This window comes from Balaenoptera acutorostrata, chromosome 8 (genome assembly GCF_949987535.1).
Source record: "Balaenoptera acutorostrata chromosome 8, mBalAcu1.1, whole genome shotgun sequence".
In the NCBI taxonomy this organism is placed as follows: Eukaryota; Metazoa; Chordata; class Mammalia; order Artiodactyla; family Balaenopteridae; genus Balaenoptera; species Balaenoptera acutorostrata.
Window position 1 is genome coordinate 19,440,347 of NC_080071.1, and position 126,325 is coordinate 19,566,671.

General features: G+C 37.2%; 1 protein-coding gene and 1 pseudogene across 2 annotated transcripts; one reads left to right on the forward strand and one right to left on the reverse strand.

Annotated features, from left to right (window-relative positions):
- Positions 1-37,923: 37,923 nt before the first annotated feature.
- On the forward strand, positions 37,924-38,133 carry LOC114238079 (U2 spliceosomal RNA; annotated as a pseudogene).
- A 12,876-nt stretch (positions 38,134-51,009) lies between these two features.
- On the reverse strand, positions 51,010-116,785 carry CYTIP (cytohesin 1 interacting protein). Of its 2 annotated transcripts, XM_057551404.1 has the most exons (11): positions 116,744-116,785; positions 116,138-116,248; positions 114,524-114,631; positions 80,149-80,308; positions 73,190-73,239; positions 72,921-72,975; positions 68,002-68,104; positions 67,703-67,796; positions 64,861-64,930; positions 56,754-56,820; positions 51,010-54,312 (listed from the first exon to the last, which is right to left on the reverse strand). In XM_057551404.1, exons 3-11 carry the CDS (start codon positions 114,541-114,543, stop codon positions 53,852-53,854), a joined length of 1,080 nt encoding a protein of 359 aa, XP_057407387.1. In that variant the 5' UTR covers positions 114,544-114,631; positions 116,138-116,248; positions 116,744-116,785; the 3' UTR covers positions 51,010-53,851. The 2 variants fall into 2 exon arrangements, with proteins under 2 accessions (XP_057407387.1, XP_007183172.1); XM_007183110.2 differs by lacking the exons at positions 114,524-114,631; positions 116,138-116,248; positions 116,744-116,785 and having other exon boundaries at positions 80,149-80,369.
- Positions 116,786-126,325: the final 9,540 nt, after the last annotated feature.

A 126,325-nucleotide genomic window follows, 5' to 3' on the forward strand; every position in this document is an offset into this window, starting at 1 on the left:
TAAGAAACATGAATAGTCTCTAAAAGCTGAAAAGGGCAAGGAAATGAAATACAAAGCCTCTGAATGGAATACAACCCTGCCAGCACCTTGATTTTAGACTTCCAACATCCAGAACTGAAAGAGAATAAATTTGTGCTGCTTTAAGCTATTAAATTTGTGACAATTTGTTACAGCAGTAATAAGAAACTAATACACTGAGTTTCTTGTTTCTCTGCTTTCATTTTCATTGACTGGCTAGGGGCAGAAAATTCAGCTTTTCCAACTATTTGTGGGATATATATTTTTGAATCTTAATCATCTTGGATTGCTTCCTACTGGCCAAAAAGACCTCTCATACTCTCATAATAAGGTTGTATTTTCTTCTCGCTCATTTGTCCATCAGTACAGGTTTGACTGAAATCTGTACCAGTTTGCTAAAAACTATAAGAAAATTACAAACTCTCAAGCATCCTGATATTTTTCTATCAAGTCTCCTGAAATTCAATCTTTAGTAGGAAAAGGTCCTAATCAAGATTTGAGGGGACAGTTTAGAGCAATGGTGGTCAGTTTCACAATCAGGAATGAGAGAATTCTCATTTCTTCTCATCACCCCTAGTTATCCAATCCCACATTTTTTTTTTAATATTATTCCTCCCCATATTTATTTATTTATTTATAAGCAGATGTTCATTTTAAGTTAATTATTTATTTATTTTTGGCTGTGTTGGGTCTTCGTTTCTGTGCGAGGGCTTTCTCCAGTTGTGGCAAGTGGGGGCCACTCTTCATCGCGGTGCGCGGGCCTCTCACTATCGCGGTCTCTCTTGTTGCGGAGCACAGGCTCCAGACGCGCAGGCTCAGTAGTTCTGGCTCACGGGCGTAGTTGCTCCGCGGCATGTGGGATCTTCCCAGACCAGGGCTCGAACCCGTGTCCTCTGCATTAGCAGGCAGACTCTCAACCACTGCGCCACCAGGGAAGCCCTCCCACATTTTAAGGTCTATAATCTACCTTTCACTCTTGGTGTCCATTTCTTTGACATATAATGTTTCACTGGTTGAAAATGAAAGAGCGTCAATTCAAAACAAATTCCACAGAAAGAATTATTCTGGCTTCCGGAAAGTTTCGTTTCTCTCCCTCTCTCTATTTCTCTCTCTCTCTCTCTTATTGTTCTACTTTCCTTTATACTGGCTTGTTTCTCAGGTAAATTCTCCCAAGGTCATAGCAAATATTTCTCCGGCAACCCTAAGTTTACATTATCAAGATAATTATTAATATGAAACAGGAGCATTTCTTTCCCATTAATTCCAGCCCAAGTCCCTGGGATGGCCTTCATTGGGCCACTTTGGGATATGGGTTAACTCCTGAGCCAGTTGTTGTGACTTGGGGGATAGAATCCTCCAGTTGCCAGGCCTGGGACAGGTGTCCACTCCTGAGCAGAAAAATGGGCAAAGACAATGAGAGGGACTGTAGGACAAACAAACAAACAAAAACCAGACACTAGCAGATGCCTACCTTTTGAAGAGATTCAGATCTCCCATCAGTAAAAGATAGATTCTAATATAATATTCCTCCTAGAATTGTAAAAACTAAATGAGTTAATCCAGGGAAACTGTTTAGCACCATGTGGCATAATAGATATTCATTCATACTTTTTTTTATCGTTTTATTTTTACTTAGTTATGTTACTATTATTATGACTGCTAGCCATGTAGCTTTGGAAAAGTCACTTAACCTACCTGAGCCCATTCCTTCATATTAATAAGAATGGTAACACATCCTTTGTCCTGTAACAATAAAAAGCAAGTTAATATGTATAAGGTGCCAGGCACAAGGTTGGCACATAGGAGAGAACCATGAAGAGGAGATACTATTTTTATTGTTATCTGAGAAAGAAGGAACAGGACCACACCTATCTTATCTACATATGCATAGATTTTTTTTTTACAAACCAAACGCTGAAATTTGACTTCTGAGATAGGTATCATTATATCACGGAAAGGCTCTTTTTCACTCAGTAGGAGGCAATGTGTGGGCTGCTCCCGAGACTGACATACATACATGGAATTTAGATCTAATGTAGCTTCAGTCTTGTCCCTTCCTGTAGTCCCTGGGAAAACTTCAGTCATTGACACACTTTAGAATGACTTGTTGTAGAGGGTCATTGCAAACAATGGTGGCATCTGTTCCATCTAATAACATACACCTGGGTGAGTACCATGGTTTCATCCCTCCTATCTTGACTTGGGATTAGTGTGTGAGCACCAGCCTGTGGCCACTACAAATACCCCAGTGCATTGGCTTGGTGGAAACTGATCCTAAAAATCTACAGAAACTGATCCTAAAAATGTATGAAATAACAGGTGACAATGAAAACCTTGACCCCTAGATCTCTCTTACACATCAATCCTTGCAGTAGAAAATGAATTAAATTTGAGACCCTTGCAGAGCAATCGCACAGGTAAGGAAGGGGAAGCCCCATGGAACGAAATCATTTCACTCTCTTGGCCATAATTTTAAGAGTATACTCTCCTAGATGCACGAAGGAGTGTCCCCAATGAGCTGGGCTCTCGAGAGCTTTTAGCCAGGCAATTATAATAATCCTGTCTTACTTACAGTGGGATTTTTCTTGATGCACTTTAATGGAAAGAATGGTTTCTTTATTCACGGACACTCCATATATGTTAGTTAGATAATAAAAGGAATTTGTGCAGGTGTTTATAAAACCACAGAAAGAAAATTTTTAACTGCATACACACTCTTTGGTAGTTTGAAAGCATTTTCTCATCCTCCTGGGGAAGCAGAACTGTATGAAAGTCATATCACTGTCGGCAGCACCCCTCCTGGACTATTTTGAATGTCACTAGGAGTTTAAGGCAACATGTTGTTTTTCAGAGGAGAAAGGCAACAAAATAATTAAACACATTTTTCCTTCAGGAAAAAAAAAAAAAAAGAAAAAAACAAGTCATCTCTGCTTTCGTACAAAGGTGATATGATGTGACCATGAACAAATATAATCTCCTCAAAGATGCCTCTGGTAATTTAGCTCAGAAGACTGTTTCAGGGTAAGCAGGAAAAATTCACACACTATCAATGAGTGAAATACATCTGCAGGGAGATTAGAATTTCTTGTAAATCCTTAGTGTTGAATCCAAATGAGGAACACTGGACAGCTGTGCAGATTCTTCTGACCTTTAGATGAGGAGAGCGATGATTTGAAAGCTCTATTTATTGATTAGCTTATTCACCCCCCTGCACCCCGAAAATTGAAGCCAAACAGGAAATGCACTTCAGAAACCATCTGGGGACTTCCCTGGTGGCACAGTGGTTAAGAATCCACCTGCCAATGCAGGCGACACGGGTTCGAGCCCTGGTCCAGGAAGATCTCACATGCCATGGAGCAACTAAGCCCACGCGCCATAACTACTGCAACCTGCGCTCCTAGAGCACACGAGCCACAGCTACTGAGCCTGCGCGCCTAGAGCCGGTGCTCCACAATAAGAGAAGCCACTGCAATGAGAAGCCCACGCACCACAATGAAGAGTAGCCCCCGCTCGCCGCAACTAGAGAAAGCCCGCATGCAGCAACAAAGACCCGACAACGAAGACCCAAGACAGCCAAAAATAAATAAATGAATAAATAAATAAATAAAATAAAATAAAAAGAAGCCATCTGACTCGGAGAAATGTAGGAGAACAGCACACTCGCTCTGTGGGGTCTGCACAGCAAGGTAAATGTAGGCTCTGGGAATTGTTGATGTGGACCATAGTAATAGTCTTCTAACTGGTCGCCCACCTCCAGTCTTCAATTCTCTGTCTCCCAACTCCAAATGATAATATTGTAAATTCCAAGTACATTACGTGCTTCACAGCAAATGTTCATTCACACACAAAGAAACTCACTTTTTGCCCATTGCTCCACTGCTTGCCATATTCAGTACCAGTTCCTTGTAACATAATACAGCTACTTTTCAGGTTGATGACCCCAAATTGCCCCGTTCTTGTTTCTACCCTTGCCACAGAGAAGTATTCTGTGTTACTACACGTGACTCCCATTTCCATGTCTTGGAGTATTCTTTCCCCCATGTCTGGAACTTTCAGAACTTCAGAACATCTGGAGAATGCTTACCTCATGGAGTTTTTGAGATTAAATTACGTGACAAAATATATGTGGATCACTCGGTACAGTGCTTGATGCGTAGTGAGAGCCGAATAATAACAACAATGCTATTTATTAATATCTTGTTGGATCCTTGCAGGCTTTGCGTGATTTGTTTTTGTACTTCTATAGGGGCAAGCACACCACCTAGTTCGTAGTCTATGTTATATACACAAGATTTGAGTTGGCAGTAGAGGTTTCTGGCATTAGAATGTGACAGTAAAATTCATTTGAATATATCTCGGATCCCTTTTTTGTCCTTCTTTTACAAATCTGTTCTTATCTATTTAAATTAAGTATTAGGGATTCAGGATCTATGGGTTGGGTTTTCCACGGTGTAGGTTTGTGGTGTGGCTTTGGAAGACGCCACCTACTGGCAAACAGGCAGAGTTTAAGTTAGAAAGCGAAATCAGAGCAGCTGTGGTGCCGCAGAAGACTGTGCTCAGTGCTCTGATCTTGACCCTCTTGGTTGCTCACTGGACAGAACCTCTCAGTAAAATACACATTGGCTAATACAGTCTTCATGTAGAGAGTTTTAAAAGTCAGCTGTCACTGATTTGGAGGTGAATATTCTGGGTCTGATCTCCCAGAGCAGAAAGCCTCCACAGACGAGGAGCATGTGATCAGACAGGATGTGACGTGCTTGACATGTTTAGGAACCCTAGATTCTGGCCAGGGAGACCCCGCCCTATCCCTCAATGTGCCCCCTCACCAGTAGCTCTTGGGCAAATCCTTTAATCCAGGAAAGCCACAATTCCTGATCTGAAAAACTAAGATCATGCACCTGCCCTCAGAGGCCTCTGATGAGGGTTTAATGAGATCCTATTCAGAGATCTCAGTGGCTGGTGTCTAATATGTGCTCTAGAAATGGACCTGTTGCTGTGATTAAGCAAAAGAGACTATGCCTGCATTACTCAGTCATCTTCAACATTCAGTTTGCCTCAGAATATTCTGGACACGTCCTTTAAAATCTAGGTTTCTAGACTGTACTCCCAGATATTCTGACTTGGTTGAAGCCCAGAACATGCACTATAAACAAGCACCTGGGTGATTCTGGTACACATTCTAATAAGCAATACTACACTTTCTTACCTCCAACACACACCTAAACAAGGAAAAATAAAAGGCAGTAACTCTTGGAGGACAATTTTTTTTTTCATTATTCGTATTACTTAAGAACTTAAAGACTGTGAATAAATAAATTTCTGGAATAACAGTAATAATTTAAAAATAAAAGTAGTAATAATAATAACCAACATGGGCTAGCACTTATTACATACCAAGATTGGTCAATGAGCTCTCAAAACAATAGCCCTTTAATCTTCACAACAATCTTTGAGATAAGTATTCTCGTTGTCGCCATTTTACAGAAGAGGAAACCTAGGCACCACTGTTCATCTATCTAGTAAGGGACAGAGCCAGGAGCCAGAATCTAAACCAAGAAAGTCTGGCTCAGAGCCTATGTTCTTAAACGCAATCCACCCTTTATAAAAATATAGCACTATTCACGACCGAACCAAACCACAGGGACTAAACAGCTATTAGTCAAATAAGGGACCAAATTTCCTGTAGAGTTTTTCTATTTAATAGAAACCCCAGGGGAACAGGTAACTAATAGTATAGACACAGGCCACCTTTTAATGCATTCCACCTGCCCATGTTTGATTTTTAAAAATTTTTTTCTAATAGGTTGGTCTTCACTTCTTATACTTGACAATATCCCAATGTTGAATTCCCATGGTTAATAACATTCTTTAGTCTGGTGTTCATGGATAGACTTGCAACTTTATACTTGTTTGCAGTTTTAATTTAAAAAAATGAGCTGCCTAATAAAACCAATACATCCTCAATAAAAGTCAAGGTTCAGAAAGACTAAAGGGATGGAGAAGTCCTAGCAACCTCTGTGAAAGGCTGGTTTTGAGGGAAAGAGCTAATGTGTACCTAAAAGCCTAAAGGTTATGCTTAGTTTTTACTATCTACAGTAAGAAACATAATTTAAAGGGTAACGTCTCCCAGGCTATGTTCTCAAGAGATTCTATGGCTGACAATAAAATTCATGCCTGCGGCTCACTTTTGCAACAAATTTTAAGGAACAACTTGCCACTTCTTCCATCCAAAATCCTGAGAGAGAAGAAAAAAATGAGTAAGAGAATGACAGGGCTCAGAACTCACAGTCATCCTTAAGGGGAAATTCGTGGAAATTAAACAGTAATTTGCTTCCTTTCTCATTTCTAATCCCTCACACTCTGCGCATAGGCTTTTGGATAATAAGAATGTGTGTATAGACGGAGCATTCCAGTGTCCACAGTCTTTCACAGTCATTCATTTGATATGAGTGAAGCAAATCATTTCAGGCTGAGTCCAGTGAGGAGATTTTTAAAGACAATGTTGGCAGCCCAGGATCACAGCCATCTTGTCACTGACTTGACGTGAATTCAGAGCACCTAAGGGTGAGCCAGGACGTGTGTCTTTGCATCACAGAGAACTAGTGCAATGCCTGCCACCAAGGATGCACTTCATAAATGTTTAGTTAAACGAATAAGCAAAGTATCTTACCCAACCCACTCCATTTATAGATGAAAAACTCAAACCTCATAGGAGTGGAAAGTTTCATGAAGCAGAAGTTAACGCATAAAGAGAGGCAAAAGAGCCAGGCAGATAAAAGAGACCATCCTTCTGCCAATTACCTTCCTTTCTCCCAGCTCTACCTCTTTTCTCTGTATATCTCTGAATCTTTCTTATCCTCTCTTGGTTCCTTGTTCACTAAATTAATTGACATTAATATGTAACTAAAATATATGGTTAATGTATTGAATTAAGAAAACTTGAAATATTTAAACAACCTTCTTAAAAATGAGCTGAACTAATTTAGGTTTGAATTGCTGTGTACATCTCTATGATATGTACACTCTGCATTTATTTGTCTCTCTTTGGGTTAGTAGCCCTCAGGGGTAAAGAGGTTTATCGTACCAGCAGTTTATCTTTCTAGTTAACTCATGTAGTTCTCTGCTCTCATTTTATTTTCAAGGCTAAAGAGGGGAATAAACTTGACATAATGTATATAAGTAACTCACAGAAATAACAGAATTACCACTGAGACTCCTGCCTCTTGGTCATAGAATCAAAGATGCTCAGGGATGACGGGATCTTCGAGTTGAATCTATGACAACAACTGTTCAATAGTTGAATCTCTTCCACAACACCCATTCCAGGCACTTGACTATTCTCTTTTCGAATATCGTTAAATAAAGGAGAATTCAGCACTTCATGAAGGCAGCCATGCTTGAACTGCTCTGAGTTCTGAAAACTTATCCCTGTGTGGAGGTGAACTTTCATGCCCTAAAGCTTTCACACATCAATTGTGCTTGATTGAACCCTTTGGAACCACCCAGAACAAGTCTAGTCTGTCTTCCACCTGACACTCTTCAGATATTTGAAGACAGCTTTCACGCCCGCCCCCATCACCCAAGTCTTCCCTTTTCTGGAATTAACTTCTCTGGTTCATCATATAACATTGTATTGAGTAGCTTTACACTATCAAACGTTCTTACCTGAACATACTGTCATATGCTATGTACAGGGCTGACAGGGGTCAGATATATACTAATATAGACACACTGTGTATTAAAATAGTTTCACTATAATTGATAAAAAGTCATGGTTCTAAATCTCTCCCTGAGTGTCCACCACTGCCTTTGCCCATCACCTGGCACCCTCCTGACATCGGCATGACCAATAATCAAGGGTTGTTCCTAGACCAATGTATTGATTAGTAAAAGACTAAATCATATTAGTGGCTAGATGTTCTAAATATGACCTATTCCTAAGTATCATTTTCAAGGTAATGGCTGGAAATTAAAAAAAAAAAAAACTTGAAGGAAACTTTCAACATTTACTCAGAGCTTCTTATGTGCCCAGCAATATGACAAGCATTTTCAAACATTATTCTCATCTAACTGTCATAGAAAGACTGTGAAGTAATCATTATTACTCCTATTCTAGAAAAGAGAACACTAAGATCCTTGGAGGTCACATATCTTACCCAGTGTTTCACAACTATTAAATGCCAGAGCCAGAATTCAAAAACAGATCAATGGTCAAATAAATTTGGCAGATGCTACAGGTTCTTTATCCTCATGGAAAATCCTGATGAACTTGAGCACATTAAAGATTCTAAAAAGTTCCTAAATAAAGAAAGTAGTTTAACCCTATGCATTTGAGGTTTTACTCTTATTTAATACCCATAAGCACTTAGCCGAACCAATGCTTTAATTACTTTGGAAGCTGAGTCTCACTGTTGATTCATGGCAATCTAAATGATGACTAAAGCCCCAGATCTTTTTCATGGATGTCATTGTTAAAGATCAGCTCTCCTTTCCTATCCTTGAAAAATGTGTTTTGAACTCAGGGGCAGAAACTTAAGTCTATCTCTTTTATATTACCTTTGGTTAAATTCATGCTTTTTTCCAGCTTGTCGATATCACAACTCTGCCATCTTATGTAGTTACTGTTGCTTTTGTTTTCATTCATCCTCACACTGACCACATTCTCTACATCTTCACTTAGACTGGGAATTATAAATGTTAAACATAGAAGAATTGAGGACTTTCAGTTTCAGATCTAACATGTAATGAGGTCAGAAGTCATCACCTCCATCCTTATAATTAAAAATCTGGATAAACTAAAAATCACTGACTTTTCTTGGACCTATCAGAGAACTGAGGTTTCAGGGCAAAACATTACCTCCAAATCTCAAGGGTTCATCCAGACAGACACAGTTGATACCTGCTTACTTAGAGCAGAAGATACTGGAGCCATAAACTGTTAGACACACTCACACAATAACTTTGACAATTTGCTAGAAACTGAGTGAGGACTAGTGTGAGAGGAGAAATTCCTGGGGGCCACACTTCTCAGGGGTTCCCTCACATATTTATGGGCTTTACATCCTGAAACCCAACCAGGTTCTCATGGTGAAGATCTGAGAAAGATCTTCTACTGGCTCTGGCAGAAAAAAAGGAAGAATAATAATTGTGAAATATACCCCAGAGTCTTCTTCATAACAAAGGCCTAACCTCCCTGGGGAAAGACCTTCCCTGAGCATTAGTCCAGCTGGAGGAGGGCATTCCTCCCTCTCCAGCCCCGTCTAGTCTCCCTGTCTCACCTAAGAGAGAAATTAAAAAGCTATGCTAGTGCAGAAATACTTGTGAAGGTGACAGCTCAGAGACACTGCCCCCAAAAGGACTGAGACTTAATCATAAAATTATTGACTGTTTCTGCTCCCCCTACCTTTCCACCACAGCAATGGGGCTCCAGTATAATAGTGGGTTGCCAATGAAGGAGCTTCAAGACATAGATTCTTTCTGAGGAAAAGTAAACAGGGAAGCCCAAAGGCAAGAGAAGAGACACAATTAAGGAAGAATTTGAAATCTCTGATACCTAACACTATAGTGAACACTAAACACAGCCCAACTACTAGTCAGATTAACATAAATCCTCACACTAAAATCCTATTACCTATTTACCTGTCTCACTTTCAACCAAAGATTACTAGGCATGCCAAAAGGAAAAACAAAAAACAAAAAAACACACTCTAAAGAGAAAATCAGTCATCAGAACCAGACTCAGATATGCCAGATCAGTCTGGTAATTTATAATATAATAACTATGATTAGTGTGTTAAGAGCTTTAATGAAAAAAGTAGGCAACATGCAAGAACAGGTAAGTGATGCAAGCAGAGAGATGAAACTCTAAAAAAGGAATCGAAAGAAAATATTCCAAATAAAAAACACTCTAATTTATGGAGAACTATATGGAGGTACCTTTTAAAAACTAAAAATAGACCTACCATATGATCCTGCAATCCTATTCCTGGGCATGTATCTGGAGAAAAGGATAATTCAAAAAGTTACATGCACCCCAATGTTCATTGCAGCACTATTTACAATAGCCAAGACATGGAAGAAACCTAAATATCCACTAACAGATGAATGGATAAAGAAGATGTGGTATACACATACAATGGAATATTACTCAGCCATAAAAAAGAAGGAAATAATGCCATGTGCAGCAACATGGATGGGCCTACAGATTATCATAATAAGTGAAGTAAGCCAGACAAAGAAAAATGTCATATGATATCGCTTATATATAGAATCTAAAAAAAAAAAAAAGATACAAATGAACTTATATACAAAACAAAAATAGACCTACAGACATAGAAAACAAACTTATGGTTACCAAAAGGGAAAGAAGGGGGAGGGATAAATTAGGTGTTTGGTATTAACATTTACATACTACTATACATAAAATAGATAATGAACAGGGACCTACTGTGTAGCTCAGGGAGCTATAGTCAATATTTTGTAATAACCTATAAGGGAAAAGGTTGTCTTTTTCAGATTGAAAAAAACACAGATATATATATATATACACACACATATATATATAAAAAACTGAATCAGTTTGCTGTACACCTGAAACTAACACAACATTGTAAATCAACTATACTTCAATTAAAAATAAATAGGTCAATAGCGACTTCCAAAAACTGAAATGCAAAGAGAAAAATAATGAGAAAAAAATCAACAGAACATCTAAGACCCATGGGGCAATTTCAAAAGGTATAACATGTAATTGGAATACCAGGATAAAAAAGAGAGAATGAAACAGAAGAAATATTTGAAGCATAAAGGCCAAGAACTTTCCAAAATTAATGTCAGACACCAAACCACAGATCCGGGAAGATCAGAGAATACCAAACAGGTTAAATAAGAAACACAAAACAAAAAACTAACCATATCATATTCCAGCTGCAGAAAGCCAAACACAAAAAAGAAAAATCATGAAAGAAGCCAGAAGGAAAAAATCATTTTGCCTATAGAGGAACAAGAATAAGAATCACCACAGAATTCTCATCAGAAACCATGCAAGCAAGAAGAGAGTAGAGTGAAATAGAGTGTTAAAAGAAAAAAGTCCACTCACCTAGAATTCTATATCCTGTGAAATTATCCTTCAAAAATGAAAGAGAAATACTTTTCTCAGACAAAAACTGAGGGAATTCATCACCAACAGACCTATCCTGCAAGAAATGTTAAACGTGGAAGAATCCTGGGAAGCAGCATTTAGAACTTCCTCTTTGGATAACATCATTCTGTTAAGCAGCCCTTGTTCAGACACATGTGAACCATTTTCCAACAGGATATTTATAATTGCATTAAATCTATTCTTCATCCTTTCTCCAGAAACTTTATGAAGGAACTTCCAATATGCCTGTGGAAGATCAAATACACTCATACAACAGGCAATATTTCTTGCTAAAAGATGAAATGAAGTTATTCTGTCATGAAGTGATCTTAGTGAACTCTTGCTGGACTTTCTTCTTGGTTTTTCTGAATCCTCTCTTTAATAATTCATTCTGGAACCTTGCCCAATATTAATTTAAAGCTCACTAATCTGGAATGTCAGAATATACTCTTTTTTGTTCCTCTTTTTAAAATGTGAATCTAAATTTGCATTATCGTATCTTCAAATTTTCCTTTATCCTTCTAATTTCTTTACATATCACTGTCCTCATGTGCACCCTGGGAAATTGTACTCCTGATTTGCCACAGCAGGAAACTTGAACACATTTTTAGTAGCAGGATTATCTCAGACTATTTTATCCCATCTTTATCTTCCATTCTGCCTAACCCATGTTTATTCTGTGCAATTTAATATAGAAGTCAGTCTATCTCAGTATGCTAACACATATATATGGAATCTAAAAAAAAATGGTTGCGATGAACCTAGGGGCAGGACAGGAATAAAGACGCAGAAGTAGAGAATGGACTTGAGGACAGGGAGAGGGGAGGGTAAGCTGGGACGAAGTGAGAGAGTAGCACTGGCATATATATACTACCAAATGTAAAATAGATAGCTAGTGGGAAGCAGCTGAATAGCACAGGGAGATCAGCTCGGTGCTTTGTGATCACCTAGAAGGGTGGGATAGGGAGGGTGGGAGGGAGACGCAAGAGGGAGGGGTTATGGGGATATATGTATACATATAGCTGATTCATTTTTTATACAGCAGAAACTAACACAACATTGTAAAGCAATTATACTCCAATAAAGATGTTAGAAAAAAAAAGAATGTATCAGTGTACAATATGAACTACTTGCTTTTTTCTTAAAAAAAAGAATAAAATATTAATATGTTTTTGAAAAAAAAAAAGAGTTCTACTCTCTGGTGTCAGCAAGCAACTTTATATCCTAATTGTGAAATACCCCCTGTTCCTGAGCCTATTCTCTTGATGATCTTATTCTTGTCCTAAATGTAACTAAGATCATTTGGTCATCCTTGACTTTCTCATAAGTTACAAACCACTTTGGATCTTAACCTTTCTAAAGCTGATCAGCAGAACTTTGCTTCCCCCTCTGCTGTGACTTTAAATTTTTCAATATCAGGAGCCCTTATTTTTACTGCTCTAAACCTAAGGTCGTTGAAGAGTCTAGTACATTTCCTATACTGCCACTCAGGCCAAATCTCTTCCTTCTCCATACATCTATTACACTATATATGAAAGCAGATGAATGAAATTTCCTTACCAACCTAGATCTCTCTTGAAATAAATCACAAGCAGAGGCTGAATGCCAGTTAATAAAATGTCTACCATCAGGGTATTGAAATAAGAAAAATCAGTTTCCTGTATCTTAATAAATTTTTTAAATCATTTTTATTGTTACTTATTTGAGATATTTAATAATAAAAGAGCTTAGTGAAATAAGTCAGACAGAAAACAAACACTGTATGCCCTCTCTTATATGCAGTTTTTAAAAATTGAACTTAGAAACAGAGACTAGAATGGTGGTTACAAGGGGCTGGGGTATGGAAGAATAGAGATGTTGGTCAAAGGATACAAATTCTAGTTGTAAGATGAGTAAATTCTGGGGATACAGAATAATAACGATAATCACCATACAGCGTGGTGATTATCGTTAATAATATTGTATTATATACCTGAAAGTTGCTAAGAGACTACCTCCTAAATGCTTTCATCACAAAAACAAAATGGTAATTTGTGTGATGTGATGTGATGCAGGTGTTAGCTAACACTATGGTGGTAATCATTTTGTAATATATGTGTATCAAATCAACACATTGTATACCTTAAACTTATACAGTGTTGTATGTCAATTATATCTCAATAAAGCTGGGGAGAAAAAAGGAATAAAAAGAGCTTGAAATAGTCGTTGTATAATGTATAACACAATAATAGTGTGAAACATAATAATATAATACAATGATTGTATAATTGGAAAGTGCTTTGCTTCTCAAAAATCTGGGCTCCTGTCTGTATCTAACACTGATTAAACATGGGGGAGTGGTGGTCTTTTAACCTCTTTAGTCTTTGTTTCCTCATCTCTAAAATTGGTCTAATAAATGAACAAGCTGTTAATGCCAACCTCATAAAGTTCTTGTAAGGGTAAATGAAATAAAATATATGATCTTGACCTTGAAAGCCTCAAGGCAGTGAATTCAAAGGGTACATGATGTTTTCTTTTGTTTTGTTTTGTCTTGTTTTGTTTTGTTTCATTTTATGGCTGTTGGACCTATATCAATACTAAGTAACAAATCACATAGTAAGGAAATGATTTCAATATTTTTAATTATGTAAAGAAGAAAGTCTCTTTTTGGTGCTGGTATGGTTTCACACCTTAAGGTTAATCTCCTTTTTAAACAAAGGAAATGTAGGTCACAGGCCTCCCTTCAGCAGGCAACAGCATTTATCTAGAATTTAATTACATTATTTTGTTTTAATTGTACTTATTTTTTTTAGAACTATACTTACTTTAAAAAACAATTTTTAATTTTTATTTATTTATTTTGGCTGCGTGGGTCTTCGTTGCTGCACGCAGGCCCTAGAGCGCAGGCTCAGTAGTTGTGGCGCACAGGCTTAGTTGCTCCACGGCATGTGGGATCTTCCCGGACCAGGGCTCAAACCTGTGTCCCCTGCATTGGCAGGCAGATTCGTAACCACTGCATCACCAGGGAAGTCCCAATTGTACTTATTTTTATAATTACTTTCTTTTTAAACTATATTTGTTTTCGAATTTCCATTTCTTTTTCAAATAAGAAAATTGAAATAAAAAGAAAATTGACTTTTTAAATGAGTAAAAACTAGTACAGATGGTTTAAGGTTTGGCATAAATCATGAAGTTAATATAAAAAGGACTGAGGAAATATCCTATAATGCAATGTACTCATTTTAATGTATTATACTGGTATTATCAATGAAATTATATTCTTATTATTTGTTACTAAAAACAAATAATTCTTTGAAAAATTGATGTTTGGTACAATTTCCTACACCTGATTCCCAACGCTTCTTACACAGAATTTTAAAAGAATTCATCCATAAAAAATAAAAATGCAACTTGCATTTGATGTCTGACTTTTATCTCCTTTAAGCTAGGGATAATATCCTACCTCCTTTGTTCGTCCTATGGTAACTCTGAGTGCTGAGTGCACAAGTGTTGCTAAGTAAATATTCAAATGTGTTGAACTGACATTTAGGAATATCAAGAAACTTTATGTTTAAGATATCAGTGCCTCCCCAACTCTTCTCAAAGTATCACCCGATGTTAATTAGCAGGACAATTTCCTCACCTAACTCCCACTCTCAACTGTGAAGTTATAGCTAGATAACGTAGAGACCAGTCTGGCTCATAGAATCTTTAGCTGTTTAGCATAATGTCTGCCAGTACCCTGTAAGCAGGCTGAGTCTAGGTCAAGGAAGTGTACTTTTCTCCATAGTTTATATATGCTATAATTATAATTATGTAATTATATATATATATAATTAATGCTATAATTAAGTGTAATTATATATGTCTTCTCTAATCCTTTCCCAATTCAGTCCCTGTTCCCCATCACCATGGCAATGCATATCTTACAAAGAGAGCCTTTATCAACAGTCAAAAGGTGAAACCTTTTGACTTTTCTCTTCAGGGATCTCATCCATATCCATATTCTCTGCTTGTGGGCTCCTGACATTTTAATGTCTGAAATACCTAAATCCTTTATAACCAATAGGAAAAAAACAAAACAAAACAATGTCTCTACATTCTAACCACAAAAATGGTTGTTCAAAGTCTTAAGCCAAAAAGGAATAAAAAGCATTTCCAGGAACCTCATCTTGGAAGATATGTCAATATTCATGAGAAGCCTGAATAATTATTTACCATTAAAATATCTAAAAAGGAAAACCAAAGCCTGCAGAGGAAAGCCAGCTAAAGGCAGATTTTAAATTCTCTGCCCTTGAAGCTGGGTTAGTAGAGCTCATACCAATTGCATTTGATTAGGTTCTGCTTTAAGCCTGTGGAATCCTCTCAACCAGTACTATGCTTTTCCTTTATGTCTGACTCTTACTATTAAGGTCTTTAATAAAAAAAGTGACATGGCTGACTGCCCAGATAACACAGTTGGCTAAAATCCCAAGCTCTGACATTTGTCTGGCATGCTAGGTTGTTCATCAGAGCCTAGATTTCTGAACCTTCTGAACGCTGGGCAGGCTGACTGCTGGCTGATAACAAGTATCCGCCGTCTTCCACCTGCCCTCAAGAAGAAATCTAGTGTAACTACTTTGTGAAAGACCAAGCTCTATTTTGCCCTTTATATGTGATATTTCCTGTCTTCCTCCCAACAACTCAATGAGAAAATCTTGCTATTTGCATTATAGGGAGAAGGAAACCTGAGCTTAGAAAGTTGTTACTCAAGGTTATGGAACTTGGGAAGAGCAGGGCAAGTTAAAATCCAGGTCTGTCTGACTACAAAAGCCATTCTCTTTCTATTACACCAGTGAACTCCAAAACAGTGTTACAATGTTAATCTTAAGAGTGTTTTAGAATATTAAAAAGAAGTATTTCAATTGACTTGCATCCAATATTAGCTTATCACTTGCCTTAAGAAGCAACTATTTTTCCCATCTGTTCAATCAGAAAATCAAATCTCAACAGATATTTAGTACCCTCTCTGGCAACGTGTGATGGTAAAACAGCTCCTGTGTTCAAATGCTGTTACAGTTACTTCATGTATATGTGATCATAGTCATAGGTGGCTACTATGCCCTTGCCCTTTCTGCAGAAAATACAGAAAATAAATGGACTACCACGTCTTGTTAATGCTTATAATTAGTCCATTGTTCAAACTCCTAAGCTTCTGTTTCAATTCTGGTTTTTTATTTACATTCTTGCTTTTTTTTTCTTTTCTTTCTTTTTTTTTTTTTACCGCTAATAACTTCTACTGTTGCTGTTTTATCAAATTCAAGAAAGTCATGCCTTCTGGACCTCATTAATAGCATTTCCTGCAGACCAACAGCACTTGTAAATCTAATAAGGCTGAGCAATCTGCAAATAATACTCCTCCCATGTATGTATAACCAAACCTTGGGGAAATATTCTATGACCCTTTCAGCTTTCTCAAAGAAGACATGCTTTCATCTAGAGAAAAACAAAGCTCGGGACAATTGGCTGCCTGATGAATGCTTCCATATGGAAGTCTGTGATTCCCAAATTTTCTGACTAGTAAAGCATGTTGGCATCTGCTTACTGCATCTGGAGACAGCCTGGGGTATATGAATTTTATATCCATATATATTTCTTCATGTTCCTAAACAGTGTTTTCTTCCTTCACTATATCTTTTGGTTAAAACTCTTCCTGTTTACTCTTGCCAAAATATGCCCTGCTTCTACATTTCGGCCACCTCTCCCTGAATTATTCCAATAAACCAACTGTTAGAAGAGACCCCAACAGGATTCCTACACTAAGAACGCTTCTATGAAGTTTTAGAAGCCCTTGGACCACAGTTTTCTGAAATACAAACAAAATCATAATGAGAAGAAAGCCTACTCTTATTATCATTTAGTGGAACAGCTTATCACCTCCACTCTTCAGTTCCACAGAGAGCAGACTTCCACATCTCTCTGAAGAGTAAGCAGTGAGTTCTAAGGCATAGGCAGCCCACTATGTCCCCCACAGTGGTTTCTATTTTCCCAATTGAGCTCTGACTGAGACAATGACATAATTTAATAAGAAATGAGATTGAGAACATAGTCTATCTTGCTGTGAGCCCCATGCTCTTTCTACAAAGAAATAAGTGGCACCCTTGTGAAGGTAAGGGAATTTCCACCACCTTGGATACCTATACTACCCACGGCTAACTAAAGCTTAGCTCAGTACTGAGTGGCACCTTAGAAGCCATCCTAGTCCAGTGCCCTCATTTTACAGAAGAGAAAACTGAAGTCCAGAATTATTGAGACTTGCCAGAATCACCCAGATAGAATGTGGCAGAGTGATAACATGAACACAGATCTTTTGAGTCACACACACAAAAAAATGTTTTGATTAACCCATTAACTTTCACATTACTACAAAGGAAGAAAGAATCTGGGGACTAGATACAAGAGAGGAACAAGTTCGGTCTTGCTAAGAAAGGGAGGACACATCTGAATGATTCTGCCCTTTATGAAGGAAATTAAGAGTGGAAGGGGGTGTGAAAGATTAATGCTGTCTCTTCCAAATTGTGCCAACATAACTCACACACACACACACACACACACACACACACACTCACACATCAGTTATTTATCAAAACCATGTCTATTTGTGGGAATGAAATTATGGGTCTAACACAGCTTCCTTCTTTAGGATCGAGGAAACAAGTCTGCTTTGAAATGGTAAAGGAAACTGTGAGGCTTGGAAAGGTGGGGATGCTGATTTCCCATCTGTGCCTGAGTAGGAGCCGGATCACCTGTATCCACAGGTGAAGGGCTGGCAGGTAACATGCACGCGTAAATTCTCCAGAGCAGTGCTATCCAGGCTGGGGACTACAGGTTCCCAAAGGAGAGGAAAGGGTGGACTCAGAGTAATTTCAAGAGTTCTGTCAATACACATAATTTCCTTTCATAGAATTTTCTGTGGACTAATATTTTTTTTGGCTCCCTGCATCGGAAGCATGGAGTCTTAACCACTGGACCACCAGGGAAGTCCCTGTGGACTAATTATTATCTGAAAGCACTCAGAAAACAAATGGATTCTAATATTCCCAAATGATTAGGAGTTGTTATTTTAAAGCAAATGTGCTGGCTCAGCCACATCTTTTCTTCCCACTGGCTTCCTTCCCTTCACTACCTTGCCCTTTTCTGGGTCACTGCACATCACAGCTGAAAGAGGCAGTTGGGGCATTCTCTGGGACAGCCCCAGACACCTGGGTGGGGAGACACGGGGGAGGTTCTGCTATTTCTGCATGGAGAGAAGATCCACCAAAACAGAGAAGTTGCAAGTATGGTCCTAATCCGTCTCATTTTTGTGTGTTTCTTTAATTCTTTCAATTTTTACCACAGGTAAAATTTTAAAAGACCAAAAAAAACCCCCCAGAAAAAACCCTGAAAAATCTTTGCAGATATCAGCCAAGATCACTTTGAGATTGAGTTCTCAATTAAAATAATTACTTTATTGCAAACAGCTATTCATCTCAGTAGACAAGAGCTGAATGTCTGATTTAGAGGTTAGGTTGACAGTCAAAGAAAGTTTGAAAAGCCCTAAACTCAATGTGACTGCACCTTAAGAAGTGGGAAAAGGAATGGAGAGGAGGAATGAGGGCTTATGATGCATGGCTAAGAAGGTCAGGGTCAACATGCTTGGCAAGAAAGCTCAGGAAACAGCATTGAATTGAACTTAATTGAAACTAGCCAACACAGTGGAATGTCAATGTGATATTTGAATAGAAGACTAAAATAATTCTAGAATAGAAGAATAGAGAAAGAATATAGAGGAGTCTGGTAATTCCATTGAAAAATTAAAGACAAATATAACCATTTTGGTGGACTTAGATGACTAAATATAGTAATATGTCAGGAAAAATCATAAACAGTGAACTAAAAATCTTAACAAAAGAGAACGAAAAAAAGGGAAACATTGGGCTCTTTCTCCAGGTCAAATATATCACTTCCTTTAATATTCATAATAACCTTATAAGACAAATATTATTTCTACTTTATGGATTAGGAGGCCATGATTCTGGAAGATACATAATGTGCTTAAAGTCATAAAGATACTTTTGTTTCTGCAAGTGTTGGTAGGTATTCTACAAAAAAGAATTTCACAGTAAATAATTTTTGAAAAACAACAGCTAATGCCGTTTCTCTCTTTTAGAGATTAGGCTCTGAGAGGTTGTACAGAGATAAATATTTTTAACCTCTCTTTAACCCAGAACTTCTCAAACTTATAACATGATGGGCAATGTGTGTGTGTACGTTTGTATTCTCTTACTACCTTTGTGAGCGCATGAATGTTCTGCAGGAAGTATTTTGCAAGAGAGCAAAAAGCTATAATAGAGCTTAACCAAAAAGACTAAATTTAATAGAGAGCAATTTTAATCTGGCATTGGATATTTTTAAAGTCTGATTGTGCAAGAACAAAATTCAGGCCAAAAATGTCATTTAAAATGCCCAGGGCTTCCCTGGTGGTGCAGTGGTTAAGAATCCGCCTGTCAATGCATGGGACACAGGTTTGAGTCCTGGTCTGGGAAGATCCCACATGCCACGGAGCAACTAAGCCCGTGCGCCACAGCTACAGAGCCTGCACTCTAGAGCCCGTGAGCCACAACTACTGAAGCCCACGCACCTAGAGCCTGTGCTCTGCAACAAGAGAAGCCACTGCAATGAGAAGCCCGCGCACAGTAAGGAAGAGCAGCCCCTGCTCGCGGCAACTAGAGAAAGCCTAAACGAAGCAACAAAGACCCAATGCAGCCAAAAATAAATAAAATAAAATAAATTAAAATAAATAAATAAATAAATAAATAAAATGCCCAGAAGCAGAGCTACCGTGAGTCAAAAGATGATGACAAAGCTAAAGTTAATGAAATCTTAGGCTATGTTAATAGAAGTATACTGCCAATATTAAGGGAGGTTAGCGTCTATGTCTGGATGAAACCTTGAAATAGAATGTTTACAAATTAAAGAAGACATTGGCATTAAAGTTGAAAGTTCTGAGAATTATGTCACATGACATTACTGGTTAATTTGAGAATATTTTAACTGATATAAATATTTGGTTGGAGGCTTGGGGTCGCTAAGGAGAGGTAGTTATCTTGCCATAGTTAACAGATTGTCATAAGGATAATGGTGTAGACTTGGTGTTTTTCTAGAATGCTGAACTAGGACTAACAAATTATAGTTATAAGGGATTAAGTTTAGGTGTAACATAATAAAATGATTCAATAAGGTATCTGAGAAGAAAACAGGCTGATGAAATATTAGACTTATTAGATAGTCTCTTAGAAGTTACCAAGGAACAGAGGCATTTTCTGGTTACTTCACTTAATAAAGTTTCATTCTGAAAATGTATTAGTGAAAATGGCAGTCTCAGAAATCTCATAGCTGTGTTTAAAGAAGAAATAGAATATTATGTACTGATGTCCAGAATTCAGACATCTTTAGTTGTCAAAGAACTGTTCTGTTGATCCAACACAGCAACTCCAGTTATTGGCTATGCTTGTGACTGAGCTTCTCCTCTTTGCTGCTCCAACTGCTTTGACCTGTCCCACAATTGACTAACTTCTTTCCATCTCATGGCTTCTCCTATTCATGACTTCTTATGCTTCAAGGCAGGAGTACCTGCCCCATGGTTTGTACTCACTAGTTTCTTTCTCTGTTGTTTGGCTTCTGACAGCTCTGTTATCTGATGATTTTCTCCATGACTTACTTTAAAACTTCGTAGGAGATCATCTTATTGTATTGGCCTGTCAACATCCAGTTTAGTGCATCACTATTAGATTTCTCTCATGAGGCTGTCTTTCTTACTACTTTCTCCAGCTAACTGCCTTGGGGAGAGCTACCCAGCATAATCCACTCAGCGGCGACCAGGATGTTGCTGTCACATGATATCAAACATTTTGCAACCTATATGAAGGCAGTTCTTAAGCGGGGATATGAACGGCAGACACTTTCAATGACCTATCCAATACCGCCATCTCTTAGGAATGTTTCAGAAGGAGCTTTTGCTCTTTATGAAGGTTAAATAAGATCTCCTCCATAGTCTTTTCCAACAATAATATTCTATTACATTAGAGCATAACTATGTACTTATTTTATCATATTGATAAACTAGATTTTAGGTCTTCTGGAAATATGAGACTTACTGGCACCATATTTACTGCAAAGCATTAATTGAACATAATATTACTTCTTCCAACAGAAGCCTCTAATCCAGACCATTAGTTAACAAGTGAGACAAAAGAGAGAAATGAGAATAAGATATAAGTATACAGACACAAGCATATATTTTACATGTTCCATCCTGCCTTTTACTTGCTGAATTTAAGCAAATCTCTTAATCTCTCTGAGACTCTGTTTCCTCATTTGAAACATGTGGAGACTATCACCTGGCTTCCAAGATGTAGGAATCAAATGATATAAATATAATACTTTATAAATTACAAAAATTTCTATAATACCCTTGATCAGTAATCCAGAAATGATTAAAATCACAGGATTTTGTTTCCCTCCATATCTCCAGTTATCAAAGTACATTCTTTCAAGTAACTGTAGAGTACCTGTTTGGTGCTCAGAAGAAAATTGGGCATTTGGAATTTCAGGCACCTTTCTAGATGACAAACTCATGGCTAGCCAATTGTTCTGCCTTGATTTTCACCATTCCCTTCTCCATATTTTTCCCATTTGATTGCCCTTAATGATTCTTATGTATACAACCACTAATTATTCTATATTTCTTATTAGCCTTTGCAAATCACATGGAGTTACAACTTAGACAATAAATCTTAGGGGAAAAACCCAAGAGTCTGGTATGACACATTTCTTGTTCTCTGGAATAAGCAGGGATAATAATTAAGAATCACATGAAATATCACTAAAAATAGATTTCCTCTGTTTTTTTGTCATACACACATCTAAACTTTTTTTAATGTTTATTTTAATGTGATGCGTATTTAGTGTCTGAGAATCATTTCACTGAGTAGCCAGGAAGCTGCAGTAAATTCTTAGTTACTAAAATGACAAGTGGATGAATTATTTAAATATCCTTATGTGCATAACTATAGTATGTTTGAGACCAATATTCCTGTTGTGGCTAGCTCATAAAGAACTCATAATCTAAATAGGAGGTATCATGCATCTTTTTTTTTCTCAATGCATGAATCTCTTTAGATAGTCATTCATTCAACATTTATTGAGTATCCCAAGGCTAAGGATACTGCAGTCAACAAGACAGATGAATATACTTCTCTCATAAATTCACAATTCTATTTTAGGAAGGCAGACATTGAACAATGAAATAAATAAATAAATAGATAATTCCACATGGAGATAAGTGTTATAAAAAAAGAAACTGAGTAACAGAATTAGGAAAAGCTACAGAGACGAGGACAAGGAAGAGCTTATTTCTACTGGATTCTTATGGCAGACTCTGAGAAGAACTGAGTGATGAGAAACCCTATCAGTTGAACACTGGGAGGAAGGATGGTTAAAGCAGAGGGAACCACAATGGTAAGCATGACATATTTAGGGAAGGGAGGCCACTGCGGCAGAAGCACGGAAATCAGAATGTGGTTGGAGATGTGGTCAGTGTGATAAATGAGAGCCAGATTCTGCAAGGATGTGGGAACCTTGATGATGAGTTTATATTTAATCTAAGTTCCATGGGAAGGAGCAATTGAAGAGTTTTTAGCAATGGACCGATAGGACCTAATTTACATTTTCAAGAGCTTACTCTGGTTATTTGGCAGATAGGAATGGAAGTAGGGAAGTCATTTAGGATTTTGAAACACTCAGTAATACAGACAAAAAAAGTGATGGCTTGGACTACCATTGAAGGTGGGTGCAGAGAGGAAATGGTGACTTTGAGAGGTGGTCAGATTCAGGATGTATTTTGGAAGTAAAGCCAATGGGTTTTATGATTGATGTGACATGTGAAATTAAAATGAGGAAATGAGACAGCAATTTTTGTACTTTATTCCTCAGTCCATTTTATACCAACCTCTGTGTTGCATGGTAGGAGTTCAAAGTTGATAATAAAAATAAAGAGTATCTACATAACAGAAGGTTTGAGAATGAGGAAGGGTCTACTAGATATTAGAGAATTGCAGAACAGTGCATTGTGAGACCCCTGTAGAAACAAAAGTAAGTAAATGCTGTCTCTAATTCTGTGATCATTGTAGGAAGACCAGGGCTTCTGGATTTGTGGAATTTTCCATGTCCTTCCTCTATTATAACACATTATTCTACTTCTGTCTTTATGTTTTACACTAGACTATAAATTTTTCACAATGTTTAATGAAGCGCCACAACCCTATTACATAATTTCAGTAAAATTTGGTCAGCATAGATATGGACAAAGAAAAGAGAAAACAAAATGAAAGTGAAAAAAAAATTTGTAAAGACAAAGAGGATGAAAGAAACAGAGGGGAAAAGCCTGAAACATGCCTGGAAAATACAAAGCAAATTCATTTCTAAACACCAGCTCCTGTGTGCTTTTGAACTGAGGAAGTTTTGGACTGAGTGAGTTCAAAAGGTGGCCAAGACTGATAACGTGTCTTTGTTAATAGAAAAATTTAAAACAAGTCTACTTGAGGGAGGCATACTTAGAAGTCCTCTAATGAATTTCTCAGTGGAAAAAAAAAAATCTGAACCTAACCTTTGGTTTAGTAAGTTAGTTCTCTTAGTGAAAGAGAAGTCTAGTGAAACAAATTTTATGAAATGCTGAAAGAAAAACTCTGCAGAGAATTGGGGCTCCAAACTACTGCATTTCAGGCCTTTCTTCTCTATTTTTTTTTTCCATCCTCTTTGTTGGCTACTCTAGAAACCATGTATCAGGCTTCCAGGCAAGGCAAAAGTCTGAATGCTTTGTGACAGGCATTTGAAAAAATCACATTATATCTATCAAAACTTTGTATTTGTGGAGGTGAACAGTAAAAACCAAGAGAACAAGTCTGAAATCTATATTTCTATTACAAAGATAATGCCCAGAACCCTTTATACTTAGAGGAAGATTAGCATAGGTTCTCAGGCTATGTCCTTGAAGCACAAATATTATTATGCAAGGAAAGATCTGCCTTGGACTGCGTGGCCCTTGGTATTTTGGTAAACCTAGTTTCATAGCCTTAAAAATGATGCAAGGAAATTTCAATAAGAATCTCATGAAAGTAGACTTGGGTTGTAGAAAACATTATAAAGCTTTACTTCTGTAAATCTCGAGGTAATTGCGAGCATCCAATTTTACCAGCTCATTACATAATGGTCAACTCCTTTTAGCCATGGATAAAGAGTAGAAGAAATTTAAAGATTCAAAGCTCTAAACTGTTTTAACTCACTTTTATAACAGTTACGGAAGACATTTTGTCAACATGAGTAAATAAAACAAAGCGGTACTTGAGTTAAAATTGGAGTATTTATATAGAACTTTTCATGGTAAAATGGCCAAGGTAAATTGGATAATGGGGCTGGAGGGAGGGACACTTTTTTTTTATAAAATATAAAAGTAGTGATACAAGAGTAGAGAACAAGTTTTCCTTTTTATTGGTAATCAGCAAGTACCAGTGTGCTCCTCTAGAAACAATATTTTCCATCAATGGAAGAAAAATAACTACTATGTATAGATGATTAAGGTAAACCCGGGAAAAAATGTCAAAAGCAAGATTATGCATTACAGCTTAATTCACGTGTTTAAGCTACTTTATTGGAAAGCCATGTGGTATTGCAAAAAGAGCACAAAGTATCTAGTAAGAAAGACATGTTTGCATTCATGCTCCATCACTCACCAGCCAGGTCATCTCAGGCTAATTATTTTACCTTTCTGAGCCTCAGTGTCCTCAACTATAAAATTTAGATTCAAAAATTAATCTAATGGAGTTGCTCAAAGACATAAATGAGAGATTACCTTGGAAATATTTGACCCATGGTATGTAATACTTAAAACACCTTCACATCTAATTCACAGTGTTATCACTAGCATAGGTGGCAAAACTATATCAATTAGTATTTAAAGGAAAACAGCATCTATTCAAGAAATAAGAAAATTAAATGAGTTCTACAATTCCATTTTCCCTTAAAATACTGCATCCTCCTCTGTAATTACACTGAGACATTTTATTATTGGCAATGAGTTAAGCATCTCTTTACACAAATACACTTCTTGTTAACTTAGAAGCTCAGGACAAAGGATAATGAGAAACAACTTTTTTACAGGCTTAGGGATAAAGGGAATAAGTGAAAGTAAGAGGCTAACAAGACAGGCAATTTCTTCTCTCTCAAAGGCGTTTTAAGAGAAAGGATCAGAGTATCTGGAGAACACCAAGTGTGGATTTATTTAAGGTGAACTTAGTTGGAACGGAATGGTCTAAGTTATAAGAACTCAAGTAGGATTATCTATAAGTAAAGAGGAATTCTAGAACCAATGGAAGAATTTCCCAATTTTCACCCTTTTAAAAGAGTTGCAGAGATAAATGCCAAAGCGTGGCAGTTCTTAAGCATAATTAACATTTGTCGAATCTTTATTATGGACCAGGCACTGGACTGAGAGCTTACATTAACAATCCAATTTAATCACCCAACAACTTTATGAGGTATATAACATTTTGATCTCCATTTTAAAGATTAAAAAAATAGGGCAAGATCATACAATTAGTAGACAGAAACACCAGCATCTGATTCCAAAGTCGAAGCTCTCAACCCTTTCACTGTACTCTTTAACAGCACCGGTAGATCTCGTAAGTTTCTGCTCAAACATTTCCACTTACCAATAACAGCCTCCTGGTGTTTAACCATAACTTATGGGATCAAATTCTTCAAAACAAGCAGCCTGATATCGGACACAGTCTGACAATTTGTAGTCATTTTCTTAAGGAGCCTATGAAAATCTCCATATTGGGTTTCTTTTTTTTTCCAAGTAAACTTATTAAAAGAACTATTCCATTTTCTTTTCCTCTTGCAAGTATCACTAGGTATGAATTTCCAAAAACTCTGATTATCAGATTGATTTGCAGGAATTCCCTCCTCGTCTGTAACCTCTTGCTTTCAATGAAGATATGAATTATTTATTTTTTATAGCTAGCATTTATTGAGTCTTAGTATGTGCCAGACATGGTCCTAAGCTCTATGCATAACTTATTCTATTTGGTCCTCACAAATCTCTATAGGTAGATGCTGCTATTATCTCCATGTTATGTCTGAGGAAACCGAGGCTCAGAAAAGTTGTGTCTTGTCCAACATTACAAAGCTTGCAAAAAGCAGGGACAGGATTTGATTCCAGAGCTATGCAACTACAAACTCAAACTCTTAGGTATTATAAAACTGGATTAATGTCACTTTTTATTAGCTATGTGTACCTTGGGCAAGACATAAAACCTTAATGACCCACAATCCCCTCATATGAAAAATGAGAATAATAATATAACTGGCTCTCAGATTATGATCAGTAAATATGAGATAATGTATGTGTAGAGCTTAAAGAGTGCTATAGCATACATAGTTAACATTAAATAAATACTAACTAAAATTTTAATTCTACCCAAGTGTTTTTGAATAGAAATGATAAACTCTATGCAAATATGCTTGGGTGTATCTCAGGTCCTATGAACACCAAGTTGCAATAATAGCAGGACAGAGAAGCTTCCTGGAAAGACTTCTACCTGATTATGTGCTGTTAAAATGCTACAGTTGGTGATGGTTAATTTTGCTTGGATTTGTCCTTTGGCTCAAACCCCAGTCTCCATGTGAGCTACTGTCCAAGTTCTAAGGAGAGGAGAGGCTATAAGTAAAAGCTCCCACAGTATTTTTGTGACCCAAAATATCTGTAAGACTCTGGTGGATAGAAACAGAAATGCAAGGTGTCACTCTTTATAATCGAAGTAACGTGGGGGAAAGAGAGTCTCCTAAAAATGTTTTTCTGGGAAGAAGTTCATAGTGTTTAAACCTTTCTCTTGCTTTGCTGTTCGGGTTGGCCTCCTTAGATGGTATCTCATATCAAACCACATCAGAGGACCATCCTGCAGGCTTATATTGAAAACGAAGCAGGCCTTGCATTTAACCCCATTCTTCTAAAATTGTTTGGTTTGGAATTTCAGGAAAATATGTCAAATTAAAGGTATATCTATTCTATAGCTTTCCTTGAAATCTACCAAAAGTACCAAAGAAGTTTTAAATGAGGAGGAACATTACATTCATAAGTTCAGAAAAGTGCTACCATACAACCAAACAAACAAACATAATTTAAAAAAAAAAAAACAAGGGGAACGATCATGCAAAATCTACTGAGTTCAGTAAAATGTGGCCCAAACTGAGGGAGGAAGCTATAAACTTAAGCATCTTAAAGTAAGCCAGAGGATCACTCAAAGACTCTTCTGATGGCATTTTATATAACATAAGGAGGATTAAGGGCACTGCTTCTGCAGAAGACTCATGGTAGAGCCCTAAGAACGTCAAAGCCAACATCATGCAAATAGCACAGGGGAAACTACCACCAAGACTGGGATATTTGACCTCAAACCACCATCTGGAGGTAACCTGAGGAGGAGGAGAATAAAAGGGAAACAAAAACCAGACTTACAATTAAGTATGAATGCAACTGAGCAGAAATAAATCCAGAATGATCACTTTCAAGACCATGGTAAGCCAAGATGCTCTACTGAATCCCAATATGACCTCTGACTAGTTCACCTGCTCACCCTGAAGGGAAACGTGCTACAAGGTCAGAAAACTCTGTTGAATTGATGAGGACTTGTAAGGCAACATTCCTGATCTGAAGCTGTCCATGGCTCCAGCTCAGACCAGGGGTGCTGGTCCATACTGCTCTTAATCAAGGTGCAGGTACATGTTAACTTCCTCATTCAGGAACAGGAATAATAAAAATAGAGATTCCAACATGGGAACCTCAACTCAAAGCTACAAATTTTTAAAAATGAATAAAAGGATAAGAACAAGCAAAAAAATCTAATAGTATCCTAAGAAATAGAAGAAAATTAAGCACTACCACCCTACACTCTTGAAAGTTAAAAGGATTATGAACTCTGAAAAGGTATTCAATGAAGAGCTATAATGATCAAGAACACACCAAGGAAACAAGTCACCCTGGGTAAGAGTCACTGGAAACAATAGATTGTATCATCATGGTCTTCAGATATTGGAACTATCAGATACAGAATATAAAATAGCTATGTACTAGGTATTTTTAAAAATAAAAAATTGATTTTTTTAAATAAGCAAGGGACAAAAGAGTACTAAGTAATGATGAAAATTTGAAAAAAAAAAAAAACCCAAGTAGAACATTTAGGGAATATAAGCATTGAAATTAAACTTTTAGTGAATGAATTAAATAGGAGATTTGATACAGATAAAAGAACAATCTGAAGAAATTATCCAGAATTAGTTAAATGTAAAGAAATCAAGAGGGAAACACAGTGAAACTAGGAGAGGCAAAATGCAAAATAGAGGTTAAAACACAGAAGCATAGAATGGAATTATTCAACATACATCTAATTAAATATGCAGAAGGAGAAAAAATAGAGAGAATGAAGGCAAGGTGATATTCAAGAGATATAGCTGAAAAATTCCCAGAACCGATAAAAAATAAGAAGTCCTAGATATGGAAAGCAAAATATATGCCAATCAATATAAACAAAAGAAATCAACACCTATACATATTGCAGTGAAAAAGGTAGATTTTTATAGATAAAATGAAGACATAAAAATTATCCACTTAAAAAAAAAACCTAGGAAGGACAATAAACTGATAGCAGACTTCTCAAGGGCAAAAAATTAATAAAGTCATAAAATAAAATCTTCAAGGTATTGAGAGGAATTGCTACATGCCTATAATTATGAATCCATAAAATCTTTGTTTCATAAAATATGAAATAAAGATTTTTTATGTATTCAGAAAAGAGTATTCACCACTAGATTTTCACTAAAGGATTTTCTAATGGATCAATATTTGGAAGAAAGAAAATGATCTCAGGACTGTCTGAGAAACAAGGAGGAATAGTAAGAATTAATCACTATAAGGGTCATAAATATTGTCTTTATAAAATAATAGTTATTATATTTAATTTGTATAGTTAGAATTCAAATACTGGAAAATAATAGCATGCAAGTGAAGAGAAGGATGATCAGAGTTAATGGATAATATTCTTGCTTTCTTCAAAAGAGGAGGTTAACTTTTTATTAACTTCAGGCCTTGCTAGGTTATTAAGTGCACAAGGTACAAGTTCAAGGGTGCCCATTAAAAGTATAGAAATAGGAGGTATAATCTCAAACCCAACCCAATAGAGGGAAAAACAAAAACAAAATCCACTCATTTAAAAAAGAGCATTTTAGGAAGCATAGAAAAAGCAAATCAATAGCACAATATAAAATAATAGGACAAAAAAAATCAATTTATTAAAATAAATAAAATGAAACTAAATATTCCAACTAAGAAATAGACTTTTTAAGGATAAGCTTTTTAAAATTGAGCTACATTCTGTTCAAAAGAGACATTTAAAAAATAAAGATCCAGGCCCTTTGGAACTCAAGGAAGATCTAGGAGGCTGAATGAAGCTTATTTCCTACAAACAAGAAATGAGGGACACAGGAAGGATTTGTACTTGAGAGGGCCCCACAGGGTCCTGCTAGGTTTCATGCCTGCCTGAGCTAATATGACTAAGCAAAAGCAAACGAATACAAAGGTTAAAGTAAAAGTAAAAGAAACTGATCCAGTATGGAGTCAGAGTTGTTCTTCCCGATTACACACTGAGTTTCTGTGATGGACCAGGCATTATAATAGGCACTAGAGAAACAAGGATATTCCCTGTCCTCAAGGATTTTCCCTTCTGGTTTGTGAGGAAATGTATAAAATCCATGAAGCCAGACATTTTTGACTGCTTTTACTACTGAAATCCACAGACCTGGATTAGTTCCTGGTTCATACTGTGTGGCTGACAGGGTCTTGGTGCTCCAGCTGGGTTTCAGGCCTATGCTTCTCAGGTGGGAGAGCCTAGTTCAGGACATTGGTCCACCAGAAACCTTACGGCTCCATGTAATATCAAACAGTGAAAGCTCTCCCAGAGATCTCCATCTCAACATTAAGACCCAGCTCCACGCAACAACCAGCAGGCTACAGTACTGGACACCATATACCAAACAACTAGCAATACAGGAACACAACCCCACCCATTAGCAGAGAGGCTGCCTAAAATCATAATAAGGTCACAGACACCTCAAAACACACCACAGAACGTGGTCCTGCCCACCAGAAAGACAAGATCCAGCCTCATCCACCAGTACACAGGCACCAGTCCCCTCCACCAGGAAGCCTACACAACCCACTGAACCAACCTTAGCAACTGTGGGCAAACACCAAAAACAATGGCAACTACAAACCTGCAGCCTGAGAAAAGAGACCCCACACACAGTAAGTTAAGCAAAATGAGAAGACAGAGAAATACACAGCAGATGAAGGAGCAAGGTAAAAACCCACCAGACCAAACAAATGAAGAGGAAATAGGCAGTCTACGTGGAAAAGAATTCAGAGTAATGATAGTAAAGATGATCCAAAATCTTGGAAATACAATGGAGAAAATACAAGAAACGTTTTACAGGGACCTAGAAGAATTAAAGAGCAAACAAACAACGATGAACAACACAAAAAAAGAAATTAAAAATTCTCTACAAGGAATCAATAGCAGAATAACTGAGGCAGAAGAACGGATAAGTGACCTGGAAGATAAAATACTGGAAATAACTACCATGGAGCAGAATAAAGAAAAAAGAATGAAAACAATTGAGGACAGTCTCAGAGACCTCTGAGATAACATTAAACATACCATCATTCAAATTATAGGGGTCCCAGAAGAAGAAGAGAAAAAGAAAGGGACTGAGAAAATATTTGAGAAGATTACAGTTGAAAACTTCCGTACTATGGGAAAGGAAATAGTCTATCAAGTCCTGGAAGCACAGAGAGTCCCATACAGGATAAATACAAGGAGAAATGCGCCAAGACACATATTAATCAAATTATCAAAAATTAAATACAAAAAAAATATTAAAAGCAGCAAGGGAAAAACAACAAATAACATACAAGGGAATCCTCAAAAGGTTAACAGCTGATTTTTCAGCAGAAACTCTGCAAGCCAGAAGGGAGTGGCAGGACATATTTAAAGTGATGAAAGGGAAAATCCTACAGCCAAGATTACTCTACCCAGCAAAGATCTCATTCAGATTCGAGGGAGAAATTAAAACTTTACAGCAAAAGCTAAGAGAATTCAGCACCACCAAACCAGCTTTACAACAAATGCTAAAGGAACTTCTCTAGGCAGGAAACACAAGAGAAGGAAAAGACCTACAATAACAAACCCAAAACAATTAAGAAAATGGAAATAGGAACATACATATCAGTAACTACCTTAAATGTAAATGGATTAAATGCTCCAACCAAAAGACATAGACTGGCTGCATGGATACAAAAACAAGACCCATATATGCTGTCTACAAGAGACCGACTTCACACCTAGGGACACATACAGACTGAAAGTGAGGGGATGGAAAAGATATTCCATGCAAATGGAAATCAAAAGAAAGCTGGAGTAGCAATTCTCATATCAGACAAAATAGACTTTAAAATAAAGACTATTACAAGAGACAAAGAAGGACACTACATAATGATCAAGGGATCAATCCAAGAAGAAGATATAACAACTGTAAATATTTATGCACCCAACATAGGAGCACCACAATACACAAGACAAATGCTAACAGCCATAAAAGGGGTAGCACAATCATAGTAGGGGCCTTTAACACCCCACTTTCACCAATGGACAGATCATCCAAAATGAAAATAAATAAGGAAACACAAGCTTTAAATGATACATTAAACAAGATGGACTTAATTAATATTTATAAGACATTCCATCCAAAAACAACAGAATACACTTTCTTCTCAAGTGCCAATGGAATATTCTCCAGGGTACATCATATCTTGGGTCACAAATCAAGCCTTGGTAAATTTAAGAAAATTGAAAACATATCAAGTATCTTTTCCAACCACAAAGCTATGAGACTAGATATCAATTACAGGAAAACATCTGTAAAAAATACAAACACATGGAGGCTAAACAATGCACTATTAAATAAACAAGAGAGCACTGAAGAAATCAAAGAGGAAATCAAAAAATACCTAGAAAAAAATGACAATGAAAACACGACAACCCAAAACCTATGGGATGCGGCAAAATCAATTCTCAAAGGGAAGTTTATAACAATATAATCCTACCTCAAGAAACAAGAAAATCTCAAATAAACGACCTAACCTTACACCTAAAGCAATTAGAGAAAGAAGAACAAAAGAACCCCAAAGTTAGCAGAAGGAAAGAAATCATAAAGATCAGATCAGATAAATGAAAAAGAAATAAAGAAAACAATAGCAAAGATTAAAAAAACTAAAAGCTGGTTCTTTGAGAAGATAAATAAAATTGATAAACCATTAGCCAGACTCATCAAGAAAAAAAAGGAGTAGACTCAAATCAATAGAATTAGAAATGAAAAAGAAGAAGTAACCATTAATCCTGCAGAGATAAAAAGGATCATGAGAGATTACCTCCAGCAACTCTATGCCAATAAAATGGACAACCTGGAAGAAATGGACAAATTCTTAGAAAAGCATAACCTTCCGAGAGTGAACCAGGAAGAAATAGAAAATATAAACAGACCAATCACAAGCACTGAAATTGACTGTGATTAAAAATCTTCCAGCAAACAAAAGCCCAGGACCAGATGGGTTCACAGGCAAATTCTATCAAACATTTAGAGAAGAGCTAACACCTAAACTTCTCGAACTCTTCCAAAATATAGCAGAGGGAGGAATACTCCCAAACTCATTCTATAAGGCCACCATCACCCTGATGCCAAAACCAGACAAAGATGTCACTAAAAAAGAAGACTGTAGGTCAATATCACTGATGAACATAGATGCAAAAATCCTCAACAAAATACTAGCAAACAGAATACAACATCACATTAAAAGGATCATACACCATGATCAAGTGGGGTTTATCCCAAGAATATATGCAAATATATGCAAATCAATCAATTGGATAAACCATATTAACAAATTGAAGGATAAAAACCATATGATAATCTCAATAGATGCAGAAAAAGCTTTTGACAAAATTCAACACCCATTTATGATAAAAAACTCTCCAGAAAGCAGGCATAGAGAGAACTTACTTCAACATAATAAAGGCCATATATGACAAACCCACAGCCAACATCGTTCTCAATGGTGAAAAACTGAAACCATTTCCACTAAGATCTGGAAAAAAACAAAGTTGCCCACTCTCACTGCTATTATTCAACATAGTTTTGGAAGTCCTAGCCACAGCAATCAGAGAAGAAAAAGAAATAAAAGGAATCCAAATCAGAAAAGAAGAAGTAAAGCTGTCACTGTTTGCAGATGACATGATACTATACATAGAGAATCCTAAAGATGCTACCAGAAAACTACTAGAGTTAATCAATGAATGCGGTAAAGTAGCAGGATACAAAATTAATGCACAGAAATCTCTTGCATTCCTATACACTAATGATGGAAAATCTGAAAGAGAAATTAAGGAAACACTCCCATTTACCACTGCAACAAAAAGAATAAAATACTTAGGAATAAACCTACCTATGGAGACAAAAAACCTGTATGCAGAAAACTATAAGACACTGATGAAAGAAATTAAACATGATACAAACAGATGGAAAGATATACCATGTTTTTGGATTGGAAGAATCAACATTGTGAAAATGACTATACTACCCAAAGCAATCTACAGATTCAATGCAATCCCTATCAAACTACCACTGGCATTTTAAACAGAACTAGAATAAAAAATTTCACAATTTGTATGGAAACACAAAAGACCCCGAATAGCCAAAGCCATCTTGAGAAAGAAAAACGGAGTTGGAGGAATCAGACTCCCGGACTTCAGACTATACTACATAGCTACAGTAATCAAGACAGTATGGTACTGGCCCCAAAACAGAAATATAGATCAATGGAACAGGACAGAAAGCCCAGAGATAAACCCACGCACATATGGTCACCTTATCTTTGATAAAGGAGGCAAGAATATACAATGGAGAAAAGACAGCCTCTTCGATAAGTGGTGCTGGGAAAACTGGACAGCTACATGTCAAAGAATGAAATTAGAACACTCCCTAACACCATACACAAAAATAAACTCAAAATGGATCAAAGACCTAAATGTAAGACCAGACACTATAAAACTCTTAGAGGAAAACTTAGGCAGAACACTCTATGACATAAATCACAGCAAGGTCCTTTTTGACCCACCTCCTAGAGGAATGGAAATAAAAACAAAAAGAAACAAATGGGACCTAATGAAACTTAAAAGCTTCTGCACAGCAAAGGAAACCATAAACAAGATGAAATACAACCCTCAGAATGGGAGAAAATATTTGCAAATGAAGCAACTGACAAAGGATTAATCTCCAAAATTTACAAGCAGCTCATGCAGCTCAATATCAAAAAAACAAACAACCCAATCCAAAAATGGGCAGAAAACCTAAACAGCCATTTCTTCAAAGAAGAAATACAGATTGCCAACAAGCACATGAAAAGATGCTCAACATCACTTATCATTAGAGAAATGCAAATCAAAACTACAATGAGGTATCACCTCACACCAGTCAGAATGGCCATCATTAAAATATCTACAAACAATAAATGCTGGAGAGGGTGTGAAGAAAAGGGAACCCTCTTTCACTCTTTGTGGGAATGTAAATTGATACAGCCACTATGGAGAACAGTATGGAGGTTCCTTATAAAACTAAAAATAGAACTACCATATGACCCAGCAATCCCACTACTGGGCATATACCCTGAGAAAACCATAATTCAAAAATAGTCATGTAGCACACTGTTCACTGCAACACTATTTACAATAGCCAGGACATGGAAGCAACCTAAGTGTCCATTGACAGATGAATGGATAAAGAAGATGTGGCACATATATACAATGGAATACTACTCAGCCATAAAAAGAAACGGAATTGAGTTATTTGTAATGAGGTGGACGGACCTAGAGTCTGTCATACAGAGTGAAATAAGTCAGAAAGAGAAAAACAAATACCGTATGCTAACACATATATATATGGAATCTAAAAAAAAAAAAAAAAAAAGGTTCTGAAGAACCTAGAGGGTAAGACAGGAATAAAGACACAGACGTAGAGAATGGACTTGAGGACATGGCGAGGGGGACGGGTAAACTGGGACGAAGTGAGAGAGTGGCATGGACATATATACACTACCAAATGTAAAACAGATAGCTAGTGGGAAGCAGCCACAAAGCACAGGGAGATCAGCTAGGTGTTTTGTGACCACCTAGAAGCGTAAGCTGGGACAAAGTGAGAGAGTGGCACTGACATATATACACTACCAAATGTAAAATAGATAGCTAGTGGGAAGAAGCCACAAAGCACAGGGAGATCAGCTCGGTGCTTTGTGACCACCTAGAGGGGTGGGATAGGGAGGGTGGGAGGGAGACGCAAGAGGGAGGAGATATGGGGATATATGTGTATGTATAGCTGATTCACTTTGTTATAAAGCAGAAACTAACATACCATTGTAAAGCAATTATACTCCAATAAAGACGTTTAAATATATATATAAATAAAGATCCAAAAACATGGAAAGCATGGAAAATGATACATCTGGCAAATAAGAACAAAATTAAAAATCCTGAAATATATATATTAATATTAGAAATATGGACTTTAATACAAAAGTATTATAGGGACAAAGTCACCTCTACAAAGTGCTGAAAGTAGCCAGTCATCAGAAAGATATAATAATTCTAAACTTTTATACATCTAATAAAATAGCTTCAGAATACATAAAGCAAAATATTATTTAAACATGAGAAACTGACTAATCTAACCCGAAGTGGAAGACTTTCAAACATCTTTCTCATTGCCCATGCACAGAAAGATGAATTATATATAATTCTACAGCCAGAAATTAGAGTACACGTCTGCTCCAATAAACGTGGAGCAAGAAAAACTTGACCATGTAAAAAGCTAAAGAAAATCTCAGCTCATGTTAAACACAATGCATGATGCAAACCATATTATTTGCATTATAATTAATTAAGAAATAAATAACAAAAAGTTAAATAAAGCATCCCATACATTTGGAAATATAAAACACAATTCTATATAGCTCATTTATAAAATAAGTAATAATGCAAACTTAAAATATTTAGTACTAAACAACAATAAAAAAATACATATATCAAATATTTGTCAAAAACTGTGGGATGCATCCAAACTAGTCATCAGAAAGAAATCTATGACCTTCAATTATTACTTTAGAAAATACAAATCCATCATGAGAAATCAGAAATATAACAGTAGGCTAAATTTGAAGAAAGTAGTAGGAAGGAGAAAATTTTAAAAGAGCAAAAGTTAATAAAATCAAAACCAGAAATACAATAAATTCAACAAAGGTGAAAGTTTATTCTCTAAAGACTGATAAAATAGATGAGGCTCTGCCAAGATTGAAGAAGGACAATGAAAAGAGACAAAAAATATTAGGATTTTTAAAAGGTAACATAACCAGAAAGTTTGTTAGATTAAAAGTTTGGAGATTAAAAAGAAAATAAAATGATACTATGAAAAATATTATAGTAAAGGCTCTGAAAAGTTACACAAAATGAACAGAGTTCTAGAAATACATAAACTATTAAAAGTGTCTCAAGAAGAAACAGAATTATCCTAAAATTAGTACAGAAAATCAAATAAAAAATTTTAAACTTTTTCTGCAAAGCAAATAGTAGACCTAGGTGATTTTACAGTTGAGTTCTACCAAGCCTTCAAGGACCAGACCATGCCAACCTTTCAGAAACTCTCTGGGAGGATAGAAAAAGAGCAGACATTCCTCACTTCAACCCTAAGGCTAGTATTACCTTGATAGACCAAAAGGCTACAATGAGGAAAATGGTTCAGTTAAGAGTCAGGACCATAACGAGTACTAGAAAGTTTTGGGTAATCTTAAACCTCAGATAGGATAAGGAGGATGGGGTGGGAGTGGAGTGACTGGATATCTGGAACTAACATAGACAAGGAAGAAGAAAATCAGGAAATCATTAGCATAAGCAAGGGACTCATTAAGATAGTTAAAATGCTAATTAGAAGAAAACATTTCAAGGTAACATAAATTTTAAAGGGCTTTAGATATTAAAAACTTGATTGTAAATTTTACAAAAATAAGTGGACTAATGAAATTTAAAACATCAAGTTGCTGAGTATTATATATGGTATAATTCAGTTTATATAAGTATATTAAACATTTTTGGTTTTTTAGATATTAAAAAGTACAGTTTAATATATAAATTATATATACATTTTTTTTAAACCACAATTTAATATATCAATGCCCAGACAAAGATCTATAAGAAAACTCACCAAAGTTTTGACAAAAATACCTCTGAGGAAGTGAAGAGGAGTTAACTGAAAATTTCTAATTTGATTTAATAACAGTACAAAAATTGTTTTGTCACTGCCAGGCAACTATGCTCATGAACATTCTCGTTTGAGGACTGTCCATAATCCGTGCTTGATTCCTGCTAAGCATGTTCCCTGTTCTGGCAGCATGCAAGGGGATTCTGCTCTTGTAAACCTGACATTTTCAAATTCTTTTTTGTTTCCAAAATAAACCCAAAGGGCACACATACTTCTGTTGCCTTTCTAAAATGACTGCCATCGCTTCTTGGTCTTTAGGCTAAGATCAAGTGTAGTATCTGTTCTTATCAGTTTAAAATGACTGCCAAATTTTTGTCTGTTCCAGGCGTAGTAATGCATACACAACATTTTTAAGTTTTTTGTTTTTAAGGCAAAAACATCAATAAATGTCTTCTGGACCATTTTGAATGTGAAATTCTTCCCCTTAAAATAGCAACAATCAAAAACCTCCCATTGCACAAAAGTAAAACATGTGGATTTACAATCTCGAATTGTAACATTAGCATAGATACTGCAAACATGATCATGTATTAAAATCCAAAGATTTTGCTAAAAGCAGTGAACGTCAACTCAATATTGGCCTGGCAATATACCACTTCTAAGTTCAATGTATCTTTCTACCCAGAGTTGGTTCATGTGCCAACTCCGATGACAGAAAAAGGGAAAGAACTCATTATTACTGGCCTGCAAATTCTGTGACAGATTTTAAGTCTGTTGAGTATTTAAATACAATCTTTCAAAAGGAAGGGAGGGAGGGAGGGAGGAAGGAAAGAAGGAGGGAAGGAAGGAAAGAAGGAGGGACGGAAGGAAACAAAACCTGAAAAACAATTCACTGGAGCTGAGTAGCAGCTGGTTTCCTGGCCACAACCTCCTGAGTGCCCACCTTTCCCTGTTGTCCTGACACTGAGGCTGAGTGTCTGTTACAAAATGATTTGTCTTTACCTGACCCACACCACTCATTTATGCATTCTCTCTAATCTCTGTAGTCATAGAGACAGAAAAGTTTGTTCATTCAATACAATTACAATACAGTGTATGTAGGAGAGACAGGGAAAGATAAGGTCAGAGGGTTAGATTAAGAGCAAGGAATTCTGATCTGGGAAAATGGCTGAGGTATACAGCAGTGATATTTGAAGTTGTAACAGAAGATGAGAACCCCAAGGAAAAAAATATAGAGAGGAGAGAACCTAAGGAATGTCTCCATTTAAGTGGCTGAAAGAGGAATCAGAAAAGGAATAATCAAGAAGGCAGGAGCAGAGTATTTCATAAAGGAAAGAGTCTGATTACAGATATCAAATATTACAAAGAGGTTGAGGAAAATAAAGTTGAATTTTAAAACAACCATAACACTGTTCTTTAGAAGGCTGTCAATGACACTTTTCCAAGATTAGTTGTTAACAGAAGGAAAAAGATACAGCAACAGATGCAAGAAGAAATCAGTCAAGATGCATATATACAGATGTATACATATGCATGTGTGTGTGTATATATATATACATATATATACATATACACATATATCACATATATATACACATATATTTAAGGCATATAAAATTACGACAAATTTCTCTAAGCCTAGAAGTGGAGACAGCAAGTTATCTTGAAGTATGATTTTTGTTAATAAGGGAAGAATCACTAGAAGGGCTCTTTAATTAGCTAGTTGTAACACAAGTAGCAACCTACCCTCCCAGGTGTAAAGATAAAACAGGACCTTTCATCAGCAAACAATGGCTGTCCTTGGTATGCGAAGTTGGACACCATTGGAGGAGAATCAAGAAGCCAGAAAAGAAATACTGGTTCCTCTCTCTAGACTCTAAAATTAGCTACTTAAGACCTCTGATAAATTGAGATTGTCTTTAATGAGGTCCACTAACAGGAAAAGCTCCCAAAGAGATTTCACCACAAGGGAAGGATCAGTCTCAACTGGTGGGTTTTGCTTAATACCTGAACCTTGCTAGGCGTGCAAAGAGGGGTTGCTTCATTTTGAAAATTAGACCACAGCTCCTTCCAATTCAGCCATCCCATTACGAAAGGGGTCTTGAAGACAAAAGATGGAGCACGTGAATGAAAGCTAAAAGAACTGGCATCTTGGAAGCTCACATTCTTTTGGCTGCATTAAATACCAGATGACCTAGACTGGCTTCTTTCCAAGAAATACCAAGATCTTGAAGGCTCAGGAGTAGGAATGGTGTCAGTGCCTTGAACTCTACAGGGCAGGATTTCGGTAACAACATTTTGTGACAGTAGCAGAACAGTAACTGAACCTGGGCCCACTAGTGGCATTTCAAATTCTCCATTTCTCTTTTCAGGAAGTTTGGAAGCACCACCAAGTAAGGACCCTCGATTCTCAGGGAATTTAGGATAGAAGGCAGAACAGGATCCATGAATGAAAATCTCCTCCTGCAAAGCTGAGCAGATCGTGGACTCATGAAATTAAATATTGAAGAGATGTGATCTTTTTACTTCATGCTGGAAAAGCAGGTCTAACTGGTTAAATTCAGAATAAGGAAAAATAGAAAACCTTTATGGGCCTAATGGAAGAAATCCGTGGGTAAGTAAAAAAGATGTGAGGGATGGGAAAAACATAAATTCACTTCAGTCAGTACCTTATCTCTGAAACAGGGGCAAAGGGAAAGAGAGACAGAAGTCAATGGGGGAAGGGAATTAAGGAAACTCCTTTCAGAAGACTTCCACTGCAGTGGAGTAAGGGTTAGTGCCACTCACTGAAAATGAGGGGTAATAGAGGCTGGAAAGGGTAAAGATTTCACACAGCCCTGATGGGAAATCAAACAGGAAATTCCTAGGAGGCAGCTTTTTTCTAAAGACACTTTAAATATTTTTTAGATTTCTCATAATTTTTTCTTATACTTCTCTCTTTATCACTCAATCTAGCCCTTTAACACGACCAGAGCTGGCAGAGAAATTGTAAGCTTCTTGTGTTTCTCGAAGTGTGGTTCCTTGGCTATCTGTGTGAGAACCTCTTGGGGAGCTCGTTTAAAAGGAAGATTCCAGGACCCCGCCCAGACCTATTTGACAGACTCTCTGGGATCTGGTGCCTGGGAATCTGCATCCTAACAAGTTTCTCAGGTGATTCTTACACAGCAAGCCAGCACTGGTCTGAAGATGCTATTTCAGAACCACTATCTTAGCTCACGTCTAGTCCAGCAACTCCTATGCATAACTGTTTACCCACATCCTGTTTTGAATCAGTGGCTCTGTCTACAGTTTTAAAACTAAATAAAGTGTCACACACTGTGGTGAGGAAATGACAGCCGTGCCTTCAAGTGCAGCTAGCTAGGATCAGACTCATACCCATGATCATCTTCTATGGTTTCGTTATTTTTTTTATATTTAAAAATAGTTTAAAAATCCACTTAGTTATTGATGGTCAAGAATGGTAGAATTACTATATTGAAGCAATATTATAATTGTAAACTGCATTGTTTAGTCAATTAGATTTGAAGATATATCGACCTAGTTACTTAATTCTGAGCATTTGAGGACAAGACAATTACAGAATTTCACTCACCAAACAGTGCAAACACTATTCCTCTTCTCATTTCCTCTCTGGTTTAACTGGTTCATTGGTATTTGGAGATTCAGGTAGGAAACGAGTGTGGCAAGAATGGAAGACACTCTCTTCATTGGTCGTTGGGAAGGAAAGTGGGTACCATTCCACCTGCTCTGCTCTTCAGCCTGATCACACACTTTCATCAATAATGAATTTGTGACCTGACCAGAAGCCTCTCAAGTCATAATCACCAAACTGGCACAGTTGTGAAGAAAAGGAAAGCTTACTTCAAATCCAAGTGATTTGCTTAGATTAAAAACTTTGTAATTTCCTTTGTCATATGTTTGCTTTAATGTTATAACCAGGTGAAGTTCTTTGCACTACTCCCCCGAAGGGTTTATGAAAAATAATGATCACATTTCTAACTCCAGTCTGAGTTAAGTGGCCCTTGTATAAGTTCTTAAATTACGTTACATATCTTTACCTTAGAATTGATCATGGGGAATTCCCTGGCGGTCCAGTGGTTAGGACTTCGTAGTTCCACTGCAGGGGCCAAGGGTTCGATCCCTGGTTGGGGAACTAAGATCCCGCATGCCGCACGGTGCAGTCAAAAAAAAAAAAAAAAAAAGAATTTATCATGCTATAATATCAATATGTGTCTTCTGACAGAACTCTACGTTTTGAGATAAGGGATTTTAGTTGTTTTGACTTTCTAAGAGTTCCCATTAATTAGAATTAGCTCAAAAATTATTTGTTGACTTGGATGATTGAAGAAACAAGTAAAGATTGAATATATGTATTCTTTTACATACATATATTCAAATCCTTGTCCCTTTAATCGTTTCCTTACCTAGTAACTGCAGAAATATAATAAAGAAGGAAAAGCGTGCGCGCCACAAATGGTAAGTTAAATTCTGCCCCTAGGAAAGGCTAGTAAGAAATCACACAAAAGATATCACAAAGTGGCATTCTTTACATGAGGAATTTAGTAGGTCTCCTCTCTGTTACAGATGTAGAAACTTGATTCTGTCAACATCATTATTGTTCCTTGTGATTTCTCTTTTCTCTTTGGTTGCTTTTAAGATTCTTTTCATTGGCTTAAGTGTTCCATGGTTCTACTATAATGTGTGAGTGTGAATTTATTTTTATTTGCCCTGATCAAGCCATTCTTGGGTTTTTATCAATTCTGCTAAATTCTTAATCATCAAATCTTCAAGTACTACCCCTCTCTCATTTTCTCTATTTCATCTTTCCAGAATATCCATTAGATGTGTATTGGAGCTTTCCATTCTCTTTGCCTTGTCTTTAACCTGTTTTTAATACTTTCGGTCTCTTTATCTCTCTCTCTCTCTCTACATTAACATAATTTCCTCCATCTTTCAGTTCATAAATTCACTCTGTACCTATGTGTGATATGCTGTTCCACCCACTGTGAAGATTTAATTTCAGTGACAATGTTTTTAGAAAAGAAATGTGTTTATATTTATTTATATCGTCCCAATTAATGTTACTATTTTTATTCCACTATGATTTCTATCCTTTTTATTCTCTTTAATCAACTTCAAAATCCTTATATTTACTAAACTTTATTTCTTAGAATACTTTTATATCTACACAAAAATTGAGAAGATAGTATATAGAGTTCCCATATACCTTGCACCCAGTTTCCCCTCTTACTGACATCTTACATTAGTATGGTACATCTGTTATAGTTAACAAACCAATATTGATATATTATTACTAACTAAAGTCCATACTTTATTCAGAATTTCTTTTACCTAATGTATTTTTCTGTTCCAGGATGCTATTCAGATACCACATTATGTTAAGTCATCATGTCTACCTAGGCTTCTCTTGGCTACGACAGTTTCTCAGACTTGTTTTGATGACTTTGACAGTTTTGAGAACTACTGGTTGGTATTTTGTAGAATATCTTTTAACTATGTTTTTTTTTAATGTTTTTCTTGCTATTAGACTCAGGGTATAGGTTCAGGGGAGGAAGAGCACAGAGGTAAATACCATTCTTACTATATCATATCTTACTACATACTATCAACATGCCCTGTCACTACTGATGTTGATCTCGATCATCTGACTGAAGTAGTGTTTCTCGAGTATATACTGTAGAGTTACTTCTTTGCTCCCCTTCCTACCTTGTACTCCTTGGAAGGAAGTCACCTTGTTTAAGGAATGGGGACTTCTGTTCCACCTCCTTGAGGGTAGAGTAACTACATAAATTACCTGGAATCCTTCTGCACAGGAGACTTGTCTCTTCACCCCACTTGTTATTTATTCAGTCATCTATTTATATGAATGTGGATGGACTCATGCAAGGAGATTTTATTTTATATTTTGGGCTATAATCTAATACTCTTTTATTTATTTTGTTGCTCACACTGTTCCATATTTGGCCATTGAAAGCTCATTCAATTGGCTCCTGTGTCCCTTCAATATATCCCCATCATTGTGAGGTTTTTTTCCTTTTGTTTTTTAAATACTTTCTTACTTTCTAGCACTATAAACACTCCAGGCTCTTCTTGTACATTTTCTGTCCCTGTCCCAGAATCAGTCTTTTTTACGAAGAATGCTGGTTTCTTTTATTGGAGAATGGTGTTAGAAACCAAGATCTTAGCGCTAGGTGTGCTCACTGCAATCAGGATATTGCTTCTAGGCCCTCTCAGCTGACAGAGCAAGTTAATACATGTGTGTATATTAACCCATGTATATAACATATCTATAAGTATTTCTCTATGTAATCATCCGTATCTATATTAATATTATAGTGACTAAATTCTGATGTCTCCAGCTTTAATCCTTTTCCATATGGATCATTCTAACCTCTTCCATTGCTAATCTGTAAACTCTCACTGTAACAGTGAAAAACCTGGTTCCCATAATCAGCCACTTAATTATTAATAGTTCAATTCCAATATACATGTATACCAGTATCAGAATATTTAACTGGTACCCCCATGGGAAACAACTGTTTCAATTAGAGTACAAATGTCCATTTATCATTTTTTTTGCCTTTAATTTTACAGACTTAAGTCGTTTTCAAAGTTACTTAGGTCAGCTTCTTTTCCTTCCACTTTCTTAAGTAGGTTGTTGCATACATTATTAATACAGTTAGATTGTCTTGTCACATTCTGCATTCAATTCTGGGATCCCCCAAACTCCTAAGTTGGTTTTGATTCATTTGCATATATTGAGTCATTCTTTGTGCTGAAAGTTCTGTGGATATTGACAAACACATAGTGTCATGTATCCACAATTACTGGTACAATATCATACAGAGTAGTTTGCCACTCTTGTCTTAGTCAGCTTAGGCTGCCATAACAAAATTCCACAGACTGGATAGCTTATACGACAAAAATCTGTTTTCTCATTTTTCTGGATGCTGGTTCCAGATCCAGTCCAAGACCAAGTTCTGGGAGGGTTCAGTTTTTGGTTAGAGCTGTCTCCCTGGGTTGCAGATGGTTTCTTTGTCCTCAGATAGCTTCCCTACCCCCAAGGTTCTGCTGGGCAGTCAGCCTCCAGAACTAAGAGAAAATAAATATCTGTTGTTTCAGCCACACAGTCTGTGGTATTTTATTTCAGTAGCCCGTGTAGACTAAGAGAACATTATAAAACTCATGAGTGCCAGCAAGCCCTCGCTGCCCTCAAGAGCAACAGCAGAGTGTCAGCCTGAAAGCCCGAGGGTGGGAGCGCCAGCAGGTGCCCCCAGAATGGGGCCCTGGGCCAAGAGGAGTTCACCTGATGGTGCAGCCCTGAGGTCACATGGCAGCCATTGGCCAGGGCCGCTCTGTCCCCTCCCCCTCCCCATCTTACTTGTATTTAACCAGGAAAAAATGTGATAGCACATGGGTAGCCTAGGCAGTGGGTAAATACCTCAGAAGTGCTCTTGCAACAAGTGTCTGTATATGTTGTGGTCATTTTCTATCTTACATGTTCTCGAATGTTTGTATTTCAATAAACCTCTACCTCTTCTCACACACACACACAAACTCATGAGTGCTCCATCGATTCAACCTTCTCCACGTACACACCCCCCCCACACACCACCCACAAACCCCTGCGAACCACTGATCTCTTTACTATTGTTATAGTATTGTCTCTTCCAGAATGTCATGTAAGTAGAACCATACAGTATGTAGCACTTTTAGACTAGCTTCTTTCACTTATCAACATGCAATTAAGGTTCATCAAGTCTTTTCTTGGCTTAAGAGCTCATTTTTATAATAGTTGAATAACATTCCATTGTTTGTTTATCCATTAACCTGATAAAGGACATTTTAGTTCCTTCCAATTTTTTTGTGATTGAGAATAAAGTTGCTACAAATATTTGTGTGTGTTTTTTTTGTGTAGACATAAGTTTTCAAATCAATCAGGTAAATACAGGCATACCTGGGAGATATTGAAGGTTCAGTTCCAGACTACCACAATAAAGTGAATATCTCAATAAAAAGAGTTACATGATTCTTTGGTTTCCCAGTGCATATAAAAGTTATATTTACTGTATACTGTAGTCTATTGTGTGCAATAACATCGTCTAAAAAAACCCCCACCAATGTACACACCTGAATTTAAAAATACTTTATTGCTAAATAATGCTAACCATCATCTGTGCCTTCAGTGAGTTTTAATGTTTTTGTTGGTGGAGCTTCTTGCCTTGATGTTGATGGCTGATGACTGGTCAGGGTGGTGATTGCTGAAGGTAGGGGTGGCTGTGGAAATTTTTAAAAATAAGACCAAAAAAAAAGTTTGCCACATCGATTGACTCTTCCTTTCACGAATGATTTCTCTATAGCATGCAATGCTGTTTGATAACATTTTACCCACAGTAGAACTTCTTTTAAAATTGAGGTCAATCCTCTCAAACCCTGTTGCTGCTTTAACAAATAAGTTTATGAAATATTCTAAATCCTTTGTGATCATTTCAACAGTCTTCCCAGCATCATGACCAGGAGTTGATTCCATCTCAAGAAACTATTTTCTTTGCTCACCCATAAGAAGCAACTCCTCATCAATTAAAATTTTATCATGAGACTGCAGCAATTCAGACACATCTTCAGGCTCCACTTCTACTTCTGGTTTTCTTGCTATTTCCACCACATCTGCAGTTATCTCCTCCACAGAAGTTTTGAGCCCCTCAAAGTCACCCACAGGGGTTGGAATTAACTTCTTCCAAACTCCTGTTAACGTTCATATTTCGGCCTCTTCCCATGAATCACAAATGTTCTTAATGGCATCTAGAATGATGGCTCTTTTCCTGAGTTTACTTTGCCCAGGTCCATTAGAGGAATCACTATCTATGGCAGCTACAGCCTTACAAAATGAATTTCTTAAATGATAAGACTTAGAAGTCAAAATCACTCCTTGATCCATGATGTTGTGTTAGCAGGCATGAAAACAGCATGAATCTCATTGTGCATCTCCATCAGGGCTCTTAGGTGACGAGGCACATTGTCAATAAGCAGTAATATTTTGAAATGAATCTTTTTTTCTGGGCAGTAGGTCTTAACAGTGAGTTTAAAATATTAAGTAAACCATGTTGTAAACAGATGTGTTGTCATGCAAGCTTTGTTGTTCCATTGATAGAGAACAGGCAGAGTAGTTTAACATAATTCTGAAGGGCTCTAGGATTTTCAGAATGGTGAATGAGCTTTGACTTCAACTTAAAGTCAGTAGCTGCATTAACCCCTAACAAGAGAGTCAGCCTGTCCTTTGAAGATTTGAAGCCAGGCATTGACTTCTCCTTTCTAGCTATGAAAGTCCTAGATGGCATCTTCTTCCAATAAAAGACTGTTCGTCTACATGGAAAATCTGTTGGTGAGTGCAATCACCTTCATTAATCATCTTAGCTAGATTTTCTGAATAACTCGCTGCAGCTTCTACAACAGCACTTGCTACTTCACCTTGCACTTTGATGTTACAGTGATGACTTCTTTCCTTAAACCTCATGAACCAACCTCTGTTAGCTTCAAACTTTTCTTCTATAACTTTCTCACCTCAGTCAGCCTCTATAGAATTGAAGAGAGTTAGGGCTTTTCTCTGGATTAGGCTTTGGCTTAAGGGAATGCTGTGGCTGTTTGATCTTCTATCCAGACCCCTCAAACTTTCTCCATATCAGCAATAAGGCCGTTTCACTTTCTCATCCGTGTGTTCCCTGCAGTAGCACTTTTAATTTCCTTCAAGATTTTTTCGTTTGCATTCACAACTTGGCTAACTATTTGGCACAAGAGACCTAACTTTTGACCTATCTCAACTTTCAGCATGCCCTACTCACTAAGCTTTATCATTTCCAGCTCTTGATTTAAAGTGAAAGATGTGTGACTGTTCTTTTTGCTTGAACACTTAGAGGCCATTGTAGAGTTATTAACTGGCCTAATTTCAATATTGTTGTGTCTCAGAGAGGGGGAGAGATGGGGGAACACTTGGTTGGCGGAGCAGTCAGAACACACATAACATTTATCAATTAAGTTTGCCGTCTTATATGGGCAAAGTTTGTGGTGCCTCAAAACAACTACAATAGGAACATCAAAGATCACTGATCACGGATCACCATAACAAATATAATAATAATGAAAAAGTTTGAAATATTGCAAGAATTATCAAAATGTGACACAGAGGTGAGCAAATGCAGTTGGAAAAATGGTGCTGATATTGCTTGCTTAATGTGGGGTTGCCTTCAATTTGTAAAAAAAAAAAAAAAAAGGTGCTTCAGTTTGTAAAAAAAAAAAAATACATTATCTGTGAAGCATAATAAAATAAAGCACGATTAAACAAGGTATGCCTGTACCTAGAGGTGCAATTGCTAGATCATATGGTAAGACTATGTTTAGCTTTGTAAAAAACTGCCAAACTGTCTTCCAAAGGGCTGTACCAGTTTGCATTCCCATCACCAATGAAGGAGCATTCCTGTTACTCCACATCCTTGCCAGCAATTTGTATTGTTAGTTATCTGGATCTTAGTCATCCTAATAGCCATGTAGTAGTATCTTGTTACTACTTGGGATTTAATTTGTAAACCCCAAGTGACAAATGATATTGAACTCTTTTAATGCACTTATTTGCCACCTACATATTATCTTCGGAGATGTGTTCACATCTTTTGAACATGCTTTGATTGGGTTGCTTGTATTCTTATTTTTGAATTTTAAGAGTTCTTTTGATATTTTGGATGCAAGTTCTTTTTCAAATATGTGTTTTGCAAATATTTTCTCCCAGTCTATGGTTTTTCTTTTGATTCTCTTAACAGTATCTTTCCCAAAGCAGAAGTTTTTAATTTTAATAAAGTTCAATGTATCAACTTTTTCTTTCACAAATCATCCTTTTGGTGTATCTAAAAAATTTATCATGAAACCCAAGGACATCTAGATGTTTTCCTTTGTTATTGTCCAGAACTTTTATACTTTTATGTTCTACATCTAGGTCTATGATTCATTTTGAGTTAATTTCATGAAATGTGTAAAGTCTTGCATATGGATGTCCAATTGTTCAAGAACCATTTTTGAAAATACTGTCCTTTCTCCATTTAACTGCATTTACTTCTTTGTCAAAGATCAGTGACTATATTTGTGCAGGTCTATTTCTGGGCGCTCAAATCTGTTTCATTGATCTATATGTCTATTCTTTTGCCAAAACCATGCTGTCTTAATTATCGTAGATTTATAGGAAATCTAGAAATTGGGTATTGTGATTCCTCCAACTTTCTTCTTCTCCTCCTCCTTCTTATACTTCTTCTTTTTCAGTATTACAATGGCTATTCTAGGTCTTTTACTTTTCCATATAAATTTTAGAATTAGTTTCTCAATGATTGCAAAATGTTGATTGGAATTTCAATGAATCTATAGATTAAGTTAGGAAGAATTAGTATCTTAACACTACTGAGTCTTCCAATCCATGAGTACAGAATATCTATTTAGATTTTCTTGGATTTCTTTTATCAGAGTTTTAGAGTTTTCCACATATAAATTCTGTACATATTTTGTCAGGTTTATACCTAAGTGTTTCATTTTTTTTTTTTGGTACAATTGTAAACGGTATTGATTGTTGAATTTCAAATCCCAGTTGTTCATTTCTGGTATATAGGAAATCAGTTGACTTTGTATAGTTATTTGTGTCCTGTGACCTTGCTATACTCACTTATTAGTTCCAGAATGTTTGTTGTTGTTGATTTGAGGGGATTTTCCACATTGACATCCATACCATCTGAAAACAAAGTCAGTTTCATGTCTTCCTTCCTAATTTGTATACTTTTTATTTCCTTTCCTTGTCTTAGTGAACTAAGTAGGACTTCCAGTACAGTGGTAAATAGAAGTGGTGAGAGGACATCCTTAGTTTGTAACTGATCTTAGAGAAAAGGCATCCAGTTTCTCACATTATGATATTAGCTGTAGGTTTTTTGTAGATATTCTTTATCAAGTTGTGAGACTTATCCTTTATTCCTAAGATATACATTTTTATATTCTTTCAAACTGTTTTATTTTCTCAAGTTCTAATAATTCTGCTATTTGTGGAATCACCTGACATTTGCTCATGGTTGATCATTTCCTTTTGTGCTTTGTAGTTTTGATTATGAAAGTTTTGTTTTGTTTTTCTGTGGAATTCCTGTCGTCTGCTCACAAAGATGCACCCACATAGAAGTGATAAAGTCCAGCATGTCAATCACCGAATTCACTTAAATACATTCAGATTCCCTGAGCAGAATTTGGAAGCAAGTAACTGGTTCACTCTTTAATATTCTTTTAAAATCTTCTATCATTTCATGCACTTGGGGGACAAAGTTGGGTGGTCAATAACAGACCTGGATACAGTTTCCTACTCAGCTTTTTGGCTAGTTATACAATCTTGGCCAGTTTCTTTAATTTCAAAGGTCGTTAATCTTAACATTTCTCTCTATAAAAATTAAAAATGGTGACATTCACAATTTCTTTTTGCTCAAAGAAGTTTAAAGAAGACTCAATATCTTAAGTTATCAATCTGTGAACTCCTTGAATAGTGTTGTGAATAGATTCTAAGGTAGCCCCCGATCCCCACCTCCTGATGTTCATGCCTTTGTGTAAGCCCTGCTTTTTGAGTGTGGGTGGTTCCTGTGAATTGTGTCTAACAAACAATATACCACAATTGATAGGATGTCACTCCTGTGATTATGTTCTATTATATGGCAAAGGTGCTGAGATGTCAGTCTAGTTACGTTGCATTATTTAGGACTCTGTCTTGCTTGCAGTATCTCTTTCTCTCTGTTGCTGGGTTTTAATAAGCAAGTTGCAATGAAACCTATGGCCACAAGGAATGCTTCTGACAACAACCTGAGGGATTGTGGTAGGAAATCCTTCCCCAATAAAGCCTGCAGATGAGAACTCAGTCCTGGTTGACACCGTGATTGCTGCTTTGTGAGACACTGAGGAGACCCAGGTAAGCTTTGCCCATACTCCTGACCCACACTTTGAGATAATAAATATGTTTTAAGCCTCTATGTTTGCAGTAATTTGTCAAACAACAACAGAAAGCTAATACAAGTGCAAAGCTTCAATTAAGTAGGTAATGCCTCTTAAGAACCGCAAAGAGGTAGGTGTTAAGAGGGCACACAGATTTTTTTTAATCTTCTTTTAAAACAACCATTTCATTTAAAGTAAGTAAGTAAAGGGAGAGAGAGAGAGAGAGAGAGAGAGAGAGAGAGCAGAAAGTTCTGACACTGAAGAATAGCATTCTTTATTTCAAAAAGGTGTCAAATTTTTATTTTATTGCCCATAGTTCTGTAAGGAAATGGATATAAAGCACCAATAATTTTGTAATCTGAAGGATAGTATAGTTGTTATGTATTATTTACTGTGCTTAGATTGTATACATCCATAAATATTTATACTTTATGATTAGTCACACAAACTGTGTCCAAGTTTGATTTTCAGTTCAAACTGGGATTTTTAATACTGTTTGTATCATGCAACTAAGATATAAAAGAATTGAAAAGTAGAAAGTAATAAATAAAAGTTCATTTAAAAAAATATGGTTCCAACCTGTTTGACATGGTGGTGTTCCTTTTAGTCACATGACAGAGTAATTCCCAATAGGCTTGATTCAAATTTGGCTTATCAATCAATGCCATACTAGAAAAATGCATTTTCATAACAAATTATCAATTAATAAGTTCACCAACATTACATATTTGACAACTTTGGGGTTAAAAAAAACCTCTTCATTTTTCTTTTCCCAGTAAATTACAGCAAAGTGAGTCACTGTGGTCATTGTGCACCAGAAAATTAGAGAAATGAAATCTTCTAAAGCCCCACTGAGGTCAGATTCAGTCTTAAAAGCTGTGCTATGAGAAATTTACCCACATTTCCACTAAACAAGAGTTTTCATACAACTTGTGAACACACAAAACATGACATACCCTTACTTCCTGTACTTTGGTTAAAAAGTGCTTAACTTTTTTTCCTGAACATATCTAATTCTTGACTCTAATTCTGCTCATCACAGACTACAGCAAAACATGCTGTGTGCTTCTTCCCTGTACCATTTTGGGTTTGATGCTTACTGTAAGAAAGTATTACACTATATTTAACACTTAAAACCACAGAAAAGCAAATGACATATTGTCTGCTTTTCCAGATGAACTGTGGTAGTTCTTGAAACATTGTTCACATTGTAGAAGACTTTAAAGTCATCTTTCCTCAAATAAATGTGATATTTCTTTCCCCTTGACTTGGCGAAATAGGATTAACAGATAATGCTGCATTCATGTAAGCAGATCTTTAACGTGATAATTCTAGCCTACGATGAGAAATAAGCAGTATCAATCAAATCACAATTGATTTTCAAGCCCTTGTTGAAAATAAATGTATTGTTAACCATGCAGTTATTAATGTGCTTATATCTGAAAACTTGCTTGTGGAAGCGAGAAGGAAGAGTCACCCTAAATATATGTTTGTTTTCCTATTTACCAAATAGGAATGTTTTTTTCCTATTTACAATATCCTTATTCATGCGATATCTACAATTGCGCATTTTGAATTTTCCTGGGATTGGGGCAGGAGGTAGTCCTGTGGTGATAACTACACAGAACCAGCAAAAGTGTAAGCAATAGCTAGAGAGACTAAGCGGGTAGGCTAGAGCTGGGAAGAACTGGCTTCCAATATCAGCACTGCCACTGACCATGGGAACTTCTCCCAATACCTGCTTCCTTATCTGTATGCCTAACATCTCTCTACAGGGTTATTTCCAGGATCACGTGGAAAGCATCTATAACCTATTATGCATTCAGTAAATGATGGACAAGATTGTTATTGTTCCTGTGAAAGCTCTGCTTTTCACATGAATGATTCTCAAGCAGAGCCCACTGGATACTTCTGAATTCAGAGACTTAATAGGAAGCAGATCTCAATTAGAAATCTTTTCCTATTTTATTTTATTATTTATTTCTTACCCTACAAGCTTCCTTACCTTCACTTCTTTTTTTTCTCTCAAAATGACTCACTCTTTATTCAGTTTATTTAAGTGTTTAAGTGTATCAGTTGTGCTCAAAGTCAACTATCTCACACACACACACACACACACACACACACACAAACACACAATTTAAAATCAGTAAGGACTATTTATTGCATTGTCCAGATTATCTACCCTAGAATATAGGTAATGAGCAGCTTTATCACCACAACAGAGAAATCATGGACTTTAATGGGTATTGAATAAAAATATGATTGAAAGGCTAGAAGTAATGTGATACTAACATAACTAATAGACAAAAGAGTGCTGAGGCAATAACTATTTGGAATATATAATATAAAGTGAGGAGTAATGTGGAAAAAAATCTATAGGAGGAAAATACTTTTTCTGACTAATTTTTCAAATTTTAGACATTTGTTCAAAAAAATCACAAGGCTGTAGGATCTTGAGAGTGCTAGACTTGTCATCAATGTTTAGGCAGAACAAAAGTTGAATTAGGTAAGAATGACATCCTCATCTATTTTGTTTAGGCTACCAATAAAAAAGGACTTATTATAGTCTTCCTTAGCACCCATCTTAGATAACATCTTTCCATAGATCTCATAAAGTTTAAACCCCCATATTAAATCTTATACTTCCTGATTTATTGTCATTGTGGATGTAAAAAAGGGCTGATGATCATCTTTGTTTATAATCTTGCATAGATTTGAACAGAAACATTCAAAATTGCCTATTAATAAGCCCCCCCAAAGGCTACTGAGCTTAAGCAAATATAAAGTTTTGTAACCTACCAATTAACCTACAGAAGGTATTCCAAATAATTATATTCTGTCACTTTCTTATTCACACTTGACTCCAAAAAGTGCTCAACTTTTCACATGAATAATCTAGAAAATAAATTTTACTCTTGCCTTCACAGGCAGCATTAAAATGAGCAGGCACTTGTGTTAATTTGTTATATTTTATAATTTATTACTTAATTTTCCTACTGCCTGCTTAGAACTTGAGTTGTTCTGGTTAAAAAAATGATTGAAGGAGCAAACATAATGATACAAAAATTTAAATAAAGTTCACTATTGCCATGAAATGGGATGTCAGTTTTGCAAGCCATCTTCACTTTCCCACTAAGCTGGGTGGAGTTGGTCTAAATGAATCTGAAGATATTTATGAAATAAGCTAATATGAAAAGGCACTATAACCCATTAAAAGCGACTCTCTTCCTCTTCCACAGCGCGGTGAAGGCCAGGGATGAATTTTAAGAGCTGTTTCCGGACACTTCCCCTTCTGCTTTTCCTGGGCAGGGTCCCAAACATGCTTGAGAAGTTGCCTTCCCACAAGGGAGACATGGACCCACTACTAGCAGAACTAATGCTCTGGTTCCTCCTCGAAGAACACCTCTTCAGAAAATCATCCCCATCCTTGAGGACAAAACACTCATCATCTGTGCTTGTCTGCCGGCTGAAGGCTTCCCTGCTCGAGTCTTCAGACACACATGTCTGGTACCCATCCTCACTGTCTATCGTCATGGAGCTCAGGCAGCTCTTGCAGCTGCTCTCACTGGATAATCGACTCCGGTCCAGGAGAGCTGAACCAGGCAGCGGTCCAAACAAAGCTGATTCATCTATGTCCATATTTTCCAAACTTGGGCAGTTAGCTGCATCACCTAGAAAGCAGATAACAAAGCCTACTATGAAATGGATCTGAGCATCACTCCTTACAAGTAAATACACCAAATTTCTCTTTGAAGGGCACAAGAAAGAGTAAGGGTAAATAATACTTTTCACTAAACTTTCACTTGAATGAGTAAGTAACTGTTCATGAGACCATTCAATAAACCTTATAGTACGATTTTTCAAACTATCTGTTCATGAACTAGTTTCCAGGTAAAAGGGTTCCATGGTGACAAAAATGGTAATGCTAGATTAAATAAATTGAAACAAGATTCTTCATATGAGAACAGTTCAACTCATCTAACAGTATGCCAGTGTGACTTATGAATTTCCAAAAGAATCATTTCTTATATTGAAGTGACCATGCCACCTTTTATTAAAATTATCATAGAAATGGGCTCCAAAGAATATACTTGGGGAAATGCCTCTTATGGATTTTCTCGATTTTAGTTCCTCTGATTTTTAGTTACTATCTTTTTTTAATAATTGTAAAATTATTATAACATCACTTGACGTGTATGGGAAACACAGTTATAAAACCTGCCCCTGTAGGCTGATTATTAGAGAATTCAAAGATGTTTAAACCAGAAAGGATATCTTCCAGCCTTGATATGCCCAGTTGATTCTTAGAAAATCCTTTAATACTTAAATGCTTTGAAATGGTAGTGTACCCAGAAAACATCCCTGTCCTAAAATAAGTAATAATTCATTTGAAGAAATTGAATGTTATCTGCTTAGCTGAATTTCTTCATCAACTTTTTATAACCTACATCTGGGCTCTCCAAACTCAAATTTTAATCTCACACCAACAGCCTGTTCATATCCCACTTGTTTCTGTACTATTTGAGTTGGTTAGTATGCTGTTAAAAGAAAGGAGATTATTTGTAATACTAGCATGAGAAAAACATCATTAGAAGATGACTTTGCTTCAGGAAAAGTAATAGAACATTACACACTCAGAAATTGTTTTATTTTGTGCTGATAATCTCTACTTCTGCTCTCCTTTGTCCTTGGTTGACACTATAAAAAGAGACTGTTTATTTTTCCATTTGATCTGCAAGGTTGAGTAGGGCCAGCCCTGTGGTGACTAGTTATAATGCTTTCCTTTTTGTTAACAAAACCTATTTTATTTCATCTCCCAACAAGTTGATGAATTTCTTTTGATTGGCGAGCAATTGACTTGTAGAAACTCATGCCCTGGATATTTATTGTAGGTCTAGAAAAAGTAAGCTAAAGAACTCCATCAATCTCTCAAAAAATATGTACAACAATGACCTATGAAAAGTCAAACTCCTTGATTCTGAACTAAGGATCGTGTCTATACAAGGCCACTTCCATAAAGCCATAGAACTGCCTACACTTACCAGACCAAACCCCATCTACACTCCAGGATGCTCCAGAAGTAGAGGCAAAGATATTCCAAACACCCTCAAGTCTACAGAAATCCAGGAAGTGGCCAGAAATATGTGCCTCTGTCTGGTTAGCAAACTTCAGACCCCCCAACAAAGCCTGCTATATGTTTTTAAGAGTATTAATTTAGAAACACAGAAAAGAGAAGTAACTCATACATGTTTCATTTTTTGAAAAAAACAGAACTTCAACACAAGCCTCTAAGCCATAAATTAGTGCCTAATTAAGAATTAAATGTATCCTTCTTCTGTAAACAGATTATCACTTTTAACAAACAGATATTCTAAGGTTATAAATAGAGACGTTAGCTCTGTGTTATCTGAAGAAGATACAACCTATTTTTCACACCCACACAGTTAGTGGTTTCAGTGAATTATTTGTATCTACAAGTTCATTCCTCAGGTTATACCAGTCACATGGCAAATGCCAAGTCAACAGATTTTAAACTCAACCCTTCTTTTCAGAATGTACACAACAGCAAGAGCCATGCATTTACTGTTATAATGATCCTTCATATTTCTGTTTTGGATTTGAGGGCCATGAAGAAGGATTTCTCTGCATTACTGTAACTTACACAATTTGAGCAAATAATAGGAGCTCCACCCAAGAAGCATGTTACCATTCCCAGCTTCAAGAGTTTCTGAGAACTACCCAGCCCCTGAACCGTAGATATTCTCAGGAATTTAATTCATCTGCTGAAGTAGTAGGAAAATCAGGCAATCATTCATATTACTCTTCTAAAATCCCCAGGTGCCTCTTGAGAGCGAGTGCACACATGCACGTGTGTCCATGTTTTCATGTGCATGTGTTATGTGTATGGAGGAGGGGGTGTGATGATGACTTACCCCTCCTCCAAAGACAGTGGTCACTCCAAAAGCCATGCCAAAGAAACACAGACTACTATTCTCAATCCATGCTAGGCAATTTTTTTCTTGTAATGATGATAATCTTAAAACAATTTAGAGGCAGAAATACTGAAAGAATGAAATGTAAGTGTGGTTTCTGAACAGGAAATCACATTTACCATGAAGCAGGCGTTGTTCCTGTAACTGCAGAGATCTGAACTCCACCCATTTTCTCTTCAAGGTTTGCTGAGAAAGAAGAAGAAAAGTGCTAATTATTTGGAAACCCCAGTGAAGATAGCAATTTACTTCCAGGTGTTGAGATTTGTCATTAATTTTTTTTTCATTTCTTTCTATCACTAACAATCCCTCCCATTCATTTGAAAGATTCTTTTTCTGTATAAAAGCAGAATATTGGGAACACTAATTTCTCAAGAAATAATCTAGTATCACCAACAAGTTGAAACAATGATGTCATTTCAATAGAAACAACAGATAATAGAAACAATGATATTTATATATTTTTTATTTAAAAATATTAGAGAAACAGATTGCTTAGGTTTGTGTCCATTTACTAGCTGTTTCGGCAAGCCTTTACACTCTAGGCTTCTTCCATCAGCAATATGAGAACACCAACAGAACCTAAACCTGGGAATTGTCATGAGGATTAAATGCATTAGTAAATGTAAAATGGTTGGAACAGTGGGTACAGCTTAGTAAATGTTCAAAAAATACCATGATCATTTTGAATGGATACAGAAGATGTGGTATACGTATACAACAAAATATTACTCAGCCATAAAAAAAGAATGAAATAATGTCATTTGCAGCAACATGGATGGACCTAGAGATTATCATACTAAGTGAAGTACGTCAGACAGGAAAGATAAATACCATATGATGTTACTTATATGTGGAATCTGAAAAATTATACAAATAAACTTATTTACAAAACAGAAACAGACTCACAGACATAGAAAACAAATTTATGGTTATCAAAGTGGGAACGGGAGGAGGGATAAATTATGAGTATGGGATTAAGAGATACACACCACTATACATAAAATAGTAAACAACAAGGATTTATTGTACAGCATAGCGAACTACATTCAGTGTCTTGTAATAACATGTAATGGAAAAAAATCTGAAAAAAATATATATGTATAACTGAATCACTTTGCTGTACACCTGAAACTAACACAATATTGTAAATCAACTACACTTCAATTAAAAAAAAAAATACCACCATCATTCTATAAGCCTGGGGCACTAAAATAGTCTTTTCTGCTGGATATCTACTTATTTTCTATACCCAAAAGGGGAAGCTGACCAGTTCTAAAAGGCTTCCTTGGAGGGCTAAACTTAGAATCCTGTAAGCACCCTGACTTCTTGACTGCTTCCTTTCTTGGCTACCCCGCACATGAGAGCAGTGGCCCAGGGAAGGATGAAACGGCTGCTGTAATGGTCACGACTGCACGTGAGGCCTGGCCTAGCCCACAGACTGGAATCAAAAGTCAACCAAGCAGAAAGCATCTGACAAGGCAAAAAGGCTCCTTCTCCCTCCCCCTCTTTGTTCTTTACTCCACCCCTTCCTTTGCCATTTCAGGTCCCCACAGCAAGTCCAGCAGGTAAGCACAGCTCAGATTTGCCTGGGGACACTTATCCTGAAGGACAGCCAGCCTAGTTGGAAACAAGTGGTTCTTTGTACAAATCAATCTGGAAGGGGCAGATGAAGGCTAAAAAGGAAGAGGGGGAAAAAAAGCACATTTGGAACGGGAAGACTGAAGGAAAAGGAAATTTTACAAGAATGTCATTAAGTGTTTAAGGGGGAAAGTGGCTGGTTCCTCAGTTCAGGGATTGAACAATCACTGGGCAGGATTTTCCAAGCCTTGGTAAGAGTAACATTTAGCAGCAATCATTATGGTTGTCAATATAATATGCAGTCAATGAGTCAAAGCCATAAAATACCTGGCTCAGTTAATTTCTTGTTCTTTCTGTACTATAATATAGTCTACCTGGCTATGAGATTGCTGGGCTACCTGAATTACAGCTCTTGTAAACCTGTGGTCACGTGAAGGTCAGAGTTAGGAAACCAGGAAGTACAGAACTAGCAGGGATCTGGCATATATACCAAGCCCTTTTTTCTTTCTTAAAGAGGTTTATCTCTTGCAAGAGAATAGAGTCTAGTTGGGGAGCATAAGGATAGACTGATGCTCAAAACTAATTATAGGGAGAAGAGGAAGTTGTATTTCTGCACTTACTATGCAGAAATACGAAGTTAGAGCTTGCCAAACAGTTTCTGTGAAAGTCAAGGTTTTTAAATGTCAAATCTGTTGATTTGTCCCAGTCATCTAAGTATGTCGTCACTTAAACCAAGAAAACACCAATGCAAAGAGCAGATGTGTCAAAGTGACTAAGAGTTTTTAGTCTATATTGAAGCTTCCTTATTTTCCTCAGAGTCGGCCTATTATTAATATCACAGTAGTGTATTTGGACAAATCTAACCTCTCACTGTCAGAAGAAAATTAAAGTACATGTGAGATTTAATCCTACTGGATCACGTCACCTCACTGTGCCTAGCTCAGTGCCTGGTACATAGCAGATGCTCAGTAAATATTGACTAAACGAATAAATGAAAGGATGGCTTCCTGAAACAACACTCAGCTATCACAGACTGGATATTTTGGTTGAACAAATCTTCAACGTTTTCATTCTACATGAGACATATAGCTAAACATTTCCATAGCACTTTACTACTTTTATAGTGCTTTCATGGATAATATGCTGTTTAATTTTTCTAACTGTCCTAAAAAGTTCCAGATTAGAAAATAAAGGTTCAATGTAGCAAAATATTTCCCAAGGGCTACAAACCCAGTAAATATCAGAGCTGGATTAAAAAGTAGGTCCCTCAGCCCACTAGATGTGCTGTTTTCATGTTAAACATTTGAATCATAGGCCATGAGAAAGGGAATCCCTGAAAACACAGCTCAGAAGGCACCACTGTTTCTAAAGAAGAGGTTATGGCCCCACAAAGAGTCTTTGAGGGACACAATGCACACGTAGGATGCACAAACTAAATGTCATTGTGTAAAGGGGAAGCCAACCTGACTCTGGTTAATAGGTCAGACCCAGACATTTCTGGCTCAAGAGATGAGCTGGAAATCTCATAATTTCAAGATTAGAAAAGGAACAGAAATGAAAGAAAGTGAGCAGAAATGAACCCAAAAGTCTTCTGGACCTGGAGAAAAAGAAAGAGGTCACAAGGAAATTGGACCCTATGGCGACAGTTTAAATGCAATTATGTGAGGCAGAGACAAAGACAAGTTTCCTGCTTGAGAGAAGAACCTTGGCTGAAGCTCCACCATTGTGAAAAGGAGCTGAGCAAAGCTGTTGAGGGCGACTAAAGCTCATGGAGAGCATGTACCCAGAGAGGCAGGAGCACATAAACGTAGCCTCATGACCTGAACTGAGCAGCACACTGGCCCTCCAGGGAAGGCATCCAAGCTGCCAGACCTGGCTTTAGACCAGAAGCCTTGAAGTGCAGAGCACAGGCCACTGCCCAACTCTCACACTGAGTGGAAGGGAGAGGCCCAGGGAAATAGGCAATCCAGACTCCGGAGCTCCACAGAAGTTTAATGATAAGAAAGACAACAAAACTGATAATCAGTACATGGACTCTCTCCAAACAAAATAAAAATAGAAAAGTGTTCAAAGACTTTAAAATAAGAATATTTACAGTCCTCTGAGAGAGAAATGTGATGTTCCTAAGAACAAGAAATTTGAAACAAAGGAAGAAAAGAACAGATAGACACGAAAAAGAACTATTTGAAAATAAAAAATTAACTTTTAAAACTCAAGAGAAAGAACACATTCTATACAGAACACAGACAACATTACTGAAGATATTACTAAGGAATTCAAAAATAACATAACAGTGAAAAGAATTGACAAAAGAATATAGATATAGTAGATGTATACACACATATATATGTAACATACACATATATGTGTAACTCAATCACTTTGCTGTACACCTGAAATGAACACAATATTGTAAATCGACTATACTTCAATAAAAAACAACATAATAAAAAAAGATAAAGTGATACAAAATCTGAAGTGGTCAGGAAGCATGGAAAGTAAATCAAAAGACTCTGAAATATGTCTAACAGAAATTTCAGAAGATAATCCAGGGAATGATGAGGAAGGTGTATTCAAAAAGGTCAAGCTGATAATTACCCAAAACTGAAGAAAGTCAGAAGTCTTTAGGCTGGAAGGACACTGCAAGTTCCAAGCAGCATAAATTTAGAAATGAATCCAGACCTAATCACATTGTGGTGAAACTGTAAATCAGGAAAGACAAAAGAACACCTTAAAAGCAACCAGCAAAAGATGAAAAATTGCCCCAAATTGAAATACTGGGTTTTGAAAAGGGCTTAAAAATGGGAAATCCTCTAGAGAGAATTACCAAGGGGAAAAAAAAAATAGAAAGAAGGCATAAAAAGTAGTACTAATGAAAATGGGGACACAAACACAGCTGTGATAGAAAAGAAAAAGATGAGAACAAAATGTTTATTATCAACTTCATGAAATAAATTTGAAAAGTTTAAAACTTTATTAACAAAAACATCATTCAATAAAGCTGGCTCAAACAAACCAACAAACACAAACAGAAAGCCTGAGCAGTCTTATAGCTAATAAAGAAACTGAAACAGAGTTTAGAAGTATTCACATCAAAAAGAAACACAAGCCCAGATGATTCAGATAGTGTTACAAGAATTCTACCAGAGGACAAAAAGGGGAAGAGACTCCTCACCTCATGCTAAGAGTCCAGTAAATTTGATACCAAAACTAAAAAAGATAGTCTGAGAAAAGAAAATTACAGGCCATTCTACCTGTAAGATGAAGTTACCCTCAACAATGCTAAAGAAAATGTTATCAAATCAAATCTACAAGTATATAAAAAAGATGATAAATTATGACCAGGTTGGATTTATTATAGAAATGCAAGGGTGGTTTTACATTAGAAAATCTTTAAATGTTATTCACCAAACTGACAGATTTTTAAAAATAAATAAATGAGAAGACCACCTCAACACTTACAGAAAAAAAGTATTTGATACAATTTAATACACAAGCACTGTAAAAACTACCAGAAAACTTGGTGTAGAAGGGAGCCTCCTTAACCTGAAAAGTATAACCCTAGAGACAGGAAAGAATCAAAAGAATTCCCTTTAAGGTCAAAAGCAAAGCAAGGATGCCTACTATTTTAGTTTCTATCCATCATTGTATTATAGGCCTTAACCAGTGTATCAAAATAAGAAAAAGAGCTAAATATCATTCTCAACAGGTAGTTATTATCTTCATGAGAAACTCAAAATAATCTGTAATTTATTAGAAATTATATAGTTTAGCAGGGTGTTTGAATATAACAGCACAGAAAAATTGATTTCACACATCTACACACTAATCTCAATCAAAACATTATTTTTAATAAAGAAACTATAATAAGAACAAAAATCACTTTAATTTTTTAGGAATAAATCTAATAAAAGCCGCATAGGATCTATCTGCATAAAATTATAGGAATTTTTGGAAAGACAAAGAAAATAATTAAAAATTATTTACTGAGATAGTCTGTCAGTAAGAAAACTCAATACCATATGGATGTCAAGTCTCCTCAAATTGATCTATCTATATAAAACCGTATTATCTATCAGAACTCCAACATACATTCATAGAACTTAACAATCTGATTCTAAAATGTATACAGACAATCAAAGGGCCAAGAATAACCTGGAAAGCTTGCCCATTCAGACATCAATATGTATTACAAAGGTACAATAGCTGAGTTTGATATAAACAAATTGATCAATGGATCAGAATTGGAAACCTGTAAGATCCATTCATATCCGGAACTAGCTTAAAAATAGAGGTTTTACTGCAGGTCCGTTGGGGAAAAAGAAGGACTGTATAAAATAAATGGTACTGGGAGAACTGAGTACTCAAATAGAAAAAAATAAAACAAAATTGGAATCCTATCTCATACTACATACAAAAATTAATTCTGAATGAATTAAAGACTTGGATATTAAAAAGCTTTAAAACTTTTAGAAGAAAATATAGAAAATGCAGAGTATCTTACAAAGGATAAACAATTAGGAGCTCCCTCATAAACAAAATATCAAAGGAACAATACATCCAAAGTGCTAAGGAGACAAAACACCAACTTAGAATAATTCAATTATCTATAAAACTCTATAGTAGCAGTGAAAGAGATATTTTTCAATAAAGACCCACCTACCCTCACTAAAAGGAGTATAATACTACAGCAAGAAGGAAAGTAAACCCGGAGGTAAAGAACAGAATACAAGAAACAAGGGCAAGGCCAACAGTTCACTGGTTGTTATACTTGTTTACCAGCTGTTAAGAAAAAAAAGCCTGTCTTTTTCATTTTAAAATGGATAGAATTTTCTAAAGTAAGCAATAATAAGGAAGATGGAGCCTTAAACGGGCATTTAAACATGTTAAGGTCCTCATGACGTTCTGGGAGAGGATGGAGATGTTGAAAATTTTCTAGGTTAGAAAAAATAATAAAGTATGTATATTAAAAGTTCAAGAGAAAATGTTCAAAGAACAGAAAATGCTTAGAAGCATGCAAATATGTGTTGTGCAAGAGAGTTCTTTATTCCATGAAACATAAACCTATTTTTCACTTACGTTTTAAATAACATCACTAGTTTATATTCTACATTTCTTTCCTTTTTTTTTTTACAAAAGCCTGAAAAAGCCAGTTTTACTTTTTTGAAAATGATGTTCACTAAGACTCTCTCTCTTTTGCAGAAACAAATTAACTTTCGACAATTTAAAAAACTTAAATATAATATGAAGAACTATTTACTCCTTACAAAAATTTAATGATAAAATGTTAGAGGCACCCCTTTTAACATGAAGAATAAGACTCACTATTTACAACATCCTGATGGTCCTGGCCAATATTGTAAGGGAAGAAAAAATAAACTAGTTGAATAATTGGGAGTAAAGGGGCAAAACTTTCATTATTTTCAGATGATATTATGTTTATATAAAAAAATCCAAGGGAATCTACAAACATATTACTAGAATAAAGGGAGTTCAGCAAGACTCCCGGATTTAAAACTTTACACAAAAATCAATAGCAATAAGCAGTTGAAAATGTAAAAGACCACATTTATTATAGCAAAAAAATTAGAAGGTATATAGGAATAAATATAATCAAAGATATATAAAAATGTATGAAGAAATTACAAAATGTTTTTGAAGTACATAAAAGACCTGAATGGAAAGAGAGATCCTGTGTTTGAAGTAAGGAAAGCGAAAACCATAAAAACGTCGATTGATATCATTTATTCTATAAATACAATTCAATTACTATCACAGTCTAAAGAGGATTTTTTTCCAATGAATTTTATAAATTGATTCAAAAGATCACAGGGGTAAGCAAAATGACAAGAATATAAAACCAATGTTGACAAACAAGAAAACAGGTCTTGTTGATGAATTAAATGTGGTGGAAGGGAGGAATAAAAGATAAAGTAGGAATATGCTAACTCTACCCTTTTGAGCTCAATAACTGAGCGCATCCTGAGATGCACATGAGCGAGGGCCTAGACTTCATGGTCTGCCAGAACCTCACCAGTCTAGGAAACTGAGATTTTTAAGACCCTCAAATAGTCCAGAGAATTTTCACGGAACATCCTGCACTGTACACTATCTCCTGTAAACTTTAATTTCCTCTTCAAAGTTGACAGTGTATTTGCCAGTGAAAGTAGATTCAAGGACAGCCACAGGAGTAGAGGGAGGTGGTTCTTGTAGTAAGAACGAGGCAAATCGAAAGGACGCAGAGGAGGACAACAGAAAAACAAAAATCCCAGGCCCTCCTGCACACATATATAGCACTTGGGAAAATGACAAAAAGACAGCTTCTACTTCTTTGTTTTTTCCCAAGCAAAATGTAAATTGAAAGAGATCACAGGTGCATTAATGAAAAGTTCTTCAGGTGATGTGGCTTCCTGTTGCCTTTCTGAGCCTCATAGACATGCAGAAGGAGGAAGGAAGAAAGTGATTTGCCCTGGTTTGTGGAATTTAATATTCCTGCAAAGGTAATTGTATGGCTCTTGATAATTCAGCAGTTTAGTCTCATCACGACATTTCATCTTCAAGGGCTATCTCAATTCTTCAAATAGATCTTTATTCTACCACTCACATTCAAGGATGAAAAATGTGTCTCACTGTATTAAATTAAATTACCTTTAAAACTTGCAGCTTTGCCTCAAGCTCTGTTCTTTTGAGAATCATTGTTCCATTAAGAGTCTCTATCCTGTTTTAAGAAAAAAAGGAGGGGGAGGGGAATAGCATGAGTGATTCTTTCAAACAAGTACCATCCTTATGGAGTACTACACTTTGAGCACAGACTATCCTTAAAAAGCAACGTAAATGTTACCATTCTCATGGCACTTCAAGTATCTGGATGTAAGTCAAACCTTCTGACAACATTCAAAGAAAGAATATGGAAAATAAATACTCTCTTTGAGAGGGTGACTGAAAGAAAAGACTCTGGTTTCTTTGTAAACTGTAGCTCATTTTATAGAAGCCCCTATATGGCAATGACGGTTGTTCTCTGCTAGAACCTATTCTTGTGTGGTCTGGGTGAATCACCTCCTTCATTTGGTGAAAATTTATTGGGCATCTACTATGTACCAGACTCTAGACATTGTGCTAAAAGTGAGGGATACAGCAATGAAAACAGGCACTACGGACTTTCAAACAATGGAATCAAGAAGCTATTTGTTGAAACAAGGGAAAATCCTTTCTTCCCTAAGATTCTAGGAAATTTTACCTCTGTAAATTGCCTTAATTTTGGAACTAGAACAAATAGAATCAGAACTACTATGAGATAATAACTTTCATATGACTCTCTCATCTCAAAACCTTTTAAGTGTACAAACTTTAATCTGAGAATTATCCATCTAATGGTGTTCTTTCTCCCTATACCAAATGTCCTTATAAAAATAAAAAGACTTGCTCTATCCTGAGTGATTTGATTTGATTTGTGGGCTCAAGTTAGATGCCATCAATCTGCATAAGATAAATATGATATGTGAGTTATACAACTAAGCATTTTAAAAATATTGGTTCAAATTCATTCTGATAAATAAGCTGTAACTCTATAAAGATGCAAGAAAATTTTCAAGCCATGGTAAAATAATAGTATTAAATGCAGAGACCAGTTTCCCTCTATTTCCAACAGCATTATACCCAAGATAATGAGATGATAGCAAGAGAACACGTTGTCTGCTTTCTCATTAGCGGGTCTTGACTCTGGGCGATAGTGACAATCCCTATGAATCTATCTGGCACTTTAATGTTGACCTGACCTGCCCAAGCAATAGATGACTGTGGGCAGAACTGCAGCCATAGATTGGCCGCTCTCTTCAGTATTTGTACAAACGGTCTCTCATTTTCCTTATCTCTGGATTTCCGATTGTCTCCACCCAATACTCTTTAATTATCCACCTGAGGTCTGCCCACTTTACCCATCTGGAATATAGGTTTCTGTTTCTAATCACCAGCATGTTCTCCTGGACTTGGTATGATTCCTACCTTATAGACTCAAGTTTCTCTGGAGCTCAAGTGGCCCCATCCTTTACCCTGAACTCATAGGATCCATAGAGTTGGACTCAGTCCTCTACCACCACCAGTCATCTTTCAAAACTACTCTCACACAAACCCCCAAAAAACATCCTTTGAAGTTTTAGACTAGAATCACTAAAGAGTGTCCAGCAGATTTTTTATTGGCAGCTTATGAGGAGCAGCTGTGGTGTAGCTGGAGAATAGAGCCTGGCATCCAGAGCAGATGGTCAAATCCCAGCCCTGGCACTTACTAGATGGTTGGTCTTAACTAAACCTCATTTCAGCCTGAGTCACTTCGTTTATAAATAGGAATATAACTAACTTCTGTGAAGAATAAATGAGATGATCAGAATAAATTCTAAAACTATTAAGCCTGGCTGGCGAGGCCCATACTCTGCTCCCTGGAGAACTCTCTGTCTTCATTTCTTACTATACTCTTCCTAATTCACCAACCACCAATTACATTGGTTTCCTCTCTATCCCTTGAATATGCCAAGCCCACTTTGAGAACTCAGAGACCTCTCCCTTTACCTGAAATGTTCTCACCAGGAGTTCATCTAACCATCCCTTCTCTTCATTTCGCTCTCAGCTCAAAGCTCACCTTCTCAGAAAGGACCACTTTAAACACTTAAGCTAAAATAGCAGCCCTCTCACTCAGTGTTCTATCCCATTTTTTGTTTTACTTTCTTTATAGCAGTTATCAATAATTGAAATATCAAAATTACTTATTTTTGCAGGCTCTTCTTACCTATCTCCTTCCACAATAAAGCCATAGAAGAGCCTTTGTCTCTCCTGAGCCTATCACAGAGCTGGAAACATAGTATTTGCTCAATAAATATCGTTTTAGTGAATGCGTGAATCCCATCTTTTAACTAATTACTAAGGTCTTATTAGGTACTAAGGGTGGAAATGTCAGTTGAATCTCTAACTGGGGAAACAAATGTCCCATTAGTAAGTTGGGAATAGTAGCAGATGTGAGTGTGTGTGTTGCAGGGCAGGAGGGCCAGGCAGACTGTTCTTTCAAACAGAACACTAGGAGAGAAAAACAACTGGCTGGTGGTAGAAGAGGAAAAAACTCAGCCCTTCTGACCTTTCATTTGTTCTAACCACAGGATTATATCCGCCATGGAAATTGGACCCATTCCTCTCTGTCCAAAGAGAATGTGTGCCAGTTTAATTGAATTTGAATTAAAAATAAAATTTAAAAAATGCTATCCCGCCCACTCAGATGTTTGGGCTATTGATGTCCTCTGACTTCAGATGTTGACAACATGTTCAAGTTTGTGGAAACCTTGAGAAACAAAAGGAACTGATAAAAACGTCTGTACCCAATCCCCAAGCTATGGTGCACTGCCTCCCTTCTTGTGATCCTGAACAAAAAGCCTATTCATTCACTCAACAGGCATGATGAGAGACCGTAACATTTTTGAAGCCCCACGGGAAGCAGCGGGATACTTACGTTAGCAGGTTTCCTGATGATCTGATCAGGTCAACCACTTGTTTGTGGGTAAAACCTTCTGTGCTCACACCATTGATATTTGCAAGGACATCACCTGGGAGATGCCAAGATAAATGAGTGTTAAAACGATTGGTTAAATAATCTTTCCTGACCCGCGAGTGAAACAAAACAAGCAAGACCCAAACCTTGGCAACATAAAGGAAATTCAAAGCAACAATCATGTCCTGACCTTCACTATCAAAAAAGTTATTTTTCTTGCTATTTAAATAATTCCTACCATGAGCATAGTTCTAACTTACCAGCTTGCAGGCCAGCGCAGTGTGCTGGGCTATCCTCCTGGATTTTGCAGATCAGGGTACACATCTCTGAAGAGCAGGTGTTCTGGTTTTGGAGCCTGTAAGTCTGTAAAATTAAAGGGATACATAATTACCATTACCAAATATAAAAAGGATTACCATTACCAAAAAACTCAAAATCTATTTGTTACAAAAGTATTAAGTGGTATCAGTTACCTTAAGCAGCATAATAGATAAGTGCAAAGAACAATTTGGGAAGCTTTTCTGAATATAAATTAAATCTAAGTACCAATCTTACACTTCTCCCACACAAGCTGTAGCTGACTCCATTCATAAAAAATACATCTGGCTTAAGAAAGAAAGTAGGATAAGACTGGCTTAAGACTTTAAGACTTTCAAGCCTAAGAGACCACCTGATGCTATCGTTATTGCATATTTAACAAGAAAAATTTGGTTTCTCTTTTCCCAATGGGCTGAAACAATAATGGCCAAGAGCAGAGAGAAAAATCTCTATGTGGTTCTCCCGAGCTAAAGTACTTACTACAGGAGCGTATGAAACAGTACACATCCAGCAAGGGAGATATGCCAACAATAATTATTTTAAATCAGAGTTCTGCAAATAATGACAATCTGCCCTGCATTCATTCAAAAGCACTATGATTGACTCAATTACCTTCATTCCTGAGTGCTCGGTGGTACATCCGCCCTGAATACTCATTCATTAGCCACTCGACTAAATTAGAAAAAGTTATACTTCGCCTCTGGCCTCAATTTGGCAAAAGCAGCTTGGTTTTGTTTTTGTTTTTGTTTTCGATTTGTACCAAGAACACAGCATAAATGTTTGGCGAATAGAGTGGCCCAAGGACCTATATTTTTCTTTTTCACATATTTAAGTTATGAGGTCTCGTTGCATTTAGAATCAAAATCAGCATTCTGAGTTGAGTAAGTCTTCTAAACATCTGTTTCCTAAAATTAAGCCACATTCCAGTACCGCTTCCCTGTGGAGAAATGAATGTCCGATGTTCATTCCTTTTGATTTTACAGACCTACAGGCTCCAGAACCACCAGAAGTCAGTCAAACTTCTAGAAACTTGCCTTTGTTAACCTAAGAGATTTCTATGTACTCTGCAAGGCATTTAGAATCCCCGTATCTTAAAGATAGAGGGGACTTTTAGAGATTGTGTAATCTACTTTCCATCTATGCCAGAGATCCCTTTAACAGCTTTTCTGCCAGGGAGTCTTCTTGCCACAGCCCGGGCCCTTCCAGAGATGGAAGGGTGGTCTGGTTCATGGAGGACATGAACTAAAGCTATAACAGACCCTCCTTTGGGAAACCACTGTTGTAATGATTCTCGTTAGCAGTGAGAATCTACCCTCCATGTCCAGGGAGCAAGGTGGGTACAGTGAAGGGGAAACATGTTAATTGATGTAGCCTGCACCTGTGTATATGTTTGCAACAGGTGTAAAATTTGTGGCTTAGAGATAGAGAAGGAAAGGCAAAGGTCCCCAAGTTTTGGAAAGAAATTATTAGTTGGATATTTCTCTCTTTTATCCAGTCATCTAGTTCAATCATTTCCTAGAGACACAAAAGTACATTGCCTTTCTCATGCCTGATAGCCTTCATTCTAACACTTGTCGTTTGCTGCTCTCCTACTGGAACCAGGCACATTACTAAGTAATGAAAGAACATGAACTCAGGTGTACATGAATCTAAGGTCTGTGTTCCTGCCAAATTACTACATTACTCTCTGTAGCAGCAAAAAACTAGCACCCATGGAAACCAGAGGAGGTGGACTTGTTCTCTCCCAGCATGCCCTGCACCTGGTAGACCAGGACCCAAATACGTGTTAATGATGGGGGCATAGTAAGGTTACATGAGGTTCTATCTGGCCTTCAAAATGTTCCCAGAGCATGTCCCCTGTTTGATGACTACTACAAATCCTATGACTACTAGAGAATAGGTTATGGCGTAGAGCTGGTAATGGAAAGCATACACCATAAGGGAATTTGCAGAGGAGTGGATCCTTGCATCACTAAGATAACACAGACATGCTGCAGTCCAGAAGTGAAGCCATTAGCTCACGTGAATCCACAAAGTTTCAAGGCACTATAGCCTGCTGTCTACTAATGATAGTTTGGATTCTTGCTTCATGTAGAGTAAGTGTTTATGGTATAAGGGAGAAACATGGGGGAGGCAGTGACATGTCTATAGAAAAATGAGAAGAGATCCTCACTGGTTACATTAAGTAAGAGTAAGTGAGTAGACTTTGCTCCTGTTTTCAGTAGCAATCACTGCACATCCTTGGGGATAATCTCATTTGAAAAGAAGTGGCCACAAAAAGCATAGTGTCTCTACAATAGAATAGGGAGTGTTTCATGTGAATGAGGAACAAGAGAGAGTACTATGCTTCTAAAACCTGGTGGAAGAATTAGAGATTTCACCAAATTCAAAAGTAGAAGAGTTCAGAAAGGAGAAGGTCCCTTCTTTTCTCCTAGAGGCTTCTCCCTATTCATTGCAGCTAGAGTTCCATTTTGTTTCTTTATTCATAAAACACATCTTACATAGCAGCTTCCTGTTGCTAATCTTAAAACACACTGACTTTACAACTGTGGGGCTGATATCTAGTCACCAAAGTTTTCTGAAGGCAGCACCAAAGTTAAGATATAAAAACTGATGTTCAGTATAAGGATATGGTTATGCAAAATGCCTCTAAAAGAAATGCAAAAGTGTAATGGAAAAAGAACACAGTAATACTTAAACTACTTCTCTTGCACTTAATTAGACTAGACTTCATTTGACCTAACTCACCACCTTAGCAAATATGGCCATGAAAAGCAGACAGCAAATAAGAAATGAAATTCTTAGGTTATTAAATAGAAATCCATAAAGAAGTTAAAATTCTCCTAGAGCATGAGACAATATGCACATAGAGCCAAATGTTCTTAAGTGTTTCAAATAATAGTTTAAAAATGTTGCCATAGCCAAAGCAATCTTGAGAAAGAAAAATGGAGCTGGAGGAATCAGGCTACCTGACTTCAGACTATACTACAAAGCTACTGTAATCAAGACAATATGGTACTGGCACAAAAACAGAAATATAGATCAATGGAACAGGATAGAAAGCCCAGAACAGGATAAACCCACACACATATGGTCACCTTATCTTTGATAAAGGAGGCAAGAATATATGATGGAGAAAAGACAGCCCCTTCAATAAGTGGTGCTAGGAAAACTGGACAGCTACATGTCAAAGAATGAAATTAGAACACTTCCTAACACCATACACAAAAATAAACTCAAAATGGATTAAAGACCTAAATGTAAGGCCAGACACTATAAAACTCTTAGAGGAAAACATAGGCAGAACACTCCATGACATAAATCACAGCAAGATCCTTTTTGACCCACCTCCTAGAGAAATGGAAATAAAAACAGAACTAAACAAATGGGACCTAATGAAACTTAGCTTTTGCACAGCAAAGGAAACCATAAACAAGACGAAAAGACAACCCTCAGAATGGGAGAAAATACTTGCAAATGAAGCAACTGACAAAGGATTAATCTCCAAAATATACAAGCAGCTCATGCAGCTCAATATCAAAAAAACAAACAACCCAATCCAAAAATGGGCAGAAGCCCTAAATAGACATTTCTCCAAGGAAGATATACAGATTGCCAACAAACACATGAAAGGATGCTCAACATCACTAATCATTAGAGAAATGCAAATCAAAACTACAGTGAGGTACCACCTCACACTGGTCAGAATGGCCATCGTCAAAAAATCTACAAACAATAAATGCTGGAGAGGGTGTGGAGAAAAGGGAACACTCTTGCACTGTTGGTGGGAATGTAAATTGATACAGCCACTATGGAGAACAGTATGGAGGTTCCTTAGAAAACTAAAAATAGAACTACCATATGACCCAGCAATCCCACTACTGGGCATATACCCTGAGAAAACCATAATTCCAGAAGAGTCATGTACCACAATGTTCATTGCAGCACTATTTACAATAGCCAGGACATGGACGCAACCTAAGTGTCCATCGACAGATGAATGGATAAAGAAGATGTGGCACATATATACAATGGAATATTACTCAGCCATAAAAAGAAACGAAACTGAGTTACTCGTAGTGAGGTGGATGGACCTAGAGTCTGTCCTGCAGAGTGAAGTAAGTCAGAAAGAGAAAAACAAATACCGTATGCTAACACATATATACGGAATCTAAAAAAAATGGTTCGGATGAAACTAGGGGCAGGACAGGAATAAAGACGCAGACATAGAGAATGGACTTGAGGACACGGGGAGGGGGAAGGGTGACGAAGTAAGAGAGTGGCATGGACATATATACACTACCAAATGTAAAATAGATAGCTAGTGGGAAGCAGCCGCATAGCACAGAGAGATCAGCTTGGTGCTTTGTGACCACCTAGAGGGGTGGGAGGGAGACGCAAGAGGGAGGGGATATGGGGATATATGTATACATATAGCTGGTTCACTTTGTTATACAGCAGAAACTAACACAACATTGTAAAGCAATTATACTCCAATAAAGATGTTAAAAAAAACACATCACTAATGCAAATATACAAAATGCACATTATAAAGAGTATATCGCTCTCTTATTTATGAGCTGGCTGATATCAAGAATTTCTGATCAGTCTCAAACCTACCAGAAGACTAAAGCAACTACAAACAAGAAGCAGACTATGTCTCAGGGTGGGTTTTTTATCCGCTTGAATGTTTTCTTCCCTTGATGGTACCCAACACACTGAAAAACTACCAAAAACATTGAAAACAAGTCACAGCCTCCATCGTTCTCTAAGCCCAACTTCATTCTTTGTCTGCAAATATCATGACATAACCGGTGCCACTTTCTTCATTAAAAGTCTGGAAAATCTGAAAACTGCCCACCTGAATTTCAAACCCAAATTTTCCATTATCTTGTTTTTCCACAGTAACAAGCTTTCTGTAAAACCAAAAACAAAAAAATTAGGCATGAAGATCAAAGTATAACATTTGGCACATACCTATCATTAAAAATAACTGTCAATAAAAAATAGCTGATGTTTATGTAAACTGAAGTATATATCACTCTGTGTGTGTGTGTGATATCAACAGCCTGGAAAGCTGTGTTCCTAAATATCTTGCTGAGAAACCAAAAAATAAATTAATTTCTTTACCTTTGAGACCAGGAAAAGTCACCTAAAGAACTTGATCTCGTCAGAGCAAGCTGAAAAACACAAGCACACAGTTATTGAAAGGTCCTTAAGACACATCTGCAAAATGTTCTATATCACAAAGAACTTTGTTCTTTATCACCTTCTTTGGCCCAGCTCCTGGGAAATTGTTATGGAAAGGCCGTAATTTCCATTCTCTAGCGATAGCAAAGGAGAGCTGGGAAAGGGACTATTCAGGCAGTCCACTTGAAAGATTAAATGAGGCTTCCATAATAATACCCCATGGCAAAAGAGTTAATGTAATGTGGCAAAGCTCCAAAGCTTCCAAAAAGAACTTCATATCTAATCTGTATTTAAAATAGCCTCTGAAAGGTTAACCACAGCAATTTATAATCACACTGAAATCCAAAGAAAAATAATACCCATGGAATGGCATATAAAACCCAAATAGTTGACAGTTTGGGGAGATGCTGATGAAATTACTGTTTATTGTAATAGTTCAGTATGTTACTGTTTTTAGCAGGATAAAATCATCTCTAAAGAACTAACTAATACCCAGAAGCACAATTCGGGTGAAATCAGAGACTCAAAACCTCAATTGTTTTTATGATTTATTTTTGCAATAGTTTTAAAAGAGTACAGTGAGATTTCCAGCCAAGAAAGGAAAGGAACCTCAGAATGGTGTAAATGGTATAAATGACATCACCTTTACTCCTCTGCATGTTTTGGGAAAAGATCATATAAACATAAGCTTCCAGGATACAGTCTACCATTATAAACAAAGTAAAAGTTAACAAAAAGTGGCATCTTATTTTTAAGGTAATTATAGTGAGTTTTTGTGTTTTCTGTTTTGTTTATTTGCTTAGGAATTAACAAATGTTAATTAGCTCTTTCTCAAGTGTTTGTCCAGGGCTCCAAAACATAAGCTCATGCTACTAGTTAACCCATGGTGTTTATTTAACTGGCAACCTATTATGCTTCTCATATGTCAATGACTACAGAAAATACCAGGAGATCAATGCAGGAGTCCAAACAAATAAAAGTAAAATAGAGGATGAAAGCCAGGAGAAAAACAAGTAGAAGAAATTAATGCACAAATTAAATCTTCATTAATGCATTTGTTAGTGGAGAAGCTTACATCACTATAAGGAATTTGAATTACCAAGTACAAAATGCCAGCATTCTCACAAATTTTCTGGAATGGCTCAGTGTTCAGAATTTGGCCACTGGTCAGTAATGTTAACGTAATGAAGACCTGATCTCTTCTTAACAATTTGATGTAATTTAATTATATTTTCCTCTCGTCAGTTTTGGACTTCAAATCATTTATATCATCTTGAAGACTGCAATAGGAAGGCTCAGAAGCAAAAAAAAAAAAACCAAACAAACTTCTCTATATTTGCTAAAAAGTATGTATTTTCAATTTATAAGGACTAACTGTGGAAGACCTATAACAGTTTGTATGGTTTGTTTCAGCCTGATTTTGTCCTGATAAGTACCATTAACAAGGGTGGGGACCATTCAGCTATGCAGTAGGTTGCCTTCTTGTGGAAGAGAGCAGTAAATTTGATATGTCCAAGCATTCTCAATCTCTCTGTTATACTGTACTCACATTTTCTTAATCTACTTTCATTATTTTCATTTGCTTGGCTTTGATCCTTATTTCAGATTGTAAAGCACTTAGGTAGGTCATACCTGATTATGCTATCTGTAAATCATAACTAGGGTTTATATTTAAAATTATTACTCTTGCTGTCAATATTCATCAGATAATGTACATATTCATTCATGTGGAGGCATAGATGTGTATTTATGTGAAGGGCAGATTGGATTAAATACCTCACTTCTGTTCAGAATTCCCCGTATCCTTTGGGCCTCTTGGGGAATGTATTTGTTTTACTTTCTACCCCAGCACCCATCACAGGGCCTGGAGTCGGGTGGAACCGTAAAAACAGCTAAACAGACAAACAGAAGTAAACTACTAGACTACAATACGAGCAAGTAAGAGGTGGTGGGAGATCTAAAGTAAAAGAGTCTTCAACTCTGTCCTTCATTAAATTAAATATCCACAGGAAAAGTTCAAGGGTAGACATTTAAAAATATGAAGTAAAATTTAAAATGAAAGAAAACAAACAATGATAAAAACCAAACACCTGAATCGCAAAACAGCAAGAACCATAGAAAAAGGACTAATAGAAAACAAAGTCAGTAATGCCTTAATACACAACTGCTAAATGAATGAATGGTGGCAAAAATTAATGAATCCTTACAATTGTGAGCCTTCCTTCACCAATTTTAAATACCCTTTTGCTAAGCAAATAATCATAGCATTGCTGGGAACTTCAAGATTTCACCTCTTCCACCATTAACCTGCCTTCTCAATCAAAAATTATTCTAGGTAGATTCAAATATAAAATTGTTTAAGTCCACATGACAAATCCCAGACTTCTATAGAGAAGGAAATTTCCCCACCTCTCTCTCGGTCTAACCTTTCTATCTAGCTAATCGACTAGATTAATATGGAAATATCTGCCTAGCACAGATATGCAGAGCAGATACTCAATTCTTGTGGACTGATTGATCCGGGTCATCAGTGACACAAAGGAAAAACTCAGACTAAATCAAATTATGAATTAGTTTACACTCTGGATCAGCAATGAGCCTGTCACAGGCACCTAACGCTTAAATAAAAAACAATTTAAATAAATTAAGCACCACCAAATTCTCTGACACGTTCCACGTCTTGACACAATGCTTACTTGGTTTTGATCTGAGCTGTCAGACTCAGGCGATGTGGAAAGGAATGTTCTCAGGGTTCAACCAACTATCTGCCTAAGTGACAAGAAGTACGTCTGAGGTCTTACCAAAGGTCTTACACTTTAGAAAAAGTTTTCCCTGCAGCCCTTTCTCTGGACTGAGCAGCCCTCTTCTAGAATCTGACCAGTGGAGTCTCTGCTCCCTTGACTGCCCTCCCAGCCTGAGCTTTTTCACAGGGCTGTGGGGATGACACCAAAACTCATGAATGAGGAACTGGTGTGCAATGAACAGCATATGCTGGCAACAGCTGTCTTTTATTACACATTATCTAATATGAGAAATCTAGGTTTAGCAGTTTTTGGCAGGGCTGCAAACTACACATCAATTACATCTGCTGAGTAGACAAAGCTCCTTAACCCCTTGCTAGCCTCTAAAATAAAGATGCCTGGGGTAGGGCTGAGGATCCGTCTCTTTTGTTTTTAGTCAGATGACTTAAAAGATTAGACATCAAGGTTAAAAATGTAATTTTTGCTGCTATGCAATGATTCACAATGCCCCTCTTTAGTGGGAAACCAAGACCAAAGACTTCAGCTGTCAGTTTGCAAAAACTAGGAATAATCTGCCCCAGAGCCAGACAGACAGCCCTGCAGAGGAGCTTGTAGTTCCATACTGTAGCCACTTCTGCTGCTAAGTAACAGCCTGTTACTTCCTGCCCCCACTGTGTACTCATTTCCTGAAACTGTTGCGGGTCGGGGAGGGGAGGATACCTATTCACAGATGAGGTATTTTTGTCTTTGTTGTTTGTTTCAAAAGTCCCAAAATTATGTGCTCTGCTCTCTTTCCAGTCCCCTGCCTCATTCTCCCCAATTCTTCCACGAACACAGCGTGGTTTTTTTTTTCCTTTTTAAGTCAGGAGCCTTAGGATAGCAGGGCTGCACAGAAATATTCTAAGATTAGCAAAATAATAGAGCTGAACTCAAGTTTTTAACTTTAAGTGCCCTTAAGGAACCCAAATAGAATGTTGCGGCTTCTCGGGAAAGTCTCATTGTGGGCCCATGAACCTCTTTTTCAAGAAAAGATTTTTGGATATTGTCTCTAAGCATACCACAGTATGGATTAGAGAATACTTCTCCAATTCTTTTGTAGTGAAATTAACAGTTTTCTACTAAAAGTATGCATTAAATGATCAAAATATCTTGCCGTCAGGAACACTTGGGAGTTTTGGTAACGGATGGGTGTGTAGCCAGAAATAATGTAAAAGCTCCTGAAGGGCAGAACCCATCCCAGAAATACATGCATTACCGGGTTTAGCACAATATTCTGTACCTGAACTTATAAGTGAAATAACCCTTCCAGAAGTTGTCTATTTAGTAATAATTCGATAACCAAAAGAAAACCAGGCAAAGAGAGTCTGTCTATGGTCCCACTAATGCACAGTCAGGCTTCTCCTCTGTTTGTCAGGTTTTCACTATAGCATTCAGTGAAAACTACTTTCCAACGACAACCTACTACCCTTGGGAGAGTGGGTGTAAGGTCCAATGGCTACTCCTTTAGCATTGTCACATTCATCAAGATGACGTTACTTCGTCCTGTCTCCTTCCTACAGCGTTTTCCTTTGTAGAGATTTTTTTTTCTAAAACCATGTTCAGAAGTAAGAGCCATACTGAGAGTGTGTCACCTCCTAAAAATAAAGGTATTGAGATCATATAAACACACAGAAATCTGTTTTTAAATGATGTTGCGTATAAACACCCTGGCTAACCAGATAGGGCTTTGCGGAAAGCAAAGCCAATGATAACAAGAAGTATGAATTGTTGACGTCAGCCCTGAAAGGGTTGAAAATAACAGTGGGCAGAGAAACACCGGCTTGTGGGATTGCCTCACAGGGATCTTGTTGCCTGCAGTTCAGTCAGTGCCAAATAGGTGATTATTCTCTAAAAAACCAGTTAAGGGAAATGAACAGCATTCGGAAAATTCTGAACTGTTGGGATAAACTTGCATCAAGCCTCACTGATGATAATTGTACAGAATCAGAAGTATCGTATACAAGATGTTTTGTTTTGTCTTTTTTGTTTCTTAAGTAAAACTCACAACAGTAAGAAAAAGCTGTTTGAATAGGAAAAGTCTTACCATGGGAAAGAATATGAGAAAAGGGAAAAGTGAAGAACTAAAAAAGATGAGAACATATGAATAAAATAACTGGTGTGGAAATGTGTGTGTACGTGTAGATATTATACAGATTATACACACACACACACACACACACACACACACTCATGTACATCTCATATGCCTACATCCCTCTCATTATCTTCTGCCAATAGCCTTCTACTGATTCCTCTTTTTAGTTCATGCTACCTTCACTCAGGCTTAAAACCAGATGTGTCTCCTCCCTCTTCACTGCCTTCACAGCCAAGCCTTTGAGTCTCTTCTCCATTCCTTCGAATCTTCTTTCTCCAACTACAAAAGTTGCTCCCTCACTGCCAGTCTCTACCCACTTACCGACAAGCACGTTTCCCGACTAGGGTTCCTAAAACCTTCTACTCAGTCATGCTCAGTTGTTTCCCTGTGCTGGTCGAATTACTACTTCCTCAGGGGAAGTGTCCAAGTGTTGTGTAAAGCAGCCCAGCTCTGAGGTCTCCCCTCCCCTCCCACACAGACTCTCATCAGGTCCACCTAACACAATAATGTGTTGTTACTTAAACTGCCCTAAGAGCCCCAAGATCTGTGCTGTGGCATTTTAATTATTCCTTTGCTCTAGAATACCCTTCAGTATCTGGAATATCTATCCCTCAAGGTTGTATTCAAAGACATGTACTTGGATTAGAGCAGGTATGTTATTTTACGTTGTATAATGCCTATTGGTTCTGCCTACTCAATTGTAAACCCTATAAGGCCAGGAAAAAGTGTCCTTCTCATCTTTGTACACCCTATACTGCTGTACATATGAAAAGTGAATAGAGATTTTGGTACTTCCCACAGTTGCTTTAGTTTCAGACAGTAAATTGATAGGAATATTCATTATTATGTTAAACAATGTCATAAAGGCACTTTTGGATTGAAAAGGATCAATCATCCAAACCATGACAAATTATTCCCTTATCTTCATTGTGAAAAATACCAAGGAATCAGCTATGTACATCACTGAAAAAAGATCATGACTCTCCCACTATGCTGTAAATCTCTAATCCTGAAATTAGAAGGCTTAAGAGGAACATATGATGTGCATACAAGATTTAAGGGCAAAAATTCATGCTTTAAAGCAATTCTTAATATTTTCTGTATTCAGATATGTATGTGGGGCATTATAGCAAGTTATCTGACCAAAATCTGAAGAGGTGTTTTGGTTTAAATTTTTTTTACTAGCTGGAAATTGAAAAATGAAATAAAAACTCACAATAAATCCAGTTGTACATGGATTTTTTCCAAATGAGTTTTCCTCTCTAGGGAAATACTTTTCAATAAAAATTAAAATAATAGCATATTTATTGAGCACATACTACATGTCAGTCACTCTGTTAAGCTCTGCACATTTCCTCACTTAAGCCGCAGAAGAGCTCCACTGGATGGTTCTATTATTATCTTCATTTTAGAAAAAACAAAACTGAATCTTAGAGAAGAAAGTGACTCTACTCAAGATTCCACAGCTAATAAGTGGTGGATCTTGCACTCATTTATCCCGTTAAGAGTCTTAATTCCCAATAGTGTGAGGTATGTGCCAGTGCCCCAGAACTGAAGATAATTTAGTCAATAAAATTTGCCCTAAAAAAAGTATTCTCATTGGATTATGAACTGAAATGACTATCAAGGACTGGGAGAGAGGCTGGGAGGGAAGGAATCAATGGGAGACATTGGAAAAAGGAAAAAGGAACAATAACTCTCAAACTGGTTGTGTCTATATACACCTTCTTCAAGTTGATGTGCTCAATGATTTTTATTTTACCTGAACACCTCTTCCAGTGAGAAAAACAATCTTCTTTTAACTTTTGCCTTAAAAATGTTGTCTTATAGTCTTAAATCTTAAGTTAAGATTTAAGGATTAGTGCAGGAGCTGTCTGGGCTCCTCACCTCCTTCCTCACCCATACTCTGAGCCACTAATTCCAAAGCAGCTAAAATAACATTTTTAATATGCAGTCAGACAAACATATCACTCTGCTCTCAAGAGAACATGAACACTCTAAAAGGTACAAAATAGCAATCATACCTGCTTTCTTCCCCGAGGCAAAGTAGCCACGGTATCTGCCAGCATTTGAAGCCTTCTATTATCATCCATGGGAAAGCTGCCTGTGAGTGTGGGGTAAGAGCTATACGCTGGACCAGTGCAGTACTCCACGAAATTGCCATTGCTGCTCTGTTGCATGAGCCTTTGTAAAGACATTGTGAATAAAGATTACTCCGGCTAGCACATGGTTGAGTGGCCTTGCAGGCTGGGGGAAGCTAAAAGTATAACCCTCTGACAAGTAATCAAAAGTAGCAAAGCAGAAAGAGCCCATGTGACTTCTGTGGTTTGAGGTACTTGCTACACAAACCCTATCTTGCAGTTCACTCCCATTTCTCAGTGCTCTTTTCTTTAAGCCCCTGAGAAAACCTAAAGCTAGTTTATACCATTAAAATAAGTCGACTTATTTTTTTTCTCCCTCAAACAGCCAGAACTCTTATGCTTTCATGTTCTATGGCAAGTTGTGTTCAAAACACCATCTGCCTTTTTTTTCAAAGGAAAAAGAAAAACTTCCCCAAATTCTGTCATTTGTTTGCCATCCACTAGCCTACTTAATATGGTCAGTACAATGTAAAAGTCAGGACGTGCGGACATTGAGTTCTTGTGAATTTAAGCAAGACTTACAGGATCCAGTCATAAGGTCCTCTCACGATGTCCTTGGAATGTACTTTCCCCAATGTACATCTTAGCTCATTAATGGTAATCAAAAAGACATTATATCTGCCACGTGGTCTGTGACCATTCAGCATTCTTCTGGTTGCCCTTCCACTACTTTGTCCTCACTAAAATTGTCCATCACCTTTACAAAGAACAATGGGAGGGGAAGACCAGCCCATTTAGAGCACAAAGTTGGCCATATCTTAGACTGGACTTTGTCACAGCATCAGCAAGTGGTCCCAGGGGAGGCATGAGGAGGGCATGAAAGTAATAGGCAGACCAAGGTGGCACAAGAATGTTGCCAGTTGGTCCCTGCCTATGCATATGGGCCAAGGGTACCATCATGAATTACTCAAGATCACAGATGCTTTTATGGGCTGGGGGGTGGGGGGATTGGGGACATGCAGTTTTAAGAGACTTGATTTTAGAGAAGGAGCAGTGTATATAAGTAGAAGGAAGATTCAAAACAAAAATCAAAAAGAGAAGTTTTGCATAGTATAAAAATTCAATTGTCATTTTCAAAATCATTTGGAAAGTCAATAGTAGAATTTTAGAGGCAGAAAGTCTTTGAACTAAAATGGAAGTCAATGTGAATTCAGCTCAAGCAGAACCTGCCAAATGTAAATTGTAAAATCTTCTGAGTTAACAGCGCTTCAAGAGACGGAGCCGCCTCAGAAACTTTTAAAACCCTATCACAGCATGACTCATTACCATTGGAACTGGATAATGACATGAACAAAATGATGTCTCCAAAGACATAAAAAGATCTAAATCAGGGATTACAAACACATATGCCGTCTGGGTTCAGGTAGGTAAAATAATATAACATATATGTGTAAAACAAAAGGGAGTGCTAGAGACTTTGGCAACTAAAAATATGGTCAGTTATAAAGACATTTATGTAATGTGTGTGTGTGTGTGTGTGTGTGTGTGTGTGTGTGAGAGAGAGAGACAGAGAGAGAGAGATTGATTTTAAAAACATCTCTAGGCTGCTATAAGGTACATGACTTAAATCAACACTGTTACTTGAGGACAGCAGTCTATCTGTCCTCTGGGAATTTTATAAAATTAAGGAAATATTTTAATATTTCAAAATACCAAATGGAAATTACGTATTTGCCTGATATAAGGCCACTAGGCCAACCAACAACCAAGTTTTACAGATGGATGCTAAAATTGTATCAATTTAGTTGTGTGATACTAATCTTAAACTAATATAAATTATAGAAATCTATTATTAAATTAAGAAATTGGAAAATAAATTATTTTTTTTACTTAATTTATGAAATGTGTTTAACAAGTAGAATATTTCAAATCATGAGATCCATGGCTGTAAAATTGGGGTCAAAGGCAAGTTTGACATTCAGCCAGTACATACTGGTATGGTCACACTTGCTAATTACTTATGACTTGGTCTATTTTGATTGGTCAGTTCCCTGTTCTGATTGTCAGGACCTGTGTCATACTAGTTATTAAATATTTTTAATAACATCCCTGATCAAAAGTATCCTTTGTGACAAAATGTGGGGAAAAACTAATCTTTCCATACAAATGTGACTTCAACCCTCAAACCTTGATTTACAAAGGTGTTCTACTATATACAACTTCTCTTTTCTATAGAATTTACCTTAAGACAAATATAATAGCCTGAAGCTGTCTTCCCCTTCATCATCCCCTTTATTTTATAATAAAATGAAACCAGATCAAGCTATCTACCTGCTCAAAAGATTTCAGGAGTCCCTCATTGTCCATAAAATAAAATTAAAAGTAAAATTAAATTAAAGAATTTCAAGTTCTTACCTAATTTCATCTCTGAAATGTCATATCCCTTTTTTTAGAGACATCAATGGTTTAATGGATGGGGGATCTTACACGTCTGAAGCAAGGTCCTGGAGCAATACCCCACTGTGTGCTGCAGATGGAGGGCAGGATGTGGTATCTGCCTTCACTCTCATATCACTTTTTTCAGATCATTCTTTTAAGACTTAATATTTTATCGTTAGATTATAGTTAATTGTACACAAGTCTGTTTCTACACTAATTTCCTCTAATTACCTTGAGCACAAGGCCCATCTCTTATCTTTAAATTTACACTCATGTCCTATATCTATAGGTGTTCAGTAAATGTTTGTTAAGAAAAAGAAAAGGGTAGAGCAGTAGATATTTAACAAAATGAATTCAACAATATTGTTCTAAAACATCAAAGAAGAAAAACTAAACTGGCAGAAAATTTTTGTGCTATTAAACCATATTCCAAAGTGCTATAGTCTTCTATAAGAGTGATCTGAAAGATGTGGACAGAATCTTTTACAGCAGTCAAAGTAGTCAAAAAATCATGAGATTAGATCCAGGTTATTTTATCAGTGCTATACCAAAATTTCAAGATAAATACAAATTTTATATTAATTGTCCCAGAGCATAAAACAAGATGCATTCTCTAAAGCTAATTAATCTGATCCTAAACTATATATAGAGGGGAAAAAGGAAGGAAAGAAGGAGTGAAGAAAGGAAGGAAGGAAGAAACGAAAGAAAGTAGGGAAGAAATTAAGCTAATTAAGCTAATCTCACTTATTAATTCTGATACAATTAAAATATCAAATTGAGTCCAATAGTGTATTAAAAATAATACCTCTCAACGAAGTAGGATGTACCCCAGGAATACAAGGATACTTCAACTTTAGGATATAAAACACTAACAGAAGTCACTAAATCTCTGTATGAAAGAAGTAATTCAATGCAATAGACACCGACACTAGCGTGATTCATCTTTGCTTTGAAAAATCCTAAATAAATGAGGAATAGCAGGAAAACTTTCTTAACATAATGAAAGGTATCTACCAGAAACACCCACAAAATATCATCTTCAATGTTGAAATGTGTTTCCATTACAGTGAGAAGGAAAGTAGAGATGACAATAGCCCTCACCACTGATCACTGTTTTTCGTATCACAGATAGGAGGTATAGAATTTGTAAAGAAAGAGACAAAACTATAAGGTTTGTTGGTGATATGGTTGCATAACTAGAATATCCAAGACAATCCACTGAAGAACAGACTTAATAAGATAGTTTTCCTAGATGTAAGATTCAAAGGGTAATATATAAAAAGAAATAAATTTCTCATACAGCAGCAGTGGATGATATGAACTTGTAATATCGGAGGAAAGAAACACTATCAAAATATCCAAAAATTCATAAAACAGGAATGAACTTAGCAAGCATTTTTAAGATTTTATGAAGAACATTATAAAGTCCAGAGTAAGGGAAAAAATACCATGTTCCCATATGAGAAGAGTCCTTCTTGTAAAGATGTCTATTGTCCCCAAACTTTCTAAAATATTCAATGTACTGAATTCAAAATCCACACAGGTTTTGTTTGTTTGCTTGCTTGTTTATAAAATTTGACATACATTCTTACACTCATCTGAAAGAGAAAGTGCACAAGACGAGCTAAGAAAAATTTGAAAATAGTAATGGTAGGGGATAGAGGTAAGGATGAGCATTGAGAAAATTACCCTACTTGGGTATCAGAAAATATTACAAGAGTTAGGACTGTACGGTCAAATAGAATAGGTCAATGAAAAGAATACTGACAAATCAAATATTGTTAACGAATAGAGAATCCCAAAACATATCCATGCATATTCAGAAACTTACTATATCATTAACTTATTTTAATTCATTAGGAAAAGAATAACCCCTTCAATAAATGGGTTGGTACCCGTGTGGAAACAATTAAGTTATAGTCTTTTATTACATTATAATAATAAATTCCAGATGGCTTAAGGAGTTAAGTATAAAAATAATTTTAAATATTCAAAATAATAGCAAAAATATAGAGTATTTTAGTAAGATTAGATTGGGAATGGTTTTCCTAACAATACAGAAAAGTCCAGAGAGCATTAATAACATAAATATTAAAAACTTCCATTCAAATAAAAAAAAAAAAAAAACTTCCATTCAGTGGAAGCTATAATATACATAGGTTAAAGCTAAATGACAACAAGAAATTACTTGTGATACATAATTGATTAAAGGCCATAATACATAAGGAATACTTTATTCTTTGAAGAAAAGTATTTTTGGATGATTAAAGGCTCTGAACAGATAATTTACAGAGAAAGCTCAAATCATCAATGTACTTATTACAGGATGTTCAAACTTACTAGGAATCAGGAAAGTAAAACTTGAAACAACAGTTAGATTGGCAACTAACTGTTGCCCACCAAAAAATGAACAAAAAATAAAAACTGGTGATATCCAGTACATGTGAAGTTACAAGTAAATGGGCTTTTAGCACTTTATAGGAATATAAATCAATAAAACTTTATTAGTGGGGTAATTTGACAGTATTGAAATTTAAAAATGCATTCCAGGAATTCTACTTTTAAGAATTTATCCGACAGAAGTACTCTTACATGTGCAGAAAACAAGTATGTTTCTTGTGACATTGTTTGAAATTGTGAAAAATTGAAGTTTTAAATGTATATCAGTTGAGAAGTTGCTACATAACTTATGATAATTTAATTCAATGGAATGCTCGGCACCCACTGGAAAGTATAAAATAAACAATTACGTGCACGAAGATTTGTAAGACAGATAAAGTAGGGGAAAAGATAGAACAATGTGCACGATATGCTCCCATTTATTCTTTTTTCTTAAAGAAAGAGCATGTATCTATATGTACAGTGACACATACAGACATAAAAAAGACTACATAACATGATGGTTCCCCACCTAAGATGGTCTGACTTGGGATTTTTCAAATTTACCTTGGTGTGAAAGTGGCATTCAGTAGAAACCATACTTTGAATTATGAATTTTGATCTTTTTTCAGGCTAGCAACATGGGGGAAGATACTCATGATGCTGGGCTGGGCAGCAAGCCACCCCTCCCAGTCAACCACCTGATCACGAGGGTAAACAAACGATACACTTTACAACCATTCTGTTTTTCAGTACAGTATTCAATAAATTACATGAGATATTCAGCACTTTATTATAAAATAGACTTTGTGTTAAATGATTTTGTCCAACTATAGGCTAATGTAACTGTTCTGAGCACATTTAAGGTAGGCTGGGCTCAGCTATGATGTCCGGTAGGCTAGATGTATCAAATGCATTTTCAACTTACAATATTTTCAGTCTGTCTGGACATAACCGCATTGTAAGTCGAGGAAGATCTGTATATACTAATCTGTTAACAGTGGTTACCTCTGGAGAACGAGTTGAGGGAGAAAGTGGGAAGGGTTGTGAAGGAAGACTTTCAAATTTTGTTCTGTTATATATATGGTTTGAACCTTTTTTAATAAGTATGCATTCTTATACTAGTTGGTCAACTTTTAAAATATTAATAACTCACAGAGAAATTTTAAAAGCCAATCACATTTTGCTGATAATACCTTATGATTTTCTAGGTCTTCATACCGTTTATGCTTACTGGTAAGAATTATTGGTCTATCTACTGAATGTTTGCCATTTGTTTATAGGCTAAAATTTTATTTTGCTTAATGGGATTTTTTAGGTAATTCTTTCATATTTCTTTATCATTTTCTTCCAGCCAAGCAAAATTCCTCCTCAAAAAGGACTGCTGAAGTCTCCACGAAATAGTACAGTAAAGGAGAGTAATGCAATCACGCCGTTAATTCTTATGGAAGCAAAGGGCATTGGTTTGTCCTATTGAAATCCGTGGTTCTCAAATGGCAGTTATCAACTGCCTAAGAGTTCTCATTAGTCATTATTACCTCCACCCTCCCCCACTGCATACACACAGTTCCATTTCAAAATCTAAATCTTTTATCAAAATTCAGGGTAAAGAGGTGACAGTGTTCCTTCCTCTTCCTTTAACTAGCACCCTGCGTCACACTCAGGGTTCAGCTTTTACATAACTTGCTCAATGGGAGTGGGCAGAGCCACCCCACAGGACTGAGAAGGGCTTTAGTGCTTTAGAAAGTAGCTTCTTAGAAAGCAAGAAACCTGTTTGGGACTGGAATTTTGTGTAATACTTGGAACAACAAAATACTTACTTGAGATGTACATAAATTCCCCCTGGCCTTTGAATAAAATCCAAACTTTTTAGCCTGCCATTTAAGGTCATGTATGCTCTTGTAGATCCTATGGCGTCATATCAGACCAAATCCTGGTCACACTGGCCTTCCTTCTAACCCTCCAACAGAAGCAGTTTCTCCTCAGGGCTTTTGTACTCACTCTTCCTTCTGCCTGAATCACTGCTCTCCCCACCAGTCTTCATTTGTCTTGTTTTCTCTCTCTCTTTCTCAGCCTCTCTCGTCAAATCTCAGCTCAAATGCTATCTACTAGAGAGGCCCCAAATATTCCTAACTGAATGGATAAAGGTGTTAAACAGGCTGCATCCAAATGGAACAGCTCCAAAGAGAGCTTTCACCCTGGAGTTCTCTAAGTAGACACCCCTCCAATCTGCTCACCCCCCAGAGCTGCCTGGATCGGCCCTGCCACCTGTTGGAGACTTGCCTTTGACAATAGCAAGAGAATCAGCAGAGAAGGGCCAGCAGGAAGCAGCTTAATGGAATGCTCCTCACCTTCCCCGTTTTTGTTTTCAGAGTCTAGAAAGGTGGCAGGGGCGGGTAGCGGGAAATGTGTGTGCACCAGAAGGAAGTACAGAAGAGCAATAAGGTAACTTCTTAGAACATCAGAATCCCCTACTTTCTTTCTATCCCTGCCTAATTACAATTTCAGAAAACGATATGCAGTCTCAATTTCTTTGATATTCAAATGTAACACAGGGAAGAAGAGTATAGTAGTCACTTCTATGTATAACGTAGCACAGAGACTAACAGTGGGCATCAGTAAGTATTTCTTAACTTTACTGAGTTAAAATAATAAAGCCAAACAAATATAGCACAAGGTAGTAAGTACAGGAGATAAACCACTAACAATACATCTTTCTTTGGTAATCACAGTGTTTGTTAGAACAGAATCAACTATATATAGAACTGAAACTATATATATATATTCTGGAAGTCATCAGAAGATACCAGCTGCACTTACAGAATGTTAGACTGGAGGCAACCTCAGAGCCATCTCATCGAACTCCCTTAATTCTCAGATTAAAAAAATAACGCCTAGAAAATGTAAGTCTTGCCAAAGAGACACAGTAATTTAATGGCAGAACTATGGCTGGACTACTTGGTCTCCTTCAACTCAATTCTACAAATATTTATTGAGAATATAGTCATAGTAACAGCTAGGCAATGTGCTAAAGAGTTTAATCCCATAAAACAATGAGAATAGTATTATTATATTTCTCATTCTTTTCCAGATGAGGATACTGAGGCTAAAACACTTGCCTAACATTACACAGCTGATACCTAGGAGAGCTGGAATTAGAACCCACCTCATCCATTTCCAACGACAAGGTTAACCACTATGCAAAACTGCCTTCCCCAGATTGTGCTAACACTGTACGGATGAGCCAGGTACGACCCCTGCCCTCATGGAGATCAGAATCTGGTAGGAAAGATAGAGAAAAAAATGTCTCAGTGTGATAGCAATTAAAACAGTGATTCTACCAACCACTCTGAATTTACCAAAGAACAAAACAGTACTCCCTCTACTATAGTTCAACTCATACCCCTAAGAATTTTACAATCTAGATAAAATGTTGTTATCTGTATAGAATTAACCATAATAAAAAGGAAAAGTGCCAATTATTGCTTACTATCTTTTAGGTTAAATTGTATCTCCCCAAATGATATGTTGAAGTCCTAACCCTTGGTATCTGTGTGTGTCACGCATTTTAGAAATAGGGTCTCTGCAGATGTCATCAGGTTAAGATGGGGTCTTAGGGTGGCCCTAATCTGGTATGACTGGTGTCCTTATAAGAAGAGAAAAATGCCATGTTAAAAACAGACACACAGGAAGAACACAACGTGATGTCAGAGGCAGAGTTTGGATTGTAGGCTTTACAGTTGTAAACTAAGGAACACCAACTATCAACGGCCACCACTAGAAACCGGCAAGAGGCAAGGAAATATTCTACCCAGAGTCTTAGATGGAACATGGCCCTATGACAGCTTGATTTCAGACTTCTAGCCTCTGCAACTGTGAGGGAAAAAGTTCTGTTGTTTTAAGGCACTAAATTTGTGATAATTTGTCACGGTAACTAGGAAATTCATACGCTAGGAAACACATACACTCTCTATTCTTCCTTACATTTAGAGATTTTATGACAATATTAAAAGTGCAATGTGCTGTCAATCTCAAGAACAGATAGGTGATTGTTCAGCACCTCATTGGCCAGGATATTAACTCAAAACACAGTGGAAGGTCTTTGAAATAACCAGTATTGAAATTTAATATACAAATATATGACAAAGAATTGTGCTGAATTCAGAAATAGTGACACCTTCTCTTTAGCCAAGCACTGTGGACATTCTATCTCACTAATAAGCTGCAGAGTGGGGGGTCAGAAAGGTTGTGAAATGAATGATTTAACCTAAGATAGTTGGACAGCTGGCCTAGTTCCCAAAAGAGAAGTCTGGGAAATTTTCCATGAAATCCTGACACTGTTTCAAGAGGCAGCAGCTAGGACAGCTCCCTCCTCATCAGTGGAAAAGTACAGAAGTTACTGTCTCCTGACCAAGCACCTGACTATGTGGTCCTGCCTGTGTCAGCCAGAAACTGGTCCATTTTTCTTGTTGGGCAAGGATACTATCTTCTACTTAATAAGGAGTACTTATTTCCAGTGTTGAGCAAACCCATCAATTACAGTATGTAGACCCATTTACACCTCTGAATGTAAAGAGGGGATTGTTGATGTAAAACCAGTAAAAGGAAAAGAGGTCTGAGGAAAAGGCAGTAGCAATGATCTAAGCTCCAGAAGATCTTGCTTCCTTCTCTACCTCCACCATCTATCAGCCCTGGGGCTTGCTTAGGCAAAGTTAGTACCAATGTGGGGTACGTTTCCCCATATACCCAGTGCAGGGAGAAATGCCACATCAACCTGAGGATCAAAATAAATGACATAGGGAATGAAAAAGGTCTTTGAGAATGTAAAGTCCTATAACAATTTAAGGGTTTTAAATGTTCCCTGGAGGCTGCTCGAATTTGACACACAACCTACCCTCCTCTGGTACCGTATTTCTAAAGACCATTACACACATTGATTCTATTACACACACTGATTCTATTACACACATCAAAAGGGGGGTGGCAGAGTGTTCCAAATCCAGAGAATGCCATAACATTAGCTACAGAGTAAACTTCAGACTCCATCACATAGTTTACAGTACCTTCCCTAACCCATATCCAGCGTTCCTTCACAGCTGTATATTCCTGTGTGTGCCCTTACAAGCACACTGCTTATGAAAGGAATAAGGCCATCTGGTTCAGCTTGAGCTCTTAGACCCCTGGGCAAGTTAATAAACTGACCTGGTCTCACTGTCCTCAGCTATAAAATGGGATCAATCATTCTACATATCACCAAATAAAGTGTAACAGGACCTAGCACATAGTAACTGCTCAATAAATGTTTCCTGTAATCACTGTTATTATTATTATTCACACTTTTCCCTGCAACTACCCTGGACTGCTGTGCTCCCTGAATATGCGTGGTTCTTTCCAACTTAACCTTTGTTCATAACACATGGTTCACCTGGATTCACTTACTTCACCTCTATCTGTAGAAATCCTACCCATTCTCCCAGGCCAAGTTTAAATGCTACATCCTTCATGAAGCCTTGCCTGATATCCCCAAGCAGATATGAGCATCACCTCCCCAGAAAAACCGAAGTACATCTAAAGGACCTCTCTTATGATAAATCACACTTTGCCCTGTGAAAATTATGTGCACCTGCCTTTCTTCTGTAATAACTTGTAAGCCCCCAGTCCTACCCCAAGACAGAGTTTCTTTCTCATTCCTCTTTGTATCCCTCCTGCCCTTAGAAGAGTGACTTTCTCATAAGAGCCGCTCGGTACGCATTTGATGAATACATCCGTAATCTCCCCAAAGCTCTGGCAGTTGATTTATTCTCCTAGTGATTCTTTTCTTTGGGCAATGTAGGTATTTGATGAATAATATTTACTGTGTGCTTAATACTTAATGTAAATTATATTTACTGGGTAGTTTGGCTTAATTATAATGAGAATGAAGTAATTTGGCAGTTTGAAAGGAAAAATCCAATACAGTAATAATATATATTTTTAAACTTTATTTCTATTATGATAAGTTGCCATCAATTGCAGTATTCACCATTGATTTACTAACTACCTTTCAAGGAAAACTTTCACATTAAATGTGCCCATAGATGGTAAGAAGCATCTTAATTTCAGAAATGTAAAGGGTAAAGTAGAGGTGCAACAACATGAAGAAGTGCAGTCAGGGCTCTTTTCTCCGAATACATATTCCCCTCCGTACCCCAAGATGTACACACATTAAACTAGACTCACCCAGTCAGCCCTGTAGAGCAGAACACAGCCTAGCATCTCATTTATCTCAGACTTTTCTTTTTCTATTGATTGGACCTCACGTTTTGTCCTTCTGCCTCTAGAATGTCTAACATCTGTCTCCTCCTTTCCATGACCACCTGCTGCTTCCAAGCTGAGGCCCTGGGTTCAGTCCTCAACACATACAATAGCAGGCAACGGGTCTCCCAATATAGAGTCTCCCAAACCTAACTATTACTATCTAATCATGTCCTACCCCATGCCTACTGAATTAAGTTTAGACTTCTTAGCCTTGTATTAAAAGTTACCCACAGTCTAATTCTTACCTAATGTTCCAGTCTTAAATTTTAATCTAAATAAATTGACTTAGAGGTGCCAAGATATAATAGCCTTCCTCCTGAGAACATACCTAGCATTGTCATACCTCTGCATCTTTTTTTAAACTATTCCCTCTTCCTAAAACTCCCTTCTATTCATTGAAATCCCCTCTGCTATTAAGAGCTGAGTTCAAATTCCACCTCCCCTGTGAAGTATTCCCTTTTGACAGCAGCCAAAATATCTCATTACCACTACTGAACTCCCATAAAATTTAGTATCTGCCCCATTCACATAACCCTTGGTACATCACCATATAATCCAGTTATTTACTTGCATGGCCATTCTCCTATTAGGACAGGAACCCCAATTTATATCTATTTGTGACCCTCACAGACTTGAACATCTTGGTTTAGTAAAAATTGGATTAACGTATGTCAAATAAGTAAGATTTTTGGAACAGGTAATTTCGTCGATTAGATGTCACATGGCGGTTTCTGAGATGACACGGAGGGAGTCAGACCGAATAAAAATTACTGAAATTAAGAATTTTATTTCAAGCTATTTCGCACGCTCACTCAGTGGGACACTCAGAAGCGTGGTAGAGGTACACACCAGACATGTTTAGAATGCACTAAAAGGTGAAATAGCCACTGTCCCGACCAATTTGTGTTTTTTAGACCAAGTAGAACAAGTGCAAAGTGGAAATTATAAAACGTTAGTTTCAGGGTCAGAGAGGGGGGAAACCAGGGTGTAAGTAATCTACAAAATACCTGTATTTTGCATTAGCGGTGTCAGGAAAAATGTATCATCACCATTTTACAGGAAAGAGAGAAGCAAGGAAAAATAATGCCATTTTGCAGGAAGAGAAAAGGAAGCACTTTATGTCTTTCTCGCTAGTGGTATGACTTCAGCAGATAAGCTCTGTAACACAGAGAATTTCAGCACCGCCCTTCTCCATAAGACTGGAGAGGAATAAAAATGAAGTCTGTGTAAGAGATGCATCTGGAGAGAGACAGTAATTACTGGCCAGGACTGTTTAAAATTCTCAGTAGGACCTCAAAGAAACACAGTGAACATGGCTGAGCAACGGAAGGAAAGCATAGCAACTGCTTGGAGGGAGGAACAAAGAGAGGAAAATATAACCCTGGCTTCCAGCTACAACCTAAAAAACTGAATGAAGGAAAAGCCAGATTGTATCGATCTGTCACTCCTATCCATGATGTGATATTCAACTCCACCATACATGTATAAGATGTACTTCCCCTCCCTGGTAAGAAGATTGTTAACATTTCCTAGTCTTTCTCATGCTGCTGCATTTCGTCTTCCTAAATAATACCTATCATAAGGGCCAAGTGTGTTTATGTCACATATTTTGTCTTACACACCTGGCAAAAATTCTGTACATATTACATACCGATACAGAACCAAGTAGGGAATGTTTCCTTCCCTCTTGACTCCAGAAAACAGACCCAAGATTTCACTCCCAGAACCAAGGGTTGTAAGGTGTTTTTTTGCCAGGCTACTGACTCCCATCTTTCCCTGGCTTTGAGAGTCAATTTACTAACTAGCTTTTAAAGTAGATTTTTCAAAATAGATGTTTTTGAAATATTCTTTCTAAAATGCAGGGATAGAGACTTCCTTCGTGGTGCAGTGGTTAGGAATCTGCCTGCCAATGCAGGGGACACAGGTTCGAGCCCTGGTCCAGGATGATCCCACATGCCGTGGAGCAACTAAGCCCGTGTGCCACAACTACTGAGCCTGCGCTCTAGAGCTGGCAAGCCACAACTACTGAGCCCACGTGCCACAACTACTGAAGCCCACGCGCCTAGAGCCCGTGCTCTGCAACAAGAGAAGCCACGACAATGAGAAGCCCAAGCACCGCAACGAAGAGTAGCCCCCGCTCGCCACAACTAGAGGAAGCCCGCGAGCAGCAATGAAGACCCAATGCAGCCAAAAATAAAAATAAAATAAATAAATTTTTTTTTTAAATTAAAAAGAATTAGCCAGGAACCTTTAAAAAGATAAAATAAAATGCAGGGATAACATGAGCAATGGTGTTCACTACGATTAACTGATTCGTTTTCCAATTACTGCTAACCGATGACTTTATTTTTCAAAGGGTAGAAATTCCCTTAAATAGTAAAGAGTTCACAAGTGCATAGCAATATTGATTTGTCACTCTCCACTGGACCGGTTGCTTGCTGTTTGCTATCCTTTGCTTAATGGTTTGGCTTTTGAAACATGGCTCACTCTTTCAAGCAACTGGAACAAAAACCCCCTAAATTAGTGAACTCTCCAGGAAAAAGAGTATACTTATCCGCAATGCTGGGTAGGGGGGTTGGGTAGGGACACACTAGGAAGTAAAACAGCCTTTGTCATTTTCAAGTGAACCGCCTTGCCCTAGTGTGACTTCCCCTTTCCTCTACTTTTGGAATGCGATTTCCCTAGAGGCAGGAATCATGTCATGGAAACTTTAGACTGCATGGGACTTTGAAGATTGTCTAGTCCTTGCTCAACAAACCCTGAACCCCTCTTTGTCATTCTCCAAGGAAGAAGTTGTTAGTTATTTACTCGATTCCATGGGCTTGTGAAGGTTTTAGGTGTGGAGAGGAATGCAGTTCTGCTATTTTGCTTTTAAGTACTGAAAGTCTGTTAGTTTTATTTAATTTTGTGATTGCCTTTCTTTTTATTTCCTTTTTTAGCCCCACTTTTTTTTTTTTTTTTTTTGCTGAAACTCTAACACAGTTTGCAAAGACACACACAAAACTGGCATGCAAACCAGGTTTGAAAAAAAGTAGGGCAGGCTGGGAGGAAACAAGTAGACTCCCCAGAAGAAATTGTACTTGGCATTAATTTTTCTATTTACATTCTTTTTTTTTCTTTTTTACAGCTGGTATTTGAACTGCTAAGAATAAGCAAGACACAATGGGCTTTACAAAGGGAAGGAAAGAAGATAAACATTGAACCCAAATGCCAACATCATAGATTAAATAAAATTTCCCCCAATTCTATGAACGTTTCATCCCTAGCTTTAAAAGTGCAGTATTTTTTTTCTTACCAAGGTTAACACCATACACTCTGTACATTTCTTCTTGTTCCACATATCTGGTAGATGAGAAGCCATTATAAAGTTTGAGCTGGAGAGACCTTAAAAATTAACCAATGCCCTCATTGACTAATATGGACAATTCGATGCAAAGAGGTAAACCGACTTGGGTCATTGGGAGCAGCTGTAGAACAAGGCAAAGGTCTCCTACCTCAAAGAGCAATGCTCTTCCTGCCAAACCACACTACCTTTTACTGGAAGATCATCATTAGAACCCACTTTGCCGTTTTCTCACCTTTCTTCATAAATCCAAATTCTCAATCATTTTTATGGTCTTTCAACTAATCTGTAAAATTTCAACATGGCACAAGTAATTTTTCAATAAAATACAAAATAATCAGTTCATTTTGTTGTAATGGTATCAAAAGTTCCAGCTCTCTAAACTTACTATCTTTCTATTCCTCCTAGTAAAAATAATTCTTTGCTGCTATTTTCTGACTTTAGACCAAATTCTCATACATATTTCTGTTTTTGCTCTTTTCCTACTCTTTTTCATGTGCTACAGATCAGATTGCTAAGATTTCTGAAGCCTGACACAAGAATCGTTTAGTACTCAATCCTGCTGCCTACTGCCTGTCATCCATCCATCAATTCAAAAATGAATATGTAGGAATGTATTTCACAGTCTTGGCAGGACAAATTTTTTAAAGACTCTTACTGATTTACAACATTATACTAAATTGCTAGAAATATACTCTGACAAAAAATAACTCTCAATACTAAAACATAATTATAGGAAAGCAAAAAAAAAAAAAAAAAACCTGGAAAAAAGTCCAAGATAAAACAACTCTAAATGAAACTGCTTTTCTTTTTACTTATTCTTCTAAATTAAATAAATCTAAGACTTTTTTTTGTCCTTGATTATTTAAGGTAGAAAGAAAAGGAGATAGAATACAGATTCAATCATGGTAACTGGAATTTCATTAGAAAATAAAATTAATATGTTAAAGCAAAAAAATCCATTGTACTAAAATATGCACCCTGAATTAGCATGACCTTTTTTCATGGGAAGGAAAAATATCATGGATATAAGGAATCTCACTCTCTAATAAATATTCTATCCACTGAGCCCTTTCTGTCTCAGGTGGAAAGCTAAGGAGACTCAAAGTTAATTTAATATACACATAATAAAGTTTTTAAAATACATGTGGACATTGTCACAGACTTTTTGTTCAATATCAGTGTACGTAAGAATAAGAATTTGGGGTAGTCATTGCGAAAACATCCTAAGTGTGCTGCCTAGAAAAAGTATGCCTTTTTTCCTCTGGAAGAATAAAATGGGAAGAAAGAAGAAGAAAGAAAAGCATAGGGGAAGGAGGAGAGAAAAAAAGGAGAAGAAGAAAGAAAATCAGCAGGGGGAAGAGAAGGTTGAAGACTCTTCCTGAGTTATGGTGAAGACTTTCTCAGCAGGACAAAGATGATCCTATTTGACTCCCAAACTCTTTTTTAACTTCAAAATTCATGTCTTTTTGTCCAACTGTCCCTTCACATCACCTTTCTATCCACAATGAAGTTCACCTACAATCTCAAAATCAACAAGTATGATTGGAGTATGAAACATCCTTGGCATAATCCCGTTCCTCTGCTTCATTTATAGACAAAGAAACTTAGGTAGAAACAGGGTATTCAGTTTGCCCAAGAACACATAGAAACTTATTCTAAATAAGTTAGAAGAAAAATAAGTTAATTCCAAAACAGAATTACTCTGGGCAGGAGGTGGTGGGATGGTCCTTTAGATCAGTTTACCAAAAAATTTATAACTGAATATTTAGAAAAGATATATTGTCTGTCCTCAAGTGTTCCATCCCATGTATATGAAGACACTAAGTTGAAGGACTCAGAATGACCTTTTATTAAAAGTTGTCACAGGAGTATATCTTCCTGGTCCTTGAGGTTCTTAACCAGAAGAGTTGGAGCTGAACTAGTTGGTGAAAAAGCAAACTTCCTTCACTGAGTTTATTTCATGTAGAAGAAACTTCAATATGGAAAATAACTTTAGAATAAAGAAAACCCCAATTTTAGTCTTTCATAGGTTGTGGATATCTGGGAGATGATTCAGAGAAGAAATCAGGAAGAAGCTAAGACCTTAATGACAGGGTTTGGATAAAGCATGATAGATAAATGACTTGATATCAGTCTTTTGATTATCTAAAAGAGGACATGACTGACGTCCTCAGATATCCCAGTAAGAACAACCTGGTCATTACTCTTCAGATGATTACTTGAGGTGGTACTTTCCAGAAAAGAAGACCATTTGACATTAGCATGTATTGTCAAGGGAATTTGTGAAGTGTCTTTTTCCTAAGTTCTACAAAGTTAGGCAAGACATCTGGGGAAGAGGGTTGGATGAAACCCAGTGACTACATATAAGAACTGAGCATGTGGGACTTCCCTCATGGTCCAGTGGTTAGGATTCGGTGCTTTCACTGCCGTGGCCCAGGTTCAGTCCCTGGTCGGGAAATTAAGATTCTGCATGCTGTGTGGCACGGCCAAAAAAAAAAAGAACTGAGCATGGAAGAAGTGAGTATCATCAAGCACCCATCTAACCCTAAGAAATCAAGCAAATGACCAAGAATGTGGAAAAAAGAAAATATATCCTATTCTCTAAAAACAAAAACAAAACACCATAAAACAACAACAAAAAATAAACAAAATCAGGAGGTAAAAAGGAAATTGCCTTAGTCTGTCTCCTAGCATTTGCAGAAGAGAACACGCTGTTTGCATCTACAAGGACTGAAAGATACTATCAAAACTTATCAGTTTATGGGGTCACATTTCCTGCCAGACTAACCTAATTGTCTTTAACTCACTTTTAATCTGAGTGGGTGTGGTGAGAACTGCTGATGTTGCTTGACAGCACTTGGTGTTGGTGTTAAATATAGAAAATTCACAAAAAGATTCTTATCTACAGAAGAATGGAAAACATTGTTACACATGATGAAAGAGTCGGAGAGAAAGGAAGTTGGGAAACGTCCCCCATCCTGCCACACATTTCATCTATGAACAAAGCTCTGACTGGCCTCAAAGGAAGCTCTGTGCCAAAAAGAAATAGTTGAATATGTAGTGGGGACTGAAAATCAGATCCATTATGAATAACATTACCAAAATATATATGTATGTATTACCTGAAGGTATGGTGGAAAAATGACACACTTCAAAACTGAAAACAGGATAACTAAATATTGTTGAGGTGCAAAGAGAATCAATTCTGAACATTATAACATTTAATATAACAGAAAAAAGATTTGAAACAAAAAATCACAAGAAAGAGCTTTTCTTTAAAAATAGCAGTTTTAAGACTTTAACATGCAATTTTCTGTGACCCTAATTCTCATACTAGCCTACACATCAGTTGGCTCTTGTTAGTATAGTTGAAGATGGAAAGACACGTTAGAGGTTCTCTCTTCTCATAAACCTACCACATGACAGAGCTCACCTCTAAAAACAGATGAAGAAAACAAAGGCATAAGACATATATAGCAAAGTATTTAAAGACTCCCCATGTCAGCATATTGGGTAAACAACCACTGGCATTACTTATAATTGGAGTTACTGTCTACGAGAGTTGTTAGAGTTGATAAGCTTTAACACATAAGAATAACCACTGTACATCCAATTTTTGAGGAGACAACCCTATTGTCCTTGGGCAAGTATATCTCTTTGATATCCTTTAATAAATCACATTTAAAATTTTTGGTTTAGAAAATATAATCATGGTAATTAGACACCAAAACCAATCATACAATTTCTTTACATACCCCTTGCTTTACACTCTTTACATACAGAAAAACTGGAGTTAATGGTCTGAATTAGATGTAACTTTTACCCAGAGAGAATCTGTGAAAATTCGATTCAAAACAACAAATTTTAGCAAAGGTCTACTACCTACCTGGCTCTAAGCTAAGGGAAAGCAATGCTGAAGTTATTAAAACCTCATCTCAGCCCTGCATGAGCCTACAGTCTGGTAAGAAATCAACATGCCCACTTCCATAGCTTACAAACAGAAAATGATACAAAGCACTTCAAGAAGACAGAAGAGAAAGAGTAATTTCTTCTTGAGGTGGCATAGGAGTTGCCATTGAAGGACAAAGAGAAATTTAAAGAATCAGTATAATTCCAATAGTTAGATGTGGTGGCCAGGAAAGAATCAACATTTCCCATGTGAATGAGCTTATTAAGGAGAGCCATTAAGAGAAAACACAGAGAGAGAACTGATCAGAGATTGGTAATGAGACTGGTGTTTCAGGACTGTGGGATGCTTAGTAAGGGATAACTACCATGCACTTTATTAGGGCTGGATGGGTAAGGCCCCTTGTCTATTATACCAAATAATTTGAACTTGATTCAACAATCAAAGGGGAAGAAATAGAGTTACAGATGTAGAAAACAAACTTATGGTTACCAGGGGATAAGGGGGCAGGGGGAGGGATAAATTGGGAAATTGGGATTGACATATACACACTACTATATATAAAATAGATAACTAATAAGGACCTACTGTAGAGCACAGGGAACTCTACTCAATACTCTGTAATGGCCTATATGGGAAAAGAATCTAAAAAAGAGTAGATATATGTATATGTATGACTGATTCGCTTTGTTGTGCACCGGAAACTAACACAACATTATAAATCAACTATACTCAAATAAAATTTTTTTTAAAAAATCAAAGGGGAATCACTTTTTTTTTTGGCCTCTCCACGTGGCTTGTGGGATCTTAGTTCTCCAACCAGGGATTGAACCCGGGGCCACAGCAATGAAAGCGCCGAGTCCTAACCACTGGACCACCAGGGAACGCCGAAGGGAATCACTCATTTTTTGAGGAGAGGCATAAGTTAACTAAATAGGAATTTTAGGAAAATTGACTTGGCATTGGGTTATAAGAGAATTGAAGGGAGAAAGCTAAAGACCAGTTCAGTTAATGCCATAATCTTAGAAACAGGCAATAAAGGCTTGAACTAGATCAGTGCCAGTGGGGGAAAACGGGAAAGAGTAGAAGCCAGAAGCACTGGAGAGGAATAAGCAATAGGACTTTGTGCCTCCTGGATATGAGGAGCAATAGAGGGAGATGATGACTGAACCATCCTGGGGAACAGGAAGGATGATGGGCAGTGATGACGAGGAGCCTAATGATTTTGCTCCATCTTTTGATCTGAATTTCACTGCCACCACTCCAGTCAAGATCCAGCAAACTGTGCTCAACCTCTGACGTCCAAAAATTAAAATCACACTGGGAAATCTAATTCTCTCTTTAGCCCACACTACAGAAGCCATTTTCAATGGCAACTCAACAAGTGTCAAGATTCTGTAGCTTTCCAAAAACAGTAATTCTGAAAGCCACACTAAATGTACACCTTGAACTCGACTAGATAATTTTGTCCGACCATCCCTTTAGACCAATGTCCAATCAGAGAATCTGACTTGAGTATCAAGAGGCTGTCGTGAAATTCATGTTTCAGTTGCTTTCTCTTCCTATATCAGGCAACCCCCAGTGGTTACCAAGAGGTTATGCTCTACCAAAGAATTTTATCAATAGGTGAAGAACTTGGTCAGTGATAGGTAGGCAGCTGGAGGTTGGCCTTTAATGACCTATTCAAAAGCAATGGTTTAAAGTAGTTTAAATGTTAAAAATAATAATAAAGCATAAGCCACCACCTGACCTCCCCTCTTAGCACTAAATTAAAGGGAGGATGGAGTCAAGCAATACTCAGGATATCCACTTGGGTGGAGATGTCAGTAGGTAACATGACAGAAAGCTTCTACAGGTAGCCAGACGTATTTAGCCAAAGACGTTGACCTTGTCTGTCTGATAGTTTTCCAAATACACTTAATTGTGAGTACAACAAGCTTTTTTTCCATTGTATCTCTGGTTCTAAGCCCTTGCATCATCACTGAACCTTAATGACTGCTTGTTCCAACTCTATCGAAGCCAAAATGGGAAGAAGAGCAGAGCCCTTGGAGCTTGCATGCCCCAGTTAAGACTCCTCTCAGGGAAGACCACAAGTATGTGCATTACAGTTGTACGTGTGCATGTGGTGGGGGTCAGAGATTATTCCTAGGGGCCAAGTTGGTCTGAGCTAGGTGTCAGTTCAAACAACACCAAGAGAGAACTAATATGTCAATTTCCAGTGAGCAGGGGAGGTTGAGAGCTGAGTGAGGAAACCAAGTGTGAGAAGATGAAGGGTAGTTCAGAGGAGATGACAGAGAAACAAAGACAAAATAACATGTAACAAGAATGGGTTCTGAAACAAATTCTGTGAACAAGGGCATCCATCCTATCTCCACCTCTCTCTTTTGCACAGCTTACTTTGCTTGGCTTGGTCAAGAAACGTGTTTTTCAAAACCAGACCTCAGCTGGTGTTACAGACTAGTTTCAGTACCAGAAGGCCAACATAGATACTGTCAGTGCTCTGATAGTCACCTATAATATTTATCCCCCCCAAGGCTAAGACTAAATAAGACACAGCCTTCACACTTGGCTCTCATCTTTCCTACCCAGAGTTTCACCTTCATACTAATTTAACCACTGCCAAACATGCAAAACTTTTGAGCAGTGCAGGTGAGCTTCACTAGAAAGGGGCAGGGCTTTACGCGCTGACCGTGGTTCCTAGAGGATGCACAGTTTCAGTGCATCTGTTCACATGAAACTGAGCCTAGCACTGGCCCCTCTTTCCCCTTCACAATCAAAATGGCACTTCTCAGAAACCTCCTGGACAAAGAAGACAGCTCAAAGGCATCTACTAGCTACCCCAAGGGAATCATTTCATAAGCACCTTTCCTAGTAACCCCTAGCAATTGTCCCTTGTGAGATCTTATACCCTTTTGAGATAATGGACAGCATATTCACAAGCATGAGCCACCACCTCCCCTCCCTTGTTAGCCCAGAGCAGTGCAAAGAGCTGCCTCCTCCCAATCTGGATTCAACAATTCTATCTCCTAGACATTAATTGAGCACCTACTGTATACAAATATAGGAAATAAACGTCTGGACAATAGAGCGATGGATCTAAAATAAAAAGATACTTGTAACAAGTTGTATTTTCCAAAAATGGCCTCACCCATATAGCTTATCCCACACAATCTACTTAACAATGTGACTTTTGAGAGGCAGGGTATACATTCTTTCCCCTTGAATCTGGGTAAGCCCATGGCTACTGCAACAATGATGTTATGTGGCATCCAAGGGTAAGTTTTAAAAGAAAATACAGCTTCTGCGTAGTTCTCTTGGGATGCTTGGAACCCAACCACCACACTCGAGGAAGCCAAGCAGCTACATGGAAAAACCATGTGTAGGTGTCCCAGCCGCCACCTCATCTGAGGTCTCACTGACAGCCAGCATCAAACACCACACACGTGGACAATTGAGACTTCAGGTAATTGTAGCCCCCAGCCTCTGAGCCACCCCAGCTGATGCTGAGTGCAGCAAAGGTGAGATTTTCCCAGTGAGCCCTGCCCAAATGACAGATCTGTGAGCAAAATAAACGTTGTCTTTAGTTTAAGCCACTAAATCTTGGGATTATTTGTTACTTAACAATAGATAACCAGGACAGCACACATAGCACGACCTCGGAGAGCTTACAGTCAATTCAGGGAAATAAATATGTTCACAAATAACTATAATATGTCAAGGTATGACACAAGTACCTTAAGAGATCCAAAAACTAAAATGAATATGTATGCATATGTGTGTATATCTTGATTTATGCATAGACAATTTTGAAATACATAAAAAATTAATAATAGTTACCTCTATGGAGTAGTCCTTAGGTGTAAAGGATGGAAGTCTTCTTTTTGTTTCCCTATCTCTTTGCATGTTTTAGTCCTTACCTTATACATGCACTTACTTTTGTAGCTTCAAAAACAGTTTAATTTGTAAAATAAAGATGAAATAAAGAGGAAAAGAGCTAAACAAGTGCTGCTGGTACCCCATGAGGACTGTACTAGGGACCCCATGAGGACAGGAGGCAACCAAGCTGCTGGGAATCACTGCATTTTCTCTCTGTGTCCCAGTTTTCACATCTATATAAAAACAGTACCAACCTAATATGGTTTTTGTGAAAATTAAAGTGCTGTAGAAGTACCTGACACAGTAGCAAGCACTCAATAAATATTAATGAAAATAAGATATCCTGAGTGGCTGAGCACTGGCTCGGCATGTGGACACAGGGTCACAAGTGGCAGAATCAGACAGTGGCCTTAGGAAGAAAGACATTCTCTCTCCTCCTTAGATTAAAGGATAAAAAGGAACCGGCATTCTTAGGTGCCATTACAAGAGAGAATATAAGATGACTTTGATAACAATGTTAGAACTTCTGCAAATGCCACATTGACTTACATTTTCCCCACTTCCCCATTCTTCTTCCCCTTCATGGTTTTCATTGAGTGTGACAAGCTGTCTGTATATTACAGATGACTGCCTTCCATAGGAGGCCAAGGAGACTAGGTGTTTACAGTAATTTTGCATCTAACGTTTAGCTTCTCCCTGTATTTTGAGAAACCAGTTATTATCTCAACTATGGCAAAGGAACACCAATCTTCCCATTTGTTCTCATATATAGTTTTCCCATTCAAATTATCAATACATAGTATGGAGTAGGTCACCCAAAAGATGGAGTGTTGTAAGTCATCTTCTTCCTCCCCAGTGTCCCATGTTCTAAAAAGTTTGTGAAAATGTGATCTAGTTCTGAAGGGCTGGAGTTGTCTAAAGGAAATGGAGGAGGTGAAGTTGTCCATGAGATTACATGGTGTGAGAGCATAACCATGGTATTTCATAATCGACAATGAGTTGTCTTAAGTTTTGTAGATTTCAGGGTAGTGGCATCATCGCTCTGCTTGCTAAGTCACATGACTAATGAGCAGTTCCTCTCTGACTCAAGGACTTCTGTTGTTTCCTGTTTGGTTTAACTTATCTAAGTATCTTAGAAACCGATAAACTATTATTACAGCTCCTTAAAGATGGCTGGACTTAATGTTTTCTCTTATGAACTAGGTGTTTTACCTCATTCAAATTACTGGCATTTCAGAAAAATTTTTTTATCTCCATTTTCCTTTCTTTAACTTAAAGATGATTCCAGCTTCTCAACTGCAAGAAAATTCTCTATACTCACAATGAATTAACCCTCTCCCCAAAAAAGTAAAACTTTCCAAAGAAAAGAGAAACCATGCTAAATGTCAAGAGCCAAATGGTTGCATTTTACTAAAATTTAGCCATTTAAATCCCTTTTGATATAAACAGGGATGAGATTAAATAAACCATGAGATTGGCTAAATAACAAAAAATATCTGGCTGATTCCATCACTGTGTAGTGCATATGAACAAATGTGTGTATGTGAATTGTAATGAATATGGAGTGTGGACCGGACAAATTGAATACTCAAAACTCTTGCTGATACATTGGGTAGAATTGTATAGGGGCATGAAGCATCCCGAATTAGCTCTATGTGAAGTTCTTGAAGGGGAAAAATTTACCTATAAAGATTTTGTGACAACACTTAGCTGGGACTTCTGAAAGCTGGTCCAAGCCAAGAACAAAAAAAAATGTGAACAAGATTTATGGGATACAACAGTCAGCCACAGCCCTTTTCCAGGCAATTTCCCCTTCTATTTCATGTCTCCGTCTATGGCAACATTCTGAAAAAAGAAGTAGAAGTGATTCCCTTTGATATCTTCTAAGTACCCTTTTATCTCACGCCTTTAGCACCAGTGGTGCTTCAACAAGAAGGCTACTCAGTATAAGATGAATAAGGTCTGAGGATCTAATGTATAACATTGAGACTATAGCTGATAACACTGTATTGTACAATTGAAATTTGCACGAGTGTAGAACTTAAATGTTCTCACAAAAAAAAAAAAGGTAAACTTGTGAGGTGATAGATATGTTAATTAACTCAATGTGGAGAATCCTTTCATGATTTATGCATATAACAAATCATCACATTTTACAATTTCAATATCTTACAGCTTTGTCAATTATACCTCAGTAAAGCTGAAGGAAAAAAGAGAAGTCTATTGAGGTTGACAGTACTTCAAAACAAGAAATAGAGCCCCATTAATCCATGGCCTATAGCTAAATACACCTTCTATTCGTAGCTTCCCAGGCCATACCTCTTCCTCCATCACTGAAAGTGCCTCTTCAGTGACCTGGTTAGAACCAATTTGACACTTGCTCTAACTTTATCCCCTTGAAGTAAGGAATCTCTATAATCTTTCTTATCTATCCACATAGCACAGAGAGTAAAAATTTAAATTTGTTTTTGTGTTTTTTCTTATTTTATGTATTCTTACAATAAGTAAAAAATTATTTTCATAAAAATGCTTTTTTTACTAATAAAACTTTTATAGCAGCACCAAAGCATCAGTATATTTGCAGGGTTACATAGGAACTGCTGATGTAAATTGTGTTGATCTGATAATCAAAGCACCTGTCTCCCTGTCCCCAACCAGGGTGGTTTCAACTACAATACTTCAGATCATTTTTTCTGGCCAAGAATTAACAACTCTAAGCCCATAACAACCAACACTCAGTAAACAGTACAAACGAAAACAAAAAATAAAACAAAACAAAACAGAAAATTAATGCCTAATGACACCTCTGCCCCAGGATGGAGTATTCAGGCCTCCCCACTGGTTGCTGACTCTGGAGTCTGACATTGTTTCTCCACCAATGGGGCCCACTTGGCCTCAAGAAGACCCTTTGCTTGCCTTGTGTTATGGACTGCATGTTTGTGTCCCCTCCAAATTCATATATTGAAACCCTAATACCCAATGTGATGTTATTTGAAGATGAGGTAATTAGGCAATGGTAGGTGCTCTCTCTATATTTGCTAAAAGAATGATTGAATGCTAGAGGTGGAAGCAATGGTGGAAGGGTTTACATCAGAGGTTAATAGCAACAAGAATTCCAAGAGGGAAGAGAGGGACTTATGTGATATGGAGTAAAACCGCAGGCTAATACAGCTCCACACTTCTAAAGAGACTTAGTGACTCTAGAGGCATCTGAGCCTACCTATAGACATTCCAACTTTAGATTAGCATTTTACAATTGTTTGCGACTTTTATATTTACAAAGCAGCAGCCAAAATCATAGCTGAACTACCAGTAGGACTGTACCCACTGAAAGATGAACTGGCTCAAGTGATGAGATATTCCTGTAAATAGGCACACCACCACTTGAGTTTAAAAATTTGGCAGTTGGGGTACAGTATTTGGTGGCAGGCAAAACTGACTTCAGAGAGAAAGAGGAGATAGGAGATGAAACAAAGTGAGGGTGGAGGAGTATGAATTCACAGGCATCATCTCCTTGGCTCAGCAGAGCAAAGCAGCAAAACATTACATATGCTCTGATGATTAATGCCCTGGGACTCGGTGACATCACTCTTTGGAGATCCAACAACCAGAATGTCACATCCTGGGTTGATGGAGAACCCCGTGGAATCTTACTGAGTCTGAGGGGAAAGAAAATTCTCCTCTCTACATAATATAGTTCAATGATGACTCAATGGAAAACACAACTCTAAATACACTTTGTTTCTAGTCAAGTTCTTTAGACATAAATAATTATGTTCATGTTTTAACCAAAGAAACATTGATACCTCTTAAAAAGGAATTTAAAGAAAAAACACATTCTTTTCTATCATGCCTACCTAAATGGTCACTCACTGTTGGAATATGGGGTTAGGTGGTGGTGGGCAGGCTAGTTAGTGCAAGAGAGGACAGGATGAGATCCCAGAGTAATCTGAGGAGACAGAAGCTGAACTTATAAACTTGAGTGTGTGGATCAGGGATCCAATATGCTGAGAGCAAGCACATAAGAGCCTGACTCTGGAAGGGTTTGATTAGAACCAAGAGGTCCAGTTGAGAACTGAAAATGCAGGGAAGTAAATTCTCTTGGCCATGGTGCAGAGCCTACAGCCAAGAGATAAACACATCCAACTTCAGGGGAGAAAAGCATTTAAGAATATACTTAGACCTTCAAATGCCTCCAAGACAGAGGAGGCCAATTGATGTGAGTGTAGGAAAAGTTGGAAACTTCTGTATTTTTAGACTATAGAGAAATAAAAGCAACAGTTAATAGACAAATTACATCTACGTTTGCTGCTGCTTCCTCAAAATGTATAATATAGCATGAATTGGAAAGCATGTTCCTGGACTTAAACAAAACATAGAGAAAATGCTAGAGACTGAATTCCAAGACTCATTTCTTTGAAAACATCTTAACCAGACATTTTAGAGGTAAATTTGAAAATCTACATGACATCTGTAAAAACATGAGTTTGGGCAGAAAACTAGTTTGTTTTAAGAAAACACTTTCATCAACATATCCCAGGGGATGGATTGGCTTCCCAGTGGTTGAGCGAGAAGCAGAGGTCTGTCCTTGCGGTTGTTCTATTGACTCCGGTACTCTGAAGGAGCTGGCCAAAAACATTAATTTTTCCAATATATTTATTTGCTCTATGCTCCATTCCAGCTCTGCCAGGATATCAGATTTGAGATAATATCCATGTGCCTTTCACCATTTTCAATGATCTGCCCTTTTATCCTTTGTCTCTGTATTGCACCCTGTATTTCTTTTTTCTTACTTAAAATTATTTTCCTCGTTATTATGTCTGTTTGTTTTAGGCAGTTTGTAAAATATAAAAATCCTTTCTGGGGCTTCCCTGGTGGCTCAGTGGTTAAGAATCCGCCTGCCAATGCAGGGGACACGGGTTCGAGCCCTGGTCCGGGAAGATCCCACATGCCGCAGAGCAACTAAGCCCTTGTGCCACAACTAGTGGGCCTGTGCTCTAGAGCCCGCGAGCCACAACTACTGAAGCCCGTGCACTGAGAGCCTGTGCTCCGCAACAAGAGAAGCCACCGCAATGAGAAGCCTGCGCACCGCAACGAAGAGTAATCCCCGCTCTCCGCAACTAAAGAAAGCCCGCGCAGAGCAACAAAGACCCAACACAGCCAAAAATAAAAATAAAATAAATTTTTAAAAAAATCCTTTCTGTCACCAATTATCATCATGGACATTTATCATGACCTTTCTAGTCCTTTTCTTATTGTTATTAATTTTAACTAGATGAGACAATTATGTATAAATAATTATATATCCTCTTTTATTACACAAAGCATCATCTAGTAACTGTTTTCTTTTCTCACTAAGAACTACTCACAACATGATTTTAATTGTGGTGTGATGGTCCATCCTATAGCTGTACCATAGTTTCCACTTATTACCCACAAATTCAATTTTATTAAACATTGTTTCTAATATTGCACTATTAGAAATTAATGATGTTATAAAAATGTGAACATAAATCTTTGTCCACATAACCATTTTCTTAGGACAAATTCTTATATGAAAAAATATTGGTTTGAAAAATATGGCTGTCTTTAAGGCTCTCGATGGATGTTGCTAAATTATTGTCAGAAAACTTCAACATGAAATCGTCCATCCATCCTGTAGAACTCCTGATAACCTTGATTATTATCAGTTAAAAATATTTGCTAAAATGTGCTCTGTGAAAACTGCTACCTAATTTTTGTTTTAATTTGAATTTCTGAAAAATTTGCCTTTCTTATATTACAAAAGAAGGTATTTTTCATATTTTGTTAACAATTTGTTTCCTCTTTTGTGATTTCCTTATAGATATGTATGAAAAACCGCAATTTCTTTAATGTGTTAGTTGTTGTTTATCTTTTCATTTGGTTTATAACATTCAGAAACTTTTTTATTTTATCCATCAATCTTTTCCTCTGTGATTTCCTTAATTGCTTTTAAGTTTAGAAAATCCTTTTCCATCTAAAGATCAGATAAATATTAAAGTATATTTTTTCCACGTTATTTTGGTTTAGCTATTTAGACTTAACTTTTTAATCTATTTAGAATAAAATGGGTAATTATTTTAGGGGGATTCGCTAAACTGAATTTATTTAATCTAAATAATCAGTTTCCCCAAAATAGCATTTTAAATTACCCATCCCCTCTCTCACTGATATATGGTGCTTCATTTATCCTATTAAGCTTTTCGTTATTCTCTCTTATTTATCTTTATTACATTAATAGCTCTGATCTTTAGCTGGTACTGGTGCTTGTTCTCAGATTTCAACTCTACCCCTTACTAGCTATCTAACAATAGACTAGTTATGGCCTCTCTGTGACTCAGTTTCCTTATCTGTAAAATAGGCATACCAATATTACTTCCATCATGAGACTGTCATGAAGAGTAAATTGATTAATAGAATAAAGAACTTAGAACAGCGCTTGGCACGTAGAAAGTGCCACAGAAGTATTGGCTATTACTGTTGTCATTGTTCTATGTTAGCAGTGCAAGTCCTTCTTGTAACCCTCACCTTTCAAAATTGTCATACCTCCTTTATCTGTGTTTCTTTTAGATAACCTTTATTTTCAAATGAAAATAGATTAATTTTTTCTGATAATAAAAAATGCATGTCTATTATAAGAACATTTTTCAGAAAATGCATAACTATAATTTTAAATCACCTATCATACCACCACCAAGAAATACATGTTCTTAACACCTAGCTAGAAGATTTCCAAATATTAACTCTTTATTAGTTGGGCACGACCTCTTATTTTGATAGAAGGTAGTCTGAGAGACTGAGGCACAGAATGGGTGTCTATAGCTAAATGTGAAAAAGTAACATAATAGGCAAATGTGAAGTTTGCCCAAGGGGCTACATTTCTCAGAGCTGCTATACCATGTCAAATTTGCCAGCTTCAATTCTGTCTTTCTCTGCTTCTTTTAACCTGGTTCAAAGACCAACTAAAATTGTGAACACAGAAATGAATGTTCTAGGAAAACAGAATCCCAAATTTGGGGGACTGCTGGTTTTTTTAGGTAATAATGAGTCACTGTAGAGTTACATCATTCAGAACAGTAAGTGTGGTGCAGTTTTCTGTGGCCTTGAAAGTAGCTGCGCTATCAAAGAGAAGGCTTCCAGGAAGAAGGGTCTCTACTCACCCACCTGTGCTGCTGCCTAGTCATTTCAGGATCAGTATCGATGACCATAAAATACAGAGGAGGCAGAAGAGTGAATGCATCTATCATTTGCTAGACATTCACTGTCCAAGGGAAGGAGTCATAAAACAAAGCATCCCTCAGTCCCACACAAAAGTGGAAAATCTGTTATCCATTTAGAAAGCAGACTTCTCTACTTTGGCTACCTATGACTGTTTATAATAATATTTCAATATAAATTAATGTTTAAGTAGACTATCTTTTACAGTAGTGTTAGGTTCACAGCAAAATGGAACAGAAAGTGCAGAGAGTTCTCATGTACCCCTTGTCCTCATACACACACAGCGTCCCCACCATCAACATTCCACACCAGCGTATTTGTTACCACTGATGAACCTACACTAACACCTCATTATCACCCAAAGTCCAGAGTTCACATTAGGGTTCACTTTGGGTGTTGTGCATTCTATGGGTTTTGGTAAGTATACAATGACATGTACTCACCATTGTAATATCACACAGACAAATTTCACTGCTCTAAAATCCTTTGTTCTCCACTGGTTCATCTCTGTCCCCCCAGTCCTTGGCAACCACTGATCTTTTTAATGTCTCCATAGTTTTGCCTTTTCCAGGATATCATATAGTTGAAATTTGGAATCATACATTTTGTAGTCTTTTCAGATTGCTTTCTTTCACTTCGTAGTAATATATAGTTAAGATTCTTCCGTGTCTTTTCATAGCTTGATAGCTAGCTCATTTTTTTAGTACTGAATAATAGTCCATTGTCTGGACATATCACACTTTATTTACCTACTGAAGGACATCTTGGTTGCTTTCAATTTTTGGTGATTATGAATAAAGCTGCTTAAACATTCATGTGTAGGTTATAATGCGGATACAATTTTTCAACTCATTTGGGTAAATACCAAGGAGTGCAATTGGATCCTATGGTAAGAATATATTCAATTTTGTAAGAAACTGTCAAACTGTCTTCCAGAGTGACTGTATCATTTTGTATTCCCATTAGCAATGAATAAGAGTTCCTGTTGCTCCACATCTTGGCCAGCATTTAGTGTTGTCAGTGTTTTGTATTTTCACCGTTCAAATAGGTGTGTAGTGGTATCTCACTGTTGTTTCAATTTGCAATTCCCTAATGAGATGATGTTGGGCATCTTTACAAATGTTTATTTGCCATCTGTATACCTTCTTTGATGAGGTGTCTGTTTCGGATCTTTTGCACATTTACTAATCAGATTGTTCATTTTCTTACTGTTGAGTTTTAAGTGTTCCTTGTATATTTTGGATAACAGTCTTTTACCAGATATGTCTAAGTATTTTCTCCCAGTCTGTGTCTTGTCTCTTCATTCTCTTGATAATGTCTTTCACAGATAAGAGGTCTTATATTTTATACCAATTAATTTTTGCCCCCAAGAGTGCACAAATGTAACAGGCTATTGAGGGCAAGTCTTTCTCTTACCCTAGATATGGCCTGTAAGGCCCCAATATTGGGATAAAGAAGTTGGATAACTAATGACTGGAGCCACTATCTCCTTCAAGTTCAGACTCCTCAGGCAAGTTCAGACTCATCAGTAAACTCTTCACTCAAAGTAAACAAAATAATATAATATTGCCGTTAAGAACAGAAATGCTCCACTAAAGTGATCATAACTGAAGTGAAGGAGTAGGACACTAACACACTTTGCATTGTATTTCTTTTTTTTTTAATTTCAAATACATATATAATTTTTCCAAGTCTCCAGATTTTTTTTTGTTAGTTTCTGCTTTATAACAAAGTGAATCAGCTATACATATACATACATCTCCATATCTCCTCCCTCTTGCGTCTCCCTCCCACCCTCCCTATCCCACCCCTCTAGATGGACACAAAGCACCGAGCTGATCTCCCTGTGCTATGTGGCTGCTTCCCACTAGCTATCTATTTTACATTTGGTAGTGTATATAAGTCCATGCCACTCTCTCACTTCGTCCCAGCTTACCCTTCCCCCTCCCCGTGTCCTCAAGTCCATTCTCTATGTCTGTGTCTTTCTGAATAAAAATTAGGAGACTCTGAATCAAGGAGAAACTATACAGGATTATTATGAATGCACTCAGTACAGCAGATTTATGGTATATTAAAGGAGTAGAAACATGGGTTTTGGAATTAGAAAGACTAGATTCAAATCCTGACTGCTATTTGCTGTGTCTGTGACCTCTCAGAATTCTCATGGAAGATGGCCACAATAACGCCAACTTCACAAGGTTAGTAATAAGGATGAGAGATGAAATGTGATGAGCATAATAACTGTCAGATGATAGGTGTTCAAAACCTAGTGGCTTCTGCTATTTTTTTCTTCACTATTTATCATTACTCTCTATTATCATAGTTATTTATCCAGAGAACTAACAGCATTGGTAAAAACATATTTAAGTTGAAATTTGGATTTATGGGGGAAAAAACACTAAAAAATTCACAGTTCAGGATAAACAAAATTCCTCAAAATAGCTAGCATTTGGTGATAACTTAGGTACCCTAGTTCGGGACTACTTTCCAGGTGTGAAAAATGCAAAATGAAATGTTTAAAGTGTTGGGATTTGACCCACCATCTCTGCCTTATCACAGTGTATCAGGCCTAGAAGGGCATTTAGAGAGGAAAGTAAGGTCCAAAGAGCTAAATGATTTGCCTGCAGACAGTCTGATCCTACCTCACCCCCACCGGTCCATATCCCTCATCTATTAACTTGTTGGCTGGTTCAACCGTAGCATACATTCAAGTGCTGATAAATTTCATCTTTGTCTTTTAAGAAAGGTAATCAGTCCCATTTCCTCTACTCTTCATGCGTCATCTTGGGAGAGTACCTGGAAGCAGCCACATGCAAGCAAGCCAGCCGGTTCAGTACCACCTGACATCCCACTGAATTACCAGAAAAGGATTTCATTTAATGACAGTCTATTTGATTTGCGGTCCCTGTTTCCTTCCTCCCTTTGACCATTTTTCTCTTCATTCATTAATCCTTCTATGTAGGGTGGGCGGCAGAGATGAACAAATCACTGAATTTGATGCATTTCACTCTGTTCCCTTTTAGATGTTCTTATAATGGTTTTCCCAAGGACAATCAATTAAACTATTGACTTAAATACTTTTTGGGGATCAATTATAATTCCAATTAACTGTGCCATCTGGGTTGTTCATTACCATTCTTGGGAAACATTTGTAATGGTGAGAAATTCTGTCTCCCAAGCTCATGTTTATTCATCTTCCGATCTAGGATCTAATATCTTTAGAACTAGCCTCCTGGTAGGTCCTGCCTTGCTCTGTCTGCTGCACACCATTTTCCTGGCCTCAGAGGACTTATTGACATTTCCTTCTCTCCCCACCACAAGAAGTAACGTTTACTAATTGCTTTGTTATGTGCCAGTCACTCTGCTAAGTGCTTTTTGGCATTATTTCTTTAAATCCACGAGGTAGACAATAGGGTTCTCCTCTTTCTAAAAGGAGGAACCTGAATTTCAGAGAAGGAAAACACTTTGCGCAAAGCCACAGGGGATTCAAACCCTGGTCTGCGTGGTACAGGCATTGATTACCTCTTCATCCAAGTTGCTCAGTCCCTCTCAGAGCCAGGTGGCTGGTGGGTTCTGAACCAACAGTCCTGTGATGAGATCAACAAGCTAGAGAAACCTGACACTTTTTTCTCAAAAGTGACGTCCTCCAACACCTACATCTTTTACAAAGTAAAGATTCCCAGGGATATCCGTCCCACCCCAACTGATGACTTCCTGAATCTGAATCACTAGACGTGACAACCTGGAACTAGTCCTTGAACACTTTTCATTCTTAAAAGTTTGGGATCCACTGCCCTGTGTCTTTCTTCTTTGACACCAAAAGTGTCCTTTAACAAAGCTTTCTTGGAGACAATGTCCTGACCCCTGGTGGTCTAACCCAGAAGCATGACTACCCTGACGGTGCTTTGAGGGAATACTCTGTGATCTGCTGCTCACAGCTCGCCTTTTGGCTGCAACTTATTTGATTAAGTTCCAGCTGCCTCTGCCTGAGCTCTGATTACCTTATTCAGGCCTGTCTCACAGAAAGCACATAAAAGCAACTAGTTTGTGGACCTTTTTTTGTAGCAGCTACAAAAAGAAATACCTTTCGTGATCAATATATGTTTTTTAATTGTCATTCTTTGCAGATTGTACAGAGCTAAGAAGAGAGTCCCTGTCCTCAGAAAGGCTAGTGTGGATATAGATAAGAAAATAAGCAAGTCTTCTCTCCCTGTCTCTTACACACAACACACACACACACACACACACACACACACACACACGGTAAATTTCCATTAGCTGCCTTACCCTGTCTTCATCATTAGAATATTGTGTTTGAGCTCTAGCACTCAGCCAATTTAAACTTGGCTTCTTACCAATTCCCTCTTTTCTTTTCTCTTAATAAGAACCTTCAACTTTCTAAATCAGCCTCTTCTATTTTTCCCTTTTTGCAGTAACGTCACACTCCTGTTTTTATTGGACCTTTCTAACTACTACCAAAAGTCGTCTGGATATTACAAATTCAACCTTTGCCTTGATAGAAGACATCCCTGTCATCAAATCTGCTGACCATATGCTATCAGAAAAAGTAGCAGAGACACAGTAACGAGAATATCAACAAAAAAGAGAGACCTAGTAAAAACAAGAAGTCCAAAATATTTAAGAAATAAACCAGAAAGAGCCAACCAGCTTACTCATTAAACACTTGAATAAGGAATTCCCAATAATAATTCCGTCAATATTTTATTTATCTTATTATAAAACACTTCATTAAAACTTGTTTGCTTCCTCCCCTCCCCCATATCAAAGACAAGAACATAATGAGAATCAACCGCATATTTCAAAGTCAAACTTACCATAGAAGCTTAGTTGGCATTGGCAAATCTCAGTCAGAGATCCCTCCTGGTCTCCACACCAGAGCATATGAGGTGTCCTCTAGTCTGCTGTAGATGAATTTACAGCCCCTGCAATGCAACAAGACACTGACATTCTGAAAAGGAAATTCGATCTCACCCTAACTCATGCTAACCTCATCTTTCCTGAAGGAGGTTCCCATATATTTACTCCAGGACATGGACAAACTATTTAGTATCAAATACCTTACAAAGACAGAGAGAAACAACAAAAATTCAGTAATGCCTATGTGATCCTTGAGCCCTGTACAAATGGAAAATCAGGGTTCTTCATTCTATAATGAATTAAGTGGAGAAAGAAACCATTTCTTATCTGGAGTCACTCCCATCTAAATGTTTCACATGTGGCTTTTATGGGGACGCTAAGCTTTCAGAGTTTCAAATGCTACTTACTGTAAACTAACTACAAATTTTATTCCCCTTGCTTTTGTTTTCAGATTAATAATGATTGCAATTTAATTGGAAGGAACTTCCATAATTTATTCTGAACAAAATTTGAGACTTTTGGTTGACTTCATGCTGTTCAACTAAACCAGGCTTACCTGAGTTTTCCCTTTAAAGCAAAGCAGGCATCATTTACACGGTCTATCTTTTCAATAGAACACCATGTTAGCTTTTATCCACATAACATTCATTTCCAGTCCCTAGAAACAATTTCTAGAGAGAGCAAATTTGCACGCATACAGCAACTAACATATAAATATGCATCATGGAAAATTTTCCACACACAGAGAAAACATCATGATTTGGTTTGGAAAACAAGTCATTTTGAAGTTGTGGAAAATAGGATCTGTTCCTGCCTTTAAGGCAAGATCTGCCCCTGATAGCCATTCTAATTATTCTGTACCTGTAACCGGCTTTCCCTGAATTACGTTGAGATATGTATGCATTGTGTGTGATCAGTTGAAAGTTCATATATTGTAACCTGAAAAAGAAAAAAAAACTCTTCTTCTAGAATTTGTTCATAAAGGACAGCCATTCTTAATAGAAAACAGCTTTTGTTTCCCAGATCACATTTGAACTGTTTAATTATTGAGTTTCTTAAAATCAAGGCAATTTTTATAGCAATAAACACATTGGAAAACATTGCAGCCTATGATTATCTATTGTGAGATAGAATCTCTGTTTTTCATCATCAAATATTTTTTAAAATTATAGGGAAAGTAATCATAACAGTTGAAATTTTTACCCATGTAAAAGAAACACATCTTGTCTTATTGAGTCCCTTCTAAAAACAACTCTAGTATTTTCTGCCAGTTACTAGTCAAGGTTCTGTATTGTGTGTCTAAAATCATATACACTTTAGAAACCAGCTGCTTTGGCACATGCTCCCAGTTGCCTCTCTGACACCCTCTATCTCCCCTTCAGGATCTAGTTTGACGTATCCTCACAGATCAACCTGCCTGTCCCAGTAGCTTCTTCCATGGCTGACCAAGAATCTGCATCCCTCTATGCATCAATTGCTCTAAGTGTTATTAAAATCAACCCAAATTCCATATTTCCAGAGTCTCTTGCAAGGTCTTAAAGAAATCTTTCTGGCATTTGCTCGGTCCCTACCTGTCCTGCAGGCCTGGAGGTACAGCTGGGAGAAGGCAGTGAGAGCGGTGAGGCTGCCTTCTGGGAGATCCTGGTGCAGCACAGAGCTGGGGGAGGGCACAGCGTGGGCAGCTGGAGGAAGAGGAGGAGGAACAATTTGGGTGCCACTGCAAACATGAAATGGTGCCAAAAAAAACACCATTCTTTTTCCCAAGAAATTCAAAGTGCTTTGCAAACATTAACTCATAAGACCAAGTAGTCATGGAGCAATTACTACTTTATTATGCCCTTAAGGTAACCACTGCAAGCAAGGTCTTGAGGAAAGGGAGTCTATTCCCTGTTTCATTAGACCACAGATATTTAATGAGTACCTACTATGTGCAGGGCACTGGCGGTAGAGAAACAAGCAAGGCAGCCAAGATCTGTGCTCCTCCAGGCTCTTATGCTAGTCTATGGCCTCTTGTTTGCACAATCAGGGCACTAAGAACCTGGCTACACTTTTCTTATCACACTTATTTACACTTTATTTTTGCCCAAATTGTTTAATGGAATGTGCTCCATCCTTCAGAATGCCTATAATGTGCTAAGTGCTGAGCAAACACACAAAAGAAAAATTTTGTAACTTACATGTAAATCTCATTATGATGATAGGTATTAGGGAATATCAGTTCAAAGTGCTTTCTTTTAAGATGCCATAAACAAAGCTTTACCGTGAGCAACATGTCTCTTGCAAGTTTGTGGAATTACTATAGGCAGACAAGAAAGGTTAATATCAGTAATATCATTCCAGCAGCTTATATAAATAATTTGACTTTTAAAAATGATTAATCAGATGAGCAAGCATATTTGGTGAAGTGGAGAGCCTTTAACCATGGGTCTTTTTCTGATCTCTTTTTTATTTTATGTGACAAAACGACAGGTCAGACATAGAAAGTGACTTATGACATTTGTAAATACTTCTCCTTAGGCAGTGGACTCTAGATATTTTAAGGTATATGGTTATCTAAGACTAACTGGACCAAAGAGGCTGCTTTTTAAAAATGTGTGACTTTCTGGTGATTCAAAAGGGATTTAAGCTGTTGTGTTTTAAACAAGATAAGGATTCTAGTCTGTTCTGAGACTCACTCACTAACCCAACTTAGAGGTTGTTGCAGTCCTCATGCAGCAACTTACACATATTTTGAAAGGCAGAGGGAATTATAACACTACTTAAAACCCAACTTCCCTCCCTCATAAACACTTCTCTGACTAAACAGAATATCACAGAGGTATAATATTAATTCGTCACTCAAGTGTATTAGTTTACACACATACCCAGTGGAATTCAAACTCTATATCTTATTAGTTTAATAGCCTCTGCACTGGGCCCCAAAGTACCAGTCCAACCTCAGCCTCATCTCCGCATTATTTGCACAGATATTCATAATTTTCACTATATCTTACCTGGAACCCTCTCTATTGAAGGCTGCTCTTCACCCACTCTAACACATGCATATATTCACTCTGCCCACCTGGAAAATTGTTCAATTTTAAGATCCAATGATATCTTCTAGTTATTTCTTCCCCATTTTCCACACCACTAGCTTATCACGTATTTATTTATATAAGTATGTAACTGAAGCCTGCATATCTCATGGATATCTCATATGTAGAGATATTTCTTCATATGTTCAGCAACTAGCACTAAATCGTTGTTGAAGTAGAATTTCCTACAAAACATCAATATAGCACTTACTGAGGCTGGCAAGGTGATCAATTAAATTTGGGTTTACTCTTCAAGTGAAAGCACGAATAGGATGTTTAAAAACCCTTTATTATGCAGAGCTGCTAATAAAGAGAATAACATCAATGAAATAAAAAATCTATTATTTTTTTATTAAAAAGCTACTACAGTAATATCAACACCATTGTCATTCAGCTTTTTACCCTTTAAATGAGCCAGGACCATACTCTACTCCAATTATAATAATAACACTGAAGAGAAAACGACATACTTATGGAATTGCTACAGGGGACGAGAAATAGCTAACCATTGACAGCAGTGACAATACTAGCTGAAGCTACTTATTTCTGGTTTCAAATCAAACAGAAGAATGGAAGACAAGGATAGGGAAGGGCCCAAGAAAAAAGAGGAAAGGAGAAAAGGGAGGGATTATATTTCTGTAAAAGATTATTCTTCAAATTCATTTTTGCCATTTTTCTCTTTATGAAAGTGAGAAAAACAGATGTTCTTATAGGTTGTACAGAACATAGTGATAGGCAGTTGAAGATAAATACTACTTAGTAAAAAAGTTCTGTCTCTAGAGTTTTTCATAAAAATTATTTGCAGGGCATCCTGCTTTCTTTTCATTCTCTGGATTTGAAATATCGATGATCTGTCTTCTAGTTTTACCCAAATACATTTCAGGAAGTCAATAATTGAACAATGTTGGTTTGTACGTTTGTGTGAACTCTTGTGTGTTCTGTTTTACATAAACTTAGTTGATAAAGCGGTGGCAGGGTTTGAGAGGCTTGACTCTAATTTTGAAATGTTCTACTGTGGGTAAAATGTTATTAAACGGCGTTGCAGGCTACAGAGAAATCGTTCATGGAAGGAAGAATCAACCGAGGAAGCAAACTTCATTGTTGTCCTATTTTAAGAGATTGACACAGTCACCAGAACCTTCAGCCACCACCCCCTGATCAGTCAGCAGCCATCAACATCGAGGCAAGACCCTCCACCAGCAAAAAGATTACGACTCGCTGAAGGCTCAGACAATGGTTAGCACTTTTTAGCAATAAAGTAGTTTATAATTTAGGTATGCACATTTTTTGGGACATAATGCTATTGCATAGTTAATAGACTACAGTATAAACATAATTTTTATATGCACTGGGAAACCAAAAAGTCTGTGTGACTCAACTTATTGTGATATTTGCTTTGTTGCAGTGGTCTGGAACCAACCCTGCAATATCACTGAGGTGTGCCTCTACTTTGTGTGTGTGTGTGTGTGTGTGTGTGTGTGTACTCTTGTGTGAACCTGTGCATAGCACGTATATTTAAGACCTCATACTTTCAGTGGGCACAGTGAAGTGCTTTCTCATTCCTTATTAGCTCATCTGACCCTCACAGCAACATTGTAAGGTGGATACGTACCTTACAGATGAAGAAATTGAGTCTCAGATAGATTTAGTAACTTGCAGAATTAATATATAAATCCGGGCAGTCTGACGGTTCTCCCAAAGTTCTTCCTGTCATATACCATGTGAATACTCTAAAAATTATTAGAGATGCAGCTTTGATTCTCTACATTTCTTTAAAAATGGCAACATTGCACCCCTGTTTACTGAGCAAGAGGTATACATATGATACACAAAGGTTTATTTTTTTTTCCTGGATACCTGGAAGTCTTCTAAGAAAGCCACATGTCATGCAGGGGATGCACTCCTTGATTAATTAGACCTCATCGACATGCAAGCAAATGTTTATTTTCAGATAAAACCCCAAACTTGCAACCTTCATTAATTCTTTAGCAGGCAAGGCAAATTCATTTTTCCTGCCAAATCCAGCAGAGGGCAGGATGCTTCCACCTACAGCCGGCTAGCTGGTGCCAACAGCCAAACCAGAGCAACTGCTTGGTAGAGAGTGTTCTACCTTTAGAGCAATCGTCATTTTCTCACCTGGATCTGATAAAGGGTGTAGGCTTGAGCTGCGCATAGTGGCTGTGCAATGTGGCCTCGGAAATGTCCGGAAAGGTTTTGCCTTGGAGGTTGCCCATGTTTAGTTTGGGACTTGAAATTAAGATACCTGGAAACCAGCCAATTCCAATTATCTTCCTGCAATATCTTTCTGAAGAGGCTACACTAGGGAATTAATTTAAAATGTGGCATGATAGTTTCTGTTTCTGGTTTTAGGCTGTCTGAGGTCACAGCTGGGCTATTACACTCACATGTCCTGTCTCAGGTCGCCCACCTCAGCCCACCCTGCACCTACCATCTCTCTCTGTCTTTCAAAACTTCTCATGACTTCCCACTGTTTGGCCTCCTCTGCCTGTCATTACTGCACAGTCCCCACTGATAGGGGCTAATGACCCCCTGCTTGCGAATTCAAATCCTCTCTCTCTCTCTCCCCAGGCCCAACTCAGGGGCCACGTCCTCTAAGAAGTTTCTGGAGATCCCAGCCCCAATGATCATCATCAAGAAATTTTCACCAAATGAAATACTAGGTGAAGGTTTTATACCAGGTCTTGGATCTAAAAATGTATTGCCCGTTCCTCCTACCCCAGGCAGTAGCATGGTCAATGCAAAATGGAAGGGAGCAAGGATAAGAACCACAGCTCACAGGAGGGATAAACCAGGGCTTCTGAAGGTGGTAGAAAAATTGTAACAATCTGCTAGAGTTTTCAAACTATGGACTGGAAGTTTGTCGTTGGTACCTCAAAGGTTTCCAGAGTTGGGTGGTGGCTGGGGAAGGGATGCTGTTTGGGCAGGTTTTCCATCACTCTCCCACACACTCCTCTCTCCACATGTCCCCCAGTGGAGCAATTCCATCTTTCCTCGTATTATTTATGTACACTTCTGGACACTACATACAGATTTCCTTTAAAGAAAAGGGGCCTTTGAAAATAAGCAAATAAACAATCCCTTCGCCAATAATCACAACAACAGCAAAACAAATTTTAAAAAGCTTGAAAAATCATTGCTTAAAAATCCAAAGACCTTTCTTTACTCTTGAAGTAACCAAGCCTGGAGAGGGGGAAAGACGGAGGTGGGTTTCTGGCTGGAGGGTGAGAGAAGTAAGACCTGAATCCTTATATTTAGTCTCTAAAGCCCAAGATGGGGACTTCCCTGGCTATCCAGTGGTTAAAACTCTGCGTTTCCAGTGCAGGGGGTGTATGTTCGATCCCTGGTCAGGGAACTAAGATCTCACATTTTAAATAAATAAATAAATTATAAAGCCCAAGATGCTTTCCACTAAAAGATGGGGCTTGCATTGAGCCTGAAGGAAGAGGAAGCATTAAATAAAGGAATGAAGCCCTCAGCCACCAGTGGATAGAGCCTTCCAACCAGTGCAGCTACTCGGAGCAAAGTGAAAGACAAAATGTGTTTGCGTGGGCTTGACCAGCAAAAGAAGATTAAGGTTATATTTTTCAGCACATTTATTGAACACTGACTATGTGTAAGGCAATGTGTGGGACAGAGCGGTGAATGAGGTAGACGTGCCACCTCTCTGTGTGCATGGAGCTTACATTCTAATAGGGGAGACAGACAGGATTGCAACTTGATAAATGCTGCACTGGAGAAGTACAGGGTGCTACAAGAGCATTCTTAAACTCTATGACCAGCACCACTTCCTGGATTATTCATTTGACCCCATCTCTTTAATTATGCAAGGAATCACCTATATTCTAATAGCATAAAATCCTACCTGGCTCTCCAGAGAGCTTCCCCACCCCCAAGACAGGCTCTAATCCACGATCCCACCCAGTCTCCTTCAATCTGGGACTGTTCCTCAGCCTTTTATTTTGTCTTTCATGACCTTGACACTTTTGAAGAATACTGGTCAGTACAGAACAGTTCATAAAATGTTCTTCAATTTGGGTTTGTCTGATGGTTCCTCATAGTTACATGAAAGTTATGTGTTTTTGGAAGAACACCAAGAAAAGATGTTGTGCACTTTTCAGTACCTCCTATCACGAAATCCATGATGTCAATGTATCACATTACTGGTGATGTTAACTTTGGTCACTTACATTGGTGTCTGCCAAGTTTCTCCATTGTAGAGGTACTACTTTATCTTTGTAATTAGTATCTTGTAGAGAGATATTCTGAGATTATGCAAATATCTTGTTTCTAATTATGTTTCTGCCTACTGATTTTAGCATCCATTGAGTCTTCCCTATGACAACTATTACTGGGCATTTGCAAAATGGTGATTTTATATTTCCACCATTCCTTCTACATTTACTGATTGGGATTTTACTGCAATGAAGAGCAGTCTTTTCTGCTGTATTTATTTATGTAGTCAATCATCTGTATTAATCAGTACAGATGCACAGATATTTATTTTATTCAGTGTGTTATAGTCCAATATTATCATTATTTATTTTGTTACCCAAATTATCCCAGCTTTGGCAACTGAGCTACTTCAGGTTGGTGTCCAAGCTTTTCAATATGCTCCCATCATTTATTGAACACTTACTTTCTGGTACCACAAGATGATCAAGGATTACCTTATGCTTTCTGCACCCAGCCCTGGATTCAGTCATTTTATTGAAAAATGGCACTTAAAAACCAAGTTCTGGGTACTAGGTATACTCATTACTGCTGGGGTGTCATTGCTTCTAGGTTTTCTAAGTGAACAGAGCAAGGAAATATATACATGTATACATATACAATTACATGTACATCTGTATCTATTTTTATATCTCCCTTTTCCTCTCTCTCTCTCTCCCCCATATATACTATATACACATAATTATTATAGAAAATTATTATAAATAAATATATCTATATTACATAATATATTATGTATATATATATAACTAGTAGTGAAACTGATACCTACAATGCTAATACCTGAGGTTCACTCTAGTCTTCTCCCTTTCCTCAGTTGTAATCCCTTTCTCTGACAGTGATAATTCGGCTCTCATTCTACAAAATTTATTTACTTATTTACTCACTTTCAGAATTACTAATATATATACCTCTGTGAAAAACAAATTTACTAAAAAGAGTACAATATTTGTGTGTAGCACTTTTGACTTTGGCCTTGTAGAATATATTCAAAATACTGTTTTTCAATATTACTTAGGTTTGTTATTTTCTTTTTTATCCCATTTGTTATGGTTGTGGTATTCATTTCTAGTACATTTACTAGTAATCATTTGTATTCTGTTTGGATTCCCACACATCCTGGTTAATATTAATTATCTGTTTTTTAATATGTGAACCACAACTTGGTTCTCAAAGTCAGAACTGTACAAGAAGGTGTGTTTACAGAAGTGTCCCCTCTCATCCCTTCTACTCATTCCCTCTCCCGCATTCTTCCTGCTCCATTCCCAGTCACCTCTGTAGGTAACCAATCACATTAAAGTTTTTAATTTATCCTTGCCATATTCCTTTTTGCACAAATGAGCAGATATATGTATAATTTCTTCTGTCTCCTTCATTTTTACTTGAAGGGTATCATACTATAGATATATTTTGGCACTTTGCTTTTTTTCATATGAAAGCATATCCTGGATATCACTACATGGGGGTTTGAAGTGGTATTCCTCATTCTTTTTTTATAGCTGCATAATGTTCTCTATTGTGTGGATGTATCATAGTACATTTAGATGGTTTCCCATATTTTGCCTTTACACACAATGCTCAAATGAATAATATCGTGCGTTGTATTGCTAGAGATAGGTCTCCAAAATAAATTCCTAGAAACAGAACTGAATCAAAAAGTAAAAGCATATGTACCTTTGTTAAAGATTGCTAAATTTTCCTGGGAAGTTTTAATACCTGTTAATGTCCAAGCCCTACCCCCAGAGGTTCTTGTATAATTGAAGAGTGCAGCCAAGCAGCAGTATCATTTTTTTAATACTTTCTACCACTTTATCAAGGCATAATTTACACTATAAATCCACATACTCTAAGTGCACCATTAAATAGTTTTTAAAGTAAATTTATAGATTTGTTCAAACATCACCACTCTTGGTATCTTTTCAAAGCTTCCTAATGATTCTAATGACAATCAAGAATTGAAGACCACTAAACAGGCCCACTACTGTTGCTGCTTTTTGCTACCACAGAGTGTCGCTATTCAAGGCCCATCTGTTACTTGGAGGCACCAGGCTTTTCCTACACTGCAGTGTCCCTGCTGGTTTAGATCCAATGGAACCCATTTCACATTGAACAAACTGCAGCTCAAAATCCGTTTTCATTCTTCAAAGTGGAATCAAAATCCCTAAGCTACAAAGGCTGCATTTGAGGGAGCTTCCAGCAAAAGTTACACACTTGCCCAAACCAGTTCTCCATTAGACTCGTATGCCGAAACCATGTCATTAAACCAGACTTCATTTGTGACTCCTTTAAGGATATTCTCTTTTTCATATCAATCGGTTCCTTCTATCTCGGCAACTAGCTGAGTACAACCCTAACAAAGGAGAAGCCAACATAAATTTTAAATGTCTCCCATATGAGATACTCCTTTGAATGTCTCCCTTAAGAAGCACTCATACTGTTCCTTATATAAAGGGTGTAGCTACAGACTCAGTCTGGGAGATGTTGAAATGGTTTCCGTAAGTAGGTGATATTTGAACAGAGCTTTAACTGAAGACTGCTAATTAACCTGGTGAAACACAGGGAGGTGAAGGAGGACACACCCCAGGCAAAGCAAGATGCATATATATGCAAAGACCCTGCGGGAGGATAGAACAGGAAGGCTAGTGTGACTGGTGCACAGAGAGATGATGGGGGAATATGTTGCTAGATAAGACTAGACAAATAGACCTGAAGCCAGATCATCTGGGCTCATTAGAAGCCTGAAAGAATTTGCTCCTAATCTTAAAAGCAGTGGAGTCCCACTGAAAAAAATATAAGTGCTGGATTAGAGGAAGATAGGGGGGACTTGCATGACATGACAATATTTACTAAGAAAAGTTCACTGATTGCAGCAAAGAAAACAGACTGGCAAAAGTAGCTAGTGGAAACCCATTTAGAAAACTAATGCTTTGAAACAGGGAGAAATGATTTTTTTTAAAACCCAGTGGGTGACTGGAGTGGTGCTAATATTGAGAAAAGCAATAGACTGACAGGATTTAATGACTGGTTGACTCTGGGGGCTGAGAGAAAAGCATTGAGGATGACTCAAGCTAACAGACTATACCACCCACTTCTCCTCCTTACTGCAATCATCTATGGCCCTCCTCATCATTCTTTTTAAACTTTTAGCTCTTACTTCTCTGTTGTTTTCTCCATCCTGTGATAATTCTTGATTATTTCAATATATGTGCAGAAAATCCTTCCATTTTCCTGGTTGCTTAGTTCCTTGATTTCCTCTCCTTCAATCATTTTGTGTTCCGTTACCTTAGCCACAGATTCCCATAGACATATACCTGACCTTTCACTACTATTAACTGAAATCCCTCCATAGTCTCATTAGCAAAAACTCCTCCTAGTACTACAACTCCAATAATTGTTTTACCCTACGTGGTCCTGTATTCCATTGAGTCTATCATGGTTGCACTGTCCCTTATCCCATCATATGCTCACTTTCATTACTAAAAAGATTAAATTCCAGAATCAATTATTGCAATTACTCTCTTTCATATACTCTCAACTCACTCAGATCTCTCTCAATCTGTAGAGTCTCTTGGCCAAGCCACCATTATGATAATTAAATGATGCCCTTTGAAGTTGTGTAAAAATAAGGCATATGCCAGGTATCTTCTGTTTTTCCCTTAAGATCTAATCTCTTTCCTTCTCCTCCCCACTCGATCTCTTGGGAAGCTGACCTGCAAGTACTGTATCTACAGTGTTCTCATGCCCTCTGCTTTCAAATGTACAACCAGTGGAAAGTCCTAGCAGGAAATAGAAGGGATAGAGGATAATAGAGTTCTGATTATTTATTTCACTGGTTCCATCCCTGCAATTCACCAAAGTTTGTCCATGTCCCTAACTGAAGTCAGTTCACCGGCCTGTTGTAGGGAATTCACGCTTCTTCTGAATTTTGGAAATCTCTGCCTTCACCCAGGCCTTCCATCTAGAGATGTTAGCAGCTCCACTGCTAGTAGACCTGTGTTCCAACATATCCCTGTAGTTCGACTGCACCCCACTCACAACTTTTGTTTTACATTTATTATTAAAATATCGGGGAGGGGGTGGGGTGAGAGGGGAAGGGGTGGGGTGAGTGGGGAGGGGGTGGGGTGAGATGTGACAGGGTAAGAGAGTGTCATGGACATATATACACTACCAAATGTAAAATACATAGCTAGTGGGAAGCAGCCACATAGCACAGGGAAATCAGCTCGGTGCTTTGTGACCACCTAGAGGGGTGGGATGGGGAGGGTGGGAGGGAGGGAGATGCAAGAGGGAAGAGATATGGGAACATATTGTATGTGTATAACTGATTCACTTTGTTATAAAGCAGAAGCTAACACACCATTGTAAGGCAATTATACTTCAATAAAGATGTTAAAAAAATAAATAAATAAATAAATGACACAGTGAAATGTACAT

Excerpts from the sequence above, each read along its gene's own strand:
- CYTIP (XM_057551404.1), bottom strand. The coding sequence starts at position 114,543 with ATGCCAACTAAGCTTCTATG. Across the intron at positions 72,976-73,189 it reads GACTTTTCCTGGTCTCAAAG|AAAGCTTGTTACTGTGGAAA; the intron begins GTAAAGAAATTA and ends TTGGTTTTACAG. Across the intron at positions 68,105-72,920 it reads AATTTGGGTTTGAAATTCAG|ACTTACAGGCTCCAAAACCA; the intron begins GTGGGCAGTTTT and ends TTAATTTTACAG.